At 49.4% G+C, this 139,283-nt stretch overlaps 6 protein-coding genes and 2 non-coding genes across 13 annotated transcripts; 4 read left to right on the forward strand and 4 right to left on the reverse strand.

Moving 5' to 3' along the window:
• The first annotated feature begins 592 nt into the window (after positions 1–592).
• On the forward strand, positions 593–665 carry TRNAR-ACG (transfer RNA arginine (anticodon ACG)). Its single transcript has one exon. It is a non-coding gene; the product is annotated as a tRNA-Arg (tRNA).
• Positions 666–4,315: 3,650 nt separating this feature from the next.
• Positions 4,316–4,387, reverse strand: TRNAW-CCA (transfer RNA tryptophan (anticodon CCA)). Its single transcript has one exon. It is a non-coding gene; the product is annotated as a tRNA-Trp (tRNA).
• Positions 4,388–7,778: 3,391 nt separating this feature from the next.
• On the forward strand, positions 7,779–10,429 carry LOC103821264 (gallinacin-11-like). The gene is made up of 3 exons (XM_009096113.4): positions 7,779–8,173; positions 9,091–9,219; positions 10,302–10,429. Exons 1-3 carry the CDS (start codon positions 8,116–8,118, stop codon positions 10,427–10,429), a joined length of 315 nt encoding a protein of 104 aa, XP_009094361.1. The 5' UTR covers positions 7,779–8,115.
• An 8,728-nt stretch (positions 10,430–19,157) lies between these two features.
• Positions 19,158–21,307, forward strand: LOC127059393 (gallinacin-13-like). The gene is made up of 2 exons (XM_050972496.1): positions 19,158–19,266; positions 21,033–21,307. The coding sequence occupies exons 1-2, from the start codon at positions 19,206–19,208 to the stop codon at positions 21,152–21,154; spliced, it is 183 nt and encodes a 60-aa protein (XP_050828453.1). The 5' UTR covers positions 19,158–19,205; the 3' UTR covers positions 21,155–21,307.
• Positions 21,308–41,262: 19,955 nt separating this feature from the next.
• Positions 41,263–54,924, forward strand: CTSB (cathepsin B). 3 transcript variants are annotated; one of them, XM_030235652.2, is made up of 10 exons: positions 41,263–41,357; positions 47,128–47,279; positions 48,955–49,040; positions 49,401–49,515; positions 50,111–50,229; positions 50,859–50,944; positions 51,587–51,733; positions 52,338–52,454; positions 53,297–53,425; positions 53,514–54,924. In XM_030235652.2, the coding sequence occupies exons 1-10, from the start codon at positions 41,267–41,269 to the stop codon at positions 53,609–53,611; spliced, it is 1,140 nt and encodes a 379-aa protein (XP_030091512.2). In that variant the 5' UTR covers positions 41,263–41,266; the 3' UTR covers positions 53,612–54,924. The 3 variants fall into 3 exon arrangements, with proteins under 3 accessions (XP_030091512.2, XP_030091511.1, XP_050828080.1); XM_030235651.2 differs by having other exon boundaries at positions 41,278–41,395; XM_050972123.1 differs by lacking the exon at positions 41,263–41,357 and adding an exon at positions 43,833–43,856.
• Positions 54,925–55,914: 990 nt separating this feature from the next.
• On the reverse strand, positions 55,915–68,044 carry FDFT1 (farnesyl-diphosphate farnesyltransferase 1). 2 transcript variants are annotated; one of them, XM_030235965.2, is made up of 9 exons: positions 67,867–68,044; positions 66,832–66,929; positions 63,078–63,261; positions 60,454–60,582; positions 59,871–60,062; positions 59,097–59,273; positions 58,729–58,881; positions 57,388–57,584; positions 55,915–57,050 (listed from the first exon to the last, which is right to left on the reverse strand). In XM_030235965.2, the coding sequence occupies exons 1-9, from the start codon at positions 67,966–67,968 to the stop codon at positions 57,041–57,043; spliced, it is 1,242 nt and encodes a 413-aa protein (XP_030091825.1). In that variant the 5' UTR covers positions 67,969–68,044; the 3' UTR covers positions 55,915–57,040. The 2 variants fall into 2 exon arrangements, with proteins under 2 accessions (XP_030091825.1, XP_030091824.1); XM_030235964.2 differs by having other exon boundaries at positions 55,915–57,584.
• Positions 68,045–69,291: 1,247 nt separating this feature from the next.
• On the reverse strand, positions 69,292–73,608 carry NEIL2 (nei like DNA glycosylase 2). Its single transcript, XM_009098376.4, has 4 exons — positions 72,864–73,608; positions 71,776–72,107; positions 70,736–70,932; positions 69,292–70,400 (listed from the first exon to the last, which is right to left on the reverse strand). Exons 1-4 carry the CDS (start codon positions 72,999–73,001, stop codon positions 70,084–70,086), a joined length of 984 nt encoding a protein of 327 aa, XP_009096624.1. The 5' UTR covers positions 73,002–73,608; the 3' UTR covers positions 69,292–70,083.
• A 3,094-nt stretch (positions 73,609–76,702) lies between these two features.
• GATA4 (GATA binding protein 4) lies at positions 76,703–106,833 on the reverse strand. Of its 3 annotated transcripts, XM_018922547.3 has the most exons (7): positions 106,619–106,833; positions 104,089–104,330; positions 85,731–85,900; positions 82,850–82,975; positions 82,245–82,332; positions 81,841–81,986; positions 76,703–81,202 (listed from the first exon to the last, which is right to left on the reverse strand). In XM_018922547.3, the coding sequence occupies exons 2-7, from the start codon at positions 104,195–104,197 to the stop codon at positions 81,020–81,022; spliced, it is 822 nt and encodes a 273-aa protein (XP_018778092.1). In that variant the 5' UTR covers positions 104,198–104,330; positions 106,619–106,833; the 3' UTR covers positions 76,703–81,019. The 3 variants fall into 3 exon arrangements, with proteins under 3 accessions (XP_018778092.1, XP_030092071.2, XP_030092070.2); XM_030236211.2 differs by lacking the exon at positions 106,619–106,833 and having other exon boundaries at positions 85,731–85,897; positions 104,089–104,804; XM_030236210.2 differs by lacking the exon at positions 106,619–106,833 and having other exon boundaries at positions 104,089–104,804.
• Between the last annotated feature and the right edge of the window lie 32,450 nt (positions 106,834–139,283).

The raw sequence follows: 139,283 nt of genomic DNA on the forward strand, positions 1-139,283 counted from the left end.
CATGAGATGTTTCCCTGTAAGACTGCGGAGGGGGTACTGTCAGTCCTGGAATGTTTAAGGACAATGGTTCAGTGTAAGATGATGAAAATAGAGAGAAGTTCCTGATGAACACCAGGAGGAGTTTTTCTCAAGAAAAGAGTCAAAAAGAAGAGTCTGGTCCATCCCACCTCAGAGACCAGGTGACAATGTTCCTGAAATGAAGGAAGAATGTGATGATGGTTAGAGACAGGGACCACGGATTTCCCAAGGGCAGAACACTCTGGCATGATAATTCCTTCCTCGATGGCCAAATGGATGCTGAGGAACACCATTTATCTTGACTTGGGTTTCACCCATGACAGAGTTTCCCAGACGTGTCCCTGCAGCAGGACACACACACAGAGCAGCTGAGCTCAATCCAAAGGCAAAGCACAGGGCCAGGACCAGGCACTGAGCGGGTTGGGGTCAGGGGCTGGGGCTCCAGGGGACCCTTCCCTGCTGGATGCTGAACTGGGGGTGCTTTGGGGTCTCTCTGGTGGGAGCAGAGGCTGTTCCACAGAAGGAAGGAAGGACATGGCCAGCCTGGCAGGGACATGGGGATGAACAGGGCACAGGGCCAGTGGCGCAATGGACAGTGCACGTGACTACGGATCAGGAGATTGCAGGTTCGACTCCTGCCTGGCTCAGCAATTTCAGCCCATGGAAATTCCTCCTGCTCCCCTTTCTCAGCACCTTCCTTCTCCTGACCATCATCCATCCTCCCTCGAGCTCCTCATGTCCTGTCCTACACTCCAAAAGGGGCAGGGATGGAATCCACACCAGAGCCAGGGACACCACAGCAAATCCCACAGCGGAATGCAGGTGCCTCCTGAACTGCTCTCTCACAGCTAGGACAGAGCCAGCACTCCCAGGATGTCCTGGCACCTTGTGTGCCCTGCTCCCCAGCCCCCTCCAAGGCTCACCCTGCTCCTGCTGCTCTTTGTAAGTGCCTTGCCAAGTTCTGCTCTGGAAGCAGTGCCCTGCTCACAGCTTTGATGTCACAAAATGATGTTCCTGCAATGGCGATGTTGAAGAGATGGAAAAAAGCCTGGAAGGTTAAGGACCTCAGGAAGACAGCTGTCCCTTGTCACCTCCATCATCACCAGTTTCAGGGTGATCCAGGCAGGACTTAAACCTGCAGACTCCTGATCCATACTTAGCTGTGTATATTGAGCAACTGGCACAGCCTCTGATCCCACCTGCTGTCCTCACTTCAGGACCACCTGGATTTACTGGTCATTAAAGGGAAATGGCAGGATTTCACCTTGCTCCCACCTGCCCATTCCATGTCAGCCTTGCCTTCCTCTCCTGTGGTCCCACACGTTCCACCACCCAGGAGAGGAGATGCCTGTACTGAGCTCCTGGCTCAGCTCAGCTGCTCTGGAGGGTTGGAGGTGCATCTTGCATTCCTATGGGATGTGTAGTTAAACTTCCCAGGCCATCTAGAACTTTCTGGAACTGTGGTGACCAGTGGAGGGGAAAGCTTAGAGCCCAAGGTCACCTCCACTTGCTCCAGCCTGGTGACAGAGGGGTGGCCATTGAGCTGTAGCAAGATCTTGCTCAATGGCCAATTGGTCTGGGCTACCCTGCACATGGACACCTTTGACCCTCCTGGCCCAAGCCACAGACACAGGGTAGGTACAAAACAGTGATGACAGCACTACGAGTGTGCAAATATGGGATGAAGCAACAAAAGAACATGGAAATGGGAATTTTATATCAAGTAACAGTGATTTGTGTTGGAAATGATATTTGGCGGTCTCCAGTCCAGACTTCTGCTTAATTTATGGTGTGCAGATCAGGACTTCATGCTCAGACTCTGAATATCTCCAAAGATAGAGAGGCCACAGCCTCTCTGGGTGATTTACCATCTCACAGAGAATTTTTTTCACCAGCGTGTCCAGTCAGAGCCTGCCCTGATGTGAGGGAAGTTTCACTGCACAGGAAAGGACAACACCGGAGAGAGGCAGGGCACCAGGGGGGAAGATGTCCCCTGTTACCATCAATGTGACAGCCAGGCTGTGGGCAGCAAAACTGTGAGCCAGGCAGGAGTCAAACCTGCAATCTGCTGATCTGTAGTCAGGCGCGTTGTCCATTGCACCACTGGCCCGGCCCTCATGGAAAGTTGGGTGGGCTTTGGGACAGAATTAATCAAGTATAGAAAAAATAGATTTTAGGAGATACCTGGGAAGCAGGTGGTCCAATCCCACTCAGAGCACAACAGTCTTTGACAGCAGGTTGTAGTCAAACTTTAAATAACTCCAAGGATGGAAACTCCAAAGCTTCTCTGGAATTCTGAGATCATTGCTGTCACATGCAGAACTTGGCAAGGCACTGACAAAGAGCAGCAGGAGCAGGGTGAGCCTTGGAGGGGGCTGGGGAGCAGGGCACACAAGGTGCCAAGACATCCTGGGAGTGCTGGCTCTGTCCTGGCTGTGGGATAGCAGTCCAGGAGGCATCTGCATTCCGCTGTGGGATTTGCTGTGGTGTCCCTGGCTCTGGTGTTGATTCCATCCCTGCCCTTTTTGGAGTGTGGGACAGGACATGAAGAGCTTGAGGGAGGATGGATGATGGTCAGGAGAAGGAAGGTGCTGAGAAGGGGGAGCAGGAGGAGTTTCCGTGGGCTAAAATTGTTGAGCCAGGCAGGAGTCAAACCTGCAATCTCCTGATCCATAGTCAAGCATGTTGTCCATTGCGCCACTGGCCCTGTCCCCTGGTTGCCCCCATGTCCCTGCCAGGCTGGCCGTGTCCCTCCTTCTGTGGAACAGCCTCTGCTCCCACCAGAGAGACCCCAAAGCACCCCCAGTTCAGCATCCAGCAGGGAAGGGTCCCCTGGAGCCCCAGCCTCTGACCCCAACCCGCTCAGTGCCTGGTCCTGGCCCTGTGCTTTGCCTTTGGATTGAGCTCAGCTGCTCTGTGTGTGTGTCCTGCTGCAGGGACACGTCTGGGAGATGTTGTCATGAGTGAAACCCAAGTCAAGATAAATGGTGTTCCTCAGCGTCCACCTAACTACCAAAGAAATCATCTCTTCAAAAAAATCTAATATTTTGGTCTAGGGTGGTCTGCATTTGGTAAACCCTTGGCCTTCCAGTCTTTTTCACTTCTTTCCTCCTCTTGGACAGGGCTTTCTGAGGGATTGTTTCCATCGTGTTCAGGCAGACCCTGAGCTGTGTTTGGCCAGACTAGAGTTTTCCAGATGGCCTTTCTTAATATTCTTGAAAAAAAATCTTTCCATGTCCTTCAATCAGAAACTTGTCCCTTTTTCCATAATCCAACAGAGAGTAATTTTTCTTGTTTCCCCTCCAGATATCCCCTGGACTGACCATACCACCCCATGTTACCCTGCCAGGCAAGCATGTCCAGGTCCTCCAGAAGTGACTGAGCCTGGAGTTGAAAAGTTTCCTGCATTTTCCTGAGGAAAGCATTAACTCCTTCTTCTGCTAAATTATGGCCAATACCCACCACAACACAACCTCCCTGCTTGCATCCTGACCCATAATTTCCATCCAGCACAGCTTCCTGCTCAAAGGAGAGCTCTGAGTACCATATTCCCCATATAGTCTGGTCTGTGCCCCTCCACCCTGAGCCCTGTCCCTCTGTCTTCATTTGAACAGACAAGTGTTTGCTAAGGGGAAGGCAGGAGCTTTCCTTGAAATGGAAAATGCAAACCTTCTCCCTCTGAACTGTTATAATTTTGAAATTAAGAGGCTCTCAGGCAAAGATATGGGAATAGCAGTAACAGTTCTTTACTAGGAAAACTAAAAATCTAATTGCAATAGTTCAAAAAGAAAACAAACCACGGACAGAGTCAGAATAGGACCTGGCACCCTGGGTCAGGGTGGTGGCACAGTCCCATTCCATGGTGGCTGCAGTGACAGCTGTGGTTCTGTTGGAGCAAGGATCCTGTACAAGGGTGGAGTTTTCCTCTGGAGGTCCAGTGGTGGTGTAGATGGACCTGGGCTTCCTCTGAGAATCCAATGGAGAAGAAAGCTGCTCCTCTGGGAATCCAGTGCAAAAGGCTGCCTGTGATGTTCCAAATGTCAGATTACATCCAGGTAGGAATGCTTGGCTCCTCCCTCTGGGTGGAACATCTCCCAGTGGAATGATGGAATTTTATCAACCATGCAGTGACCCTCAATGGCCATGAATAGCAGAGATCTCCTGGAGGGAGGAGTGGTTGTGGAAGAGATAAAGAAAAGCTGCCCAATGAACAGAGGATAACTGCCCCACCTCCTCAGACACCCTCCCACAGAGCAGCCCCCCAGAAAAGCAGAGGGGTGATAGTGGTGCCCCAGACTGACCCCGGTGTGATTTGAACACACAACCTTCTGATCTGGAGTCAGACGCGCTGCCCTTGCGCCACGAGGTCAGGATGGAAGGACCCCACTGCCTGGTATTTGCTGCTGGGAATGTCCTTTCCATGGGGACCACCCTGGGGTGTCCCTGCACCCCAGGAGCAGGGCTGTGGCTATGGAGGGGCAGCCTGAGGGGAGGGTGGCTGCAGAGACCAGTCCAGGGTGCAGGATAAAGGTATGGGGTGGGATGAAGGAAACTACAGGGTCAGTGAGGGCAAGAACCAGGCTCAGGGATGCTCCAAGGGAAGATGGTGGCTCAGGAGGGAGCACAGGACAGCCCAAGGTAGGTTTTGGCTGTGGACTCAAAAGTAGTTTTGGCTGTGGACTCAGAAATGGTTTTCGCTGTGGACTCAGAAATGGTTTTGGTAGAGTGAAGCACCCATGGGCTCAGGCCAGTCACAGCTGCTGGTGTCCTGCCCCAGCCACAGCCCTGTGCTGGCTGGCAGTGGCACCTGGAGCTCCTGCAAGGAGGGCAGGATGCTCCCTTGTCCCCAGTCCCACCACAGCAGGCAAGGTCCACCACCAGCTCCAGCTGCCCAGTCCTTTCCTCATGGGTGCTGGGGGCAAGGTGCCATGGACAGCAGTATCAGTAAGGAGGAGAAGCCTTCCTGAGCCCTCTCCAGCTCCATTCCCACTTCATTCCCACCCCATGGAGACATGCTGGAGACAGCCTGCTGGGCGCCAGGGTGTCTGGAGAGGGGCAACACAGGCAGGGGCTGTGGCCAGTAGTGCAATGGGCAAAGCACCAGGAAACTCCTCCCTAGCTCAGTCTAATCCTGGTAAGAGCAGAGCTCTCAGTATTACTACAGTTACAGAGATTTTTAAAGTTATAGAAATGTTATAAAATTACATGAAGCTAGGAAACATGAACTCCATAGTTAAACGCTTACTCTGAATGTGACTCCCTCCAAAAATTCGATTCCTCTCTAAAATTTGATGCTTGAAACCAAATCCCATCCCTGCTGTCCAAACATATTAATAATCACCATGCATTTTCCCTGTGGATTACCAGTGCTGGATTACCAGCAAAGAAGCATTTCCTCTTTCTTTCACCTTTTCACCAGAGCAAATTCTGTGCCACGAAGTCCCTTCCTCCTCCAGCACCTTTTCCCACAAGAGGGAGCCAGGAACCTGCTCATGGGCTCCATGAGCTGTAAATCAGGCTGGAGATAAATTTGTTCAGTGAAGAATCCTCCATCCCAAGGCCAGACTGGAAATTCAGCTTGTTTCCTTCCGGGAAATGAAGCGTTTTTTCCTCCACAGCACAAAGTTTTTGCCTATTCAACCCCAATGGTTGCTATTAGATTTTCCCCCCATATTTTTCCCTGCTGACCACCCCCAGTGGCGCCTCTGCTCATCCATCCCACTGTCACTTGCTCCTCACAATGTTGGAAATAAAGTCAGGTCTTCAGCCAGTTCCAGGACCCCTTCAGCCCAACTGCAGTTAAATTTACATTGTTATAACACAAATCTTAAGTGCTTAAGATTAAGTGCTCTGGGAAAGTAGATGTTTCCCATAAATTTAGCATCCCAGGTATTATTTTCAGAGCTTTGCCATGACTGAAAACTTCAAAATGAAAGCAAAGTCTTTCCCTCTCACAAAAACTCCCTTATTCAAAGGGATGTGAGTCCCAGGCCAGATCAGCAAACCCTCCAGGGATGGAGACTTCACCACTGCCCTGGGCAGCTGTGCCGGGGCTGGACAGAGCTTTCTGTGAAGGAATTGTTCCTAATTTCCAATCTAAACCTCCCCTGGTGCAATTTGAGGTGATTCCTATTGCTCTGTCCCTTGTTTCTTGGCAGAAGATCCCGACCCACCCCTGGCTGTACCCTCCTGTCAGGGAGTTGTGCAGAGCCAGGGGTCCCCTCTGAGCCTCTTTTCTCCAGGCTGAGCCTCCCCAGCTCCCTCAGCAGCTTCTCACAAGAGATCCTTAGGCAAGGGGCAGAGCTTCCACTGTGTGTGAGCATTTCTTTTGTGATCCATATAAAACACGTCTCTGACCTGGAATAACCTGGGAAAGTAACCTGGGAAAGGAGAACAAAAAAAGAGCAAACAAAGTGGCAGAGGCATCAAGGCAGACTGAGATGGTCCTTGAATTTCAAAGAGTTGGGGTTTTTTTCTGGGGTAATTTCTGATCCTAATTTGAAGGGCACTGTGAATGTATGAGCACTTGTGATCTGATAGTGAGGATGTTCTGGAAATAATGGAGAGGGATTTTGAAAGTGAGATTACTGGGCAGTCACTCCTCTTCCTCCAGATTGTTAACACACTTAAGCTTTTAAATTTGTACTTCACCTCCCATGGAAATAAAATTTTAAAAGGCAAACATTTCCAGTTCATCACTGCAGAACAAGACCATTTTTTTCTGATTTAAAAAATAATTTCTGAGAAAGCTGAGTGTCTGATCCAGTCTGACAAAGTACAACAACAGGTTCTGTCTTAGAGCTGAGATGAATATCTCAGCTAGGATATCCTTGGACTCAGAGGGAACCTGAGCCAGCTGAAGGGTTCGTGTTGCAGCCTTTGTTTCATCCCTGTCCCTGGGGTACCTGGAAATGGACACAAACACCTCTCCTTCAGGACTGCATGGCACCTCCAAATCTGCAATGGAAAGCAAACAAAGAAAGCAGGGAGGCAGACAGAGAACAATGCACGTGGCTGAGAGGGAGGTTTTATTGTTGGTATCGAGGCTGCTGGGTCAGAACAACATCAGTAAATACCTTGTACAGAAAGAGGCTGAAGTAAATGATGGAGGGAGAACCTGAGCTGTCAGCTGCCACTTCCATGTGTCTGTTGATATCATCCAAACTCTGTACAGAAAAATGCTGAGGAAAACTCCTGAATCTCACTTGTCACGTGCTCTTTGTGCACCTATTTGTGCAAAGTTGAAGGTGCTGCTGGTGACAACTAAAAACTGATAATCAGCACTTCATGTATCATAGAAACATGGAGTGGCAGAAGGGTTTGGGATGAATGGGATCTGAAAAATCATTTCATTCCAACCCCCTGACAGGGACAGGAAGACATTTCACTAGACAAGATTTTTTTTTTTCCACAGAAAAAAATACAATTATCTTATATGCTTGTGCATGGAATGATCATCATCATCATTTATTTATTTATCTTGGGAACAGATGTTGCATCACAGGACAAGCAGAAGGATCTGATATTCTCTGTTGCCCAGAGAAGCTGTGGCTGCCCCTGGATCCTTGGAAGTGTCCAAGACCAGGTTGGACAGGGCTTGGAGCAACCTGGGATAGTGAAAACTGTCCCTGCCCATAGCAGGAGTTGGACTGGATGATCTTTAATATCCTTTCCAACCCAAACTATTCTATGATCCCATGATGATTCTATGATATTCCAGCTGCCTTCTCTCCCAACAAACAATGGCTGATTTCCTCCAGACAATCCATACCAACCACACTGACATTTCAAGTTAGTGATGCTCTCTGGGTGGATCCACATTGATAAGGGGCCCTCCCAGCAGCCTTCCCAGTGGTCAGGCAGGCAGGCACTGCTATTTGTCCCCTTGTTTTTCGTGCCCCTGAGCCATTGTTCAGGTTTAGCCACAGGCAGAGGTCAGGCTGTACCTGCTGCCTTCCTCTGCCACCCCTGCCAAGGTTCCCCAGACAGACCCAGCTGTTCCCACTGCCCTATAAATGCCAGAGTGCTCCCTCCTCCCCTGCTCAAAGGTTCTGGCATTGTGGCCCTGTCTCCACGCTGCAGCTGAGACCTTCCACCATGAAGCTCTTCTCCTGCCTCATGGCTCTCCTGCTTTTCCTCCTCCAGGCTGTTCCAGGTAAGGAGCAAGCCCCACGCTGGGGTTTGCCTGTGCAGGAGGCACAGCTCGCTCGTGTGGTGGTGCAGAACATTCTCCTCAGCTCCTTTTCTTAGAGCAGTTCCCTTTTTCTAAAAGCAGAAGTGAAAAGTTAACCTATGGTGAGCAGGGGTCACACCAGAACCTCCCCACACAAGCTTCTGCCAGGTGTTGGGTCTTATGACTCTTTGAAATGTCTTTTGTGGCAGCATTGGATGGTGGCACCGTGGAAATCACCTCCTCTTCTAACCTCTGGGTTAAAAATTGCCCCCTCTGTCTAGGTAGAAGAGAGCAGAGGTGTTCCCTGGTGTTGTTCAGATTGAACTGCACCACTGACTTCAGCTGTCTGAATATTCTGGTCCCCCTTCCTCAGCCCTTTTGCTGCACTGACTCATCTTCTGACTGTGTTTCTATCCTACCTGTTCTTCCTGCTTAATAAAACTCCTCACCTTGGAGAAAGGCTTCCAGAGAAAGAAGGGACTGGGCAAACTGCTTGTTCCTGTTAATTGAGCCAGATCCTGCTTCGGGGGGGGTTTAAAATTTTATCTTCAGGGCATGAGGTGATCATGCTGTCCCTGGCATGTCTCTGCAGCAGTGCAGTCCCAGAACTCAGAAGCATCCAAGACTGGGCTGTCCCTTCCCACTATAGCATGAATTGCCAGGATATGTTCGGAAAATTCAGGATATGTTCACTCCAGTTGTACAAAACCCCTTTCTTTAAATGCTCTGAGGTCCCATGAGTTCCTCAAAACTTCTTGGTTTGAGGTTTCACAGACCTAACCAGGGTCTGTGGGGTTTCAGCAGGAGAAAGACCGTGAGAATGGACTGATCCTGCAGAACAACTGGGAATCCCATTCCCCCTGTAGGTCTTGGCTTGGGGAATCCCATTCCCCCTGCAGGTCTTGGCTTGTCCAGGGACACCTCGCGTTGTTTGGAATACCACGGCTACTGCTTCCACCTGAAATCCTGCCCGGAGCCCTTCGCTGCCTTTGGGACTTGCTATCGGCGCCGGAGGACCTGCTGCGTTGGTAGGTGTGGGAGCCCTGCCCAGGAGGGCAAAATTTGGGGGAAAATAGCTGAACTCAGCCAAACAAACATTGCCTCCAAATCACAGAATGGGTTGGGTGGCAAGGGAACTTAAAGATCACCCAGTTCCACCCCCTGCCATGGGCAGGGACACCTTCCACTGTCCCAGGTTGCTCCAAGCCTGGCCATCCAGCCTGGCCTTGGACACTTCCAGGCACGGGGTCTAAGCCATCTCTTTCCATGCACAAAGATGAACCTGTGTGTTCCTCCACTGACATCAGTGTGGAGCCTTTGGGGTTGACCAAAATAACCCAAAGCTCCACGTCCAACTGGGGAAATAAAATAAAAGCTTTGGCCCACAGAGAGTCCTCCTTCCTTGGCAAATCTTCCTATAATTATCTGTTGGGGGACTGCTGGCTGCACCCTCCCTGCTGTGCTAAATAGGTGCCAACTGACCCTGTTATTTTATCTGAATCTTCCCAGAATTGCTTGGTCTTGGTGTTCCTCAATAATCCTCAGCATAAATCATTCATTAATATAACCTTTAGAAACAACTGTGCTAATCCTAAAGTTCCTCTGATCCAGCATCCTGGATCTGTCCGTGGCCAGAAGTGGATATTTCCTTGCAGTTACTCTGTGTGTGTAAAGGGATCACAACCACATCATTACATTTCCTTATATATCATTCTGGCTTTTGTGAAATTGCAGCTCAGGATTTTTAGATTTAGGCATCCTTGTGTTTAAAAGTCCTTACTGGATTTTTCTCCCCCAGGTTAGGAATTCCATTTATTTTAAAACCTCATCCCTCACCATTTTATTCAGTGCCACCTACTTGAAATGTAGCCATTCTGCATCCATCATTTTCATGGCTTTACAATATCCCTCCCTCACTTAATTCTTTTCCAAGCTGGTGGGTCACAAATTCCTTCTTTTACAGAAGTGCTGTGATAAGCCCTGAAGTTCATCTTTGTGTCTTTGCTTTTGGGAATGCAGTAAACACAACTTTCCATCAACTTTTGTGTCTGAGATGGTTTGGATGGCAGGGTCAGGTTTCCTGGTTTGACTCAACCCCTCTGAATTGCAGACACGACATCCAACTTCCACATCTGCCAGGATGAGGGGGGCCACTGTGTGCCCCCAGAAATCAGATGTCTGCAAGAGCAAGAGGGACTCTGCCCTCGCAGGGGATGGAGGTGCTGCACAGAAGTGTGACAAGGACCTCGTGGGACTGCAGAAAACCGTGGGAATGAGCAGCCAAGAAAACAAACAAGTTTTATTCCAAGTGTTGTAGACCTGCCTGCTGTTCTCAACATGCAAAGTGTGTAATTAACTAGAAGTGACATGTGTCTTTACATAAAGAAGGCAATAAATGATAAATAAACAGGTGTAACAGTCATTTATTTATGCAAAGAGGCAGAAGGTCTCTCTATTACACCCACATGCAGAATTACACAAAAATTTGTTGTTGTATCCTTGGAAATCCCATCCCCTAATCCTTCTTACCAGCCTAATCTTATTTACTATGTTTGATTTTACACTTGGATGCTTTACAGGACTGAGGTCACTTAATCACAGAACCATTAAGGTTGGGAAAGATCTCCAAGGTCATCGAGTCCAACCTTTGACAGATCCCCATCTTGTCACCAGCCCAGAGCACTGAGTGCCACATCCAGTCATTCCTTGGACACTTCAGGGAGCAGCTGAGGGAGCTGGGAAAGGGGCTCAGCCTGGAGAAAAGGAGGCTCAGGGGGGACCTTGTGGCTCTGCACAACTCCCTGACAGGAGGGGACAGCCAGGGGGGGTCAGGCTCTGCTTCCAGGGAACAGGGACTGGAGGAGAGGAAACATCCTCAAGCTGTGCCAGGGGAGGGTCAGGTTGGACATCAGGAGGGGTTTCTTCATGGTAAGGGTGGTCAGGGATTAAAATAGGGTGCCCAGGGCAGTGATGGAGTCCCCATATCTGAGGGATTTAAAAGGCAGAAAGCAGTGGCATTTGGGGACATGATTTAGTGGTGGCTTGGGAGAGCTGGGGAATGGTTGGACTTGATGACCGTGAAGGCCTTTTCCAAACTAAATGACTCTATGATTTTACTTAGGTTGTTCTGTTTGGATTTTTTTGTTTTGTTTTGTTTTGTTTTTAGGGAGAAAGGGTCTTTTAATTTTACTCTTTAGCCTGCCAGTTTAAGATGTGTTCACAGAGCGGTTTTATTGCCACATCTGAAGGGACAGCAAAGCTCAGGGCAGCTGGAACATCACATTTTACAGCCAGAGCTGCACACTCACCATGGATTTACCACCATGGGGTGCACTGCTGAACTAACAGCTCTTCCACCAGCACTGTGTGCTCATCACACTCGGGAATGAAGCCTCCCAAATTCCTTGGAAGCCAAAGCTGAGAAAAAAAAATAACACTCAGGTTTCAGCTGGAGAAAATATTCACATGAGCTCAGATTAAAAATTAATCACTCCCAGCCTGCATCCTTCTCCTCCTTGCAGATCCTCAGGACTCTTCCCTTGCAGGTTGCTTCCCTCCTCCCTGTCACTTCCAAGAGATTTTGTTGGCTGCAGGTGAAGGGCAGAGGATCTCGCTGAGCTTCTTTTTTTTCCTGTTGGAATTCTACCAGCCTAGAATGCCAGCTGCCAAGGAGAGGAATCAGGAAAGCCAGTAACCAGTGAACGTGAAAAAAATGTCATCTTTGTTTGGAGCAGCAGTGCTGGGTCAGAATGACACAAAAGGGTTTCTCAGCAGCAAATGTTACTCCTGAGACTGGAATATAACTAACTCCTGCCCTCCTCCCCTCCTCCAGGATGCCATCCAGCTTGCCAGCAGCACACTGAGGCTTCTGTGAAATGTCACTCCCAGCCCTGGGATTTTCCAGCAGAGCCAAAGGAATGGGGATCCTCGTGCTTGTTTTCATATTCATCTCCCTGACCCAGCACGGTAAGACCAGGAAGGACTGGGGTGATGAACAGGATATCTGGGAACAGGGATAATCTTTCTTCATTGTGTGATAGGTACTGAGGAAAGAGGTTTTCTGGGTGAGGTACTTTGGGAAAATTCACTATTTAATCCCTTGGGGGAATACAAAAACTGAGCAGGGAGGAGGCTGTGAAAATGAGGCACATCACTGAGTTAGGGGAAGCCCTAAAGGAGAAGCCCTGTGCTCTGGGAAAATGTTCCTGCCTTTTCTCAGGCTGCAGTTGCCTCCTTGGCAGGGCGAGGACAGCCCCTCTGACCTCCCATGCACAGTCTTTGCCAACATCCTGAAAAAACAACTCCATGATAAAACACTCCTTGAGGGAGGTTGGCTCAGCAGCTTGGGATTTCTAACATGGATATTGGAACCTGTCCCTGGGATGGGGATCCTGGGTGTGCTCGAGGTGCCCAGGCTCTCTGTGTGCTCCCAGTGCTGCCTTGGCTGGCTGGGAACGTGGTGCCAGAAGGAACCCCACTAATTTTATCCATGAATTTGCTGCTCCCTTGTCCAGGAGATGCTCATGGACCAGACACCTGTACCCAGGGAGGGGGCCTGTGCCGAGTGGGAAGCTGTGTTTCTGGTGAATACCTGGCTCACTACTGCTTTGAACCCGTCATTCTCTGCTGCAAAAATCTGTCACCTGCCACCACAGAGAGCTGAAGGTTTCCAGAGGAGCCACTGCAGCACATGGAGAGCTGCAGGCTCCACTGGCACGGCACGAGCAGCTGTGGGGAAAGAGATTTTGTGGTTTCTGTGGCTGTGGATTCACTCCTGAACATTTTGGTTTTGCTGTAAGTTTTTAGGAAGCACTGTGACAAGAAGAAACTGGGGCCACTCATATCTGTGGCCCTTTTGGGACTGTGATTGTTATCTGACATGCCCAGGTGAAAAATTGCCTTTCTGCTTACCTGAAACCAATAAACCTGAGGTTTAACAAAGCAGCATGTGCCCACCTGTGAGTCAGCAATGCTTCCAGTGGTGGGATGGCACTGAGCAGGAGTGGCTACAGCATTCCACACCACCCCAGAACACCAGGGGCACTCTGTGCCTTTATTTCCCTTCCCAGAGGAAACAGCTGCAGTGGGGAAAGTCACTTTGGCATCACTTTAGGTGCATAAGCCACCTGGTTTGACATAAAGGTGAGTGTGGTCTGTGCTTCTCAGGCAAGATCCACCCCCATCCACTTCTCCTTTCCAGGCTGTGCCAGGTTCTCAAGGCAGTCATGGAATGCCAGAATGGATTGGGTTGAAAGGGACATTAAACATCATCTCATTGCCATGGGCAGGGACACCTCCCACTATCCCAGGCTGCTCCAAGCCCTGTCCAGCCTGGCCTTGGACACTTCCAGGGATCCAGGGGCAGTCACAGCTTCTCTGGGCACCCTGTGCCAGGGCCTCACCATCCTCACAGGGACCAATTTTTTTCCCTAAATCCCAGGTTTACTTGTCTTAAACATGGTGGGAAGGGGAGGAAGGGATCTGAAAGCTGTGTCCCATTGCCCTGACAGGCTGCCCTCTACACCCATGGACTGCATTTCTGGTACAACTCCTTTCCCTTTTGGTCCCACAGCCCCAAGGAAATCACTCTTTTTGTTCCTTACAGCTTTCTTCCTATGAGCTCCCTCAGCCTAAATTAATTTTCTGTCCAAATCCCCTCTCAGCCCTTCTGTGTCTTTTCAACACAAAATTTTGACACTTCCCTGCCTTTGTCAGCTCCTGGTCTCCCTTTCCAGGTAAAATATTTCTCTCTGGGTCAATCATTTCTGTGAAAGCAAGGAAACAATGATGTAATCAGAGAGCTATGCCAACCAGCTGAGGCACTGGTCAGACAGAGCCAGGGAAAAGTCCTCCCTGGGAGATGAAATTCCTGCTCTGATGAATCAAACAGGAAAATTCCCACTGACCTCACCAGGGTCAGGCCCCACTGCCAGAGGGATGAGAACTCATTCATCCAAGAGTCTCCATTCACTGATGAGCAGCCCAGTTACTCTCCTCATCACTGGGACTCCAGGGATGCCAGTGCTCCCCTGGAGATCCCCTGCAGCTGCAGGAACCCTCAGGAGAGCCAGATAGCCCAGAGCTGGCTGTTGGCCTGGGAGCTGATTCTGAAAAGAGGACAGGGCTGAATCCAGAGCCAAATTCCTGCCCATGTCCAGCCCATGCCTCTGACGCACGCGGATGTACGAGGACAGCACGGGGAGGGCTTTGAACCAAGGCAGCTCTCCAAATCAAACAGTTTATTTCTCACATTCATCCACAGGGCTCGTTGCTCCTGCCCCTCATCTGGGACTGCTCAGCCATCCTGGTTACAGCCTGGTTTCCCAGGAAAGTGAGGAGTGGGCTCTTGCAGCTCACCTTGCACATCTCCCTTGTAGTCACTGGGCATCCTGCCCCTGATATGCTTCAGGCCAGTCCACTAGGAAAGGTGGAAAAGCTCACTTTATAGGGAATATTGTCACTCTGGCACTAATGGGCATGCTCACAGGCATGGCCTCACTCTCCCACTGCTGTGTGTTCCCTTGCTTGCTGATTTGGATGGAAATAACCTTGAAAAAAACCCAAATCACAACCCAACAACAACCAAAAATTAAACAAAAATCCATCCTTATTTCTGCCTAATGAATAAGATGAACTGAATTCCCTTCCAGTCTCACAGGGAGGGAGGAGAGAGAAAGCACCAAGGACAGGGTGGATGGTGGAGAATGGCACTTCCAGACCATATAAAACTGTTTCTTGATGTGGTTTCTTTACCCCTGAACTCACCTGGGGAAAAGCAGCCAGCTCAGCTCATGTCTCACTGTATGACACAAAACAACACGACGTGGACACACTGCTGTTCTAAAGGTAAAAAAGGGAAGTTTATTTTCTGACTCCAGCATTTATAGATTTCCAGAAGTGACAGTGGATTGGAGGGTGAAAGTGCCACCTCTCCAGTGACACTGGACAAACCAACAGTCCATCAGATTTCTCCTCCTCTGTAAAAGAATGCAAAACAATAAGTTATTTACAGAAAATGTGTGAGAAAGTTCATTACAAGAATGTAAACATCAGAAGGCTTAGAAAATCTTAAAAAATGAGGGTGACAGGGAGTTGCTAGAACAGCAGCATGAGCTGCTTTGGTGTAAGTGTATGACAGGGAATGCTGCTCAGATTAATTAAACCCTAGTTGGAATACCCTGTAACCCTGGGGAGGAGGAAGAATCATAAAATCATCACAGAATCCCAGGATGGTTTGGGTTGGAAAGGGACCTTAAAGATCATCCAGTTCCAACACCCTCCCATGGGCAGGTGAAAGCCAAAGGAAGAAGAGGATTTTGGTGGGAAATTCTTCATTGAGCTTTGAACTCCAGCTGTCTGTACCTGATAGAGCTCAGAAAGCTACAAATAGGGGTTCTTTAGTGCTACTTCAGCAGATCTATACCTAAAGGGGATGTAAAAATCATCCAGACATCTTGGGATGTTTATTTGGGATCTCTGCAGCCACACAGACAGTCAGGATAGACATCTACCCTCATGCCAGGTCTGTCAGCCAGCACAACCCTCATGGATAACTGGGGATTTCAGTCCATCAAAGCATGGCATGGATTCCCTCAGCAGGATTTGTTTGCTGTTCCCAGGCAACAAGCCAGTGTTTGTCTGGCAGAGAGAGCCAAATCCTCCTCTTCTGCCCTAAAAACATCACTATGATGTGCAATCAGGAACAGGATGGTGCTGGATGGGCTCCAGCCTGGGGTAGCTGAGGTGCCATAGCCATGGGCAGCTCCTTGGATCCAGGCTGTCCCTTACATCCCTGGCAATCCCACACAAACCAGTGCAACCCCCTGGATCTTCCTTCACCCCTACATAAGAAAAAAGGGATCACATTCCAATATTCCACCTGCTCACTGAAGGGGGTGATTCCTTTCACCCCAATCCTGTGGGGTGAAAGGAATCACCTCAGCACAGCCTAGCTCCAGGGTGTGCTGGGGAGATAAAACAGGCCAGGATTCTCAGGCTGTACCTACAGGAGTAAATCAAATCATGTGAGGCTCAGAAGTTAGTGTCTGCTCAAATGTGCTGCCAGAAAATGAACTGTATTCCACGCTGTTCCTTGGTGCAGTTTGGAGGTGGGCACATGCCAGGAATGATCCATAATTCACACCTGGATGTGGCCCTGCACTGGAAAGGAGAAGTTAATTGCACAAGGGGTGCTCTGACCATTTTCTGTGGGGCAAAAATCATCATTTTTTGCTGTGTTCAGCTCTGGGAGCCTCTTCTTAAGACAGACATCGACCTGTTGAAGAGAGTTTTGAGAAGGCCATGGTGGTCTGGAACAAGAAGAAGAGTGGTCTGGAACAAGAGCCATGGAGGGTTTCTGGACTAGGGCTGAGCCCAGAGTCCATGATCATTTCTTCACAGGTTGAATTTCAGGGCTCTATCCCTGCTTGATTGTTTGGCAAAATGCTGTCAGTGGGATTGGGAGTAGGAGGTGGTATCTCAAGCTGGAAAAAGGGTTCATTCACCACCAGGAATTTCTCTTGCTGGCAAAAACTTATCCCAGGATGCATTTAAAAATCAGCCTGCTCAGGTCCTGGCCTGAAGGCAATGAAGTCAGTGGAAACATCCCTCCCATTTGGGGCCAGAGAGCAGATATAGATTGATTCGAGTCCTCCCAGCCCCAAAACCTCTCAAGCACCCAGGAGTCGATTCCTGTGCCACGTGTCTGAGCACAGATCAGCCTTTGTGCATGGTGAGCTCTGAAAAAAGACATCTGCTGGCAGGTTGGGAAGCAGGGGAGGGTGGGAGGCTGCTGGGCCAGCCCCAGTGGGCTCACCAGAGGCTGAGGCCAACACAGAAGCAGGACCATGCCAAGGGGAGCCAGACCAGCTGTTGTACAATAGTTGCTCAAGGGACAGAGATTTCCTGCCCCTGATTTCTGGAGGAAATCTGGTTTTTGTTGGTTCTGTATAGTCCTGGATTTCTTTCCCAAGGCACGTTCTGCAGCTCAACCCATGTACCACAGCTGCAGAGCTGGGGTTTGTAGTGGTGTGGAGGATGCAGCCTGGTCCCCATGGAGCCTGCAGCATCCAAACAGCTCCAGGCACAAATCACCCTCTGCAGTGGGGCTGCTCCCAGCACGGGAGAGCAGCTGAGCTGGAGACAAACACCTGGAGTTTTGCCATCCAACACTGGGAACACCGTGGCCACTTGGTACCCTGGCTCTGTGCTCACATCCTCTCTGGAGAACACCAAGCCACCTGCACACACATGTTCAGACACTTCAGGTCACACACTCAGAGCAGGACACTCACAGGAGCATCCACACGTTCCTTCCTGCTTGGACTGTAGCTCAAGGACTGCAGCTCAAGGACTGCTGTCTCCTTTCTGCTGGATAAGCTCTGCCCAAATTCTTTGCTTTGGAAGTTCTTCCCTGTGAGGGTGGGGAGGCCCTGTCACAGGTTTCACAGAGAAGCTGTGGCTGCCCCTGGATCCCTGGAAGTGTCCAAGGCCAGGTTGGACAGGGCTTGGATCAACCTGGGATAGTGGAAATTGTCCCTGCTCATGGCAGGAGGTGGAACTGGATAATTTCTAATGTCCTTTCCAATCCAAACCATTCCATGATTCCATAATTCCAGGAAATCCCGCTGTACCATCTCTCAAACTGGAGATGCCAGTCCTCAGAGGTACAGGGTGGGCTATTGCCTTCCACCCAGGCAGGACACCAACACTTTTCCAGAGGCTCACACACATCCTTGCATCCAGCTCTCTCCCAGGTGGGTTTCCAGGTCCATCTCCCTTCCCAGGCTGTGCGTGGCCAGCTTGCAGCTCACCCTGGCTAAGAGCTTGGTGCTCCCTACTCCAAAGTCCAGCTGGTGAAGGCCCCTTTATCTGCACTGTTTGATGAAGGTGATCCTTGTTCTGTTCAAGCAGCCTGAAGGACACAGGGTTTGCATTTTCCAGCACCCCCTGGCATCCAGCCTGCAAAGAAAAATCCATTGAGGAGACTTCTGAAAGGAAAAGGGAAGACTTGGTGATGGCCTCCGCTGCATCACCGCTGCAAGAAAAACCTTTATAAAGTTTCTATTTCCTCTTCCTCCATTTGTTGTTGGCTGGGGCACATTCCTGCTCATTGTTTGCTCTGTGTTGTTTTCCCAAGTTGAAATGCAGGTCTCACCTTTACTGATTTCCTGGAACTGACCTGGAGAACTGGTACAAACCTGAGAGCCTGCCAGGATCCCTGGGAGAGCTGTAATCCACCTACTTTCCTGATGCCCCTGAGTACTGCAGGGAGCTAGCCCAGCTTTCCCATTGAATGAGTACATAAATGAATAAAATATTAAATTGCCATTTTTTCTTGGCAGTTGTAAACAAAACTTTGGCGAGCATCCTCTCTGCAGCCTGGAAGTTGGGAAATGGAAGCAGATCCATGATTTTTTTAAGGATCCCATTATTTTCAAGCCAGCTTTGTGTGTGGGGAGTGCTGAGGAGGGGACTCTGGATTTTTTTCACGCTTGACTGTGTCAGTGCTAAACACAGAGAGTGAGAGCTGGAAATATATTAAAAAAAAAAAAAAAAAAACAAACCAAAACCCAACACTCTGATACTGCAAACACTTGGACTGGATTTTAACATCACATGCTCGAGCCTACAAACACAGAGCCAGACTGGGTCAGTCCCAACATCCTGTCTCCAGCAGCAAGCAGTAGCAGACTCCCCAGTGCTCAGTGTAATTGCCAACAAAACCCTGATTCCACCACTCCCCCCCCCTTCACTTTTTGGTCTTTTTCCTTCTATTTTTTCCTTTATTTCCCCTTTATACTTTCTGTCTGTAACACGATGTGACTGAGAGCAGGCACACTCTGTGCAACTGTTTGCTGTCATGTTGAAATGCACCTGAGATTGACAAAGTTCCCTCCACTCCAGGAAAATTACATAACACCCCTGGCCTCTATAAATCCAGAATTTCCCTCTTATTCCTCTCTTTAGAGCCCTTCACTCTTCCTCGGGGTGGAACCTCCACCCACACCGAGCCATGAGGGTTCTCCAGCTGCTCTTTGCAGTCCTGGTCATTCTCCTCCTCCAGGGCACTCCGGGTAAGGACAGAATTCTCACAGGGCTTCCTGCAGGACTGTGGAGAGACAAAAGGCAGCCTAGACTTGGGGGACCTGTCTTTTCCTCTTCTGGGGTAGAAGAGGACAAGACAGGGCCCCCAAGTCTAGGCTGACCTAACTCATGCTTCCAGGGAAAAAATTTCTCCTGGGATGGTGTCCATGAAGTTCCTGCATGCAGCTGTCCTGAGTTCAGAGGTTGTGCATCCCCTCCTCTCTGCACTCTCAAAACTCACCCAGAAATGCTGAGCCTAAGCCAAGAGCCTGAGCTTTGCTCCTGACCAGGGTAAAAGCCTCATCCTCCACCAAACAAGGAGAATCCCATTAAATTCTCCATGAGTGGAATACAGATGTGGCAAATGCAGGACGATGCAAATGTGGCCAGAAGGTTGAGGGAGGTGATTTTCACCCTCTGATCTGCTCTGGTAAGATCCCACCTGCAAAGCTGCCTCCAGCTTTGGGATCCCCAGCATCAGATTCTGATGGAACAAGTCCAGAGGAGGCCACAGAGATGCTCCAAGGGCTGGATCTCCTCTGCTCTGGAGCCAGGATGGGAGAGCTGGAGAAGAGAAGGATCCAGGGAGAACTTAGAGCCCCTTCCAGTGCCTAAAGGGGCTGCAGGAGAGCTGGAGAGGGACTTGGGATGAGGGATGGAGGGACAGGACAAGGGGGAATGGTCTTAACCTGAAGGAGGGTAGGTATAAATTAGATATTGGGAAGGAATTCTTGGCTGTGAGGGTGGGGAGGCCCTGGCACAGGTTGCCCAAAAAGGCTGTGGACTCTCCATCCCTGGATATGTTCAGGGCAAGGTTGGATGGGGCTTGGATCAGCCTGGGATAGTGGAAGGTGTCCCTGCCCATGGCAGGAGGTTGGAAGTAGAAGGTCTTTAATGTCCATTCCCACACAAATCATTCTGTGTATCTTTGATTCCATAAAATCAAAACTATCTTTCGGGGGCAAAATAAGAAGGAAAGGCAGATAGTTCACCTTTTTTTGTTTGTTTTCTTCTGGCATTCTGGTTTGATAGAAATTTATTCCTTGGCTTGGCATTTTTGCTGTCTGCTTGTATGCACATGTCAGAGATTTGGGTTTCATTCAGGTGTAAGGTCACTATGATGTTAGCAGGACTTTGGTGATATCATGTTTGCAAAAAGCAAGCCTGATAACCAAGAAGAGGAGATTTACTTGCTTAGCCTGTTTATCTTGTCATTTCTTTAACTGAAGTCCTGGGGACAACAAAGGGAAGGAGAAGGGTTTGCCCACTCCACTGGTGGTGGACCCTCCAGAACCCCCAAAACTTGGTGTTTCTATGTGTTTAAAGAGAAGCAGCACATGGCCTTTTAATCAAAACAGCAAAGATTTGAAAAACCCAAGCAAACAAAACCCCCTAAACACCAAGAAGCCAAAAAAATCTCCAAACTAAACAACAGGTAAAACAACTGTTCCAAGAGGCACTTCTCTGTCTTTCGATGCTGTCCAGCCTCACCTAATTCATCCAACCTAACACAGCCAACCCAAACCTGCCTGTCTCACCCAGGCCAGTCTTTAGGAGACTCCCAGTGCTTGCTGGATGGAGAAGCTCCTCCCAAGCACATCTGATCCTCACCATGGAACCAGCTGAATTTCCGCGCTGCCCTCTGAGAGCATCCCATTGCTCAGCCACCAACACCAGTGGAGTTCCCAGTAGGTTTTAGGGCTCTGAGTATTTTCCTGCTCTCCTCACCAGGTCTCCTGTCCTCTTTCCCCAGCAGCCAGAGGCCTTTCCAACACCCAGCAGTGCAGAAACAACCGTGGCCACTGCCGGAGGCTCTGCTTCCACATGGAGCGCTGGGAAGGGAGCTGCAGCAGCGGCCGCCTGCGCTGCTGCCAGTGACAGCAGCCACACCAGGGTGTTGTGACAGCCCCAGGAGAGCCAGCCCAGTGATCCTGCAGCCAGAACTGTACTCAGAACCTGCCCTCAGACAGCTCTGTGCCTCCCCGTGCAGCTCGATTCGTCCGCCACCAATAAACCTCTGGGTTTTCTGTGTCCTGCTGGGTCCGTGCTTCCCCCTCAGATGGACCACCCTGCCTGGCAATCGGGGGTTGATGGTGCTGGGGATGCACTGGGGATCCAAATGGTCTGCACAAAGGTGGCAGATGTGGTGTAGGAGCAAAGGGTGTCCTTCCAGAGTGGCAGCAAGAAAGGGATCTCTTGGGCTGGTCCAAGCAGTTCTGAAACCTCTCTTTGGACCCATTCCTCCACCTCTGTCTCAGTCACTGCCTTTAACAGCCTCAATTTCTATCTCTGTTCAGAAGAGGCCATGGCAGAATTCATCTTCTTCATGGAGATGGATCCAAGACAGAGGTATGATTGTCCCTCCAGAAGTTCCTCTTCCTTGTTGTAGTTGAGACAGAGACAATACAAAGCGGCACACTCTATTTTCAGAAGGCTTCAAATTGATTTTAATATACATTCATGCTTTCTGTACATTCTCACAAAACTCCTAAGTTTTCACTTTACTCATTGGTCATGAAAGACAAAGAAAGTGCTCATTGGAATAGGCAGTTGCAGGTTTCTCCTATTTATCCTTCTTTCTTTCTTGGTTTCCATGTCAACAGCCTTGGCAGAAAATTCTTTCAGGGGTAAAAAAGGATCTTCTTATCAAACTTCTCTCTGGCTCACAGAAGTCACTGTAAAACCTCTTCTACTCTTCCTCTCCTATAGCAACAAGGTGAACCTGGGTGGGTGACTCAGATTATCCAACCTGATCTCCTGGAAGATGTCCCTGCTCATTGCAGGAGTACTGGACTAGGTGACCCTTAAAGTTTCCTTCCAATCCAAACCATTCCATGATTCTGTGATCCACCTGTGTGAGGAGGTAAAGGTGGGTAAGGCTGAGAAATCCCCGTGGGGAAAACAATTCAAACAATTCACTTGGTCTCACAGGGAGTGTGGTGGGCTTTGCATCTGCCCTGCTCCTGGATGGAGCCATTCCCAGGTGAAATCTTAGTTCCATAGTGCAAGTGATTCCAAACTCCATCCCAATATCACCCGAGGGGTATCACTGCCTCTTGTCCTGCATAGGCTGATTTATTGAGTAGAATTATGAGTAGGAATGAGCCAAGACCAAGTTCACTTCCAGCAGTTCCTCAGCAGGGAGTGATAGTTGTTGGCTGTGGACTGTTGTTTAGTGAAGGAAGGGAAATTGTCCACGGTGGTGTGCTCTGGAGCAGGACCCCCAAAGCAATTCCTCACCTTGGAGGTGATGAGGTGGAAAGGAGGTGGTGAAGGAGGAGCAGAAATAGAGATGAAGGAGCTGTAAATAGAGAGTTGGCTTGAAAGAATATGAAAATGCCCTCAAGAGAATAACTGGAAGATTTATCTCTGGAAAACACCCAGTGTGGTACTTAAGACGTGGAAGAAATGAGGTGTGCAAAATTCCCACCCTAAAACCCACAGCTACGTGCCTGGTTTCAACCTAAACCCACTCTGCTATCCATCACAGAGGCAACAGTCTTGCCCTGGATGAAACCAGTAAAACCAGTGACCCCAGTGGAGATCTGACCCATCTCTGGCTGGACTGTGAGCAGGGAAAGATCCTCTCATTCCTCCCCACCATGAACTGAGGCAGTGAGGGCCTGCTGGGCTCCATGCTGGGATGCCCCATCCTTGCTTGAGTGGCTCTGCAGGCTGCAAACACGGTGGCCATGCCTCCATGCATCCCCTCTCCTGGATGCTTGTCCTCTCCATTGTTGAGGGACATTCTGGCTCCTCAGGGGCCTCGGGAAGCTCAGCCAGAGGTTAGCAGCCACTGTGGCTCGCATGAGCCATCAGCCCCATTGAGAGATAAGGCTCCCCTTGATAACAGGACCTGCCAGAACTGAGCCTCCAGTTTTTCCACCTTTTTGAAGTCTGGCCGGTGAAGTTTTGCAGAACTTTGTCTTTTTGCCAAAGTAACCAACTTCCAGCTCCAGCCTTTGCCTTCCCTCCTTTTCCGTGGCCTCCTCCCCTTTGCCTTCCCTCTTCCTCCTCACTCCTCCAAGCGCAGCCTCTCTCAGTGATAGGGATTCTGGGGGGAGGATGGACACGACGAGGAGGTGATGTCATCTGTTTTTGGCCCTTCAGAGGGTTAGACACGTCTGCCTCTACCCAGCCTGGCGCCGGGAGCAACTGGGAGCCTTCCTCCGGCAGCCGCCCCTGCGCCTTATCAGGGGCAGGGTGACATCCCGGGGCTGGGATGCTGGAGCTGCGAGGGAAAGGAGGTGGGGAGCCCCTGAACTGAGCCCTGTGATAGGTGTGCACGCCCTGCTGTGCACAGGGATGTGTCTGTGTGTGTGTCTGAGCTCGCTGGCAGCAGGGAAGTGGCTCCCAGCAGGATTTAGCCGGCTATCAGCCGCAGGAGAAGGGGAAAGTGCCTTTGTGCCAAAGCCCGGCCATGTCAAGGGTGATGCTGTCACCCAGATCTGCTCCTGGGGTCTCGGGGATTCTGCTGGTGACCCCAAGATGCATCAGAAAGTCTCTTTTCCCAGCCCGGTGGTCGAAGAAGGAGTCAGGACTCTTCAGCTCTCAGTCTCAATGTTGTTTATTGTTTCTTATCTATAAAATTCTTTCTCCTGTCCAGCTGAGGTCCGCTCAGCAAGACAGTCAGAGGCACTCTGCCTGCCCCCAGGGCTGTGTTGTCTTTTTATACTAAAAACTATATATACAATATTTACAATTACTTTCCCAATACCTATCACCTGTGTTAGACAGTGAGCTTCTACTCTAAACCAATCCAAAAGTGCCACCATCACCCAGAAGATGGAGGTCAAGAAGAAGAAGAAGAAGGAGAAAGGCTGGACATGCCTAGATTCCTCCATCTTGATCCCTGAACCCCCACTCTAAAAACCCCCACAAAATCTGGTTTTCACCCCGTGACTAGCTAATTATTATTCTACTTAGACTTTCGTGGCTTGCAGATCTTCATATAAGGTTGGTAACTTACTCCATGGGTCATAATCAAAGTCACAGGTGTTTTGGGCTATGTGCCAGGGTCTCTGAGCCCCCTGGCAGGGGTCCTGGCAATCCAGGATAGCCAGAGGGATGTCCTGAATTCCGACACTGGGGGGTTTAACCTCTCATGTCCCAGGCAGACAACCTGGAAAATTCATCTGAAAAAGGTTAGAAGATGCCCCTTGCCATCAAAGGACAGGGCAGATGTAGGGAGATAAATTAATTTGTCCCAGACCCAAAGCTCAGGGTCTAGAGTGTTCTCAAGCAGAGCTGGGTACAAATTTACCATGGAAATGGTTTTGGGATGGACTTCTGTGTCCTTCTTTTGTTTTGGCACCTTTCTCCAAGGTGGAATGCAAAAACTTCATTCTTTGTAAAATGCTAACACCACCCTCTCTTTTCTTCTCTCCCCCAGAAAGGCGGTTTGACCAGAAAAGTGTGAAACATTTTAGGCTAAATCCAGGGAAAACTGGGCTTCCTATCTCCTATAACACAGCCCTCAGAAGGGAAAAGCCTTGTGGGACATGGGAGCCCAAGGAGAGAGACAGTTCCCCACAGCAATGGTCTTCAAATAAATTTAATTTTGTATTATTTTTTATGTTAGAAAGAATATTTTTCCCCTTTTCTGATGAATCATCATGCTCACTTTGGAGACCAGTGCTCTGGAGTGAAAGGGAGATTTTGGGGAAAGCATCTACAGCCCCTGAGGATTGGGACAGAAATCTAAACAACTGGTAGGTCTCCTTCCAGCTGGAAAGATTATAAAATTGATTTTCTTTCGCTTGAAATAAATAAAGTTTTCTGCAAAACTCATTCTCAGTTGTTGTAACTAGAGTGAGAAAATAGATACCGAAAAACTAGGAGTGCTATAAAATCAGAGGGAATGGCCTCAAGCTGTGCCAGGGGAGATTCACGTTGGACACAAGGAGGAATTTCAATGGAAAAGGTGGTCAGGTTTTGGAAGGGATTGCCCAGGGAGGTTTGGAGTCCCCATGCCTGGAGGTGTCTCAGAAATGACTGGATGTGGCCCTCAGTGCTCTGGGCTGGTGATGAAGTAGGGATCAGTCACAGATTGGACTCAGCGGTCTTGGAACCCCTTTCCAGCCTAAATGATTGTGTGATTCTTTGTCAAATGGACCTCTGCCAGCCAAACCTTGGCACTTTTTCCCCATGAATAAATTGGTGCCCTGTTCATACATCCCTTCTTCTTCTGGGAAGAAACGCAGCCACTGGCACTGCCCCGTGCTGACCTCGGCTCTCCACATCAGCACAAAAACCTGGCAGTGGCTCAGTGGCTCATCTCAGGGGCTCTGTAATAAAGTACACATTTTCCTAGGCATAAATAAATGACTTCACCTCCTGGCGAGCTGCTCTGTGCTCTTTCAGCAGCTCCACGTGGAAGAACGGCAGCGCTGGAGCAGCACAGCCCCCTCTCCCCACAGAGGGAGCACTGGCTGATGGGGAGGCTCCAAAACAAACACCGTGCTGAGCAGCTGCTGGGCTGCTCCCCAGCACAACAGCAAAGCCACCTGAAGCCAAAATCTCCTGGCTCTCGGTTTGGAGATGCCCCAGGGCAGGGTGGAATTTGGGGAATGTGCAGGGGAATGGCTTTGCACCCCAAATGGGGAGGGTGGATGAGCCCTTTCCCATCTCCAGCCTCCTCCCCAGGATCACAGCTTGCAGGACTCTTCCCCAAATCCCACAGTCATTCAGGTCTTCATCCAGGACTATCCCCCTGTGCCTGGGATGGACACGAAAGCTGTCAGGAGTCTTTATTGTCCAGATCTTTACGCCGTTATCAGCAACTCCCACACACTGGAAGTGAGATATGTGTGACAACATTTTTTCCATCAGCGAGCTTATCATGGCTGAGAAGAGTGGAAGGGGTTGGGGAGGGTGATGGGGAGGGGGAGGAGGAGGAGGGAGGGAGGGGAGGTGCATGGGCATGAATGCCCACCCAGCCCATGACCCCACATCTATGGAAGAAGGAGAGGAAAAAGGGGTTTGTGTTGTCAGAGCAGTTGTGTCAGACCCAAGGCCTCCTGACCCACTAGAGCCAGTCCTAAATTCCTTGGGTAAGATCTGAAAACACCCTTCCTGCAAAAGCATCTCTTAATTCATATGGGTGTATGTACAAATGAGGAGAGCCTCTGCAAGGATGTTGGCTGGGCTAGCAGGACCCCAAGGGGTCTGACCCCTCCTTGGTGTCAGGCAGATCCTTCCCAGGGCAGGGGGGAGCTCCAGCCAGCAGGAAAGACATTAATGTGGAAAATATCTCAGCTGTATCAGACAACAACAGAGCTACTGGGACCCCAGAACTGCATCTCTGGCTGTGTGCTGCATCTTGCTGGGTCTCTGCTGTTGCCCCTTTTCTCAAGCCCTGGGCCTACAACCCAGGTGTTTAGGGCAGAACCTGAAGCCTGCCCTTACCTGTCTTCATCTGGAGGAGGTGGAGGAAGCAGAAGTAGGGGATGATTCTTTAAGACTGGAAGTTCATCCCCAGCCTGGAGGACCTGATGCCATGGTCCTGAGGCACCAAGAAACAGCAAAGTTTGTGCTGCAGGAGCTGTGGGGACAAAACCAAACCTGCAGCTGGGTGATGGGAAGATTTTAGGGAACAACAAAACTTGGTGATAGACATGTGGAGCTGGCAGCACTTGCAAGGGCAACATGTCCCAGAGAGGTCTGCAGGACAAGCTAAAAATACAGGTGTGATTTCACAGAGTCATAGATTGGTTTGGGTTGGAAGGGACATGAAAGCTCATCTCATTCCAGTCCCTTCCATGGGCACGGACATCTTCCACTCTCCCAGGTTGCTCCAAGCCCCTCCAGCCTGGCCTTGAACACTCACAGGGACAGGGAGTCCCCAACTCCCCTGGGCAACCTCATCACTCCTATAATAAAGAAATTTTTCCTAATTTCAAAGGCTCTGTACAATTGCTCTGGAAATCACTATGTTTATTCCAAGCTCATGCATTTCCCAAGTTTGCCACTAGCCCCTTTTCTCCTAAAGATCTGGTGTCTGTTTGGCTCATAGCAGCCACTTCAAATGAAACACTTTTCATTTGTGTTGGGGTGAAAAACACAAACCTCCCTCCAGGCCGCTGCTTTCAAGGAAAGCCCAAGAAGATGCTGCCCTGGTTTTACTTCAAGGTAGTAAAGTAGGAGTCTGGCAGTGCTGTCTTGAGACCATGGAGAGGTGATGGCCCAAAAAAAACAGCTCTGGAAGCAAAGGGGAAGCTGAGGTCCCCCTTGTTGGCATGGGAACAGCTTTATCTCCCCAAGGAGGACAGTAATGGATTTTCCTGTTGGGATCTGCACAATGGAGTCTCTGCCCCATGAACAGTTAAGGATTTGCATTACGGGCTCTCCAGGCTGATGTTTCCAAGGATGGGGCTGGATGACAACACAATCCTTCAATGTATGATCCATGGCCCAGGGGCAGCCCTATCTGAGCACCAGACAACTCCTGACACAGAGCACATGGAGGGAAAACACATGGAAGGGGAAAACGTGGATGTTGTGTCTGCTCAGGGCTGTGACTGGTTCTGGTAGCTGGGATGGGGAGGTGATGGCTGTGCTCCTGTGATTAATGGGAGGTTTCACCATCAGCATGGTGGCTCCCAGGCTGCCTGTTCCCTCAGGAGCTGCTATCTGCTGGGAGATGCTGCTCCAGGAGCTGCTATCTGCTGGGAGAGGCTGCTCTTCAAGCACAGCTCGTTAGCAGGGTCCCCTGGGGGGTGACAGACTGCGGTGGGCTCAGCACGGGCTGCAAAAGGGGATTTTGGGTTTTGTGAGCTGACATGGTGGGGGATGATCCGAGGTCCTGCTGACTGTAGGCAGAAGCAATTCTGGCTCGAGCTAATCCAGTTATCAGCCCCCACAACAGCCCTGTCACTCACCAGAGTCACGTGGTGAAACACTGCAGAAATGCCTTTAGAGACGGGAAGTCATGAAGTCATCCCACTGACCATCGTCAGTCACCAGCTGGACAATCCTGAGCTAAAAGTGGATCCCCAAATATGTGCAGGGACCTTCTGTAACTTGGGCATGGGGCAGAGATGAGTGGGTTTCTCATGGATGATCTGCAGCAGTGACTCTTTTGTCAGCCTTAGACCAAGAAATTTGGTTTATGGATGAAGGTGGTGGAATAAAAGATGGGGACAAGCTTTTAGCAGAGGCTGCTGTGACAGGACAAGGGGTGATGGTTTTAAACTAAAGGAGAGTCAATTAAGATTAGATATGAGAAAGAGTTTTTGCAATGCAGGTGGTGAGGCCCTGGAACAGGTTGCTGTGGCTGCCCCATCTCTGGGAGTGTTCAAGGTCAGGTTCTGTTCAAATCAGTTTTTTCAGGGCTGAATGGTTTGGGTTGGAAGGGACCTTAAAGAACACCCAGTTCCACCCCCCTGCCATGGGCAGGGACAACTTCCACCATCCCAGGTTGATCCAAGCCCTGTCCAGCCTGGCATTGGACACTTCCAGGGATCCAGGGGCAGCCACAGCTTCTCTGGGCAACCTCAGCCAGGGCCTGCCCACCCTCACAGGGAAGAATTCCTTCCCAATATCCCATCTATCCCTGCCATCTGGCAGTGGGAAGCCATTCTCCCTTGTCCCTGCACTCCATCCCTTATCCTCTGTCCCTCTCCAGCTCTCCTGGAGCCCCTTTAGGCTCTGACAGGGGCTCTGAGCTTTCCCTGGAGCCTTCTATTCTCCAGGTAAACACCCCCAGCTCTCCCAGCCTGGCTCCAGAGCAGAGGAGCTCCAGCCCTTGGAGCATCTCCATGGTTTCCTCTGGACACTCTCCAACAGGTCCGTGTCTCTCCAGTGCTGATAACCCCAGAGAACACATGGATTCAACATATATCTCTCACTTCATTCTCTTTATATTGGAGAGGGAAAGAGGGGCTGCTCTTCTCTGCAGCCCATGTACAAACTCACTGAGCCCTTTTTTTTTTCCCTAATTTGTGGCAGTTTTGTATCAAGGTTGTCCCAGGCAACACTTTCTCATATCCAGGATGTGTCACCAACCACATCCTGGTTAAGTTCCCTGTGTGCTTGTGACTCTGAGGCTGGAATGTCAGTTTCCATCCCCAGCACTGTCAGTGTTGGCTCCTGGATCAGGTCACTGGGATGATTCTGCTCAGGGTCCTCTGCTCACACCTCTTGTCTGGCAGCAGAGTTGGTGTTCTGTATCCCATCTCAGCCCAGGGGACACCGGCACCGTGGAGGTCTCCTCAACCTCTGCCGTGTCTGGAGGATTGACCTCTTCCCTTCTGGGGTTATCATCTACCAGACTCTCACTGCTGCCAAGTTACCTTGGCAAGACAGGGATAATCCTGCCCATCCAGGAGGGAATTAAATTTGTCTGCACTTTTAAATTAGTCACTCGTTGCTTTTAACGCTGACCAGTGAGCACAGAGCTAAACAAGCCCTCAGCAGTTTGGCCATCAGGACATTCCCAGCAGGCTCCTGTAGGGAAAAGGTCCCAGAGAAATCATTCTGAAGGAACACCAGGTTGGGTGTGCCTCCACTGCACCCATCTGTGTTTTGGGGAGGGCTCCTCCACAGGTCACGGCTCTGATCAGGATGGATCTGGATTGGGGTTTTATCCATGTAAATGTAGAAGAAAGGAAATATCTTGGGGTAGTGATGAGATTTCCATGTGCCACAAGTGTGACCTGTTCCAAGGTGAGAATGTGGAAGTGATCAATGCCTGAGGGATCAGCAGAAAGTGGTGGTGACTGCAGAGACCAGCCAGGAAATGAAGTTGTTGTATTCTGCCACATTGAGATGAAACAGCAGGACACCTGCACAGGGAACCTGAGGCAGGACACACCTGGGATATGGACACAAGCCCCTCTCTCTGGTTCGTTTCACCCCACAGGGCTCAGACCAAGTCATAGAAACATGGAATCATAGAATCATAGAGTTATGGAATGGCTTGGGTTGGGAGGGACTTTAAAGATGATCTGGTTCCAAACCCCTGCCATAGGCATGGACACCTTCCATTAGACCAGGCTGCTCAGAGCCCAATCCAGCCTCTAGGACTGTCCCTGTCCCCAGGACTGTCTCTCTGTAGGGACAGCATGCAGGAGGCTCAGTCTCACAACAGAATCACAGAATCACAGAATCACAGAATAATGAGGTTGGAAGAGACCTCTAAGGTCCATCGAGTCCAACCTGTGCCCTAACACCTCAATTAGACTATAGCACCAAGTGCCATGTCCAGTCTTCTTTTAAACACATTCAGAGATGTTGATTCTACCACCTCCCTGGGAAAAGCATTCCAGTACTTTGTTATTCCTTCTGTGAAAAATTTCTTCCCAATATCCAACCTATGCCTTCCCTGACACAGCTTGAGAACAATGGGAAACAGGCCACTAATAGATTAATTAGCAGTCTTCATTACAGGCTAATTACCATTTTTGCACAGGGCTGTTCTTGGAGTTTCCCAGCCAGGTATGACCCTGTGGGTGTGTGACACCCCCTGCACACAGACCTGCTGTGAGGCTGAGACCCTTTTCCCAGTACAATGAGAAGGATATTTCTGGGCTGCTTTCCTTTCAGCAGCTTCCTCTCGCGGCACAACGTCTGCTGTGATCCTCATTTCCCTCTTACCCTCTATTATTCCTCAATATTCCTCTTCCAGGTCCTTTTCCTTATCTGCAGCCACTTTCCTGTTTTTCTTCCTCGCTCAGCACCCTCCAGCCTGCCCGGCTCCTGGACCATCAGCTCCTGTCGAAGGGTTTCCTCCTGCTCTGGCTGATGTCCTCCCAGAGATAGCCCCCAGCACCCCAGGGGACCGTGGGCATCCCGTGGGGTCCTGTCAGGAGAGGGTGGCGGTGCTGACCCCGCGCCGAAGGAAACGGCGCGGGGAGGAAACAGCAGCACTGAGCTCCCAGAATATCTCTGCTCTGGGTTACCCCAGGGGTGCAGAGATAAGCAGAGAAAGGGGGAAGGAGGAGGAGGTCAGGGCTGTTCAGCTGAGATGTTTGTGTGTCTTCTGGCACAAACAGCAGTCTGGGCTTCCCCAGCAGGCGCCAGTGTCGTTTTGGGGGGCAATTGTTTGTCCAGCCTGCATCACCTTGGAACGTGCAGTTCAGCACCACGGCGGCCAGGGAGATGCTCAAGGCCATGGGGAGACAATGCTGGGAGAGCCAAGCCCTGTCACAGCAATTCCCAGGAGAGGATCCCCTCTTTTCGTGGTGTTTGTTGCCTTGGGTGGGCGCCAGTTCAGGGTTAGGACCTCGCTGTGACTGGTGCTGACAGACTCAGGGCTATCCTTTACCTCTCAGATGGGACATACAGGCACTTGGTGTCATAGCCCATCCCATGGCACAGCTACCTGCTGTGTGGGGACTTCCATGGGTGATGTCCACCCTTAGTGGGGCAGCCCCAGGAGCTCGTGGACTTTGCAAGCAGCAGCAAATATAGTTTGCCAGGTACAAGTCCTTGGAGAGGCTGCACATGCTTGCAAAATGCAGCAAGGCCCCTCTTGGAAGACCCCATGGTGTTTAGTCAGCCCTCAGACCCTGAGGTCCATCCCAGGGGCAGGTGACTGGCACAGTGGAGGCTGCAGCCAGAAGTCACCACCTCTTTCCCCATGCCAGGAACTTCCTGAAGCCAAGTGATCCCTTGGCAGATGAATAAAAGACCCTGGAAGAGAAATGTTGAGGAATAATGGTGAGGTAGGAGGGAAATGAAGATCACAGCTACTTCTTCAGCAGAGGCATAGCTGGAAACAGTGACATTCTATTCTATTCTATTCTATTCTATTCTATTCTATTCTATTCTATTCTATTCTATTCTATTCTATTCTATTCTATTCTATTCCATTCCATTCCATTCCATTCCATTCCCTTAAATTAATTCAAATGATTCATGGTTCCATGACTGTGCCATGACCACGGCTGTGTGTTGAGACATCTGCCACCCTGTTCCCTGGAGAGAAAAGTCACCTCAAAACTAAAAAAAGCCCATTTCAATCCAGCTGACTTGTTACCCCATCAGCTGAGAAAAACACCCAGCTGCCAACTTCCCCTCCAAACCCCAAGACCTCTCCAAAGTCCCAGGACAGCATAACTTTAGGCTTAGGTCTTGGTTTAAGCACGTACACGTGACTCTGTTGCAATGACCACAAAGCTGTCCCAGAGCCAGTTCCCTCTGCCTGTCCCCAGCCAAACCTGCTGCCTTCCTCCTGCTATATTTATCAGAAGGATTTGGCTGGCTGGAGAGCGCTTGGGGAGGCAGCAGGGGTGGAGCCACCTTGGAGATCAGCCGTGGGAGAAAACCTGGAGCCGGCTCCAGCCCCATGTGGCTGTTTTGAGATGGTCTCACATCCCCCCTCGGGGTAATTCCAGTGCAAATCTGGGAGGCTGCTCTACAGCTGGTGAATTCTCCATGCTTTACAGATAATTTATAAGTCTTTAGCACCTTTGTGCTTGTCCTTGGGACCTGCTCCCCTCTCGAACCTTCACAATCCTCATCTCCAAACAGAGATTTCCAGGGAGAGATGCTGCTTTTTTTTTCTATCCAGGAGATGTTCAAATAAATTTTTTTGTCATCCTGTCTCTCTGAACCATGGGGATTGTCACCCTAAACTGGGAATTCTTACAGATATCAGTGAGATTGGCTCATTTGAGTATCTAAAAAAGATTTTTCACCCCCACACTCTCCTGTAGCAGCGAGACCAGAGGAGAACAGCACACAAAACCTCTCCCAAACCTCCACAGTCAGAAAGGACAGCGTTTGCTCCTCATTCTCTGCATCCCTGGGAAGAGCTGTTGTAGCTGGAAGCCGTGCTCCTGCCAGCTTGGAGGCACTCCCTCAAATCCCTGCAGCTGCAGATGTTGAGCAAGCTGTCCAGAGATTCCTGCTGTACACCACAGCACGTGGGCTGCTCTTGGGCAACCAGGCTTGCAGCGACACTGGGCCAAACCTCTTGGACGTGGAGGTTTTATGGTGCTCAGCTTCTTCTTCACTCCTGGAATTTCAGGCTCTGAATGTGTTTTGTCTTTCTCTGCTGGAATCCTTCTCTGAGTAACCTGTGCCAGGGCATCCCCATCCTCACAGGGAACAATTCCTTCCCAATATCCCATCCCTGCCCTCTGGCAGTGGGAAGCCATTCCCTGTCCTGTCCCTCCATCCCTTGTCCCAAGTCCCTCTCCAGCTCTCCTGGAGCCCTTTAGGCCCTGGAAGGGGCTCTGAGCTCTCCCTGGATCCTTCTCTTCTCCAGGTGAGCACCCCCAGCTCTCCCAGCCTGGCTCCAGAGCAGAGGGGCTCCAGCTCTCAGAGCTTAAAATGAGGTAGGATGAGACAGCCCAGCTCCCTTGAGGTATTCAGGATGGCAATTCCCAAGCAGACATGGGATAAGGTGATGGAAATCATCCTCCAGGAATGAGATCTGTTCAAAATGACAGGGCCAGGGGCAGATTTCATGATTCTGCTAGGGAAGTGACAGCAGGAGCTGCCCAAGTCCACAGTTTCCTGCTCAGCCAAGGAAATGTGCTCCGCACATCCCTCTGTAAAACCTTCCCGGACCACGAGATGGCATCAAAAACCTGAACCAGACAGTTTTCCCTCTGGTCTGGCCTCCTCCAGCAAACCCAGAATTTCTAAGGTTCATCCTGCTGGGATGAATGGCACAGCATGTCTCTTCTTACAGGAATGTCACTTCTGCCCCAGGAAACTCCCTGTTGGCTCCCTTGTCCTGCATTTTTTCTTTCCTAAAATAATTAAAATTAAAATTAAAACTAAAATCCAATGTACTTCCAGTTTCTTCCACATCCCAAACAGGTCCAGGTACCCATCTCAGGGGTCCCTTGCTGCTGACATCAGAAAACCCTGCTGGCACTTTGCCCTTCCTGCCCCAGCTCCTTAGGAATGACCCCAATTTCCAGTCCCACCAGTTCTCCTCCCATTTCCATTTCCCCCCTGAGGCTCATGTATAAACAAAGCAGAGAACAGGGAAAAACAGGGTTACCAGGAGAAAATGGGTCCCTAGTGGCTGGTGGCATGTGACAGACCCTGCCCTGTCACTGGAGCCTGGCATGGTGCCTGCTGAGATAAACTTTCACTGCAGCACCAAAAACACCCTTTTCTGAAGAATCCTGGGAGCTTTCCCTTCCTGCTGGGAGCCAGCAGCTCCTCTGGCCCTGCAGGCAGTCAGAGGGTGCCAGCAGCACAATGAAATCACTGCAGCATGGCTCTCCATGGGCCAGCACTGTGGCTTTCTCCAGCTGGGCTCACCATGGGATGGAGCCTTCCTGCCTCAGTTTCCCTTCTGCCAAGAGGAAACCAAAAATCGCTCTGCAGAGAAAAAGCAGACTCTCCCCAAAGCAAATTTCTGCCTGTAGCAGACACAATCTCCATCCCTGTTTCACCTTTCCAATCCAAAACCAACACAGAACAAATGCTTGGGCCTAAGGAACCCCCCCCCCCCATCCAATGGGTGTTTCATGCAGTGAGCAGGAGACATCAGGAGGTGAAGTCACAGACACAAATGAGAACCTGGGGATCTCCTGGAACAGACAAGGGCAAACACAGCCCCATTCCTTGGCCAGACACGTTGGGAAAACACCTTCCCAACTCTGCGTTGGAAGGAAGACAGGTGAGTGTAGGAGGAGCCAAGAGCTCAGGTGATCCCCTTGTTCAGGCTCTGATCTGGGCCATGGCCAATCTCTGAGCTTGCAGAGAAAGACCAAATTGTGAAACACTTCCTCAAAAAGCTGTGCCTAGAGCTCTCCCAGTAAAGCCAGGATGGCAAAGTTGCTCTGGTTGGAAGGGACTGACACACTGGTCATGCAGAAGAGCCAAGGTCACAGAACAGTGGTTTTGCTTTTCCTCTCTACAACACCCACAGAAAAGTACTTTGGATGCAAATTCTCACATGTCACTGTCCCCACTTCTCTCTCACTTCTTCTTTTCAGTGGATTTTCTCCTCTGGAGCCAGCTGGGAGTTTCTTTTTGAAGCATAAGGTCCTCAGCCTTAGATGTTCCCATCTTACATCTGTCATCTGGGCAGTGGGTGACCCAGAGGGGTACAGAGGGGAAGTCAGGTCCCACTTTCCATCACAAGCCAGGATGGATGGACACAGATTGCAGCTGAGTGGCTCAAAAGCACAACCTCAGCAAGAACTGGAAGGATGAGTTCAGGATCAGGTGACCAGGCAGAGCAGCTGAGTCCTGAGCTCTTCCCAGAACTCCTGAATTCCCTGGAGGTTGGGGCATGGCAGGAGCAAGAGCAAAGTCAGGCATGTACCACAAAGGGAACAGAGATAACAGTGGCTGCTCCAAAGTGTCTGGACATGCGGGACCCAGCTGGACATGAGCCAGGTGTGTCCAGGTGGGCAAAAGAACAAAAGTTCTGGGGTGGAACCAGGACCAGGGCAGTGCCCGTCCCCAGTGCTGGCACTGCTGGGGCACCCCTAGTGCTGGGGACAGCTCTGAGACCCTCACAAGAAGGACACTGAGGGGCTGCAGCATGTCCAGGGAAGGGAACGGAGCTGGAGCAGCAGGAGGGGCTGAGGGAGCTGGAAAGGAGCTCAGCCTGGAGAAAAGGAGGCTCAGGGGCAGACTCTGCACAACTCCCTGACAGGAGGGGACAGCCGGGGGGGGGGGTCGGGCTCTGCTCCCAGGGAACAGGGACAGGACAACAGAAAATGACATCAAGTTGTACCTGGAGAGGTTTAGATTGGATATTAGGAATAATTTCAATTAGAAGTGTTCTCCAACCTTGGCACAGCTGTCTGGGGCAGTGCTGGAGTTCCTATCCCTGGATGGATTTAAAAGCCATGTGGACGTGGCACTTGGGCACATGGGTCAGTGGTGGCCTTGGCAGTGCCAGGGGGTGGTTGGACTCAGTGATCTCAGAGAGCTTTTCCAAACTAAATTATTCTATGACACCTTGTATGGAAAACACACGGCAGAAGTGCCCTGGAGTTAAGGCATTTCCAAAAGGAACCTCCTGGACTATCTGGGGCTGGAGCAGCTGCCCCAGCCAGCCCCACATTGATGGGTACACAGCTCTGGGGAGCTGCCAGAGCTGTGTACCCATCAAAAACCAGCTGTACCCAGCTTTTTCCCCAAAAACTGAAAAACACAACCCCTTGCCAGGGCAGAGAGAGAATACAAGGTTCCCATAGATTCAAAAATCTGTCAGATTTGTGGTGGAAAATTCAGATCTGATAAAGTTCCACCTTTGACTCCAGGAGTACTGCAGCCAAAAAATTGCTGGGAGAGTGGGGAGAGAGGTCTGGCCATGCTGAGCAGTGACATTTACACAGATCTACAAAGCTTTGTCTCAAGCAAGACATGGGACAAGTTTGTTCTCTGCCTCTCTGATGTGTCACATATGAAGAAAAACTTTTCCACCTTAGGATGGGAGCAGTCCTTGGGCACAGCTGATGCTGTTTGCTTGAAGAATTAGGAGGGAAGACCCCCCAGGAAGACAGGATTGATGGAGCATGGGAAGCAAGGAGAGATTCTCAACAAAAATACATCAAACTATTAATGTTTAATCTAGACAAGTACTGTGCCTTACGCTGGGGCTGAGGATCAATTTTGTCACCCTGCAGAGGGACATAAACTTTGCAGGAATGAATAATCTCCCTGTCCTTGCCTCCCCACATCCATCCAGGGTCAGCAAGCTCAGCTCTGGGAGTCTCGCTGCTCGCCCAGCTCCGGGCTCGATGTGTCCCAGCCAGGGTGGGAAGAAGCTTTTTGCTGATGTCATCTGTTCCCGAGTCACCTCCCGGCGGTCACAGGGCTCCTCGTGAGCCAGCCCGGCTGAGTCACCGCGCCCGCGGGCTTGTGTAACCGGAGTTCCCTGTTTGCGCCGAATTTTCGGGGAATCAGCGCTCCCTTGTTCGCAAGGATTTCCCGAAAGCAGCGGGGGAGGATTTTGCAGGATCCTCCAGATCTAGAAGAAATCTTCAGCCTCTTAGGCAGCATCAGCAGCACAAGGTTAGAGGTGCTGCAGATGGGTGTTTAGGGGGTGTAGGACGCCAAGACTTCCCGATGCCTCAAATTATCTCCCATCCACACCAGGAGCACACAGCCCCCACCAGCCAGGACAGCCTCTTTTGCTCAAGGAGACAGCAAAGCTCATTTTCTGTCTGGACAGAAAAAAAATCTGGTCAACAAACTTCCACCAGACAAGCCTAAATCCCTCAGAATTAGCCAACACCCCACCCAAGGCATGTTCCAGGGAGGTTTTTTCATGTGCTCCAGCAGTGGCTCTGGCAGATACTGAATTTGGGGGGTGAGGACTGGAGATTAGGATGTCCCAGCTCCCTTGGAGAGGTGAGGATTTCATCAGGGCCCAACCCTTCCAGCAAGGATTTCTCAGGCTTTATAAAATCCTGTTTTAGTTGCCCTGGGTGAGTATTTTACCTTGGCAGCTGATGCAGCCATGTAATAACCATAATTATTCCCATCAAGGCCTCACAGATGCTCTGCTGCTGCCAGGGAGAGCAAGTCAGCTGCAAAATCATGTCACAGAAATCTTAGAATCATAGAAATACTTGGGTTGGAAGGAACTTTAGAGCTCATTTCATTCCAACCCCTGCCATGGGCAGGGATACTTTCCATTATTCCAGGTTTCTCCAAGCCCTGTCCAGCCTGGCCTTGGACACTTCCAGGGATGATGCTCAAAGAGGGACATAAAGCCAGGAATAAAAGAACTTCAGAGTAAAACTTTGTAATGCTGCTTCAGCAGTGAAATTATAGTGTTTTAAAGCAACTGAAAGGGATGAATCAGGAAAAATCAGGGTGGATATTCCCTAAAGGAGATCTGGCAGCTCAGCTGGACAGGCTTTGGGTTCAGGGAGGAGCACAATTCCCTACCACCCCAAGCAAAGCAGATCTAGTTGGTTATTAAATAAACATGCATTTCATACCCTTTTTGTAAGCAGTGATGGTTTTAAACCCTGAAGATGAAAAAAGTCACCCTTGCATTAATTAGGACCATAAAAAAATTATGCTAGGAAATGATGAATTTACACAGAAACTTAGGTTTTTTTCTTCTACAATCTATAGGTGTTGGCCCTGCAGTGGCCTCCTTAAGAGCTATTTGCTGCTTAGTGCTGAAGCAGGCAAACCATGATTCAATCAACACTGATTTAATCAGTGATAAGAGAGGTTTGCCCAAGGCCTCCTGACCCATTTCCTTATCTTGTTCCTGTAGTGTTGGATTTTGCTCCAAAGGCCAAAGCCTCAGCAAACACCATTCATTTTTTTTCTGATATGCTAAAAAAATACAACGAGAAAAAAGGGGATTTGTTTCACGCCTGCTTTGGGCACACAAGGGATTTTTGAACTTTTTAGGAAGTCTCAAATGGGGAAACTTTCCTGGCTGAATTCAGCACCATATATAAAAACAATTTGTCATTGAACCACAGAATAGTTTGGGTTGGAATGACCTTAAAAGTTCATCCCATTCCACCTCCTTCCATGGGCACGGACACCTTCCACTATCTGAGGTTTCTCCCAGCTCCATCCAACCTGGCCTGGAACACTGCCAGGGAAGCAACAATTTCTCTGGGCACACCTCACCACCCTCACACGGAACAATTCCTTCCCAATATCCCATCATACCCATTGCCCCTTGTCCTGTCCTTCCATCCCTTGTCCCAAGTCCCTCTCCAGCTCTCTTGGAGCCTCTTTAGGCACTCTCAGATCTCCCTGGATCCTTCTCCAAGTGAACACCCCCAGCTCTCCCAACCTGGCTCCAGAGCAGAGGGGCTCCAGCCCTTGGAGCACCTTATCTCAAAAATGATCAACTTATCTCAAAAACTGTCATGTTCTCAGTGCAAACCAACTGCAATAGGGGCAGCAACTCTGACACTTCCCCAAAGAGGGCAGAAAGTCAGCAGCCTGTGCAGAGTTTTAGTTCATACTTTCATTTCTTAAAAAACACACCAAATATTTGCAGGAGAAACAGGTGGCTGCTCCCTCCTGAACAATCCACAGAGGACACCAGCTGAGCCTGAAGGATGGGACCCCTGGTGACTCAGAGCAAGGCAAAATAACAGGTGTTTCATGGGTTTAAAAATGCACAGGTTTAAAAATGCTCTTCTGTGACCTCTGGGTGAAAACCTAGCTGGAAATAAGGAGGTGTGGGGAATTCAGATGGAATTGACCAAGCTACTGGAATAAATCAATGTTAAGTGATGTCCTGGCTGCAGATCCACATGGCTGGAGGCACTGAGGCTTTTGGAGCTGGATTGTACAAAGGGCAGGACAAAATCCGGGTTATTTGTCCTGTTTTATGCCAATAAAACCTCACAGACAATGTGGAAAACTGAAATCAACCTTCACAAGGAGAGCAAAGAAATCCTGTGGAGTCAGAGGGAAGTTAGGCAAATTGCAAGTGATTTTTTTAAAAATTATTTTAGTTGCTAAAACACAAATAAAAACATAGTGAAGGGGTGGTTAAATATTACATGCAAAGGCATGCAGTGGTCCAAGGGCCACTGCACATAGAGCATTGAAAAATAAAAACATTTAAACACATCAAAAACATCTCCAGTTTCACTACCTAAATACTGGATTGTGCAGTCAAGTGTATTAAATATTATTCTGATTTTTCTCATCACTTCATTAGGAAATCTTCTCAAACCAAAATCAAATCAAATCAAATTCACTTTAAAATTGTGAGTGCAACCAAAAATTGATTGATATAAATGGAAACAGGGGGAAAAAAGGAATATGCTCACTGGTTTTTGATCACTGATTAATTATTTGTGGTTCCAGGCCACATGGTCTTTTCATTTCTGAGAATGGTGGGGAGTATAGGTTTTATACTCAGAGAGAAGGGTGAGAAAATAATAAAAAAGAGATGTTTTTTATCATTGAAGAAAAGTTTTATTGTCATTGTGCTTTAGAACAGGGCTTGACACTGGTTCCTGAGATGATTTTTGTTTTGTTCATACTCCTGAAAATTGGCCAAAAAGAGGGAAAAAGAGTCAGTCAGCACAGCAACACAGTGAAATATTTCTGTATTTCCAGATGAAAACTTCAAGAGGTGCTGACAGGACAGAGGTGCCATGGAGACAGGATAGTGGTGGGGTGCAAGAAGGATGGAGTAGGAAAATTAGATTGGATAAAGGCAGGCTGGAGGAGGGGAGCAGAAGGATCACAAAACCCCAGAATGGTTTGGGTGGGAAGGGACCTTAAAGATCATCCCATTCCACCCCCTGCCATGGGCAGGGACACCTTCCACTGTCCCAGGCTGCTCCAAGCCCCATCCAACCTGGCCTTGGACACTTCCAGGGATCCAGGGGCAGCCACAGCTTCTGTGGGCAACCTGTGTGATGCAGGTGGAACTGAAAAGAGATGGGTGTGGGATGCAGGAAGGATACAGGCAGGCTGGAGGAGGGAAACCAGGTGGGAGGGAAGCCAGCTGGAGGAGAGAAACAGGAAGGAAAAGGTATAGAGGCAGAATGGAGATGGGACAGCAAAGGTGGGATTCAGGAAAAAAAACAGACAGGTTGCTGGAGAAAAACTGCATGAGATGGAGAGAGGATGGAGGAAGGAAGCAGGAAGGATATGGATGGGATTAAGCAGGGATAAAGGTGGGATTGAGGAGGAATGCTGGCAGATTAAAAGATGAAAACAAAATGGGATAGAGCACAGCAGGAAGGGAGAAAGACGGGAGGAAAGATGCAGGATGGGATGGCAGAAGGTGGAACACCTGTGGGATCGAGGAAGGCCAGAGGCAGGCTGGAGGAGGGATACAGGTGGGCTGGAGGTGGAACTGAGGAAGGATGCAAGGAGGGTGGAAGTACCAAAACCAAGTGGGGTGGAGGAGGAGAGATGGAAGCAGAGCAGAGATGCGGGCAGGATGATGGAAGCCTGCAGGGGCAGGGATGGAGGCAGAAGGAAGCGGGCAGGAGGAAGGAGAGGAGCAGCGATGGAGCCGGGCGCAGGGATGCACGGAGGGATGGATGGAAGGAAGGAGGGACGGATAGAGGCAGGGTAGGAGGCGGGCTCTGGGGGCGGGCAGCCGGCAGGATGCTGTCACGCCGGGGGCGGGCCGGCGGGGATGACTCAGCCTCCGGGAGCTGCCCCGGCCGTGGCCACCGAGCGGGGGCCGTGAGCGCCGGTGAGTCCCGGGGGTGCCGGGGACGCGCACAAGGAGCGGTAAGGGAGGGGATGCTTAGGGGCAGGGGGCACGGGAAGTGGGACATCTCCTTGCACGGGCCACGGAAAGCCCGCAGGGACAGCAGCGACAGCGTCCCCCGCTTTTTCCAGCGGCGTTTTGGGGGATTTTTGTCCGTGGCTGGTGCGGGATGCGCAGTGCGGGGTGAGGGAGGGGGATGTGCTGCGGCGGAGGTTGTGGCAGGGAAAACGAGCGCTTAAAAGGCATCAAACCTTCAAGAAAGGTCACGGGAGGAGGGAGGAAGCTTTGTTTTTATGGTAGAGACAGGAAAACAGCGCAGCCCTGCTCGTCAGCTGACGCTGCGATCGGTTTGGCACTGTGGCAGCATCCCGTGATGCACGGCCCAGCCTGGGTTTGGACCAGGACCGTGGCTTGGGAATGGCGCTGGAGAAGCTGCCATGTGTCCCTCCGGCCTGGAATGAATCTCTCATCCCCGTATCCCACCTCCAGGGATGCTCTGCGGGCATGGTGATGTAGCAAAGATCGTTTCCTTCTGGCATTTCCCTCGAAATGTCCTGTCCTTCCGTAGCACAGGGTGTCTGGGGGCTTGTGCAAGACTCTGGTTTATGGATTGGTCTGTAAGAATAACAGGAAAAAAAAAAAAAGAAAAATCAGTGCAGCTTCATTTGGGAGGAATCTTGTGCTTTCTGTGCATGGAAGCTGCAGAGGTGAGGGAATTATTTTGTCAGACACAGAACAGCCAGATCTAGTAGGGTTGAAATTAGATGACCTTTAGGATCTCTTCCAACCAAACCTCTCTAGGATTCTGTTATCTGACCTGTGTTAGCGATCTGGCTTTGCTAGAAGGGAATAGGCGTGGGAAGGAGCGCCTCATGTTGTTTTTTTTCCTTGATGAAAAAATAATTCCAGCATTGGTAATGCAGTGAGAGCTGTGATGCAGTCAGCAGAGCGCGGTTTGGTGCTGCCGAGCTCACCTGGTGACGCAGCAGGCTGAGCTGGATCTGGAGCTAGAGCTGAGCCTTTCTGGGCTGGCTTTGTTGTGGCTTGGAGTCACAAGGCCTGGGAAAGAGAACAAAGGATGAAGCTTGGCCCAGGCTAAGGGCTGGTGCTGAGCAGGACACATGATTTGGGCTGTGCTGAGCACCCCTGGCCCTGGAGGTTGTAAAGGGAGGGTGGGACAGCTTTTGCCTTCCTCAGAGCCTTGGAGAAGGTGTGGATGCCTCCTTGGAGAAGGTGTGGATGCCTCCGTCTGTGCCTGCAGGGGGTTGGCCCAGACACTGCAGGAGCTGGGAGATGCTTCAGGGCTGTGACTTATCTGTAGTCTGACCTGCCTGGGCTGAGTCATGTGAGCTGGGCTCGGAACGGCCGGTTTGGGGGTTGGGTTGGTGCTTTTTTCTTGAATAAAGTTAAGTAGGACTTAGCTGTGGGCTTTGTTTTGGGGAAGGAGACCTTTGGGAGGGTGATGTGGGATCCTGCTGAGGGCTGGGATATCAGGATCTCTGCTGGTCAGGGTGACTCTGAGATACCTACAAGTCTCTTTTTTCCGGCCAGGCTGTCGAAGAAGGAGTTCTGTTTTCTTTCATTCTTCTGTTCTCCTTCTCAAGGTTGTTTATTATTTCTTATCTCTAACATTCTTTCTCTGGCCTGCCGAGGTCTGTGTGGCAGGTCGGGTTGTGGCACACTGCCTCAGAGGTGGTGTTATCTTTTTATACTAAAAACTACATGTGCATTGTTTACAAAACCTTCCCAATACCTATTACCTGTGTTAGACAGTGAGTTTCTACCTTAAACCAGTCCAAAAGTGCCAACACCACCCACAACATGGAGGCTAGGAAGAAGAAATAAGAAGGACAGGGTACACCCAAATTCCTCCATCTTGGGACCCTGAGCCCCCATTCTAAAACCCCAAAAATCTATTTTTCACCCCGTGACTAACTAACTATTATTCTGCTTAAGCTCTCTTGTAATTGTTCATATAAAGGTGGTAATTTGCTCCATGGATCAAAGTCAACACACAGGTGTCTTGGGCTCTGTGCCAAGGTCTCTGAGCTCCCTGGGCAGGGGCTCCAGCCATCCAAGACAGCCAGAGGGATGTTCTGGCTTCCGACAGGCTGGGAGATCAGGATCTGATTATCATGGAGCTCTGTCCAGGAGAGAACAGGCGGGGAGCTGCCCTGGCTGCCCGATCTGGTCAGGAGGGATGGAGATGGCTCTTGGGTGGTGTCTCCTCCTCCTCTGCGGCAGCACAGAGGGCTGTGGGTGGATGCTGCAGCACCAGCACAGCCACAGCCCTTCGGCTGCTCTCCTCCCTCGCAGGCTGCAGCTGCTCTGAGCAGCTCCTGCAGAGCCTTCGGCCTCGCTGCCTCCTCCTCCTCACTTGCTGGGATAGGGGCTGCACTCAGCTGCCCCAAATTTCCTCTTTCTAAGCGACCAGCTGGCTGAATCGTGAGTGTCCCGTCCCACCCAGGGGCAGGTGTGCTGGTGGGTGTTTTTTTTCGTGTTTATTTCTTGCTCATCCCTCAAGAAATGGCATTCCCTGCTCTCCCTCCAGGGCAAAGTGGGGCGACCTGAGGGGCTCTTTGCAAGCCCCAAACATCCTCCTGCCCGCTGGGGAATTCTGCAGGGTGAAGCTGACAAGCCCAACAGCCTTGTTTGTGATTCCAGGCTGGTGGGCTGTGGTGGGATGGGAGCTGTGGATCAATCTTAGCCAGGGTCATCCTGAAGCTGAGGCACCTCTGGAGATGTTGGGGGGTGCAAAGGGAAAGGATCTGCTGGGGTTCCTGGGGAAACTCCTCTGCCCTGTTTGCTGTGCATGAATTGGTGGGCAGATGTTGGGGTGCAGCGGCTGTGATGCAATTTTGGTTTTTGGGGCTGCTGCTGTGGGGTTTAAACGGCCCTGAGGTTTTAGGTGTGAGGAGGAGATAGCGGTGCTGGGGGCAGCACCAGTGTGATAACGCTGCCAGGGGAAGTTTTGCTGCTCAGATCAGCTGGGGCAGGGGGTGAGGGAGGAAAGCAGAAGCTTTTTGTCGCTGTAGGGTCTTTGGGGTTGTTGTGGTTGGGCTGCACGTGACCCATGGCTGGTGGGAATCCTGTCCTGCCAGTCCCGTGCCCGTGCCCTATTTATAGCCCTGCTGTACACTGGATAAAGCCAGGGAGAAGGGGGGTTAGGAGGGAAGAAATCCCATGAGGATGAGGATTTCCCCTTCCTTTTCCAGACAGGTCTTGGGATACCTGATGTTGGGTGTCAGCTCCCACCACCCTAAACTTCACAGCCATAGAATACTAGAAAGGTTTGGGGTGGAAGGGGTGTTTAAAGGGCATTTAATTCCAACGTCTCTGCCATGGGCAGGGACATCTTCATAACATTTAACTATGTATTTGAACTGGATGTCAGGTTGCTCAGAGCCCTGTCCAACCTGACACTGAATGTTTTTTGCGATGGGGCATCCCTCATCTCTTGGGGCAACCTGTTCCCTCACAGGGAACTATTCCTACCCAATATCCCATCTATCCCTGCCCTCTGGCAGTGGGAAGCCATTCCCTTTGTCCTGTCCCTCCATCCCTTGTTCCAAGTCCCTCTGCAGCTCTCCTGGAGCCCCTTTAGGCCCTGGAAGGGGCTCTGAGCTCTCTCTGGAGCCTTCTCCTCCCCAGGCTGGACACCCCCAGCTCTCTCATGACCCATAGGGAGGCTCCATGCCCACAAGAAACTTGGCAAGGGTTTTTTTTTTTCTTTTTGCCTCAAGAGCCATCTGGCTCAGAGCTATTTGCTTTGCTGGGTTTGCTGGCCCTGGGCCATGTTCATGGTGCAGATGCAAAGCAGCAGAGCTGAAACTCTGCCTCTTTCAGGGGAAACTGCTGGGATCTATTTTCAGTTTGGTTTCGGGTTGCCTGGAGAGTGTGGTATGGTAACCTGAGATGTCCCGTGCCTGTCCCTCAAAAGCTGGGTGTGAGCAGCACATCGATGCCTGGCAGGGTGGTTTTCAGCCTGTCAGCAAATTTACTAACATCCTGCTGGAAGACAAAAATGTAATCATGTGACTTCTGGCCTCAAAAACACCTCCTGCCTGTGCTATGGGAAAATACCGAGTTGACTGCAGGAAGTACAGAGGGTTGTGGGGTTTGATATTTTTGTGTGTGTGCATTTTTTAAATTATTATTTGTATGAGATTTTTCATTTAAAAGGTGCTTCAGCCCAGGCTGGTTACCTGCAGGCTTACTGTGGCCTATAGTGGGCAAAAAGCACAGTTGTATCATAAGTGTATATTTATTTTCCTGGGTGTAACCTCCTGTGTAAGGAGGGGAGCCCAGCCAGCGAGTCCCTTGCCTGCAGAAACCTCTTAAGCAAGAAAATATTCATGAAACCCCTGAAAATATGCATAAAAGCCCTTCAAAGAGGTGATATTTAGGAGTGGGAAGACCCAAGTGCTGCTGAAACTCAGCTTTTTTTTTTTTGGGTGTCCTGCTGGAAGCACAAAGCAGGGGTTACAAAATAAATAAATGGTGGAAGGAGGGGTGGGAAAGGAGAAAAAAAGCCCCTTTATACAGCGAGCTGCAGCCTCCTGGGCTCACTGCTGGCAGAAAGTAGGACACTCCTGCTGGGTTTTCTTCTCTGGAAAGGCTAAACTTGGCTGGGAGTGGGTGGAAGCAGCCAGCAGGGAGGTGTGTGTGTGTCTCCATCCCCATCCCCTGCTCATCCAGCTCTGCTGCTGTGGCAGGAGCTGTGTGTCCAGTTTAAATCCGGGCTTGCAAAGGTGATTACACCTTCAGCTGGCTGAGTTGAGCAGGAATTAAAATATCTCTGCTGTGGAGGATCCGAGGTCTTGCAGTGCTCACCAGGCTTGGGGTGGATGTGGGGCTGGTGGCAGGGAGGGAGCTGGGAGGGTTTGGAGGAGGAGGAGGAGGGTGCCCTGGTGTGTTTGCAGAGATAAAGGAGCTCCTGTTGTGTCTGAGTCAGAAGTGAGGATGTGGAACAAGTGGCTGCTGGCGCTGGGGGTTACTTTGAAATTGGGCAATTCGATGTGAATTAGGTTAAAGGGGAGCAGGGAAAACCACAGAGCCCTGGTGTGTCTGTGTGGGCTGGATGGTGCTTGTGCTCCTGCATGGGAGGCTGATGGTCCTTTCTTTCCTGCTCTTCCTCTGTGTCTCTGATCCCCCAGTTGGGGCTTTCCTCATTCCCTGCACCTCCCAGGGGAAAAGCCCCAGTGGGAGGGGAGCAGAGGATGGCAGCCACAGGCAGCTCTGGTGCCTGCTGACCCCCCTGTGCATGGACAGGGGGTCACACCTGGGGCTGTGACACCCCCAGGGCAGGGGGCTGGCCAAAATGAGGCTCTTAAAAATGTAATTTGGAGTAATATCTTTAAAGGGGAGAGCAGGGCTTATCAAATCCCATGCCTGAAGTTTGGTGTGGAGATGGGCTGTTCCTTCACTTGTTCCTTCTCCTGGTCCTTATTCTCCGTTGTTGTGGAAGTAAACACAGGTTTTAATACCTTCTAAATCCCTTGGATCTGCTTCAAAAGGTATTTTCCTGCTGCTGCTAATCCTGCAGTGGTCAACAAACAAGGTTGCCTTGTCTGATTTCTCCTGAGCTGCAGGGGGGGGGTTGTTGCTCTGTTCCTGTGTCTCACCTGACCTTTGGGACAGTTGGGGATCTGGAGGGATCTGGTGTGTGCAGCCACACATTTTATCCTCCCACGTGTTGCTGCAGCTGAACCCAGCCTGGGAATGTTTCAACCATGCTCCAATCTGGCTGCAGGTGGAGTGTCCTGTTCAGCAGCCAAGATGTGGCTGCCCGTGTCCCTCCTGTGTGTCCTGGTGGCCTTTGCCAACGCTCGCAGCATTCCTTACTTCCCTCCTCTCTCTGATGACCTGGTCAACCACATAAACAAGCTCAACACCACCTGGAAGGTGAGTACTGGGCTGATTTGGGGTTTTTTTTTTGGGGGGGGAGGCATTGCTGACAGTCTCTCTGTGGGATTCAGTGGCTGGGCTTTGGGAGTGTCACCATGGTGGTGACATAGATCCAGCCTTGGTCCCAGATGGCTTTTCCAGTGATGCTGTCAGGGGCTCCTGCAGTGACAGGAGCTGTGGAGCTCCTCCTCGGAGCAGAGCAGGATGAATTTGTAGAATAGGAGCTGCTGGTTCTTTGCTTTTTTTTTCTTACCAAGTCTGAGATGGAAAGTGCTCGAGATGGTATTTTGTGTTCAGACTCAGATGTTTGTTATTTCTTATCTATATCACAGTCTCACAAGCTGTGAGTTCTATGGCATTTCACTAACAAGCTACAAAATGGGCCTGTATCTATCTCTATAAGGTCTTTTAAGGAAAAACTATCTAATTAAGAAATGACACTTAAATTATTTTCACTTTTAATTCAGTAACTAATCACTCATGTCCCACAATGCAAACTTTTCTGTCTAATTACAAAGTACTACTCAAGCACATGAAAAAGGTGAAGAAGAAGGATTAGCTTCTGCCTTAAAACCTCTATCTTGCTTCACATATATTCTATTTTCTATATTGTTCAATTCTATATTATATTCTAAATTCTATTCTGTATTATATTCTAAAACATTAAACTCTAAGTTTTCCACCACGTGATATTACACACTTCTAATCAAACTACACACCCATAATCCTAGTTCTGTCATTCCATTTTGGAAGCTTTCTCCACGGCCTCAGGTCAAATGCCGTGTTCTCCTGGGGCTCAGAGTCTGTCAGCACAGAAAGTCTGAAATTCTCAGCATGCAGGGTTCCAACATCTCCTCCCCTTCTTGTTTGAACCATGAACACTGCTTTGACAGCTTTGTCAAACCACTGTTAGATACACTGAAGTAGAGGAGGAGGAGGAGGAATAATGTAATAGGAGGAGGAAACTCCAGCAGGAGGCTGGAAATGTGGACTTCTCTGTCTAATTACAAAGTACTACTCAAACCCATGAAGAAGGTGAAGAAGAAGGATTTGCCTCTGCCTTAAATCCTCTATTTTGCTTCACATATATTATTATATTCTAAAACATTAAAGTGTGTTTTCCACTACATGATATTACACACTTCTAATTAAACTGTACACCCATGATCTCAGTTCAGTCATTCCATTTTGGAAGCTTTCTCCACGGCCTCAGGTCAAATGCAGTGTTCTCCTGGGGGGTCAGATCTGTCAGCACAGAAAGTCTAAAATTCTCAGCATCCATGGTTCCAGCATCTTCCCCTCTTGTTTGAACCATGAACACTGCTTTGACAGCTTTGTCACACCTCTACTGAAGTAGAGGAGGAGCAATGTAAGAGGAGGAAGCTCTGCAGGAGGCTGGAAACAAGCAGTGAGTGTCCAGTTATTGGTGACCTGACCCTCCTTGGCCAGCTTGCTGAGTCCAAAGCCTTGAGCTGAACCTTACTGGTCCTGATGGGCTGATCCTGGGCTGTGTTCTGTGTCTGTAGGTGCTTGGCTCTTGGCCCTTGGGCTTTGCAGCAAGTATCAGACTCTGGTTGGGGTTCAGGGAGCTCTGGAGCACCAAGCTGTGATCCCAGAGATGCTCTTGGTGGCTCTGGAGAGTCGTGTCCCAATTCTGTGTGTCTCTCCCCAGGCAGGGCACAACTTCCACAATGCTGACATGAGCTATGTGAAGAAGCTCTGTGGCACCTTCCTGGGTGGGCCCAAGCTCCCTGAGAGGTGAGTGCAGGGAGGAGAAGGTGAAACTCCAGTAGAAGTTGTCTGGATCCTTCATGAGCATCTGGAGTGGGTGAGGGGCTCTCCTGGCAAGGTGGACACTGTTCATGGAATTAAGCACAGAGGACACGTGAGGGGAAAATCCATCCTGTGTCCTGCCAGTTGTGCAGTTTGTTGTCCTTGAAAATGAACGCACCAGAGGAGCTGCTGACCTGGTCTGAGGACAACATAAGTGTTTGTGCTCCTTCAGTAAGCAAACAACACAAATGTCCTCCAGGCCACCTTCAGAGGAGGTTGGAGAGTGCAGTGCACCCCATCATGGTTTGCTGGTGTCCCTGAGACAGGATTTCCCTCTCCTCACAGGGTGGATTTTGCTGCAGATGTGGAGCTGCCCGATAACTTCGACTCGCGGACGCAGTGGCCCAACTGTCCCACCATCAGTGAGATAAGAGACCAGGGCTCCTGTGGCTCCTGCTGGGTAAGGACAGGGGAAGTTTAGTGTTGTGTTCATAAAAAATTTACTGGGCAAAACCCACGCCTTCGATTTGCTGCTGAACCCCCTGCCATGGACAGGGATAATTCCCACTATCCCAGGTTGTTCCAAGCCCCATCCAGCCTGGCCTTGGACACTTCCAGGGACCCAGGGGCAGCCACAGCTTCTCTGGGCAACCTTTGCCAGGGCCTCACCACCCTTGCAGGGAAGAATTCTTTCCCAATATCCCATCTATCCCTGCCCCTCTGGCAGTGGGAAGCCATTCCCTGTGTCCTGTCCCTCCATCCCTTGTCCCAGGTCCATCTCCAGCTCTCCTGGAAGGGTTTCTGAGCTCTCCCTGGATCCTTCTCTTCTCCAGGTGAACACCCCCAGCTCTCCAGCCTGGCTCCAGAGCAGAGGGGCTCCAGCCCTTGGAGCATCTTTGTTGCCCTTTGTAAGGGGACACTGTGGGATCCTGCAGTGTCTGAGCTCCTGGGTGGTTTCTCCCAGCCAGGCCGTGCTTGCTGCTCTCATTTCCAGGAGGTTTCCTGGTTTCTCTGCCCTGGGTGAGCTCTAATGGGTGTTTTGGGGTTGTCCCCAGGCTTTTGGCGCCGTGGAAGCGATTTCAGACCGGATCTGTGTCCACACCAACGCCAAGGTCAGCGTGGAGGTCTCAGCTGAGGACCTGCTGTCGTGCTGTGGCTTTGAGTGTGGCATGGGGTGAGCTGCTCCTGGTCCTTGTGCTCCTGGAAGGTGGTTGGGAGGAGCAGGGGCAGACCCTGGAGGTGCTGATTGCTTCAGCCCTGCCTTCGTTACCTCCCTTAGGAGCACAGAGCTCCTCCAGAGGTTTGTGCCGTGGATGAGGGAGTTTGGTGGAACATAAAGGTGACTCCAGGGACTGGGACACATCCTGCCCCCAGCATAGTGGGTGGTGATGGCTCTAAGCACATAGTGATGCTCTCCCACACAGAGCTGGCAGCTGCCAAAGCCAAAGGAAGGATCTTTTCTTAGTCCCAGATCCTTGGTTTTCAGACACAAGCCTTTTGTCTCTGGCTTTCCCAGTTGTTGAGCACAGGGTAAGGAGCTGAGTCTCCAGGTCCTGTTGCTCCTGGCAGCAGAAGCTGGTCAGGGACCTGGTAAGGAGGCACTTTGGGATTTGGAGCCATGGGTGCTCTTCCCTCCTTGCCTGAGACCTGGTGCCTCAAGGCAGATCCTGGGAAAGAAAAGAACAGACTAAAATATGGTTCAATATACCCAAACCTTCCTTTGAACCATCCCAGGCTGGCTCCATTCCCTTGCCTCTCCCAAAATGGGATGGCTGGGGCTGGAGCTGGTGCTTCTCCCCCCAGGTGCAATGGTGGTTACCCCTCTGGTGCGTGGAGGTACTGGACAGAGAGGGGCCTCGTGTCCGGGGGTCTCTACGATTCCCACGTGGGTAAGTCCTGGCAGATCCCCTTGGGGAAGCAGGGAGGAACATCTCTGCTTGCTTGAAATTCATTATTTTTGGGACCCTTCTCTCCTGGTCTGCATCCTTGTGGCTGCTCCCTCCTTTAGCTCAAGCACCTCTGCAGTCCCGGCTGGCTGCCCGTGCCCTCATGGCTCCTTCCTTTGGGACAAGGGTCCCTGAGCAGCACCCAGAGGCAGGAGGCCCATCTGGGAAGGGAGCCAGGAGCCCTCAACACACCCCTCAAGGCTCCTGTTTCCATAGCAGGAATGAATCAGGCTGTGAATTTTGTGCTGTTGCTGGTTTTGAACCAGCTCACTATGCTTTGGATGAGGTCAGAGATGTGTTCCCCCTTCAAAAAATAACTTCCAGACTGGAACCCTCTGCCTCCCCCTGCCATGACCATCAGCTGGTTCATGTTTCCACCTTTTCCATCACCAATTGGAGAGGGAGGTGGTGGGAAGCAGCTCTGGTGGGAAACACATTGCTCATGGAAGGAAGACCTCCTGCCCCCACTAATTTGTGGGGCTCCTGGGGCGGAAGGGCTCTTTCCTGGGGCTTCTGGTGCTTTCTTCGGCGTGGCTGTTGGGATCTTTGGGGACAACCAGTTGATGTCACCTCTGTCCTGGACAGGCTGCCGGCCCTACTCCATCCCACCCTGCGAGCACCACGTCAACGGCAGCCGCCCCCCCTGCACCGGGGAGGGAGGGGGCACCCCGAGGTGCAGCCGGCACTGTGAGCCTGGCTACTCACCCTCATACAAGGAGGACAAGCACTATGGTAAGGGAGCTGGCCTCCAAAGCTGCTCCTCGTGGCAGCTGGGAGGGGTGGGCAGGATTGAACCCGTTCCTGGTGGGTTTTTTCTCCTGTGCCCTGTCCCTGGCAGTCCTGGAGCAAAGCTGAGCGTGGCAGATGCAGAGTTTGTGTTTGCTGAGACTCAGCTGGGAAGGGGGAACCGGTGGAACTGGTTTGAGTCCTCGTGGTGCACGTGGCTGGCTTGAGGAGTGTGGTGTCAAAGCCACCTCCAAGTCTCCTTGGCAGCCCTGCATATTTAGGATAATCCAGCTGTTTCTTGGAGATTTGTCTTCACCTTGAGTTTTTTGGGTTTTAAAAAGGAGAATGTACAAGGGAAAAATGTCCCTTCCCACTAAAGCTGTCTGGAATAGGTCTTTGGGTACAGAGTAGGACTCAGATTAAATAATTCCCTCTGGAAGAGGAGTGGCTGGAGCCCACTTTTCCTGCTTGGCTGTGTCAGTCCCTCTGGAGCTGCTGGGTTTGGATTTGACCTGAATTTAAGTGCAAGAGGCCTCCTGCAGGGTCACACTGAGCCATCCTGTGTGGCCTGACGGTGCCATCCTAATGGTGGGAATTCTTTTCCTTTCAGGCATCACATCCTACGGAGTCCCTCGCAGTGAGAAGGAAATCATGGCTGAGATCTACAAGAACGGCCCAGTGGAAGGAGCCTTCATTGTCTACGAGGATTTCCTGATGTACAAATCTGGTGAGCAGCACCACTGGGGCTGTGGGGGGAGAGCTTCAACCAGAGGGTCCCTCTTTTGTGGCCCTGGTCTGTCTTTTCCAGTCTTGGAGATCTCAGCCTCACAGTTGAGTATCTGCTGTGGCAAGGACATGGGCAGGTGCCACCTCCCGTGTCCATAGCACAGGGAAATCAGTTCCTGGGATTGGTTCAGGGAAGGAGCCCTAAGGGGAAGCACCCCAAATTCCAGATGGCAACAACTCCAGCTCAGATTTAGAACCTCAAAACTCTTGTTGTGAACTGGCTCTGAGCCCCTTGGGGAATGTGTCTGGGTGTCCTGTGTGCTCAGCTGGTGCTGAGCATTGGTCACAGAATCATGGAATGGTTTGGGTGGGAAGATAATGATTCAAAAATCATCTCATTACAACCCCTGCCATGGCCAGGGACACCTTCCACTATCCCAGGTTGATCCAAGCCCTGTCCAGCCTGGCCTTGGACACTTCCAGGGATCCAGGGGCAGCCACAGCTTCTCTGGGCAACCTGTGCCAGGGCCTCCCCACCCTCACAGGAAGAATTGACTCCTAACACCCAACCTAAATCTCCCATCCTTTAGTTTAAAACATTTCCCTTCCATCCTCTTGCTATCTCCCCGTGCAAAACTCCTTCCTCCAGACTCTGCACTAAGTTTTAGTTTCACATTTAACCAAAAACCAAAATTAATAATATTTAATAATGATATAATTTTATATATATTATTAATCTCAGCCACTCTGGGGTTTGTGATACTGGGGGCCCCCAGGCTGTGAGCACTCTGTGGTGTGGACAGGCAGTGCCTGTTGACATTTTGGGGTGTTTTTCCCTTGCAGGGGTCTACCAGCACGTGTCCGGGGAGCAGGTGGGAGGCCACGCCATCCGCATCCTGGGCTGGGGCGTGGAGAATGACACTCCCTACTGGCTGGTGGCCAACTCCTGGAACACCGACTGGGGGGAGAACGGTGAGAGCCGCCGGCAGTCCCCGCCCCGTTTCCCCGCCCATTCCCCTGGGATGGATACAGAGGGTGACTTTTTTTGGTGTTCTCCCAGGCTTCTTCAAAATCCTGCGAGGAGAGGACCACTGTGGCATCGAGTCCGAGGTTGTGGCTGGCATCCCCAGGACGGAGCAGTACTGGAAGAGGATGTAACTCTGATCAAACCACAAATAATCCTGAGTCCCTGATGCTTTTAACTGATAGTGGGTTGGGTGCAGAGACCCTCCCTTCTAAAAGAGACTCTAGTTCAGGTTACTTTATTAAAGCTTTTTATCCTTTTTTTTTTTTTTTCAATTTTTTTTTTCTGTTTTTTTTTTCTTTTTAAAATTTTTGGGTTTGTTTTTGTTTTTTAAATTGTATGGTGGAGCTGGAGGTGCAAGTGTTTTCTGCCAACCTCCTGCTTCTGGTGGGTCACAGCAGGACACTGGGGCATTTCCTGCTCAGAGAACTGCTGGAGAGCTCGCTGGCCTCTTGGAATTTGGCTAGCCTGGACCCCTTCCAGCCCAGTTTGCTACTGGGAGGGCAGGAAACAGTAGCTTTGTGCTGAGATTAGGGACTTGGTGGGGCAGCAGAGGTGGATGCTGCTGGAAAGCCATGGCCAGGGGGGATTTGTGCACCCCCAGACGGGTTGATCTGACTGTTAGCACCCAAAACAAACAGGGAAGAATTTCCTGTGAGTGTGTGCCTTGAATTGGCTAATTTTAGACCTAATAATGAACAAAATACTGATGAACTTGCTGTGGGGGTGGCTCTGGCCAGAGCTGCCTGCACCACGTCCCTCGTGCATCGCCTGCTCTGCTCCATCCTTCTGGCTTTTCAAACCACTTCTTCCTCAGCTGTTCACTGACTTTTTTTATCTGCTGTAGTCTGGGGTTATTGATGCTGGGGAAGGGCCTGGCTGAAGATCCATGAGCCTTTGATCAAATATCCTGCAAGCATCTGGGAGGGAGCTGGAAAGAGCAAAGCCCTTCTCCTCCATGGCTGAGCAGCTTGGTGTGTGCAGGTCATGCCTGGGCAAGGGTGCAGTGCCCAAACTGGGGTGCTTTGGGGCTGCAGGTGCTGGATGCTGAGCTGGGGGATGGTTCCCAAGTCTGCTGCAGGGAGCTCAAGCAGATGCTTGGAGGTGTCTCACTGACTTGGACACTATTAAAGCGTTTTTTTCTTGAGCCACAGACATTAAGGAAAGTAAAAGCCCTTATTTTTGTTACTGGGGGGGAGGTGTAATAGGTTGTGTACAGGAGGAATCATGTGATTTGCCAACACTAATATAGCAAAGAGCTTTTTTTTTTTTTAATTTTAAAGCACAAAATATATTAGTGACCTGAGGCTATGGGTCTGAGATGTGTGAAGCAGGCTCTCCATGCACTGTAAAATAGCCCCTTACCTCTGCTTGCTCAGGCACCAGTGAGGCAGAGCTGTGCTGTATTTGGCTGGAACACCTGTGCCAATAAATGATTTCTCCAGTGTCTTGGCTCCTGGCTCTTGGTTGCTTCTGCTTGGCTTCTGCCACCTCAGGTGGTTGTCTGGAGTGGAAGCCAAGTGAGACCCCTCTGTCTTCAGAGAATGGTTTGGGTTGGAAGGGACCTTAAAGACCATCCAGTTCCACCCCCTGCCATGGGCAGGGACACCTCCCACTATCCCAGGTTGCTCCAAGCCCTGTCCAGCCTGGCCTTGGACACTTCCAGGGATCCAGGGGCAGCCACAGCTGCTCTGGGCATCCTGTGCCAGGGCCTCCCCACCCTCACAGGGAAGGATTTCCTCCCAATATCCCATCTCACCCTGCACTCTGGCACTGGGAAGCCATTCCCTGTGCCCTGTCCCTCCATCCCTTGTCCCAAGTCCCTCTCCAGCTCTCCTGGAGCCCCTTTAGGCTCTGACAGGGGCTCTGAGCTCTCCCTGGAGCCTTCTCCTCTCCAGGTGAACACCCCCAGCTCTCCCAGCCTGGCTCCAGAGCAGAGGGGCTCCAGCCTTTGGAGAATCCCTGTGGCCTCCTCTGGTCTCTCTCCAGCAGCTCCACATCCTCCTGCTGTTGGCCCCAGATCTGAAGGCAGCTCTGCAGGTGGGGTCTCACCTGAGGGGGGCAGGGGAACAGAATCCCCTCCCTTGTGCAGGTGTGGACACTGCCAGCCCTGTGGCCCTGCTGGTGGTGGGGAAGGTGCTTCCACCCAGAGCAAAGAGCAGCCAGGACCTGTCCCCAGCATCCCTGAGGATGCACAGGGCCCTGGAGCATGTGACTGCAGCCCAGGGCTGTGCCACCACTCCTTTCAAGGTGAATTTATGGACCCTCACTGTCCCTCTGGTTAAAATTCTTCCTCCAGGTCTGTACTTTGATACTCAGAGTTTGCATCAAGGGAGCACTGGAATTTTTTGAGCTGAGGGCTTGTAACTTGTGGGGAAATTACTGCTGTAAAAGAAATGACAGCTGAAAAATAAAAAAATTAAAGATGACCCAGCCCTTTTTTTTTGTTTTTCAAAGAAAACTTTTAATTTCAACAAGACTGGAAGCTGCACAAAGAGAGCTACCACGAATTTCTTTAGAACAACAGCTTGAATCTACACCAGGAATTGTGGAGAAGGGGCTCTCCTTCTGAGTAACAGCCTGGCCACAGGGGCTTGGCCTTGCAAAGCCACCCCCCTGCACCTGGTAGCTCTGTCCTAGACCAGGATATGGGCTCTCCTTCCCTTCAGGACAGCAAAGCAGCATTTGGAGGGGGTGGGTAGGGACCTTGCAAACAACAATCCACCCCAGGAGAACAGGACTTGCCTTCAGAGTGCTGTTTCCTCTTGTCAGTCCAGCCTGATGTGTTTGAAGACAGCAGTGGGAGCCTCTAGCAGCTCACACATCAGTCTGACCCAAAGCCAGAGCCAAGTGGGTCAGGGAAACCTGCCCTGGTCACCCCCTCGCTGGCTCCAGCCTTTCCAGCTCCTGGCAGGGGTCACTCCTCCCTTCCAGGGTGAGCAAAGCCCCCCTAAAAAAGCATCCCATGAGGGACAGCAGGGTGCAAACTCACACTCCCCTGCCTTGCTCTGCCACGACCACCCCTGCCCTGGGGCTGGGCCAGTGCAGAGCCCAGAGCCTGCTGTGGGGTCAGGCCTGGGGTTATGAGCTCAGGGCTGTGCTGGCAGCTCCCTTCTCATTTTAACCACTTCCCCACTGCTGAAACAAGATCTGTGTCACTGCAGGGGCCATCTGTCCCAGGACAGGGAGCTGCACAGCTGCCTTTCAGCTGGGGGCACATTCAGGGGGACAGAATACCTCACCTCGCATGTATTTAACATTAAAAGGGCTCATTTCAGCATCCTTCAGCACAACAGAAATGTGACTGCGGCCTCTGCCTGCTTCCAGGCTGCAGGATGTCAATCACTGAGGGCCAGAAAGTGGCCAGAGCCTTTTCCTTGGATAAGGAAGCACATTCCTCTCCCAGCTGAAGCAGCATCTTTCCAGCATGGAGCAGGCACCAGAGGGGAGGAAGAAGAGGCTGCCTAAGAAAGGGAGGCAAAATCTCCAGGGTTTTGCTCAGCTCTGAGCTGGAAAGATGCCTCAAATCTCAAGGAAGAAAAGAAACAACTGGAGTTTCTATTTCAAACCATCCTAATGGAAAAAAACAAACAAACAAACAAAAAAAAATCACCAAAAATATTCAGGTAAACAGGAAAGAAGGGAGAAAAAAAAAATACTCAACCCTAAACACTAAGACTCCAGTCAGCATTTGCAGCCATCCAAGCAGACAGCAAGGGCAGTGAGGATGGAGCCCAGCAGTGCCCCACTGTCACCCCGGGGGCTGCAGCTCCCCAGTGTCCCATCCTTGTCACCATCCCAGTGCTGGGCCACCCCCAGAGCAGAGGACCAGGAGCCTCCTGCCACCCATCTGTCACCATTGTCCCCCGACCCAGCCAGTGCCCTTCAGTTGTCTCCTGCCTGCACGTACTCCTCGGTGGCCTTGGAGAGGGTGCTGAGGTACTGCCAGCTCAGGGCCGCCAGGAGCATGGCACAGGACAGGTAGATGGGGGAGTAGTGGTGGCGGGAGGCCATGGGGCCGCCGGGCAGGCTGGCGGCGCGGATGGAGGAGATCACCTGCTGCGTCTTGTTGGACGAGGGGTCCGTGCTCGGGATCTTCTGGTAGATCTGAAGGAGGAGGGAGGAGGAGTTATGGTTCCCACAGGAAGTTCAGGGAGGAAAATGGAAGGAGGTTGAAGTTTTAAGGGCCAAGAGTGACGTCAAAGGACAGCTGGATGGGGCTAGGGGCCCATCCCTTTCCCACTTCCCTTGGGAAGTGCACTAAGCCAAGCTGCCTCTTGAGGGCACCCCATGATGGGACATGGACCACATGGCTATGGACATGATCCCTCAAGCCCCAGTGGTGATACAGGGACCAGTGGTGTTACTGGGATCAGGGTTTTTCACTCTGCAATCCTCACTCACTGTATAGCCCACCTGAAACCAGTGGGAGCATTCCTGCCTAGAAACAGCCTCCTCATCACCTGATTCTGTGGCATTTGGGGGTTTCTTCTCATGGCTTTCTGAGATACTCCTCTGCAGGAGCCTGAGCAAGGTGGGCTCAAGCAGAGACCCTCTCCTAGGTTAAAGCCCTGCAGTGTCACTGTCCCTTGCCATGGGATCAGCCAGTTCACAAGGGCAGCTCTAATAACCCATGGTGTGGGGTCTCCCTGCTGCAGAAGTGAAGTATTTTTATTTAATAGCCTTCTCTGGAATTGGGTTTTGGGGATGGGGGTGTTTTTTTCCCATAAAACCCTCTACCAGTTGACTTTCCATGTGAACTTTTAATCTCCACAGGACCCTGAAGTCAGGAGGAAGTCATAAGGTCCCCCTGAGCCTCCTTTTCTCCAGGCTGAGTCCCTCCCCAGCTCCCTCAGCTACTCCTGGTGCTCCAGCACCTTCCCCATCTCCATTCCCTTCTCTGGACACGCTTCAGCCCCTCAATGTCCTTTATGTTGTGAGTGGCCCAGAACTGGCCCCAAAACTGAGTCAAGGGGATGGGCACTGCCCTGGTCCTGATCGACACACTACTGCTGGTCCAGGCCAGGATACCCCTGGCCCCAGTCCCTACTTCTCAACACAGACCCAGGGAACATTCAAGGGAACACATCAAGCACAGTTTGGTCCAGACCAAAACCACATCAGGGTCACCACTCCCCACCACCACTGAGCCAAGGATAAAATTAACAGATCCCCAATGTACTCCCAATTCCACCCCAAGAACAGAGACAGGAACAGCCAGAAATGACCCAAAACAAACTGCTGAGCCTACCTCTTCCACATACTGGTACATGATGGCTTTGACAGCTTGGATGTTGGTGGCATCCATCATGAGGGTGACGGCCTGGCCCTTGCGGATCTTCACCACCCCCCTGAACACCTGCTGGTTGTTGTAGCAGGCAGCCAGCGTGGCAATGGCCATCACCTGAGGAGAGACAGCAACTTGCACTGCAAGGAACTTCCCAAAGGGTCACCCTCTCCACAGTGACATCCATGGAGTGGAGCCACAACCACAACAACAGCAGAAATGGCAGGAGCCAAGAAACAGGCAAAAAACCCATGACATGGAACCTCCTCCACCTCCAGCTCCTCACCAGCTGGGCTGCAGAGGGTGAGGAAGCACTTGGAAGCTCAGCTCACCTGGGGGATAGCACAGAAGTTGAAGACACTTTGGTTTTTGAGGCGGGACAGGTAGGTGAGGACGTCGGGGACGTGGTGGAGGGCGTTGGTGATGAGCTCATTGAGGCACTGCACGGCCGCGTCGATGTTCTCTGGCTTGGCAAGGTCTGAGAGCTTCTTGGCATATCTGCTCCAAACCTAAACACCAAGATAAGTTTTCCTGAGCTGGAGGGTGCATTGATGTCATCAGAGAGACAGCAGGTCTGGGAGAGCAACAAGAACCACCCAAAACCCCCACACAACAGCCTTGGAGCAACGCTGGGGTAGAGAAAGATAGGAAGGGCAGGCTGTGGGGACGTGACAGTGGCCTTGGTGCACACAAAGAGATGGTAAAGGGGGAGGGTGAAACTCATCTCCACATCTTTCCTAGGGAGGGCAAGGAAAAGGTGAGTCACACATCAAGAAATGTCCTATGAGACAGCTGAGCCACATGGGAAAAGGGGAGAAAAATTTTTGGACATCATGTCAGGCACAGGCAGAGCTGATCCTGCTTTTTGGGAGCTTTTGGGTACCTCCTGGGATCTCAGCCTGTCTCCTCCTCCCTCATTCCTAGAGAAAACCTAGCAGAGAGGAGAAAGCTGCCTAAGTAGCTCCTGGCACTGTGTGGTGACATCACCTTGTGCCCACATCTGTACCCAGAGAGAGAGCTGCAGACAGATGTCAGCCAGCTGTCATCAGAACTGCCATTACCAAGATGTACAGCCAACAGTTGCATTTTATGAGGTTTTTCCTCACCTCCCTGGGCCAGAACTCCCTTCCCTCCAGCTGGTCCTCCAGATAGTCACGGATGATGTTGGTTTTCTGCAGGAAGAGGCCCATGGAGTTTGCCAGGTCTGTGTCCTGCCCCACGATGGAATCTTCCAGCTCTGATGCAGAGAAGAGACGGGAAAGGCCAATCCCCACCAGCCCAGCAACGTAGTGACAATACTGCCAAGGAGGTGCCAAGTTGGGAAAGGGGGGGAAAAAGAACAAGATAAAAGGAGTAGTTATAAAGAGCTGCCTGTTTGCCATAGTGAGTTTTAAAAAAAGCAACTGACAGTTCATTTGATGCAAGGTCTCCCTGGGATGCCTCAGCTTTCCCATGAAAACAGTTTTTCCCAACAGGGACGCTCTGTCTACTCCTTTCATAGAGACAAGGTGGGCCCTACCTGGAAGTGTTCAAAAAACCTGTGGATGTGTCACCTGGGGACACGGTTCTGTGGTGGCCTTGGCAGTGCTGGTGGAATGGTTGGGGTTTGATGAACTCAGAGGGCTTTTCCAACCTTAATTCCATGACCCTACTCATGCTCAGTCCATTCCTCTTTCTGGGCTGACTCACCTTGTCCCACTCATGCTGAGAATCCACCTTTTTCTCCAAGAACTCTGCCATCCCAACACCCATCTTGTGACAAATATCCGAAATCACATCCTGGTACACCTTGGACAGGTTTCTGAACTCCATGGAGATCTGTAGCATGGTAAAAACAGAAAGAAAGTGCTCAGGAAGAAAAAAAAAAAAAAAAGCAGCACAGCTCAACATTTATTAACAAATCAGAAAAATACTGTTTACCAGGCTCTAATCCTGCCCTGGCTGGAGATCTGGGACAACTCCCTCAACCTGAGCTGTTTCAAGGTCCTTGGAGCTCAGGCTTAGCCTGTTCCCAGTCTAAACAGGGTGGTCTTTGGCAGGAGATCAGACACAGCAGAATCTTTGGGAAGGCTCTGTGGCCTTGGACTGGTATCATCTGGGAGCTGCAGGACAAAACTGACTGCACTTGGTACACAGAGCTGTTTTCCTCTGTAATTTGAGAGCATTCCATCACACCAGCCATGGGAAAAGACCCATGGGAGGGTTCTGGTGCTCTGCTCTCCCCAGCCCTCTCCAGCTCTAGCTTCACACATTTGGCCCAGCTGGAAAGGCATCAAGCAGTGAGGGAAGTGTGAAATCCACCTACAGCATGTCCAGTAATGTGACCGTGGAATCACAGAGTGGGTTGGGTTGGAAATGACCTTGAAGATCTTTTAGTTCCAACCCCCCTCCTATGGGCAAGGACACCTGCAGTATCTCCATCACCCTCACACTGAAAAAAAAAATTAAAAAGTGCATCCTCCTTTTACCAAAACTATGAAGCATCATGTTTTACTGTGCTAAGCTTTATTCTCCATCAGTGGGTGACTGCAGCCAGCCCAGGGGTTGTGTGCAACAAGGGTCTGTCTGTAAAACAAATGTATCCACTCTGCTTCTGTCTCTGTAGCTTCAGTCCCCTCCAAAGAGGGGCACAGCCTGCAAATGCACCTCTAGGAAATATTACTAGAAGTTTTTTTACTATAAGGGTGGTGAGGCACGGGCAGAGCATGCCCAGAGAAGATGTGAATGCCCCTCAAAAAATTCAGGGTCAGGGTGGATAGGGCTTGGAGCAACCTTGTCTAGTGGAAGGTGTCCCTGCCACGGCAGGGGATGGAATTGGATGAGCTTTTATGGTTCCACACAACCCAACAATTCCATGGTTCTACAATTTTATGATTATTAAAATAATACCTGAGCATGGATTTATTTAAAATATTAAAATAATATTTATCAAAATATTAATTAAAATAAATTTATTAGAATGCTTATTAAAATATTAAAATATTCATTTAAAATATTAAATATCTTAAAATCACACCTGAGCATGGATTGCCTCAAATAAATAACACATACACCAAGAGAGAACAGCAAAGTGCCACAAACACCTACTCAAAAGCTCCTCAAGCCACTGACTTACCTACTGTATCCCTACCCACATTCTTGTTGCCAAGATTCTCAACACAGACATCCCCTAGAGCACTCCACACCCTGACAGGCTACAGCCACAGTCACACCAAACCTGAGCATCAAAACTCTCACCACACCTCAGTTCCCCAAACAACTACCCCATTCCCACTGCTAGGGAAAGCCTGAAAAGGGTAGAATAAATTAAAAATGGTAAAAACATGAACAAAACAGAACATCCTCTGAAAATCAGAGGCTCCTCGCCAGAACTATTACATTTGTTTTTAAAGAGAGCGATTAAAAAAGCCCTAAAAAATCAATTCAACAATAAAAAAATCAACACAATATTGTTACTAATAACAGTGAGGGTGCTTTTTGTCTTATATCACAGAGTTATGGAATGGTTTGGGTGGGAAGGGACCTTAAAGCTCATCTCATTCCACCCTCTGCCCTACCTGAGGGCAGGGACACCTCCCACTGTGCACACAGGCGTCCCATTTACATTTTTTAAAAAAATCTCTTTGTCTAAGATTTTTCTCTTGAGAAGCTGAGAAGCCTCAGAGGAAAAAAAAAAACAATAATTATCTTATTAACTTTTGTTTTGCTTAGTGAAATGTGTTTAAAGATTGTTTATTTACAAGTAATTGTTTTATTGGTTTCTGGTGTGAGTTGTTTTCACTCATTGGCCAATCAGTGCTAAATTGTGCTGAGGATCTGAAAAGAGTCACAAGTTTTCATTATTATCTTTTTAGCATTCTATAAACATCCTTTCTGTATTCTTTAGTATAGTTTAGTATACTACTCTTAATTATAATATAATATCATAAAATAATAAATTAACCGTCTAAAAACATAGAGTCAAATTCACCATTCCTTCCTTCATCAGAACACCCCACAAATACAAAACACAGCCAATTCACTGTGCTGGGTAACAACCCCAAATCTCTCCACAAGACAATGGTCATGTGCTCTTCCAGGAGAGGAGGCAAAAAGCCATTTTCCAGGGCTGGCACTTTTCCACAGCCAGATCCCCTCTGCCCCACAGCGTTGCACAGTGTTTGAGTTTCTCACCCCAGCTTGGCACCCAGCCCCACAGGCAGGTGATGGAGCCCTTGGGAAGATCTGTGGCACTGGACAAGCTCTGCAGGCACCACATGGAGACAACCATGCACCCAGAGATGCCACCAGGAGCAAGGAGGAGGCTGCCTTACCGTTGGGAAGTCTTCCAGCACCTGCCTATCCTTCTCCTTGCTCTCTGTGTACTTCCAGTCTGGCTGGTAGAGATGGGAGTGGAATTCGTGCAGCATCGGGACCTTGACATCCAAGGGGATGCTCATGTCATCCTCTACAGTGTCCAGGGCACGGAGAACCAGGTAGAATATACACACTGCATGGCTGGGAGGGGAGAAAAAACAGTAATCCTTTAACTGGGAATGCCTAGGAGGCAGGACATGCAGCTGGGATTAACCACAGAGCCTTCAGCAGAGGCACTTTGTGCTCAGCATGTCACACAGTGGCACTGCCAGGTGCCTTTGGAAGATACCAGCCAGGTTAGGAAATCCAGGATTTCCCCTCGTGAGGAGAACTACAGCATGATTTTGGGGTTTCTAAGATGTGTATCAGGGAACTACAGCATGACTTTGGGGTTTCCAAGATGTGTATCAGGGAAGGGTCAGGCCTGTGAGCTCCCTGAGCAGGGACGATCTAACCCTGCAAGCAAAGCCAGCACTCACCTGGACCCAGAGAACAGAGCCTGAGGTCAGCTTATTTGGAAATGCAAATGTCAAATAAGGAAGATGATGGGGAAACCTGTTTTCCCCATCACTCCCCCTTCTCTGCACACCTTTTACCCTGTTGGGGGAAAATATTCCCTGCCCCCTGTTGGGGTGGAGAATAAAGGGGTCACAGTGTGCAACAGGAACATTAGGACTGGCAGAAAGAGCCAAAATCACCCCATATTTTATATCTCCAGGAGCAAGACATTGGAGGCAGCCCATGTGTTCCAGCATCCCAGCAAGAAGCTGCTGGAGAGCCACCTCCCCTCCTGCTTCCACCACCCCTGCCTTCCCTATCCCTGCTTTCTTCCCCATCCCTGCCTCCACACTTCTGCAGCTGAAGGAAAAAAAAAAAAAAAAAACAAAAAACAAAACCAAGTCCTGATGGCAAGAAATGCTGTTTGCAACTCCAGAATTTATATTAAATAATCCCCAGATCTCCATGAGCACAGGGATATATGCCAAGGAGATGAAGCATTTATTAATTGTTTAACAAATGGAAAGTAGCTTGAATGCCTATTACAAGGTGACAGTGCTGTACTCCTGGAATGACAATGTGCAAGCAGTGATTAATCACCCCGGGAAAACTGACTTGCTCTTAGAGCCAATACTGTTAAATTTGGCTTTTTTTCCCTTGATTAGAAGGGTATTTAACACTTCTGTCACACCACATGAGCAGCTCTCTCGTGCTCCTGTTCCTCTGCATGACTGAGTTTTTCCATTCCAGCCAGACTGTAAATGTTCATCCAGCAGGATACAAGTGCCCAAGGCTCCAACCCGCTTCCAGGAGCCCCCAAGAAAGGCAGAGCAGAACCTGGAAATGCCATCCCAGAGGCACCTCTCACATGGGCACCATGCCCAGGGAAGAGCCAACAGGAATTCCAGAACCCAGCAGAGTTAAAACACTTATTTAACCTCAGTTCTGCATCCAGACCTTACCTGCCTCCCTAACTTCCATCACATACTGAATTTAGACCCGTGGCACAAATGGAAGCAGATACTTGCAAAGAACAATTCTGGATCTTCCACAGCTCGAGCTCAGCCCTGTCCTGGGTACAGCTCCCTCCTGCCCAGGTGAGGAGGTCTCCTTTCTCCTTGCCAGGACATAGAGCCTGTGCTGGACCCTCAGGAATAGATCCTGAAGAGTTCCAAAGACAGGCAGGACCATGGAACTGGCAGCAGAGGCAGGAGCATCCCTCTTCTCCTCTCCATCACCAGGAGAGGAGCTATGAGCTTGGATCATAACTCTTTTCCACCAGCAGCAGTTTTGATGCTGTTGACTCAGCCGTGGATGAAACTGCAGTTTTGAGCTTCCCACCTTCCCAGAAAATGCTCTAACCATGGAGCAACGAGCTGGACAGGGCTCGGGCCAGCAAAACAGGTGGTTTATGAGGCCAAAAAATAAAACCAGAAAGGAGGAACCAGACATTTCAACTGAACTACCAATACCCTGTCTGGCCAGGGAAGCACTGCCCCATTTTCCTGCCCCAAGAGGAACTGCCCCAAGTTCCCCATTTTCCAGCAGCCCTTTTGGGATGCCTTTCTGTAACCACAGGGGCTCAGCTGAACTCCCTGATGGGGTCAACATCAATGCAAGCACTTTTTTGATCCAGTAAAATTATTTCCTTCTGCAAGGCTGTGGCTCTACCTGTTTCTCTATCCTCCCTATTCTGTATTTCCCTTGTTTGTCCCTAAATTCTCTCCTGGGACTCCCAGGCTTTGAAAATGAGTCTCTCCTGATGCACTACTGAGCCAGTTGTAATCCAACTACCATCCCTGCCCAACCGTGGGTTGCAAAGATCAGGAAAGAGCATTTTTAGGATGCCAGGCAGAAGTTTCTGTGCCCTGAAGGGTGATCCTGATCCTACAGACCACAGGGCAAGGATTAAAGGACAAAAAAGATAGACAAATAAAACTGCACGAAGTTGGAGGCAAGCACAGGGCAGACACATTGCTAACAGGTTTCATAGTGTTTTCTTAATTTTTTTTTCTTAATTCCTGCACGGAAAAAGCATGGAAAATAAAAAAGCTTAATTCTTGGCCCTACTTGTACTTTTCCATGCAATTTCAGCCAAACCACTGAACTTCTCTGCCTTTCCTGTCAACCAGGCTGCAAACATCATTTCATAAACACTGGACACAGCTATGGGGCACCATCCAAAATGCCAAACCCCACAGACCACCCAGTGCTTAGGCTGGTGCCTGCAACTGCTCAGATCAGAGCCATCAGATATGTCTGGAACAACTCCCAGAACCCCTAAATTTGATCATCAACCCATCTTGGAATTAACTGGGGATTTAAAAACTGATATCAGTAACTGTCAAATGAATATAGGGAATTATATGGAGAAAAATTACATGGCATGAGGCTCCCTGGCCAGCTGAGCTTTACATCCTCTGTTATTATTCCTGTCTGAAGCTTTTCCGCACAGGGCAGCAAAACCTGCACAGCAAAAAGTGAGTGTGCAACAAACCCCCTGTGACAACTGCACAGCTTTTGAGGCAGCAGCTTCCAAAAGCACTTCCCAGGCAAGGCCCAGACCCTTGGTCAGCCCCAGGTTTTTCCTCACCTCCTCCCTCCAGCCTTTGTCCAGCGGCAGCCTTGGCAGTGCCAGGACACATTCCCAGGGTGTCACACAGGGCACACTGCCAGGCCCTGTGTTTAACAGCCTGCTGGCCAGGAGGCTCAGCCCAGAGACCCAGTCTAGGGGGGGGAGATGTGCTGTGGAGGGGGGATGTGGTACAGCCGGCTGGGACGTGAAAAGCCCCACGTCCTGCTGCACGGGGTGGGGCTGAACTGAGCTGAGAGAGTCCAGTCAGCTCCTGATGGGAGAGGGAGCGTGTCCCAGCAGCTCCACTAGAGAAAAACGGAGTTTAGGGGTATTGCATGGGCCCAGCTCTGGTACTGGGGGGCATCACATCCACCAGCTCCTGAAACTGGGGGGCCACTGCACCCACTAAGTTCCCTGGGATCCCCAGTGCTGGGGTGGCATTGTACCCACCACCTCAAAGGGAGGAGAATGACCCCCGCCATCTCCAGGGGGTTACCGGTGTCAGGGAATGAGCTGCACCCACCCCCTCCCGAGGATCCCCAGCTTTGGGGTGTCACCCCACCCACCAGCCCCCAAAAAACCCCAGTGCCGGGGGTCACCGCACCCCCTCCCCGGCCCCCCGGTGTTCCCCCGCTCACCGCAGTTCTCCATCCAGAGCCTGGATGACGGCGGCGAAGCTGCGGCTGGTCTGGTTGAGGTACCGGTAGCAGGTGCGGAGGCCACATCCAAGCGAGTCCTGCGGGAAGAGCGGACCGGGGGCCGCGGGTTGGAGGCGGGGGGCGGTGGGCGCCGCGGGGGCTCCGCAGCGCTGCTGCTGCTGCTGTCCCCGCCGCCGGCCCGCTGCCCGCGGGGGCTTCCGCGGCGGGGACAGGGTCAGCGTCCGCCGCAGCACGGACACGGCCCGGGAGCCGGCCGCCATGGGGGCGCGGCGGCGGCGGCGGCGGGGGGCTGCGGCCGCTCCGCCCCCGGCCCGAAACCCGCCCCTTAACCCGCCCCGTCCCGGCTCCGCGGCCGCTGCCATGTACGGACAGCGCCGGGGCCGTGCGGTGCCCGGAGCCCCGGGGATGCGCGCAGGGTACCGGCACCGAGCAATGCAAGGGATGCTCGGAGCTGGGGGGATGAATGCGGGTACGGGCACCGAGAAATGCATGGGAAGCCTGAGATGCTCGGAGTCAGCGGGATGCTCGCAGGATCCCGGCACCGAGCAATGCGAGGGATGCCTGGAGCCGCGGGATGCTCCGGTAGCAGGGGGCTCTGCGATGGCCGGCATTGGTACCGGCACGGAGCAATGCAAGGGATGCCCGGAGCCGGTGGGAAGCTCGCAGGGTACCGGCACCGGGCAAAGCAGAGATGCTTGGAGCCGGTGGGATGCACCAATGTACAGGATGCCTGAAACCGGTGGAATGCCCGGAACCGGTAGGACGCACACACGGTACGAGCAAGGCAATAGAATTCCCGGAGCCGGTGCAACCGGGAAGCACCGAGGCGCACACAGCCGGGCAAAGTCCTATACACGCCGGATAGGGGATGGTCACCCATGGCAACACCGTATCCGCGCCCGGACATGACAGTACCCCCCACCTCCTCCTCCCGTGCCCCGCTCCCCACCGGGAGCACCGCGCACCGGCGACAGCGAAGCGCTTCCCGCCGCCCGCGCATCCCTTGCCGCTCACCGTGTCCATCCGCGGCATCACGGCGCGGTAGCCGCCCATCTTGAAGCGGAGCAGGTTGTAGATGTCCTCGGGGTGGCCCAGCCATTTCCGCAGTAGTTCCATGGGGGCCGCACTCAGACCCCACCGCCGCCGCCGCCTCGCGCTCCCGCTGCCCCCCCCACCCGCCGCTTAACCGGGAACGGGCGGGGGCCGCTCCAGCCCCGCCCCGCAGCCAATCACAACGCTCGACACATCGGTCGGTGGGGCGGGCGCGCCTCCGATTGGTAAAGGCGCGCTCGCACCAGGGCAGCGCCAGCCAATAGGAAAGCGGCGCGGCTGGTGTGACGGCCGGCGGCGGGCGCTGATTGGCGGAGGCGCGCGTCGGCACAGGCGGAGCGGGAAGGAGTCGGCGGCCCCGAACCCCCTCGTGTGAGCGTGAGGGGAGCGGAGCCGCCATGGAGGCACGAGAGGGTTGGCGTGGGAAGGGAGCGTGAAGACCTTCCAGTTCCAACCCCTTGCCATGGCAGGGTCACCTTCCACTATCCCAGGTTACTGCAAGCCCCGTCCAGTCTGGCCTTGGACACTTCCAGGGGCGGAGAAGCCGCAGCTTCTCTGAGAGTTCCATCCCAGCCCCCATCTCCTCCTCACAGGGAAGAATTCCTTCCCCGTACCCCATCTAACTCCGTGCTCTGGCAGTGGGAAGGCATTCCCCCTTGTCCAAAGTCCCTCTCCAGCCCTCCTGAGCCGCTTTAGGCCCTGGAAGGGGCTCTGAGATCTCCCTGGAGCCTTCTCCAAGCTGGAAACCCCCAGCTCTGAGCCTGTCTCCATAGCAGAGGGGCTCCAGCCCTCAGAACACCTTCATGGCCTCCTCTGGACTTGCTTCCACAGTCCACACTCTTTCTGTGCTGGGAACCCAACACATACCCACCCACATATCCATCCTCATCCTTCAAAGTGCAAGATTCGGCTTCTGGGGTTCTCTTTTGTGTGTGGTTTTCTTTGAGAACAAGGGCTTTGATCATCATTGTGGGTCCCTTCCAACTGAGGATATTCTATGACTCTTTGTTTTGGACAGGCACTTGGCCTGCAGAAGTGACATTAACCACTTTCTTTGGCCCCATAACCCCATTAATTCGTTTATTCAGCAATCCCATAACCTGCAACCACTCAAAGGTGTTGCAGTCCCCAGGGGAGAGGCTGTGCAAGTCTTGCCTAGGAAGCAGCTGCCTACAGCAGAGGTGTTTACCTCCAGCATTCCCAGCTGATTTGCCATCCATCTTTAAATCCAGTTCCCATTAATGAGACCACTTACACAGCTAAGGAAAGGCACTGGTACCATCCTGAACAGGCAGCTGTTAACCAATTCCAGGCAGCTGGAATTTCCATGTACAGCCCAGTTTTTAACCAAGAAACTGCCAGAAATGACACACTTGAGACGAACATCACTGATTCTAATTCCAGCTTTTATTTTTTTGTTCAAGTCAACAACTTATTATTAAAATAAACTCAAATCCAGGGAGAGAGGACAGTAGCAGTTCCCACCTTGTGTAGAGACACAGCTCTATTTCCAAACCTTTCTGCTTTCAGGTTTCCTTGGAGATCCTGAGTTTTATGCAACACTTTCACACACTGTAATTTTTTTAAGTTTTTACAGTGCGATCTGGAATTGGCAGTTTGCCACAAAGCTGAAACCTGTGGGTGCAGAGATGAGCTCCACCAAGCACTGCTGACGTATATTTTGTACATGTTGATGTAGAAGGAGGAAGGAGCTGTTCCTGTCAGATTCCACGGGAAGGGCCCCTCATGTTTAACCACACCCAATCACAGCCCAGCACACAGGTATTCAGCTCCAAACGGAGGCAGGATTATTTAATTCCTAATTAATCAAGCTGCTTAGGCAGAGGGATATCCTCTGTTTTGCTGACTCATCTGCGGTCAAGGGACAGGGTCACTTCAGACCACAGCAATCCCCTGCTTAACCCTTTACACTTCCCATCCACTGCCACCTGAATAAGGTGACCAATGCACCTCAGACCTGGTCAAACTCTTTACACTGTGGTGCCACTGTGACAAAAAAAAAAACATGGACAGCCACTCAGGGGACCTGGGACCTCCACTGGGCATTTAACTCTGCTAACTTCCTAAGGACTAAACACAACAGCCTGGAAGAAACCACAGAGGCCTTCTAGGACAACGAGGAGCATGGCTCAGAGACCACCCAGCACCCTGCAGGGCAGGTCACTCAGTGACTGGGGAGGGGTCCCCATCCCCTGGCAGCACCGCAGGCTGGCACTGAGGGCACCACCACGTCAGTCTCTTGAAGCCACCCGTGGGTCCAAAGGTGCCCTTCATCAGGGGATGTCCCAGGGGACACTGCTCCTTCTGGTACACCTGGGGGTGCAGCCCTTGGCCACACAGTTTGTTGTGCAGCCACTCAGAGCTGAACTGAATGGCACAGTCCAGCAGATGCTCCAGATCTGAGAGAGCCAAGAGGGAGCCTGGTGTTAATGGGTGGATCCTGGCCAGGTACAAGATCTCATTCTTGATGATGTTCCCTAGAAGGGGTCAGAAACAAGGAGACAGCAAGGATATTTCTAATACAGGCTGCTGATTCCAGCCTGTGATTTCTGCCTCAAGGATCACAGCCAGCAACACCATTCCTTGTACCAGAGGTGGGATCCAAAGAGTAGACTTAGAGCTGGGATTTGACTGGAAGAGGTTCTCTTCCCTCTACTGTTACAGACCGTGAAGATGACCACATGCCCTCAGCTGGATCAATCAGAAGCTCTTAAACTAAAGAGGAAATTGCCCAGACATGCACTTCTGCATCTGTAGACATCCCACCCACCTTCCTCCGTTTCTGTTTCTGCCCCTATTCCCTGGAACTCACCCAGCCCTGAAAAATATCTTTGGTCTAGGAGGGTGTAGCAGATGGGATCGGGTGCAGAGAGGGCACGCAGTGCCCGGCCTCGGTGGAATTCCACAGACAGGATGTCAGAAGCAGGATCAGCCCTGGGAGAGGAGCACCAGAGCATCCGGCAGTTGTAGAAAACAAGGAAGCCTCCACTCTCAAAGTGCAGAACCAGCCTGGAAAAAGCAGGGAAGTTGGAGTTTCTCATCAGAAACATCTCTGAACTAGTTGTACTCTGCAGCTGGCCACTGTCTCAAGGCAAGGTGGCACCTTTAAGATCTGCAGCCATGAAGCTTGGTGGTAAACCCACACAGCTGGCAAGAGTTTGTCCATCTGCTGCCCTGTGACCCTGGTTGACAAAGCCTTCAGCAGGGCAGTCCACAAATCAGAGAAATTGATGTTAAAAGTAGCACAAAAACCTGCATCTAAAAATACTTGTCTAGAAATAAAGTCATCCTTCAAAATAATCATAGAATGGTTTGGGTTGGAAGAGAACCCAAAAATCATCTTGGGCCACCCTCTGCCATGGGCAGGGACACCTTCCCCCACCCCAAGCCCTGTCTAGCCTGGCTTTGGACACTTCCAGGGATGGGGCAGCCACAGCTTCTCTGGGAAGCTGTTCCCCCTTGCTCTGTACAATTCCAGTGGGATATGGGACACAAACCATAGCCATGTTTTCAATTCACTGCTGCCTTTTACAGCATCGCTCCAGCCTGTGGTTCCAGGTGTATGAGATGTTTATTATTGATCCAGGGCTTTTTTAAAAACACATAACTGGGAGAAACTGGCATTTTTAGGGCACAATTCAGCCTGGCATCCTAAAAATTCTCTCTTCAAGGTAAAAATCTTAGCAGAGCTGGTACTATAATCCCCAGACAACTTCATCCTACAATTCCACTGTGGATTCTCTGGTTGAACATACCCCACATTCACTCATGCCTTAAAAATTATCAGAGAAAATCAAGGCTAAGAGCATTCCCACACAGATTTGGTTTGGGAGAAAAGAGAAGAGGAAATACCTGGGCACAGGATCCTTCCAGTCCCCCCTTTTATTGGCTCTGCTTGCCCTCGAGAACTCGTTTGCCCGGACGCTGCCGAACATGCCAAAGTGGATGCGCAGCCAATTGCCCTGACCCTCTGCTGCCTCTGGGGCTTCAGATCTTGAGTGCTGGGCTTCCTGCAGCTTCTCATCCTGGGAATAGGGATGTGGAATACCATCCTGTCCTTGCTGTCCCTGGGCAGGACAGTGTGCCCCACAAGCAGCTTCTCTTTGCAGCACTGTCTCTTCTGCAGTTGGTCCAGTGGGACCTTCAGCTGCCACAAATGCCAGGTACAAGTTCTTCCCATGAACCTGAGAAAAGAGGTGGGATGTGCTGATGACCCATAAAGGATCATAACATTCTAGAAAGACCTGGGTTCAAATGGACCTTAAAGCTCATCTCATTCTAAGCCCCCAGCCATGGGCAGGGACAACCTCCACTAGACCAGGTTGCTCAGCCCTCATCCAACCTGATTTTTAACACTTCCAGGGGTAAAACATCTGGCTGTTTCCATACAAGTGACTTATTTTCTACAACCTCTATTAGAGGGCACATCAGCCCACCCTGAACATGGGATTCTTCAGCATCCAAACCATCCCCATCAGAGCTGGGGTCATCCTTGCAGATTCCTTTCTTTGCCTGCCTCAAGCACAAGGTGTTTAGATGCCATTCAGTTCTGAATCCTTCACAGGGATTCCCATCAGGCCCACCAGGACAGACACTCAGGGGTTTGAAATTTGTCATCATCACTTCTGATTTCTCTTCCCACTTTGTGCTGGGCACATTTTGTGTTTTAATTTTGCTCTGCACCTTTAATCAGAGGTGAGGCTGTGCCAGGGTTTGGCCAGTCAGGTCCAAATCATCATCTGGAGGTGTCAGGCCAGTGAAGCCCCAGCAGGACCGACCCAGTGTGACTTCTGACAAGTACCCACAGCACAGACATCTCAACTTAGCCAGGTGAAACCCTCAGGGAAACATTCACAGGTTCTGCACCTTCTGTCACCCAGGTGTGGGACAATGGTGATTTCTGCCCTCAGACTTGTCATGGATCTGTAAATTCAACTCACCTGGGAGTCCTGGAGCCTCAGGGCATTCAGGTCATTCACACTGAGCTTCCGGCTGCTTCCCCCCACCTTGGCCACCACTTGTCCCACAAAAGGGGAGGTCAGCAGCTGGAACTTCCTCACTGAGGGGCCCTCTGGCATCTCCAGCAGCTGTGGAGGGATTAGCAGGTCCTTGTCACACTCTGCCCTAGACTTGAAGAGAAGCTGCAACTCAGAAATACACAAAACATCCTCCTAATTTTCCTCCTTAAGTTCCTGTGGCAAAGTTCCTGAAGATAAATAGGACCAGGATGGTGGATGAGTTTCCATCCTAGTGGATATATATAATTTAATCCAACACAGCCCTGAATAACATACTCCAATGACAGTTTTCACACTAAGACTGGGAGTTTGGCCTGGGGAATCTCCCAAATTCCTCTTTTTTCCTGGGGCAGTGGGAGGTTTCCCTGCCCACATCACTGGGGTTGGAAGCAGATGATCTTTAAGTTCCCTCCAACCCATTCCATTCTATAATTTTATGATTAGTGACCCAGAACCAGCGCAGGCCAGTGACCCATCTTTTTCCCTATACACCACGGGAAGTGCTGCTCCCATGGAAAGATCAGCCCTGGAATTAAAACATCTCCACCCCTGGCTTTACCCACTGCTTGGCCCACTGACTGCAATGGCATGGAACCAGTTGGGGAGCATTCCTGTACTCTGCTAACAGCATCTGGGAGCGGAAGGCCCTGGATGAGGAGATGAGGCAGCACCATCCTACAGCTCCTTCCAGGAAATCACACCAATACATGAGGAGTTATTTCTGGCATGAAGCCCCAGTTACTTGCAGTTCTTCTGAGGACTTCTGCTGGCTGTGGGTGTACAAGGAAAGCTCAGCTTGGCTTTCATCCCACAGCACCAGTTCTCCCTGCAGACTAATCCCAGAGACCAGCAGAGATCAGAGCCTCAGCTTCAAGCACCTGGCACAGCTCTGAGACAGCTTGATGAGAAAATAAACACCAATCCTATGCCCCCCCCACCAGAAGAGCCATTCCCACCTCATGCCAGCCATTCCTGTGCTACAGCACAAACCAAGTCCCTTCTGGAAGGGCTCAAGAGAAAACATATTGGGGAACATGAATTTAATGTCTTAGATCCAGGTACAGATATTAAGTGGTCATCAAAACTAGATTTAGCAAAAAAAAAAAAAGACTGAGCTTTAGTCCTCTGTCTTCAAGGGCATGTAATGATTAGGCACAGGCCTGCTCCAGTTTTATTGAAAAAATCTGCATGTTACATTGATCAAGAGACACCTAAAGAGATGCTCTGCTGCCAAAGGCACCAGCAGCAGTTTGGATCCCTGGAAGCAGCTGGGCACAGGTCATCCAAGGAGTCTGCCCTGACTATCCAGGCACTGGCTTCACAGATTGAGTGCCAGCACAGCCCTGTGAGCCCAGAGCTCACATCCCAGGGAAGTTCATCACCTGCAGAGCTCTGACTGCTGCTAAGTCAGTTCTCCACAGCTCCTTGTGAGAGACTGGAAGTGCTGGGAGCTCTGTAAGGTATTAATGCTCACACTGCCCCAGCTGTAGCCTGACAGCAAAGGACCACTCCTTCTCAAGAGGAAAGACTGCCCTGTTCCCCACTGCATCAGAACCACCAGCATCTGCCATCCTTAGCCCATGTTCCTGATTGCCTTATCTCCATGTACCTCCTTATTTCACATTTTTACACTAGATCCACTTCAGTCTCATCCACAGCACTTCCCTCTCCAAGGAGGAAGAGGAGGAAAACCATCCCCAGCCCTCTGCAGGGCAAGACTCTCACCTCACCATGAGCATGGTACCTAAGCTAGTACCTCTTCAGGTCTGGGTCAGGGAGCCAGGACTCCAGGACAAACCCTCCCCCTTTATGGGCTCATTCCCAGTCCTTGTGCCCAGACAAAGGCCCAGCACCCACAGCAGGACAGAGCAAGGACAAGGCTCATGCAGCTCACTCCAGCTCTGCCTGCATCCCCACAGCACCATCCTGCACCCAGGGATTGCAGGAAGGCTCCCTGAGACCTTACACCCCTGGGCAAGGCTCCTGCAGGGACTTCAAGGCACAGCTCTGACCCTCCACATGCAGTCAGGGGTGTGCAGAGCTCTCCATCTTCTCACATTCAGCCAGGCATCAGTTTGCAGCCATCCTCGGAGGGAACTCAGAGAGCAGGAACGAGTTCCCACCCCATCCTCACCCACGTCACCCCAGGGCAGTGAAGGCACCCACTGCTTTTCCCCCAAGCCCCACATTCCTGCATCCAGCTCTCATGCCCACCTTGTGCGTGCATTTGGGGGACAGGGTGGGCAGCCTTCCCCCCTACTTCATTACTTCCCCTCTACTCCTCACGGCCCTTCCTCTGCCTCCCAACCACCTCCCACAGCACCTCCACCCACCCTCCACAGGACTGGGCACAGTCAAAACCTTTCCACCCACCTCTTGTTATAAGGGAGGAAGAACCTCCCTCCCCTCCCCAAAGAGCAGGGGAGCTCCCCAGTTGGCTGCTGAGGGAGGGATAGGCGGGTTCTAGGTGCTGATCTCGCTGATCTCACTCACCTCACCAGCTGTACCGGTCTGTAAACTGGTTGGACTGGGGAGGAAGCTGGGCAGTACCTGGCAGGGTGAGTGGGTGCTCAGAGCAGGGCTGTGCTCAGCCACCTCCCACTCTGCAGGGGCACAGCCTTTGCTGACTGCCTGATTTTGGCTCCAGGCTGTTGTTCCCGAGTTCAGCTGAAAGCATTCAGGCTGAACAAGGCCTACCAAGTAAAACTCAGGGAGAAGACCAAAAAGCTGAGTCATGGTGGTTTTTAAGTGTTCCCAAAGGCTTTTCCCCTCTCTGCTGTGTTCAAGGGCTTTTCCTCATTTATATTAAAATCATAGTCACAGACTGGTTTGAGTTGGAAAGGACCTTAGAGATCATCCAGTTCCACCTCTGCCACGGGCAGGGGCACCTTCTACTAGACCAGGTTGCTCCAAGCCCTGTCCAGTCTGGCTTTGAGTTGCTCCAAGCTGGGTCTGTCACCCCTGAGTTTTTCATCCTGTGTTTACCATCCCAAATCCTACATATCGGAGGGGGGTCTGTGGGGCTCAACATTGATTTTCCTGCAATGACTCATTGCTTGGGAATTCTCAGGTCTAGGCAATTAATTTACCAAAGATTTTTGTTCTCATTAATAACCTAATATTTACTATATAGGAATTTTATATAGGTCAAGGAGTAATGGGTGCAAGTTGAAGGAGGGGAAGTTTAGATTAGATATTAGGAAGAAATTATTAACTTTGAGGGTGGTCAGAAATTAACTTTGAGACACTGGAACAGGTTGCCAAAGGTGGTTGTGGCTGCCCCATCCCTGGAAGTGTCAAAGGCCAGGTTCAATAAGGCCTTGAACAGCCTGGTCTAGTGAAAGGTGTCCCTGCCCATGGTAGGGAGTAGGACTAGGTGAGCTTTAAGGTTCCTTCCAACACCTTCACATTCTGTGATTTGGGAAAACATTTCCACTGTGAGGGTGGTTAGACACTGAACAGAAACCCAGAGAGGTGGTGAGATTTCCATCTTGGGTTATGTTCAAAACTTGACTGAACAGGGCTCTGAGAAACCTAATCTCATCTTTTCTGACTTCAAATTCCCTAATTTTTTCATTGTGAGCTCTCTGGGACATTGTAATTTTTTTTTTTCCATTGTAATTTTTTCATTGTGAGCTCTCTGGGACAGGACCCACTTCACCATTTCTTCTCCAGGTATATTTAATGTTTTCAGTATTTCATAATTTACTCCCTGCCCTCTCCAAGAAGCCTATGAGGGTAGACAGAATCAAGCAGAAACCTTCTGGTTTTATTATCATTGTTTTATTTCCATTAGTTCTAAAGGTGTAGAAGTTACGTGGATTGGTAGCCATACTACTTCATAATAGATATTTTTTTACATCTTTAAATAATTACAGCTTGTTCAGTTGGTTGATTTCCCTCTCCCCCTTACAAATAAGTGTCTTGTTTCCATGAGACCTTCCCAGATGACCTGGGAAGCTTCAAACTTTATACATGGGGAGAAAAAAAAGAAGGCAAAACAAAACACCACCCCTGACATAGTCACAGCTTCAATGTTACGTTGAGAGTTGTTGATTTGTTTTAAAGCTCCCTTGCAATGTTCCTGAGCTCCTCCTGATTGTACCCTCTCCATCCAAGCCCATGAGATTGCAAGTGATCTGTGGATCTTGTCTTGGAAATTGTGATCAATTTACAAAGAATAACTGAAGTGAATCAAGATACTGCACTTCCACAAAGAGCAAAGACATTTAGAAGTGGTTAAATGACCTTTCTTGGCTCCCTGTCCTGGTTCTCATCTGCCCATATCATTTTGGTGGCCAATGGGCCAGTGCCAAGGTCTGATTTGACACCCCAAAACCTTGTGCTGTAAACCCTTCAGCATCAAAGTTTTCCTAATTAGGGATGATCTCAAGGGGAACAAATCCCACAAATGCAGTTTTAAATGTGCTGAGGTGTTTTGCAGGAGTGGGCCCTTCCCTCCTGCTCCACAGAGAAGGGATAGTTCTCAGTCCTGCATTTGTGTAGGACCTGGTATGGGTCTCATTAGGTTCACCAGCAATAAAAGCAATAATAAAACCAATAATTACTTTGCCTTAATGGGTCTCTAACAATTGTATCTAATTGATTACCGAAGCAGGCTCTAACTGCCTCCCCCATCACAGGCAGGGAAGCAGAGCTCAGGTGGAACCTGTAATCTTGTAATTGCTCCTTTTGCTAGAAGGAGTTGAGTGTCCTGACAGTGGCAGCACTTTAATCCTCTTGTCCTGTGAGTATCCCTTGGTGTGTCACCTCTGGAGCTTGTCATCCTGCATTGGCCACCCCTGCACGACGTGGTTCTGAGTGATTCGTGGGCTTGGAAACCATGTTCAGCCTCCCACAATGACTCCTTACATGGGAATCCCCAAATGTGAGTAATTAATTTGCCAGTAATTCTTGGAAAAACATTTCCAGCATGAGAGCAGTCAGTCAAACACTGGAACAGGAACCCAGAGAGGTGCTGGGATTTCCGTCCTTGGGAATATTCAAAAGTTGCCTGTACAAGGCCTTGAGAGACCTGATCTCATCCCTTCTGAGTTAAATTGTTCTGTAACTTGATCTTTAGAAGCCCTGAAGAAGGGGACTCATCAATTATGGTGTGTTTGTACCCCACCTGAAATGGTGATGCTCATCTGAGATCTCTCACCATCCTGATATCAGCACTGGCCTGAAAAAGACAAAATCTCCTGGGCCAACAGCAGCTCTACAACAGTTTTGGGTGATTGAAAAGAACCACAGAACCAAACTTCTGCTTCTGGTGCAGAAAGGGGGACAAGAGAGATAATTTCTACCCTGAAAGTGTTGTCCTCTATCCCTAAAACTGTCCTCACAGCCCGCAGAGCTTCGCCTTTTGAAATCAGATACCTTGTTCTGTTATCAGGGACTTGTAAATGCTCCTCACTCTGTTTCAAGAATTGCTTTTCAGGCTTTGAGGAAGGCTAAAATCCAGTTAATAAATCTCTACCAAGGGGACATAAGGCAGATATGTTCTGCAGGGATTTTTCCTCCTGGCATTATAAGCAGAGTTCTTTCTGGCATCTCTTGAGTGGGTTTTATGGGCAGGAGAAAAATGCCACCAGGGAATTTAGCTTTGAGGGAAGGAGGAGGAGCACAGCAATAGGGAAGGGAGAACCAGTGTGAGCCTCCAGATGGAAGGAGGTATGGGGGTGTGGTTGGTCTGGACTTTTAATCGTCATCAGGAGGCTCCACTCCCTCTTGGGGCTTTCCAGGGTAGTTCTGGATTTCTCAAAAGTTGGCATGAGCCACGTGGCATTTTGTGGCACAGGCTGCTGTGTTATGGCCAAGAATTCACAGCCAGATCCCAGGAGAGCTCGACTGCCATTTACAAAAGGGATTTACTTCAAGGAGGAGTTTTGCTAAAGATCTTCCTGCCAATGGAGAAACACCTTTGTGTTTTCACCTCATTTTTTTCAGGGCTATTTCTGGCTTCTTCTCTAAAGCCTAGCAGGTCTGAACAAAATCACAGAATTTAATTTCTTTATATTCATTTTTCATGAATGTCTTTCCCTCATCTGTAATTAGCACTAATGAGGCTAAACACTGCATTAGCTCCACAAAACAGTGGGAACTGGTGCAAACACCACCCAGCTGTTCCCATGGCACCATTGCCATGGTGCTTTTCTCTAGGGAGTGTGGAGGCTCTGTCACCCCTACAATACCCTGCAAATCTGAGCTATGGAGAGAATGGGGAATGTGGGAGACTCTCCAGTCATGACCAGTCCAGTTGAATCCTTCTCCTTAGAGAAGCTTTTACACCATAGGGAGGAAAAGGGTGAGTTCAAGCAAAGACAACACAATGCCATTCTTTTGCTTCAAACCTGTCCGTGGCTCTCCTCTTCACCAAGTCACATGCCTTAGTTTGTGTGCAAGAACACTCCTTGTGGGAGTGTTAAACAGTGGGAGGCGCATTTGGGAGGGTTGCACAATCCCCTTTAGAGATTTTTCATTTGGTAGTTCTGTACTTGAGTTCTGGACAGGGGAAGGAAAAGAGAGGAGCTGGGAAGGCAAGAAGGGTAACAGAGCTTGGGAGCAGACAGAAACCAGAGTGAAGAATCTTGCAGGATGAGGTCTCCCGAGAGCTCTCTGCGTGGACAGGCAAAGCTGTCCTTCCTCGGAAATGTTGATGCAAACATCATGGGAAGCATCTGGTGAAGCACTTGGGCTGCCCAGAGGAGCTGTGGTGTCTGCCGTGCTGGAGTTTGAGTTTGTTAAACCAGAGGCAGAGCAGTCAGGGCTGGATTAGGCAGGACTGATCCCTTTGGGAAAAGGGAATGAGTCCTGCTCTTAGCATCTCTTCCAACTCCATTTTCCAGGATTCCCTGGTAGCTGAGAGCCTTATGGGCAAGCAAACAGTCGAGTCTTGTTTAATGGAGTTGTGTTTCTCTTGCAGGCAAGCAAGTCTGTGCACATGCTTGATAAGGAAAAGAGCCCCTGCCACCTCCAGTAGGGGCTGAAGCCACTGCTTGTTGCAAAAAGTGAAATCCTAAAGGATTAGATGTGGGAAATGGTCACGAGCCAGCTGTTAGGGGGAAAGTGGGCCCTCACAGTACAGCCAAAAATAAGTGACAGTCAGATTTCATCAGTGGCATCCAAACCAACATAAAAATAGGCAAAATAATTAAATTATCTGTCTGAAAAGCAGTGGCCCAGCAGCGTCAGAAAAGCATCTTTCACTTGCTGTACTCTTGAATCATCTCTAAACCTGACTTGTCGTTGTCCATCAGGGAAGAGCCCAGCCATTTCCTCCAGGATTTGATGACCAGCATGGGTCTCATCTACCTTCTTCCAGAAGGTTCCTTCTTCCAAAATCCTCCTTTGACTTTGGACAGACCTACTCCAGGCTCAGCCAACAACCTTTTGGAAACACAGTCCCATGATTTTGTAGTGATAAATAGGAAAGGAGTTACTATTAAATACAAACATTCATGAGCTTTCCAGACCATCTAGAAAAATGAAGACAATGCTCTACATGTGTGAGCTGAGGAGGAAGGGGTATGTCTCTTTTTTTCTCTGCCCTACATCATATCAAATCCACTAAAGCCACTAAAGAATCTCTAGTGAAGTCTGTTCAGCAAACTGTCCTGGAACTGGCTCCATTTGGTGGAAGATCACTGAATTTAGGTAATGAGAAGACAATGGCAGAATGGGTGGTGACAGAAGAAATGTCTCTGTTCCACCACTGTCTGAGTCTTAAAATGCCATATATTTAATTGTTAAATAAAACTCAAGAACTGTGTCCGTCTCTGTGTTTCTGGCTGTTTCATAGTAAGTGGTGACAGTCAAATAGAGAGGCTCATTTACAGTGGGGAAAAAGGCTTCGAATCCATGAGTTACTCTGAGATTTGAGTCTTCTCTGTTCATTTCATAAGAGCTCCCCTATACCTCGGATAAGTTCTCTTTACCTCTTTGCTGGAACATCTCACAAGGGGAGAGAAGGCAGGAGAGCAGGGGAGGTGGAGACAACATTGACTTGATGATTACGTGGCATCTTCTTAATCTCTCAAGCAGATCAGCCTGGAGTTCATAGGGAAAGGGCCAGGTTATGCAGTTATGATGTCCCCGTGGTTCTCAGCCAGCACCAGGCTGTTCCAGGAGTCCTGTTTGGAGCTGGTTTGGGGAGACTGGCTCATGGCTGACTGGTAAGCCTGGGGGGAAAGCTTCAGAGCTGAGATCGCAGGGTGAATGGATGATCCATGCCCAGACATGGCAGAGACTGAGAATGCCTATGGAAAAAGGAGAATGCTGTGAAAAAATCTTCAAACCTTAGAGAACCATGTAAAATCCCTTTAGTGTGGGCTGGTGCTGTTGTAAAAATGTGTCTGGATTTGCTGCAGGGGTGGAGATTGCACCTTATGTGGGATACTTTGGGCAGGCTTTCTCCCTGTCTCTCTTTCTTTCTAATTCTAGAAACACAGAATGATTTAGGTTTGAAGAGACCTTAATGATCATCTCCTTCCCACCCCCTGCCATGGGCAGGGACACCGTGCACCTTCCCAGGTTGCTCCAACCCCGTCCAGCCTGACCTTGGACACTTACAGGGATGGGGCACCTGCAGCTTCTCTGGGCACCCTGTGCCAGGGCCTCACCATCCTCACAGGGAAGAATTGCTTCCCAATATCCAATCTAAAGCTCGCTCTTTCAGTTTGAAGCCATTCCCCTTTGTCCTATCACTCTAGACCTTTGTAAATAGTCTCTCTCTCCATCTTTTCCTGCAGCCTCCCTTCAGGTGCTCAAGTACCTAATTAAAGGTAGGAGGATGTTCTCCCCATGTCTACCATCCTATTTCCCTTTTTTTTTTTTTTTTTTTTTTTTTTTTTTTTTTTTTTTTTTTTTTTTCACTGCCAGCACCTCCCCTCAGTACCTGAGAAACAGGGCTGGGGTGCCCATAGTGAGATGAGAGCCCAGGTTCTGTTTTGATGGGGCGCATTTCCTCGGTGGTCGTGGTGCTGCTGCTGCTGCTGCTGGTGGAGCTGGTGGTTGGGGTAAGACTCTCGCTGCTGGATGGCCCTGGGGTAAAACCAGAGGGTAAAACAGGCTCTTTTCAAAGACCTTTCGGTACAGAGCTGTGCCCACTCACCCAGAAGTGAGTGTGGTAAAAATACATTTTAAAATAGTTAGGAAGGATATTCAGGTATTTTGACATCCCCCATTTTTTTAAAAATTGGCCTGTTTTGTCATTGGATCTCTCTAATTTGAGGGCACTGTGGTTAGAAATACAAGTGCACACACAAATACACATAACAAATTCCTTCATTCAATACTTACCTGCTGGTGCCTTTGTTTTGTTAAGGTTCTTAGGCTTGCGTTTCCTCGTCTGAATTCCCTCTTTTCTCATGGCTAAAGGCCTTGGAACCTGTGGGTCCAGATAGAAAAGCACATTGGTTTCTGAATGTGCTTAAGGTCATCTAAGAGAACATGATTCCAATTCTAACTTGTGGTCGACCTGGTTTAAAACAACAACAAGATGGAGCCCAAATTCCCTGGTCAAGGGCGATTCAAGATGTGCATCCAAATGGGAATAAGAAGGCAGATCACACCATGGTATTGAGTGTTTTAGGGCCAGAAGAGAACTACAGCTCATGTGTTTGTGCTTCTGACTTGCCTTTTTTACTAAAGTCCCTGAATTTATGTGGGAAGAATCTGGGCCTTGTTTTATTAGGTTTTAAGACTTATTTGCAAAGGGGACCTAATTAGTAAGTGAGACATACCCAGCATGTACACCCCCTTGCAGGTATAAACATGACATAACCTTGAGGGGGCCTAAACCCAAAAGGACAGCGGGAAAAGCAATTCCAGGAGAGCACAGAGCTATGTAAAGAACCCAGCCCCCAGCCTGGTGCCATGAGCACCCTCCCACAGCAAGGATTTACCCCATGGAGCTTCATGTAGAGCCCGCAGGCATTGCAGACAGGCTCCCCCTCGGCATTCCTGCGCCAGAGCGTGGTGGTCGTCGTGTGGCAGTTGGCACAGGAGAGCCCCACTCGGCGGGATGCTGACTGTGGGCACAACAGAGCAAGGAAACACATCAGCCCTGCAATGCCCTCACCAGCTGCACCCCACATCCCAGCCAGCTCACTCCACCACGCCTCAGAGTTCTCTCTCCTTTTGCCTCCCACATTTTTCTGGCTTTTTATCTTTTTGCCCCTTTGCAGTTGTCCAACTCCCTCTTTCTGCCCCTCTTGCCTTTCCACTGACTCTAGGAGGTCTCAGCTCTCCAAGGCCATTTCAGACATGAAATACAATCATAGGAAAAGACCTCCAAGACCATCGAGTCCAACCTGTGACTGATGGCCCCCCTGTCACCCTGCCCAGAGCACTGAGGGCCACATCCAGTTTTTCCTTGGACACCTCCAGGGGTGGGGACTCAGCACCTCCCTGGGCAGCCCCTGCCAATGCCTGACCACTGTTTCAGTGAAGAAATTCTTCTGGATGTCCAATGTGAACCTCTCCTGGCACAGCTTGAGGTTCTGTTCTCTCATCCAGTCCCTGTTTCCTGGCAGCAGAGCCCAACCCCCACCTGGCTGCCCCCTCCTGTCAGGGAGTTGTGGAGGGCCAGAGGGTCCCCCCTGAGCCTCCTTTCTCCAGAATCCCACATCACCTGAACAGAGCCCCAGATCTCCAGCAGCTCTAGTGGCAGCTTAGAGACCCCCTGCACATGTACACACCTACACTAAGATGTCTGGATCTCAGACCATCCTGTCTTTTCCAGATCCCAAGCCCTTCCAGACATCGTGGCTATCCCAAGAAAATGTTATCAATACCATAAATGTTACATATTCCTTTCTGGCTTTGGCTATGTTGTTTATAGAGCTCAAGGGGAAGATAAAAAAAGAGAAGCTTCCAGCAGCATTTTCTTCCTCTTGATAAAGAGGGATAATTAATAGCAAGTCTCACTAATGAATTAGTACAGGGAGCAGACCCAAAGTTCCTTTTCTGGGTAAACTGGTTTAGTCAGGCTCAGAAGGCAATGGGAGAAAGCAATGGGCTTGAAGCCATATAAAATACAAATCTTGAGCTGGGAAACAGTGGGAGATGGAGGGAGAAAAAGCCACATCCTCCACACCTGCCTGAGTTTTGCCATCATCCTTCAAAGCTCAGGCCTTAGAGGCCAGTAAATGAGAGAGGGAAGGTCCTGGGTGCCGGGGTGAGATCCTGCCTGGATCAGTCGGACTCTGGAAAGGCGTTTCACAAGAGGGCGCTCGGTGCCCGTGGCTGCTGGCAGTGCTCAGGCTGCCCGTGTCACTTTTGTCACTCGCAGGGGACGGCTGGGTTTGGGCACAGACAGCTGAGAGATGCAAAGAGTAGGGCAGTGTGGGGATGGAGCCTCGTGGAAAACAAGGCGTGTGGAAATCTGGCTTTCCGGTGGCTGCTCTTAGCTTGGGTTCATGATCATAGAATATTATGGAATCACAGAATGTTGTAGGGTCATGGAATTTTAAGGGGTTAGAAGACATCTTAAAGCTCATCTAGCCCTAGTCCCCTGCCATGAGCAGGGACACCTTCACTAGACCAGATTGCTCAAGGCCTTATCCAGCCTGGCTTTGAACACTCTCAGGGTTGGAGCATCCACACCTTCACTGGGTAGCCTATTCCAGACTCTCACCACCCTCACAGAGAAAAATTCTTACTAATACCAAACCTAAATTTCCCCTCTTAAAGTTGTACCCATTGCTCCTTTCCTATCACTCCAGTTCCTGATGAAGAGTCACAGATTCCCTGTAGGACCCTTCAGATACTGGACAGGGCTGTGAGGTCTCCACAAGACCTTCTCTTCTCCAGGTGGAACAGTCCCAACCTTCTCAGCCTGTCATGATGGACTCATGTCATTGGGAACACAGAGACCTTCCCAAAACCCCTCACCAAAACATGCAGGGAGCAGCAGATGATCAACACTGAGCTCCTAGAATCATGGAGTGGTTTGGGTTGGGAGGGACCTTAAAGATCATCCAGTTTCACGTCCTGCCATGAGCAAGGACACCTTCCACTATCCCAGGCTGGTCCAAGCCCCATCCACATTTGCCTTGGGCAATTCCAGGGATCCAGGGGCAGCCACAGCTTCTCTGGGCACCCTGTGCCAGGGTCTCAGCACCCTCACAGGGAAGAATTTCTTCCTAATATCCCATTTAAACCTGCTCTGTGAGTTTGAAACCATTCCCAGTTGTCCTGTCATCCTTGTAAATAGTGTCTCTCCATCTTTCCTATAGGCTTGCTTCAGGAAAGCTGCAATTAGGTCAACCCAAAGCGTTGTCTTTTCCAGGCTGAGCAATCCTGGTCCTATCCCCCAGGTTCCTTGTGCATACCTCACCCTGAACCCAGAGGCTTTGGGATGCTCTGACCTGCCCTGCAAGGGGGGGCTTCACCTCACCCAACAGATCTGGGAAGAGAGTATCCCAAAAAAGTACCCAGAAAAGTCACCAAGAAGTGAGGGGCTCACCCAGCTGTGACCAGGGACCCTGTGGGTAAGAGAAGATGGACTGGTGCTTTGCTGGAACTGGAAAGAGTTGCCATTCCTCCAAATATCCCAAAATCACCCTGTGTCCTACAGCCCCTTCCACTGCCTGCCCGAGTGTTTGAAGAACTGCTCTGGGCAGTACCAGGGCTTGGAGTATCCCAAGCATGAGAAAATCTGGCTTGTTTTGAAAGTTTGGACCTCAGCTGGGCAGATGGGAGTTGAAACACCCCTGGCATCTCCAGCTGGCTGAGATTTCTTTGCCTCCTCCTTCTCCTCCCACATGTGTGATCTTGACTTACCAGCCTCCTCTGGGGTTTGAACAGGGGCCGGTTGATGCCGTTCATCTTGTGGTAGAGCCCGCAGGCGTTGCAGAGGTAATGCCCCGTGCCGTCCCTCCTCCACAGCGGGGTGGACATGGCCCCACAGTTGACACATTCTCGCCCCTCCGAATAATCATCAAAGAATTCTGCTGCCAGGATGGGAGAGAAGGGAAAAGACTCCGTTAATCAGGTGGCTGTACCTGTAATTGCTGCTCTGCTTCTCAGTTTAGCCCAGAAGGGATATCTCAAGAAATTGCAAATATTCAGATTTTATGGGTTGCAAGAAACAGATCTTCCTTCCCCAAGGAAGCCCCCCCAGGATTATTGGGAAGAGGGACTTGTTTCCTTGCCATGGCTACAGGACTTCTGTGGCCACAGTGATATGCTGGGACACAGATACCCAGAGGCAGAAATAGAAACCTTTCCCTTCTGCTCTGATGTTATCCAGTTTTCAAGATTGGCCATAGCCAGGGCAAGCAGATCAGGGCAGGGGAACAACCCTGGTTACAATCAAGGCAGATTCCTGGGACCATGGACAAACACAAACCCCATAGAGCAGAACTGCCCAGAGCTCATGCAGCTGCATCTCTGCTGGGCAGGGAAAACCATTCCATGTGCCCTGCTCCCCATGGGAATGCTCCTCACTCATCCCTTCTGCTGGGGGAATGGCTGCAGGGGAGGAACCGCCAGGTTCCAGGGGACGTTTGTGAACCTCCAGGGGAGGTTTGTGTGCCTTCACTCCATTCTCTGCACAGAAAACATCTCCTGAGTTGCAGGAATCCACATGTACAACTTGAAGGTTCTCTGTCCATGGAAAGGGGTTGGAAATGGATGGTCTTTAAGGTCCCTTCCAACCCAAACCATTCAATTGTTCAAACCCAGCTCAGGCTGATAGCTAACAGGGATTGTTGGGAATTTATGTGTGTCAGAGACTCAGCTTTTGATGGAAATCTGTATTGTGCTTGATGCCACACTCCAGGGCTTGCTGCATTCACCCACTGCATTCCTGGTACATCCTGCTCTGGGGCTTGGCTGCAGCTGGGATGTGAGGGACAATTGGGCATGGAGTGATAGGAGAAGGGGGAATGCATTTAAACTGACAGAGGACAGGGTTAGTTCAGATGTTAGGGAGAAATTCTTCCCTGTGAGGGTGGGGAGTTCCTGGTACAGGTTTCACGGAGAAGCTGTGGCTGTTCCATCCCTGGAAGTGTCCAAGACCAGGCTGGAAAGGGCTTGCAGCAATCTGGGAGGGTGGAAGGTGTCCCCGCCCATGGCAGGGCTGTGGAATGAGATGAACTCTAAGGTCTTTTCCAACCCAAACCATTCTGTCATTCTCTGAACTGCCCTGGGCTGGGCTAGTCCAGTCCCTCTGCTGTGACAGAACCAGGAGGTTCAAAGGTCAGCACAACACAGCTCAAATGCATCATCCTTTGGAAAGACACAACTCCCTCCCCATTCCATACAAACCCTTCCAGAAACCAAGGACTTCACTGTCACTTTATTTTTTTGTTCACCTGCTTCTTACACAAAAATCTCAGCTTCCTGCTGGAAGACATTTGCTCCCCAAGGAGCGAACAAACAAAATTTGGTTTCTGGCTGAGTCTTGCCTCAGTCCTATGTGGATTCTCTGATGTCTAGCAAGGGTTATGTTCAGACGTGGCCTTATTTTCTCTTTTCCCCAGACTATTTTTGGAAGATCTGCAGGAAACTGCATAACTGTGAAGCGGCCAAAGGACAAAAAAAATTAACGAAGTGGCGCCAGTTAGCAGAGACAAATATTCACATGAGCCTAATTCTCCTTAGGAAATCTGGCTAAAAATGGCAGGAGATTACACCGTGTGCCCATGGGGAAATGGTAGAGAGCACTAATTTATTGTACCCAAGCAGCTCTGGATCCAGAAAAGCAGGAATCCAGTATCTTCCCAGCAATTTAGGAAAATCTCACTATCCTGGGACAATTCTGGTGGTTTCAAAAAGATGGGAGAATCCCTCCAGGTGATTTTTGTCCACATGGATTCAGTGATACCATAACCCTCACTTTCACCCTTAAAATGACAATTGAGTCACAGCCAAAATCTAGATCAAATAAACTTCCTTTGAAAAGAGAAGGGATTGGAACAGCTGGTCAGGAAAGAACTCGTTTCCTTGAAAAATCTCAAAAAAGGAAAACATTTCACTTTTTTTTTTTTTCATCTTAGAAGTTGTTGAGGTTTTTGATTATAATTTTCCAAAGAAAAAGCCGAAGTATTTTTGCAGTAATTTTTTTCCTATAAAAAATGCCTTCTTCTTTGAAAGTAATTCAGTACAGAATTGTGGACATAATCCATGGAAAATTTAGCAGAGCAGAGTTAATCAAAAGGTAATAGTTAAAACTTGAGTGATTTGAATTATGCCTGTGACTAATTACAAAATATGGTCTTTCTTGGAAATTTTTCCACCAAGAAACCAAAATATAAAAGTTTTTAATCAAAAACAAAGGAGAAAACTCCTAACAGTCCCTCAGAAATGTTAGGAATTGGACTAGTTCTTGAATAAGAAAGTCCCTCAAAAAATGTCAGGTATGGATATATTTCTGCTTTTAGAAAAATGTAAGTCTCCTACCTGCTGGCAATAAATAATTTGTGGCCAAGAGTTAAATGTTATTTCCCAGAGGGGGACACCCAGCTCTAGTACCATGTTATTTTCAGTGGTGGTTTCTCATCAACATCCAAAACACCAAACCTGCCCTTGAGACCTGCTCTCCTTTCCCATCTGCATTTGACTGATGTTCTTCCCTATTTCTTTGGTGCCTTTGGGTTGGGTTTTGGGGTTTTTCCCCAGTTTCCTTGGGACTTGGTCTGGAACATCTCTCTCAAGGGACTTCCACAGAATCACAGAATGGTTTGGATAGGAAGAGACCTTAAAGCCCATCTCATTCCAACCCCCTGCCATGAACAGGGGCACCTTAAATTATCCCAGCTTGCTCCAAGCCCCATCCATACTTTCATTGGTTGAAGTTTCCAAAACTCCCCTTCTGCTTCCGTGGCAATAACATTTGTGAGACTTTTCTCTATCAGCTGCAGGCAAAGGTGATCCTTGTGAACTTTCATAAACAGGAATCATTGGTGTTTGAGTCAGGGAAGGGACAGACTTTGTTCCCAGGGGACACCGAGGCTCCAGCAATGGGTGTCTCTCCCTAATCACAGCCCTATCAGATGGGTGTGTCCCCTCTGGGCACCACCCAGTGCTGAGTCAGATGACACCTGCCAAGTGCAGCCTCATTAAAAATATTCCTGCAGCCCTGACAGAGCAGGGACAGCCCCTTGACCTCGAGAGATATCACCTGGAGGAGAGATATCCTCACCTGCTTCAAAGAATGCTTTGGGATGGCACAGAAGGTGTCTTGAACACTGCTGGAAATTGGTTTAGAGATGAAGATATGAGCTTGGTGTGTGTCATTTATTGAACAAAGGTGTTTGGGCCCTAAGAAAGTGGGAAACAAGCGACTGGATTTCTTTCTAGAGGAAATGATATTTTTATAATTGTTATTTTGTATATATACAATTATATTTATATGTAATTTCACAGCACCAGTGAACTCCAGGATGAAGTTGCCAAAGGGAGCTTTCTGAGCTGTCCTTCTGGCCACACATCCCCCCTGCGCTGAAGAACCCTGAAGATCTACAAAATAATGAGAAAGGGTCACCTGAAGACCTGCAGCCTGTGCAGTTTGATGTGGGTGGGTGTTCAGGACCCAGGAAACCAAAATGTTCCCAGGGCTCAGAGCCCACAGGAGCTGGGATCTACCATCAGGCTGAGCTAAATTGGGCATGGAGGTCACTGGGCTTCAAATCCACTAATTGTTTAATTTGTCACTGTTATTAATAATGGGGATTAAGGAGAGTCCCCAGGAAAAAGCAGCAAAGTGTTTCCTTGGCTTTTGGCTCAGGGCTGGAGCTCTAAATCCTGGCATTATGAGATCCCCTGACACTTATTCCCTGTACTTTGCAGCCGGGAAAGGAAACGTTTATTCAGGCAGCAAATGGCCCGAGCGGCTCCCGGAGGGCCCTGAACAATGAGGGGGGAAGGAAAGGCTCCCCCAGTCGCACTCAGGGCAATAATTTCCGTTCTGTGGCACAGGAGCCACTGCCTGATAATGGAGATTTATGGGTCCATCCGGTGACCTCTGGAATGGCCTTTCTGCTGGAAAGATTTACTCCCTCTCCCTAAGCCAGGTACAGCCAGCACTGGGACAGGGTTGAGGAAAGGATTTGCTGATCGGGCTGAGAAGGATGTCAGCCTACGGCTGGGGGAGCCTCATGTGTGCTGAGTGGCCTCATCTTCCTCTTTGAATGTTCAGCTTCCCCACGTGCCTATGCCAAGCCCTTATCTTGTATCTTGGGATCATTCAGTCCTTTTTATGGGCTGGGTCCCTGGTGTTGGCTAATCCTGATGGCCTTCTACTTAATTCTTCATAAAACCCTGCCTTTAGTCAATGAAGGAGCTTCTCACATGAAAGCAGATCATGAAATCTCACTGAATGACCAGTGGAGAGGATGGATTGTGTCCCATCCCTATCCTGGTCATCAGCTTGCTGTGTAAAATGAGATTTTTTTCCCCTCACATCTACTGTTTATGAGCACTGCAAGGTCCCCAGGGCAGGAAATGTCATTTGTGTGTTGCACAACAGTCCGCTAATCTTGGGTGAGGCCTTGAGTACACTCATGTCAGAAATACTTTCCACAATGGGATATCCAGTCCCCAGGGAGCCAGGAGTGACTCCTGAGTGGGACACGTGGGTCTAGTAGGGAAAAAAGAATTCTTGGATGTGGCCCTTCGTGACACTTGGTTGTTGGGAGGTGTCCTTCACATCCACTGAAATTGGCCTGTACGGACAGTGCTGAGGTCATCAAAAAAGCAGATTGGAGCTGGTCCTGCCAGCCCCCACCTCCAGCACCTCTGGCTCACCAAAAGTCTGAGGAATTTCGCCTTCCCAAACAGGAGAACCAGATACCCACTTGCAACTCAACCAAAGGCTTGAGCCTGGAGCATGGCTTGAAGTGACTTCTTCCTACCATCTCTGCAACACCCAGCTCTGCCAGCCTGGCACTAAATCCATTCCTGAGTCCAGACCTTTGGGCTTTCTTTAGGAACCCATCCCTGGAAGTGGTCCAGGCCAGGTTGGATGGAGCTTGGAGCAACTTGAGGTAGTGGAAGGTGTTCCTTCCCATGGCAGGGTGTAGAACTGGATGAGCTTTAATGTCCCTTCCAACCCTAAACATTCTGTGATTAAATTTCTTTGCACAGGGAAGATCATCTTGAATGCATAAACCTGATGGATCAGGAACATAAGGGTTGATAACAGAAAAAGGAAGGATTTTGAATCCTTCAGTTCAGCACCAGCATCCATTTTCTGAATTTCTCTTCCCAAACCATCCTGTGGAAGGGGACAAAGAGCCCTCCCTACCCTGGTTTGGGTCAGACCCTCCTGCATGAGAAAGAGTGAGGTTGTCTTCTACTTCCCTCCAACCCCCTCCTGCCTTCACCCTCTCTGGATGGAAAGAGACTTCCATTAATATAGCGCTGGAGTTTTGTTTACAGCTGGAGAGATATTTGATATCAACAATTCCCCCTGCTGAAGTGTCTTCTCAACCCAATGAAGCAACTCAGCAAAGGAGGAACTGTCCTTCAAACACAGCCAGGCCACTTAGAGGCTCTAAACACAGCCTGAGAGCAGTTTTCCCAGCAGAGAAGCAGTTTCCTAAAACAATTTGTTATGATAAGAGGTGAGAGCCACGATCCTGTGTATACACAAACCCCAAATGGACTCTCGGGGGCACTCGCAGCTGAGGCAAAGGACATGGACACCCTGGAATCCCACCCAGGACACCCTCACCTTCTGCTTCAAGGGACAGCCACAACACCATGCCAGGGGAAAGAGGATTTACCATTCTCAGCCACTCTGTCCCAAATCCCAAAATTTTTCCCATTAAAAAGTGGCAGTTTGGAAATTCTTCCTATTCTTCAAGCCTTTTGGGGTCCTTTAAACCAGCACTTTGCTGCAGCTAGGGGAGCTGAAAGTCACATCTTCTTTTTCTCTGGGATGGGTTGAGGTGTTTCCATGAATTGCATGATTACAGAAGCTGAAGTTTCAAGGGGAAAAACCCACCAAAAAGTTTCTGGTGAGATCACATCCCATCTAAAAGGGCTGGTTGGTCCAGGACTGGGGCAGAGAAGGAAAAAAAAAAAGAGGAGACAAAAGGGGAATGGGCAGGGAGTGACTGGGCAAATTTTAAAACCCCAAATGTATGCATGGGGGAGCTTTGTAGCCAAAAAAAAGCTGTCATTGAGACTTTCCTGTGTCCATGGGGTCATCACCATCTTAGCACACAGGCTGGGATCAGAAAGTAAGGATGGAGCTAATGGAGCCAAGGGTGTTGCTGTAAAAACAGTTTTTGCTCATTGGCTTTTCCCCCTCTGCTCCCTCTTCTCTTCCTGTTTTCTCTCAGACAGAATTAGGGGAAAATTCACCCAGGGTTTTAGAGATTAATGGGATCTAAACACAGGGAGAGCAGGACAGCACCTGTCCGAGCAGTGCCCATCTCTGGGCTGGGAGCTGTGGGAATGTGGCTCCCTGCTCTCCCCTGGTCTGGGTAAACAAAAGGCATCACCCATGTGATTGAGGATCTGCAGGAAATGGGGAACCGGGTAAATTCCCCCCACTTAGCCAGAAACATGGTTTTAAGCAAAAAGCATCATTGTGCAGCCTCACAGACATGGCTTGGTGCCATCCCAGAAAGTTTTAGGGTTTATCTGACACATCTGTGGTGGAGAAAATGGCTGTGTACCCAGTTAGCTGCCTGGGCCAAACAGTTTTCCCTCTGAAAACATAAAGACCCTACTTATTGCTGAGGAAACATTCATCCTACAGTCTGGCTTTTCAAATGGCAAAGAAATCTGCTTTTTCCCCGGCTTCGTGAAACACCACAGCGAGCCATTTCCCGTGCAACCCTTCCCAGGCCAAATGTTTCACGTCAAGGCAAAGGGAACATTGTGTCCCTCCCCTGCAGCACTCCCTGCTCTGCCTGCAGCAAGCCAAGGTCTGTGGCACACACCATTGCCAGCAGCCAGGAATACTCCTTTTCCTTCATGGATATGTTTTCTGTGCTTTGAAGGACGGTGGAGGTGGAAGCAGCCAAAGGACCAGCTGAGATCGTGTGCAGGAGGGCCACGATGGGAAGGTTGGGCAAATTCTGGGCCTGGCTTGGAGTTCAGTCTTGGCTCAGCATTAGGATGCCCTTGAGCAAGGCTTTTCATCTCATGGTGACACTGTTCTTTCCCCATGACAAGGAGTGACACTGGAGGGGGGCGAGAGGAAAGCTTTCAAAAGCCACAGCTGGAGATAAGAAATTGATGGGAGAAGGATGGGTGGAAAGAAGCTGGATTCCTCTAAATCAGATCTAAACAGTACTTTGGGAAGGGGCAGGAGCTGGGGGCACAGACAATCTGGTTGCTTGGAAAAGCACTGACAGCTCCTCAGCACACAAAAACCACCAGAGCCCAAACCATCCAGCCCCATGGTTATCCCAGAGCTGAGTGGAAAGAGAGTCCACACACACATTGGAGGACCATGTCCCACATCCCGAAGGTGCACAGCCTGCTCTGAAGGAGACAAGAATGCAGGCATCCCTGAGGGTCTTTTGGTGGGAACCTCTTGGCCATCTTTTTGAGACAACCTGGTGTCCAACAGCAGCTTCTGCTGACTGTCAAGTTGTGCCTGGGTGAACTCCCACCCACCAAGGTGACCTTCCCTTCCTTACTCCTCCTCGCAGTTCTTACACTTGTAAATATCCGAGGCTCCTCTGATAAACAGAAGATTCCTCCGCTTATCGACTGTCCAAATATTTTTTAACAAATCTCAGATTAGCATGGAGAGCCCAGGGAATGGGCAAGATGGGGTCAGCCACAGCCTGGGGTCTGCTTGGCAGGAGGCACCTGGAAATGGTCTTTCTCTCTTTTGACAAAGGAAAAAGAGCCACAGCCTTGCCCTCCTTGAAATGTGGCCCATCTCCAAGTGGATGTACCTGTTGAGACTCTTCTTTGATGGCCTCATGGAAGGGACAGTGGGGAAAAAATAAAGAGGATCAGAAAAGCTTGGGATTTGCAGTGCCATGGTCCCTCCTGGGCAGCTCTTTCTGAGTTGGGAACAGTTAATGGATCATGTGCAGCCATTCTTGGTGTCCCCACAGGGGATCACAAGCAGGTGTGCTGTGGAGTCCTGCCAAGCTGCTGCTCTGTGGCTGAGCCATGGGAATTGGCCTTGTGGCTACAGGGTAACTGGTGAGCCCGGGCCAGCTACTGGGTAGGTGGTGAAGCCTGACCCTAAGCCCAACCAGCAGAGTCTGGCCCTGTTCAAATGTTCTGAAACCCCAATCACACCCAAACTTCTTCCCAGGAGCTGCACCAGGATATGCTGGGCTCAGACTGAGATGCTCTGTGCTTGGACCATGCCAGGGGCTGACAATTATCACAGAATCACAGAATATCCTGAGATAGAAGGGATCCACAGGGAACAATGAGTCCAACCCCTGCTTCTGCACAGGACAACCCCAAGATGATTCTTCACCAGTGACTGAAGATTATGGTCTGTTGGGTTTTCATTAGGAGATGGGGGAATGTGCATCCTTGGGCATTCCGAAGCCTCATCCACACGCCCTCAGCCACTGCTGAGTTGGTTGTCCTGCTAGGAATCTTAAAACGTGCATTTCTACAGTCCTACAACTCCAGAAACTCCAAGTTTGGGGTGAGGTCTTTTTTTCCCAGATCAGAAGGACAGACATTTATCTAAAGCAAACAGGCAAAATCTTTCTTGTAGAAATACAATATTACAATTATATTATTGTTATTGTATTTGTGGACATGTGTTATACATATATATAAACATATATATTTGTATATATACACATAACATGTCCTAGAATCACAGAATGGTTTGGGTTGGAAAGGATCTTAAATATCATTTAGTTCCAGACCCTCGTCCATAGGCAGGGATGCCTGGGATGTCTTTGAGAATGCCATTGTAGCAAGTTAGGAATCATCTCCAATCAATTCTTTCTGGTTTTGCCATCAAAATTATTATTATTCTGTGACCTTATAGAACTTAGCTATATAGAATGGTGTGTGAATATATATTTATATAAATGTGCACAAATGTACATGTATATATTTTTAAAAACTCATTTTTTCTGTGTTAAACACATATGATCTATTAAAACACCTCACTTTATAAATATAAAACACATCTATGCCATGTGTAGGAATATATGGAATATGTAGGACTGCTCCACATATCCAATCCCTCCCTGAGCATGACAGCATCGACCAATACTGACATATAAACTCCAAACCCTTGTCCCAGTTTTGTTCTAATTTCACTGATTTAGACACAGGCTCTGCCTCCAGTTCAGAGCTGTTCCACTGATAAATCCCACTCAGAGGAGCTGCACCAGCACAAGCCAGGCCAGATCCCAGCCTCCCAGCGGGACTCCAGCCAGGGACAAACAAAAAGGTGTTTACTAGGGCTCATCACGTTAGAGGGGACAGTGAGTTTGTCTAACCCCTGGCCCTTCTCTTTTCCTCTTTTATTAGCTATTCTGGATGTTAAGTCAACTCAGCCCCCGAGCGGGGCGGGAGGAGGGGATGATAAAGCATCTGCAAAGGTCACTTCGCAGCCCAGGCCAATAAAACGGCAGGTACCGAACTTATCAGGGCCACCTATAACTTGCAGTTTTTCTAACTCAATTGATTGGACTTTTTATCTAAAATAACAGGCATTATAAGATAGGCGAAAGTCGAGATAAGGAGGAAAATTGAGTAGCCTCGAATCAAGATCAGCCTGGGGACAGGTTCAAACTCCCACACCTGCCCCAGAGGAATCAATGAAAGTTTCTTGGCGCCGTCCGCTCGTTTTGAAATGCTGCTGAAGTTGGGTGAACTTTGAGACCGCGGCGTTTATTCTGTGATTATAATTAACCTGCTCACCCGTTGTTATTGATTTGTGTGGAGGGAGGTGCCAGAGCCTGACTGGGATGTGAGTTTGGGAAGAGAAGTGCTCAGGCAGAGCAGGAAAGAGTGAGACCCTTCCTCTGGCTTGAGGCAAAGGGAAGGGGGTGCAAGGGGGATTTCACCCTCCTGTTTGTGATCCTACTTATTTTGGGAAGTGAAAACACCCTCAAGCCCAGATCTTCATGTCCAGAGGGGCAGGATAAATTACAGCATCACTCATCTATCCCAGGGAAATAATGAAGGACTGAAACATGGGAAAAGTCATACCCAGGATCCAGAGCATCATTCCAGCCCGGGGGAGTGTGAGGAAGAGGCATCCCACCCGCAAAGCAGCTGCCCCTCTCAAGCTCCACACCACCCAGGCATGTCCCAACCCAGAGTCCTTCCCAGCAGCCAGCCCCCCAGGCAGGCAAGTAGTCCCTGGGGCTAGCACTCCCTTCCCAAAATAATCTCAGACATCTGGGACCACACGTCATTTGGAGGAGTCCTGATGTCTGAGGCTAAGGGCCTCACTGATTTTTTTTTTTTTTTTTTTTTTTTTACAGCTCCAGCACTGTGAGCCCTGGATGTTGAATAATAGTGGCTCCCTGTCTTGCAAATCCAAGAGTCTGGCTTGGAAAGTCATTGGAGTTTGAATAATAAATATTAGGTTGGGGTGTTTTTTTGCCTTGTCTAGGATTTCAGCATGAAGGAATCAGGGTTTTCCAGCCTCTCCCTTGCCCAGGAAAGCTGTTCTTTCCCTTTCTGAAAGAGCAGAGCCTGACATATGATAACAGGACTCCGGAAGCTGGAGCTTGAAGGAAAATTGAGGTGCACCAAAGCACGAGGGCTGGCAACAGCCAGTTGTGGGCAGCTGGGAATCCAGCAAGAGAGAGATGTCTCCTGAACTATCTGGAGGTGTTTGCAGAGCCAAAGGAGGCCCTCGAGGTCGGAGGACAGCCTAGAATTTGCTTAAATATTATGAACACAGGGAACTCCATATGGAAAAACCAGGAAGAATTGGCAAAATCTTGCTTGGAGGAACTGATCTGGCCTCGTTCTCCCTCCCTGCTTCAGCTCTGCCCCCAAATTTGGGTTTAAACCTTTTAGGAGAATGTGATGGCAATGGGAACCCCGCCCCATCCCAGCTCCCTGTAAATCCACCATGCTGGAAGCACTGTCCAGCGACAAAGGGCTGAGCTCTGGGAAGGAGAGCAGGCACAGCAAGCAGCGTCCCACCACAGGACCTCTCCTGAAATGCTCCCCCAAGCAGACAGCAACTTAATTCCCAGGGATTAGGAGGAAGCATTTCCAGGCAGCGATTTTGTTATCCCAGATTCAGAAGCAATCCAGTACCAGTCCCTGGTGGAGACAGGAGATCAGCCCTGAGGGATCCCTCATCCGGCTGCCCTCGCCCCACCTCTGCTGGAAAAATTATTAATTTTTGGCTTTCCAGGAGTTATTTCTTTTCCTCTTTCACAAACAAAATTAATTTCTGAGTCTCTCCCAAGTCTGGTGTGAGTGGTTTGAGCCCAGCTGGCTCTGATAAGGGTCTCACAAGCTTTAGGGGTGACTAAAAATAATTAAAAAAACATCCTGATTTCTTTCAGCATATAAACGAAGTCACCACTTCTCAGGAAAAAAAGGAAGGTCCCACTGGATTTTGGGGTTTCACCTCTCTGAGAACACATGTAAATTCCCATGTAATTTGCAGTGGGCTGAGTTTCTTCCCTATGGAATCTATTTGAAGGGGCCTGATCCTGCACCAGCTCCCAGTGAACTGCCCTGTGCCTTAATTCAGAGATAGTTCTGAGCAAATTATGTGGGTATTTTTGAGGTTGCTTTTTCTATGTCACTGGTTTTTCTGGTTTTTTAGGGGATGTCTGATCCTAAAAACCTGAGCAGGTTTGGCCTTAAAAAGAGAGAAAGCAAAAAGAGATTGGAAATACCCAACTTTCTCCCCCCTGCAAAGACTTCATTCTACAGCTAGGTATCCACCTCATTAAGCAAAAAACCCCCTCTGTGCCAGCAAATAATTGAGAAAAAAAAAATCACTGGGCACTTCTTGGAAAAGAAAAAAATATTTTCTCTTCCAGTTGATGCTGCCCTAAATTTGGCTTTAAAATCCAGGTCTTGCCAAAACCCCAAAGCTGAAACATTTCAGCGCTGATGACGGGGTCAGATCTGCATCCAACTTGGAAAATCTCTGCCTGGCTCTTCTTTTGGAGCACACCCAGCACCCGCCAGTTCTTTTTTTGGGGGATGAGAAAATCCAGCCTGAGTTTATCGTATTGAAAAAGAAATCGCCGCCGAGCGCCGCGAGCATTTAGAAAGGTGCAAGAGCGGGGAATGCTGCGAACTCAACGCACCCCGCAGCAAGGAGCTCCTGGAAAAAGGGAAAAAAGGGGAAAAAAAAGGGAAAAAAAGGGAAAAAAATGGAAAAAACCCTGGCATTTTGGAGTAGGTTTGAGAACATGGGCATTTTCAAAAGAGCCTCCAATGCCACTCGTGCCAATGGTGCTGGGATTATTTTTGAGCGCTGTCATGCAAGTGCAAGCACCCATGTGTGGGAAGACCTCCATGCTCAGGCCTGGCAGATAATTGGGTTTAATTTGTCATTACAGATGTATTTACAGCTCAGGCCCGGTCACCGTGACCGATGATGTGGGGAAGCCTTGGGAAGGCAGGAGAAGTTTTCATATTTTGCCATAATGTGGGATGTGATCGTAGACAGCTGCAAGAGTTCTGTCCCATGAAGGAGAAAGACCAGTTTTTCTTAAAATTAAAAAGAAAACCTCAATCCGACCTTATAATGAAATTTGCTCCTATAATTTTGGTTAATTTGGGAGGTCAGAGCAAATTCTCACCTATTTCCCTGGTTATTTAAGCATCGTTTCACACTCGCACACCAAAGGCGAATTTACACCTTCCTGCCAGACGGCAGCGCGGATTCCGACCCGCCGACAAGGTGAATATTTGGCATTTCCAGATATTCCCATCTCCCTTTTTGCAATCCTGCAGGCATAATTACACACATTCCTCACTCCAAAGCAACTCAGACCTGTAACAACCCAACCTGGCCATTACAACCGAAGGGTTTTGGCAGCGTAATCACATTTTTCAGGATCCCATGTCCCTGAAACGTGCAGCTGGTGCAGAAAAAATCTGCATTTCTGCCTTTCCCTCCCAGCATCTACAAAACTTTCTTTCCTAAGCCTGTGGACTGAGCTCTTGAGGTAGATTCCCGCCTGGTTTTGAGCCCCAAAGAGGAAGTAGACTCTTTGTTAAGTTTTTTATAGTTCAGTTGCAAAATCCTTGAAGAACCCAACATTTCGGCTTCCTCTGCCCCGTGAATCCCTAGGAGCGACACCGAGCAGGGGGAGATCCCTGAAAATCCCATTTCTGCACCTCGTTTTCAATAAGGAAATTGCAGGGAGGGAGGGAAACACTGGGCTGGTGGGCAGATTTGGGAAGAAAACCTCTCAAAGTTGATATACTTCCTTTTTTTCCTTATGCTTGCAAAGCTCCGCAGGGCTCAAGGGGCAAAAGTTTCAGCCCAGAGCCCTGCGCCAATGAGAAACAAAAGTTCTGAAGGTTTTGGGACAACATAATCAATTTTTTTAAATTTGAATTTTCTTTAAAATTGCACCTTTATTTTAATATCCTCCCTCAGAAACAACAGGCTGCCAACTTTCAGGCACGTAAAAACCACTTTTTCACCTAGTTTGGAATTTTATTTGATATTTGGTGCATTATTGGTGGTTTTTTCCACACATCCTTACATTTTCAGAGAGAAATGGTTTGCCCTTTCAAAATACCTCTCTGTATTTGGCAGAACCAGTTTTGGGGAGCCCCTTTCTGCCGGCCAAGCCAAGGGTTTCCCATCATCAGAAGAGCACAGAGGTGTCAGGATTGGGTCTGGTTTTCTTTGGAATACTCTGCCTGATAAACTCTCATCTGTTTCCAAGAATTTCACCTCTTTCCCTTAAAATTTCTGGCAAAAAAAGTATGTAGAGAGCAAAATATAAATTGTCTCAAAAAAAAAATTGCTGTTATTGTTACAGGGATAAAGAAATGCACATGGATGGGTGAAAAATAATTAATCCTGGTTTAATAAAGTCTTAGATTAAGCACCACCATCCACTGTCTTAAGTCTTACTGCTCTACAAAAATTTGTGAACATTTATGTTATATACTACCCCATGGCTCTTCCATGCAACATAAATTGTGCTTGGTAATACAGTGCAATTTTTAAGTAAATAATTGAATTATTAATAGCAGTGACAGAGTGCCAGTGATGGTGTTATTTTTATTATTATCACTGATTTATTTGCAATTTAAATTCTACTGCTTGGGGGGGCTTGGAGGGGGAATAAACACTTGTGTGTTCAAGCTTGATCTTGCTCAGAGATTAGAAACCCTCATTCTGTGGGTTTCATCCCAAATCCCAGACTGTCGGGTGACAATTAAATTAGGAGGGAGAGCAGAAGGTGGATTCAGACCCGGAGGGGGGAACAAAGCCCTGGGCGAACTTTCCCCGCCGGCGGGGCTGGGGTGAGAAATGCGGCCGCTTGCGAAACGGGGGATGGAGGAAAAGGCAGACACGTCCAATAGCCCCATCCCAATGTCCTACAGCCCCTTCCCGGTGTTCTACAGCCCCTTCCCGCTGTCTCACAGCCCCTTCCCACTGTCCCGCAGCCTTTTCTGCCATCCTACACTCACATCTCTCTGTCCTATGGCTCCATCCCTGCGTCCTAAGGTCCCGTCCCTCCAGGATCAGGGACAGGACGATGCTGGGCCGCCCTCATCGCCTGCCACCCCACAGCGACCAGCCACCTTGTCCCTTGGTGCGTGGGGAAGGTCAGGGGCTGCTTGTAGGGCAGAGGGTTGCAACAAATGCCAATGAATCACTGGGAATGTCAGCCCCGGGATGCGACAGGGCAAATCTCTTAGCATCCCTGTGGGAAAGCTTAAGATCTGGTTCCAAATCTCTCCCCCAGCAGCAGCAGAAAGGACATTTTCCAACCCAGTGCCTGCTCCAGGCTTTGATCTTCCCAGATGCTGCTGCTGTCTTCCAGCAGCGCCTGTTTGAGGAGCCCTGACTTCGATTTAGCCAAAAAAAAAAAAAAAAAAAAAAAATCAAAAAATAACCCAAAAAGCACCCACCAGGAATGCTCACAGCCCCGATTTATCCCCAATCACAGCAATACCTCCGCGATGCCACAGCGAAAGTAAAATCCCCGCTGTGAGCAAAATAAAAGAGGATGGCAATCTGGGATCGGGGCGTTCTTCCCCAGCCCGGAAAGATCCAGGAGGCAGCGAGGAGCTGCGGGATGGATGCGCTCGGACCCTCGTGCTGCCCTCCATCCCCGCTCCCCTCTGCTTTGGAAAGGGGCAAGAGCCAAACTGCCCATCTAGGGTAATTTTGGGAGCGATTGCAAGAGATTTTTGGTGCTGGCGGGGAAGTCTTTTGAGAGGGGATTCTGCAGCTGGTCCTTTTCATGGCTCATTAAGTCGGGAATTCACAGTAACTCCATCCCAGGCAGTGCCTGGGGCAAGTTCACTGCCTCGACCACAGGGTCTGATCCTGCTCTTCAGGGTAATGAAATCAGTCACCAAACTTACCCTGAAAAGCCCAAATTTGGCATTTTGAACTCACACCAGGGAAAGTTTTCCAAACGGGCCCGTGCGTTTTACTCATCCTTCCCAGCGCTTTATACCACGGTTTAACCCAAGCAAAAATTCCTCAATTTAGAGAAAAACAAGAAGATTTGTATTTCTTTTAATGTTATTTTCTTCGAATACATTTTCACTAGTCTTCTTTTCCCTGTGTGTTGCTTTGTTGTTACAGGGATATATTCATATAAAACAGGGAGGAAAACGTCATGCCCAATTGTATAGACTGTGAATTCATTTCTGTACATTCAGCTATAGCTGCCTATACTTGATCTTTATTTTCAAAAAATTAAAATTTTAATGACCCCAGGAGTGCTCTGCATTTAGCGCTACTCGAAAGTGGTGGGTATTTCTCTTGAAAAGAAAATGAGAGCGCTGAAAATATTTATATTTCACACATTTAAAAGGATTGCGTTTCCACCTTGAGATTCCTCGCTGTGCAGAGAATAAAATTACTTTTAGCCCGAAGAAAAGGCAAAGAAGGAGTCAACTCCACCGTTCCAGGGATTTCTCAGGTGCTGACCAGGCTCGGATGTGGAGTTAAAGTGGGTCTGTGATGGGAATAATCCACAACGGTGTCCCTCCCACTACATCTTTCAGTGCCTTCAGTTTTTTTCAGTTTTTTTACCCTTAAAATCATTAAAATAAAACCCTTTCCCAGCTCAGAACCCCCCAGCCAGCCTCTACATGCTTTACTCAATCCCCACGATGCCAAAGCATCGCTCGGCTTCAAGGAGGGACCCGGCAGCGGCCGCGTCCCGACTCAGGGAGAAGTGGGAACGGGGCAGGTCTGGACCTAAAACTGCTTCCCGGAGGAGCTGCCTTCCGAAACTCCATTTAAAACTCATCGGCTCTCAGGCAGTTCATTTTATTATTTTTTCTCCTAACCAAAACACAAGAATTTTTGTTTTAATATTCGAACGCTTTTCCATATCCAAGGGAAAGGCGTAATTAGCCCCATGCTAATGAATCCCGTGGATTCGGCCTCGCTGACGAGAATCCGGCACCCGAGTCAGAACCTGGCCGTGGAGTCCCGGCTCCTTCCTCCTTCATTAAAAACCATTCTCTGCACTGGCTCAACTCATCCCTTCTTCCCAGTGCTATTTAAAACTCTTTTTTTTTTTTTTTTTTTTTGGCCATCAAAATGCAGCACAAGCCACCACGCTCAAAAGCCCCAAATCCTCGAGCACTTTAAAAGCTGATGGGTGCTTCTGCAACTGTAATTCTTCATTTGCATTATTCTGGGTTTAGAGTATTTTTATTATGAAGAGCCGTTCTGAAATCACCGCAAAAAGGTGATTTTTTTTTTTTCCCCAAGGAAGAGATGGCACCATGGTAAAGTACAAATATTCATATGTGCTTCCTGATATTCAATTAATGTTTGATTTTTAAATTCATCCTGATTTTTTCCTCTGCGATCTGCCTTCTCGTGGCTTCCAAAAAAACATTGCCTGATTGGCTAAAATTTTATCCCTAATCTGTTCCTCGTCCGGAGAAATTTTCTAGCACTTAAAGAAAAGCACAAGATATTGGCAAGGCCAAGCGTTCACCAACGCCCAACTTTCCTTCTTTTAATGTCTTAAAATAATGCTAAAGACAACGCAAATCCAGCTGGACACGATGGAAAAATCACCCTCCAAATTCGGGTCAGAGAACACAATTGTAAAATAGATCTGCAGACAAATTTGAAGTATTTTCTTTGTTAACCCCGACCCCAAAGCGGACAGAAATACCTTCATGGAGAGGAGGCGGGAAGGAAAAAAGTGTTTATGAAACCACCATGCAAAGATGTGCCTGCATTTCTCTCCTTTTATCCCTCTTCCTTCTCACGAAATATAAAAGCAGTTTTTTAAGCCATTTGGACCAATTCTTCGTTGTAGGAACCAGAGGAATTTAATGAAATGAAAGTCTCCGAGACTGGACTCGGCACAAGAGATCAGGGTGAGGATTTTTGGGGTAAGGAGACTGAAATACCAGGGTTGTGTTGTTCAGATGTGCCTAAGTTCCCCCAAAAGCACCATTATAAATATGGATGCACTTCTTTTAATCCTTCTCCATCATCTCTCCCACCTCAGCTCTAAATTTCTCTTTGCTCTCCCTTTTTGTAGCCCAGCCGACCTTTCCAAAAGAATTTTTTAAAAGACCAGAACGTAAAACAGCCCGCAGGGAAGATCTGGAATTCATGGACCTAATTTTGCTTTCTCAATGCTGCCAGTTTAACACCTAAAGCCAGCTCAGGAAGGGGCCACCTGCGTGTCCATGGAACATTGTGGTCTTGCACCCCAAAATTATCCCCATCAGAGCCCCTAAATCCTCTCTGAGCTATTCGAGGAGCCAGCAGGCCCTCGCTCCAGAGCTCGGCTCATCACTCCTTGCCGCTCCGGGCCTGCCCTAAATTTCGTTTACTTTTTGGAAACTGTGGCCTTTGAGGATGTTTTGGAACGGTAATTTTGCAGAATAATTAAGAATAAGGACCCCGATGTTTTCCAGCCAGAGAGGCCACTCAGACAGCGCCAACCCAAATACTCTGAATTCCTCCCTCCAAAAACCAAAACCTACGCACAGAGGGGTGCGTGCCCCAAAATCTGGGGGATAACGGGGTGAAACCTCCCCTCCCGTCTCCCAGCCCCGTGCTCACCGATGTTGGCGTGGCGGGCGGCCGCGGGCGTCCCTCGGCTCTGCAGGTTGTGCAGCATGGGGCTGTCAAAGGGCGAGGAAGTCCAGGTCGTGGCCATTTCGGGGCTCATGTAGGCCGGGTAGGGGCTGGAATAGGAGCTGCCGAAGCCCCTGCTGTACTGCTCCCTCCCGTTAGCAGAAAGGTTCAAGGAGCTGCTGTAAGCCGCCGCCGCTTCCCGGGAAGATGTGGCCGGGATGGGGGTGCTGGTGGAGAAGGAGAACCGAGGTGACACGGGAGGGTGAGAAGATCCAGGGTTGTAAGCGGCGCTTTCGGCTCCGGGCTGAGTCCAGATGGAGTGGCTGGAGACGGGGCTGCCTTGCTGGGAAGAGCCGCTGCTCTGCAGGTAGGGCAGGCTGGGGAGCATGGAGGTGACCCTCGTGGTGGGCACATAGACCGGGGACGCTGCGGCAGCGCTGTGCATGAAGCCACCTGCCCCCTCGTACGCCGGAGGGCCGGGGTTGGCTGCCATGGCTAAGCTCTGGTACATCTCGTGCGGGGCCTCCCCAAAGCCCGGCCGGCTCCCCGGCCGCGATCCCGAGCGATGGGGAGCGCCTGGAAAACCCTCGGCTCCACTTTTCCCCGGAGCGGTCTCGCGTGGGCGCAGCCTTCCAGCCAAAACCAAAACACCACCAGGGATGCGATTTTCCTCCGACCCCCCCCCTTCCCCACCGCCCACCTTCCCCACCTTCAGCAGGTCCCGCCGCCTCTTGCAGACCCCGAGCAAGAAGTCCGGGTCCCTCCGGAGGGGAAATTTAGCTCCCGCCTGGATTTAGCTGCTCCCACCGGGCTCCATCCATCACCTCCCGCCCCCCCCACCCCCCCGCCCTCCACCATGAGGCTGGGCTGTTTAAAACCCTCGGTCAGTCTCCTCCTCCCTCCCCCCCGCCCGCCCCTTCCAACACCCCCGGGGGAGCAGGGGGAGATGCTGCCGGGATGCGGGATGCGGCGGCGGCCGGGCCGGGACCCCCCCGGGCGGGGAGATAAGGAGGTTAGAGAAGGGGGGGAGGTGAAAGGAAGGGGGACACAGCCGGGAAGGTGAGAGACAGCGATGCTCTCTCCTCTGGCCCGGAGCAAAAACCTTTGTCCCGCAGGTACGATCGGTGCTTTAAGTTGTTAATGGCCCCCGGGGCCGGCGTTTGATGTGGGCGGCGGGAGGCGGCTGAGGAGGGCTGAGGTGGGGGGGGACTTAAATTAGGGAAAAGTAGGGGGGAAAGAGGGAAAGGAGGAAGGATGGCTCGACCCTCCCACCCCGCGCCTGCCCCACGCGTGTCCGCACCCCCTAAAGCCCAGCCAGGAGTGACCGAAGGGGCTTAAAGGAGAGGGGAGGGCAATACCCACTGCAGCCCCATTAGTGCTGCCCAAAGTGGGGAGCAGACGCCAGGCAGCGCCCACAAAACTCCCGCTCCCAGGTGTTTTCTATCCCTCTCCGCCGTGTGGGGAAGTGGGAGAAACTGGAAGCACAGTGGGGTGACCCACTGGGGACTGGAAATGCTGTAGGTCTGGGTGGGGAGGAACGTCCCAGAGTCCTGGGACAGGGTGGGGAAAAGGGGTGCTTTCCCTCGTGTTGGATTGGTTTCGAATTTGGGGGAATTCGGGGGAATTTGGGGTGGGTTTGGGCCTTGGGATGCCATCGGGGCCTTGTGCATGGCTTGCAATGGCAGAACCCCAAAACCCTCTTGCGGAAAGAGGTCAAGGTGAAACCCCTTTCCCAAGGAGGGTCCGGGAGGAGGGTGAGATGAGTTGAGATGTGAGATTCTCTACAAATCATGGAGGGAGCCTCTTGGATGGGGCTTGGAACAACATGGTCTGGTGGAAAGTGTCCCTGCCCAGGGCAGGGGGGTCAGAACTGAATGAGCCTTTAGGTATTTTCTAACCAAACCATTCTGGAATTGTAGGATTCCATGAAAACCACCTCACACCGGGAGAAGAGCTGGATGGGCTGCGGGAGGGGGCAGTTATGGCCAGAGAGTTGGCTCTTGGGACTGCTTTAGGTTTAACCAACAGATTCCCCCGGCTGAACCCCTCAGCGGGGCTGAATTTAGCAGCAGAAGAGATAACCAGCAGATAAGGGCTGATACCCTGGGAGGACAGCGGGAGACGGGTAGGCGGCCGAGGAAAGGGAGAAGCCGGAGCTGGGAACAGCGCTGGGAAGAGGTAAGGATGGAAGCGAGCCGGGAAGACGGGGCTTTAAGGGAGGTCTGTGTCCCCCTGACCCCAGGGAATGGTTGGCGTGTAACCGGCCTAGGACGGAGCGTTTGCACAGGATTCCCTAACGTGGGGCAGGATTCACAGGAGGGGAACAAGCAGCGAGTTCCCCTCTTGCCTTACAAATAGTGCTGGTGATAATAAAAAAAATAACCAAAAGAAAAAAGCAAAATCGAGTCACTTTTCAAGCCCGAGGAGATAATAGGAGGAAGCTTTCGGGGAGATCGCTGGGGTCCCGGCATGACAGTGAGGAAGAGGAGCGAGGGGACAGAGAAGCGCTACCCACCTTCAGTGTTGGGGGGCACAGGGGTGGAGGGGGGCGAGGCCGTGGGGCAGGAACCACCCCCCCCGGCTGTGGGGAAGGCAGAGGGCTCAGAGATGCCCGGCTCCTGCTTCCTTGGGGGGGTTAGGGGCAGCGCTGCCCCCCCTCCTGGCTCCCCAGTATGGCCAGGCTGCCCAGTCCCACTCGCTGACTGGTTTGCCCACGTCACGTGGAAGTGGGCGGCGATGGGAGGGAAGGGGGGGTGAAGGGGGTGGCCGGTATCTGTTGCACCATCAGCCGGGCGCCAGGTTCCATGGCTGTGGAGAAGAGGGGAGGAAAAACAAACAATAAAAAAAGGAATAAAATAAAATAATAAAATCAAACCAGCCCCATGGGCTTGGTCCCACCAGCTGGGCAGCCTCGCGTGCCTGCGCACCCCAGGGATGCCAGTGTCCAGATCCCAGAAAAAATCAGGGGGATTTTCTGAGGGGTACAGACACCCCCCAGCCCCCCAATCCCACCAGAGTCAACCCCTTTCGTTGGCGATATTGCACAAGGGGGATTTTCCCGTGCTTCTGCCCCAAACCGTTGTCCCAAATTGTAAGTGAGGAAGTGCCAGCTGGTCTCTCTGTCCCAGCGGGCTTGGGGGTGCTCCCCCCAAACTGGGCACCCCTTTCCTGTTCCTCCATGCTCTGATGGGTTTAAAGGTTAATGATGAAGTGCATCGGGGGTGCTGCACCCTCTACAATTTGGGGTCCCAGTCCCACGTGGGGTTCAGACCCCATCCACAGCTCCCCCCCTCCCCAGGGGCTCATTTCGCCCTGGAGTCTCTCCAGACATCCGGGGGTCCCACTACCCCGTTTCCCGGGAATAATTCTCACACCATTAACATTTCCCACACTCTGGAGCTTCCCGTGGAAATCTGGGGTTCCTACCCTAAGTCTGTGTGTGTGGGGGAGATGTCAGAGGATTTTGGTGCTTGGAAATAAAAATGTTAAATTAAAATTTCAAATTTTAATTCTTTCTCCGTATGAAAGACACGGGGTGTCGGGGGGAGAGGGAATGGGAAAAGCGATTTATTGAAGAGGGATGGAGGATGAGGAGAGCATTTAGGGGCTTCTTCAGGGTTGGGAATGAATCCCTGGGGATGTGGGATCCCCTCATCCTCTACCCGCACGTTATTCTGCAATACCCAGGGGGCACAGAGACTCCCCAAACCCCCAAAAGTGGGAAAATGCAGATGGAGATAACCCCAAATATCGGGATGAAAATGTTTATAGCCCCGTAGAGAAATAAAATTACAGGCACAGAAATACATAAGAAATAAACATCCACAACGATGTCTCTGTGGCTTTGTTCTTTCAGCACAAGGGGAAAAAATATTATGAATAAAAGGTGTGTAATTTTATACAGATCGATAGAAAAATGAAGTACAAACAGGACTTAATGTATGTTATAATTCACAGGAACGTGTGTTACATGCAAACATAGAGGTACTGTCATACCAAAATAATTTATTGTTTATAATTTATAAACAATACCTATGGTATCGTTTTTGTATATATGTAAACTATGAACTATATAAAAATAGTCATATAACATATAAACTGTAATGTTTAATAATTCACATATTAAATATAAACATGTAAATACGTATATTTAAAATTACGTATGAATACATGTATATATAAAAATATGCTTATGAACACGGTGCTAGCAGCACACAGGGAAAGAAAGGAGAATTAAATGTATTGATGTCTCTTTTGATATCCGTTCTCCGAAGCAGTGCCTATCCAGATGTGCCAGGTTCGGGACACTCATCTTTCCTTCCTTTGCAAAATCCCTGACGGTTTTCTCTCCCACAGCAGCGATTTCCTAAAGATTCCTTGAATTCCTACAGAAAAACAGCTCTTTCCTTACTAAAAAGAAAGAATTTTTTTTTTTTTTTTTAAGTCACAAAAAGCGAAAATGCAATTTAAACTGCTTAAACCTGCCCAAGCAGCAAAGCAGCAGTACCAGGAGCAAAGAAGATTTCAAGGATCTGTTTTGGCTTTGCTGCTTGCAGGAAAAAAGTTACAAAAGCAATTCCCGTGGATTGTTTCGCGTGCGTGTGGCCAGATCCAGCCTCTTTCCGCGGCGAATTATCGGTCAGCAGAGCCGGGATTCGCGGGGAGGCTCATCCCGAAATTCGGGGAGGTGAGGAACCGCACCGAGCCCAGCCTGGCGTCACCCAACAGCCGGCACGGAGAGGATGAATTTAGGACACAATTTCTCCCGGAAAAAGGAGATGGGACACAGCAAAGTGCAGCGACAGGAAAAAAAAAAAAACAAACAAACAAACAAAAAAAAAAACCCCACCAAAAACCACCAAACCAAAAAGCCTAAACCAACCTCAAAATCTGTTCTTCACGCGGTAGAGCTTTTTTTCCTCCTTGCGATCAACGAAATCTGTGTGAAAATAACCCAGTTCTGCCCCAGCCAGGAAAAAAATCTATGAGACGCCTATTTTCAAGGTTTTTTTTGTTTTGTTTTGTTTTATTTATTTCCCCGTTTATTTATTTTATTTATCGAACTTAGTTCCGCGGTGGTTTTAGAGTTAAAGCTCCTGATGTTGATGCATGGAGAAATAAACCAAACTTCCCCTCCAAAAAAACAAAAATAATTAACTCAAAAACACTTTAGGAACTGGAGCGGGGCAGGGGGCGGAGGGGAGAAAGTTGATTTAAATTTTTATCTGTGCTAAAAATCGAATTTTTAAAACAATCATGAAGAAAAGTGGTTAAAAATAAGGGGAAAAAAACAGCGGGGGAAATGTGGTTTTAGCAGAGCAAAAGGGATAAATGGGGCCGGCGGCTGCTGCATTTTGGGCATTCGGGAGTATTTGGAGATTTTATTAGTATTACCTTAATTCTTTTATTTATTCCTTGCTTTGGCTACAGCCGGGAAGGGTCGGGAGGAGGGGGCTGGGGAGAATCTGAGAGTTACCGACTCTGGGAGAGGATCCCCGGGACAGCGGAGAGGGGACAAATCGGCTCCAAAAATACTGGTGCCTACGGCTGGGTGGCATCTGCGGGAGGTATGGATCAGCTATAGGTATCTATCTATAGGTATCTATAGGTATCTATCCACAGGTATCTATCTGTGGGTATCTCTAGGCTGTCCCTGGCTTGTGTTAGAGCAGCCGGTGCAACTGGGAAAGGAAAGGGGGGTCCCAAGCCGGGGGCACGGCACGGCTGCACCCCCGATTTTTTGGGGCTGTGCGGCAGGACCGGGATAGTTTGGGAGGGGGGGGGATGGCCGGGAGTTGGGGACGAGGCTCCCTGCGAGCCAGGAGACGTCTCGGGACGGCATCGCCTCCTCCCGCCCCCTTCCCACCCGTCTTGGGGGGGGCTGGGGATGGGCAGGGGGGTGCTGCCCCCGGCCCTGCCCCTCCAGCCCTCTCCAGATCCAGCAACAGGGGGGAAATCCTGAGAGCCAACCCCTCCTGGAGCTGTGCGGGGGAAGGGATGAACCCCCTGCCCTCCTGGGGGACAAATCCTAGACCCTTCTGTGGGGAGCCTTGGAGTCTCCACTCTGGGACCCCTCTGCACCCCCCTTCTCGCAGACACTTCTCAGGACACCCCAGCGCAAGGAAAACCCACGGGACGCTGTGGAGAGCGCAGCTGGCAGGGACAGAGGGACAGCCCGGCACAGAGGGACCGTCAGCCGCTCTCAGGGGACCCCGCTGTGGCTGCCACCCCCGCCCCGGCTTCACCAAAGCTCTTGTCGCGCCTTTCAGAGACACTTTCCCAAACAAACGTCACGTCTGTTTACGGGACGGCAGTGGTCCTAAAATGCCACCAACCCCTCGCCTCCTCCCCCATCCCAAAGGCCAGGTAGTACCCTTTGCAGGAGGGTGGCCAAGCATCGTCACGGCTCAGCGGAGCTTCAGGCGAAATTCTAAATCCTTTCTGACCATCCCCCTCCACCCCCAAATACCATATTATTGCTTTTTCTTGGGGTTTTCCCCCTTTTTTTTTTTTTTACCCCCAGTGGAAATAAGTACAAGTAACTTCCTCAGGGACAAATCCGTGGGATGCAGAGGGGCGTGGAGCAGCGATTCTTGCTCTGTTGCAGCAGGAGGGGAGAGACTGAGAAGTGAGGGTCAGCGCCGTGGAAACTGGGGGCAGGCAAAATCCAAAACCCACCTAGAACGGGGGTTTTAGGACATGGGGATCTCTAGGAAACGGGAAACACAGGACATGTGGTGCCCTGCGTGTCTATGCCGCTGTGTGTGCGTGGGGGGGGACAGATGTGTCCCAGAGAACACTGATATTTTACCGCGGATCAGTGCGCTGCATTCCTGTCAGCTTTACTGCCCAAATCCAGTCAATTGAGCCTTAAACGTCATGGCTCTGCATATCCCTGTCTGGGATTCTCTGGACTGGTGGGGTGACGTGAAAACTCAGCTCAGAGGGACCTTCCCCGCGGGGACAGGGGCTATGCCACGGCAGTGTGACGAAAGTCTGCGTGGCATCTGCGGACACACGTCAGCCGTGGATGGGGGATCCCCCGGGGCCACCAGCACGGGGGCAAGTGGGGGAACATCGCCCGCGGTGGAGGGGAACCCGCTGGGGACGAAGGGGGAGCGTCACCAGCCGGGCTCCTGTGGCCCACTCGCAGCGCCCTGCATACGTGTGGTTGTGCTGTCATCATTGTCACCGCCCTTTGACGCAGTGACAGTGAAACCACCCGTGCGGAACGCACCTGCTGTGACATCCCGGCTGCCGGGGACTGACCGGCCCCGGCAGAGCCCTGCGTGTCCGGTAGGAACGGCAACGGTGATGGAAAACCCCTTCCCGTTCTTGGGAAGGCTGGAAAAGCCTCGTGCATCAGGCAGGGAAGGCTGTTGTGCCTGGAAATGTCTGGGATGGAGCCCTGGGAATGTGGAACCCCAGCCAGTATCACCAGCCATCATCTATCTATTCATATATCCCTATATCCATCATCTATCCATATATCCCTATATCCATCATCTATCTATATATCCCTTTATCCATCATTTATCTATATATCCCTATATCCATCATCTAGCCATATATCCATTTATTAATCATCTAGCCATATATCAATTTATTAATCATCTGTCCATACATCCATTTATCCATCATTTATCTATATATCCCTATATCCATCAACTAGCCATATATCCCTATATCCATACATCTCTGTAACTCATTCCAATGTCTTATTTGCTTTTTTGTGCCCAGCAACTTTGCCAGAATATCGATTTATTTATGCATCTATTTATCCACATGTCTATATCTCTCTCACCAACGTGTCTTACCTTCCTACTCGCCTGTACCACTCACTGAGTGCCCTTACCTGTCACTGTGGGGTCTCCTACACCCCAGTACTCCCTTCCAGCCCCCTTGACCCCTTCAATCTGCCCCACCGGGATGTTCGTAGTCCCTCACAGTGATGCTGCCTCTATCCCAGACCCATGGGGTAATGCCGGGATCCATGGATAATCCTGGTAATCCTGAGAGGTTACCTGCAGCCTGACCCCCGTGGGGCTCTGCACCCCGACTTCTCTCCCCAAATACATCCCGGCTGCATGGCGCTGCCTCCAAGCCCACATTCGGGGTTCTCCCTGCTCGCAGCCCGCACTCCGGGCCGTGCCAAGCCGTGCCGTGCCGGCGGCGGTGCCGTCGGGGCGGCGGGGCCGGGGCTGTCAGCCCCTATTGATGAGGTGTGGGCTGACGGCGGCGAGCGGCGGCCGCCGGCTCCGCTCCAGACTCCCCGGCGCTGGGGTCAGTGCCCCGGGCAGCGCCGCCGCCGCCGGGAAGGGAAGGGCTGCAGGGCCGGAGCCCCAGGCGATGCCCCTGCGCTCCCTCCGAGCATCGCGCACCGGGTGCCGGGAGATGCAGCGCCGAGGTTGGATGTGATGATGGAAAAAAAAAAAGCCAGTCCTGACCAAAATCTTACGCCCTCAGGGTGAGGACAGAGGTTTTGTGGCTGAGTTCCTTCTGGGCTGAAAAAATTGTTTCTCTCTCTGCACCGATGATTGAATTGCACAGTGGTTGAATTAATCCACTTATTCTGGAGAGAAAAGCAAAAAAAAGAGGTAGATTTCGCATAAAAGTAAAGCCACAAAGCCAAAATAGTTTTTCATGCCAAGAAGTCCAAGCACTGAATTTCCAAGCCCAAATCCATGTGAATTGCACTCACATGAGCCAAGGACAAGCAGGATTTCATGTGCAGGCAGTGCTGGCAGGAGTGAGCGGTAATGCAGGAGGATGGTTTGACCTTGGACAAGATGCCAGTCAAAAAAACCAAAACATTGACAATTTTAAAACAGAAAGCTTGAAAAGAAAAGGTGAAGAAATGTCTGGTCTTTTCCAAAAAGGAAAAACTCCCTGGTGCAGGGTGAATTTGTGATATGAGGTCGGCAATGTCCTCCAGCAAGGGACACTGGGGGCAGGTGGGACTTTCTGGGAATCTTCCTCTCTTCACCTGATTTGCAAATGTTTGAATTCCCTGAAAAGATTCCCTGAATTCCCTGAACTTTGGACACTGGGCTGGAACTTAGCCTCTCCCAGATCCCCTGGCCTCAACTCTGCAAAGGAAAGGAGGACTCAAAGGGCTGTCCAACCTTGGCACAGCTGCCCAGGACAATGGTGGCATCTCCATCCCTGGAGGGATTTAAAAGGGGTGTGGGTGTGGAACTCTGGGACAGGGTTCAGTGGTGGCCTTGGCAGTTTTGGGGGAATGGTTGGACTCAGTGATCTTAGAGGGCTTTTCCAACCTAAGCAATTCCATGGTTCTATCAAGTGCTGCCAGAGTTCCTTCAGATTATATTTAATTTCCATGTCATTTACACAACAATTTCTGGAGCTGAGGCAGCAACATGGGATTTTTTTCGTTTCCTTATTAACATCCACCCAATTTTCCAGAAATATCCCTCCAAAGCCCCCTTGCACTGCTGTTCTCCAGCCAAGTGAACATTGCAGCCTTCCCTGGTGTCTCTCAGGGCAGCAGGAATTTAGACTATGCCACTGGGATTCTTATGGGTGCACAAATAAAGATCCCAGTTTCCTTCTACCATCAGGAATATCCTGCTCCTTCTTCTTCTTCTCTTTTGGGTTTGTAAAGAAAAATATCCCTGGTGTAATATTTTTGATGCACTGATGCACCAGTTCTACCAGAGAGAAGCAGAGTTGATGGTCCCTTAAATCTGCTGAAATCCTGTCTGCCTTTGGCTTTTGGACCCATCCTGCAGCTTCACACCCACCTAGGAATTCTGTCCAGGATGGGAAACCCTGGGTGAACGGTGGCATTTTGTCATCCACAGGGAAAAGCAAGAAAATACATCACAGGCTGTAATTGTAAAAGGCACAGTGACACGAAAGTTCATTTAATCAAAAAATGATAATATCATCAGGCAAAACTCCAGTGCAGTGCATGGGGAAAGAATACAACAGGTATGTTGCCAAATTTATGTGTAATTAGCCCTCGTTCTTAGATCATTATTGTAGTGTTGATATTATTAATAAACTGTGGTATCTGTTGGGCAGCTGATGCACCTCTGAGTTTTCATGCACTGGACAAGTCAGGAATTATGTGATTCCCAAGACTCACAGTGCAGCAGGAGAGAGATGGAATCCCAGACAAGGGTTTAAGATTTGGAGGGTTTTAGTTGAAATGAACAAAAATCCCACTAAACCAGTCAGAGACAGGAGAATTCTGGAGTTGAATGTGTAGTTCTGGCTGTTGTACAGAATCAGGGAATCATGGAAAGGTTTGGGTGGGAAGGGACCTTAAAGATCATCCAGTTCCTCACCCTGGCCATGGGCAGGACACCTTCCACTATCCCAGGCTGCTCCAGGCTCCATCCAGCCTGACCTTGGACACTTCCAGGGATCCAGGGGCAGCCACAGCTTCTCTGGGCACCCTGTGCCAGGGCCTCCCCACCCTCACAGCCAGGAATTCCTTCCCTATATCCCATCTATCCCTGCCCTCTGGCAGTGGGAAGCCATTTGCTGTGTCCTGTCTCTCCATCCCTTGTCCCAGGTCTGCCTCCAGCTCTCCTGGAGCCCCTTTAGCCTCTGGAAGGTGTTCTAAGATCTCCACAGAGAATTCCGTTCTCCAGAAATTGGCTTTTTGTTTGCATGACAGAGCAGCTCAGGCTTGGCTCCATCCGGTCCTACCCACCAGGGACAAGGTGGACAAAGCAGATTTGGTTCAGTACAGAAAGACAAAGACATCTCAAAGGGACAGCTCTTTCCATGGGCTGGAAAAATGTCCCTGCAGTGTCACCCTCACTGGCAGCCAGGCGCACAAGTGAAGGGTGGCTGCTGGGCTCTGCAGTGATAACTGATCCTGATCCTGAGCTTGCCTTTGCCACAAAATCATGGAATCACAGAACGGCTTGGGTTGGAAGGGAACTTAGAGATCATCTGTATGTCCCTGGGAGTCACTCCTTGCCTGTGTGACACCAGTATCAGGCTGGATCTTACATTTTCCTTATTTTCTTTTTCTTTTCTCTTTTCCAAAAGATCCTGTGGCACTTTATAAAGATTACCACGTTTAACCTCCCAACAGCACTGCAGGGTGGGTGGATCTTATTATCTGGGAAGACAAGGGAAGGGGGATAAAAGGCCTTGTGGGGGACAGCAGATCCAGGACAGGACCCATCCCTCCCAGAGCACTTAGTCCTGTGCCTTTTCACAGGATTATGGATTTTTGGCAGAACAGCTGTGAAATCTCACTGTAATTCCAGCAGGACACCAGAGGCATTGGAGCATATTCCAGTTGTTAACACCCAAAGATACCTAAACCAGCATGGATAAATGGTTGTAGGCATCCCACAGAGGGCTCCTTCCCAAAATATCCGCTCTGATGAACTGTCTTTTTCTGACAATGAAAAAAAGGTTCATTTTCAGCACCTTTCCATCCGGTCTGTGGTAAAACTGAACATGTAATGTTCACTCCGGGAAAACATCCATGAAAGAAGTAGAAGCCATTAAGGAAAACTTTTTTTTTTCTTTCCCCCAGTGGAAAAATCCTCCCAAAATCAAAGAAAATGTTATTTGTGTTCCATCTGGAATAGGTGGAAGTACAAAAACAGCAAACTGGAACTTTCAATATTGGTTGTTTCTGGCTGGACAAAGTTCCAAAGTGTAATAGTTGTTTTTTTTTTTAATTTTATTTTTATTTTAATTGAATTTTACTTTCACTTTGGGCTTTTTTGGTTGGTTTGCTTGTTCTAAGAAAATTCTAAGACCTTTCTGCATGAATTGTTGTTTCAACTCAATAAAAAGAAAAGCTGGGCTTGATCTACTCTAAGCAAGAAGTTAAGATGTTTCTACTTATTTTACTAATTATAGATGAAGAAATCTGAATTATATTCCTTCTTGTTTTGGGGGAGGGTGGTTTGTATAAAGAATAAAGAACATTTTCAGAATTCAGCATTTTTTTTGCACTAAAAAAGCCTTGACTGTTCACAGTGTGCAGTGGGAAAACCACAGCAGGGGCAAAAGTTGTTACATTTTATACAATTTCAAGCAAAACCAAAATACACAAAAGGAAAAAAAAAAGCCAAAAAACAACGGGGCTGTTTGTGTTTTACTCTTTCTTCCTTGCTTTTCTTCTTGCATGGAAAATTAAAAATATGAGAACGACAGATCTCCAAGACAAATACCAGGATATATAAGAAGTCCCCAGTGTTTTGGTTTTTTTTTTTATTATTTTGGCATCGGATTCCTGTTTTTACCATCACCCCTTGAAGATGTGTTTTGTACTCACCTCTTCTTTGAGCAAATCCCATCATCACAGAGGGGTCACATTGTTCCTGTCCTTGAGGCTGTAGGCAAGGATCTCTTAGGAAGAACAGAGGATTTGCTCCCTGGAAGTGTCCAAGGCCAGGTCGGACAGGAGCAGCCTGGGATAGTGGAAGGTGTCCCTGCCCATGGCTGGGGTGGGACTGGGAACTTTGAGGTCCCTTCCAACCCAGACCATTCCATGATTTCATGTTCTGTAGTTCTTTGATTTCCATATTTCATATCCCATTTGGATTAAATCACTGGGGTTTTTTGATGACACCCCGGAATCTTCCATTTCCCAGTGGCTGGCTGTGTGAAGAACATCTTTGGGCCTCATCTGCATCTGCCTCATTTCCTGCCTTTTGTCTGTCCTTGGGATTTCACCAGATCGGAGGTGATGGGAGTTAAGATGCCACGATTTCACATCAGAGAATCATGGAATCACTGAGGTTGGAAAAGACCTCCAAGACCATTGAGGCCAACCTGTGACTGATCCCCACCTTGTCACCAGCCCAGAGCACTGAGTGCCACATCCAATCATTCCTTGGACACTTCCAAGGATTGTCCCTCTCCACCAGTTACTGGCAATAATTTGGGCACCACTGGGAAGCATCTGAAGAGGGTCCAGCTGAGCCTCCAGGGCAGAATTTTTGTGAAATGCTCCTTGTTTCCCTCCCCTGTAGCTGGCCACCAATATTGTATATGTGGTGAAAACATCTTCTGTTGGTGAAAGGATTTTTTTTTTTTTTTTAATTCTGGGGCAATTTCATATTTTTCATGTTGGGGAAAAAAAAATGAAGGAAAATATGTATAGCTTTTTTCCTATTTTTCTCTTCTTTTTCTATTCTGCTTTCTCTTTCCCCCCCTTTCTAATTTTTTTCACTCTGCTGCTGATTTGATGCTGGAGCCCAAATGCCTGGTACTGACATTTGTGAAAGAAATAAAAGAGAATTATTTAGGGGAGAACTCTTCCCTTAAGATTTGGCTTCTCTTTGAGCCTGGATCATCAAAAGCTTTTATTTTTACTTTTTGTTCTTTCTTCTTCTCCACCCCATTGTTGTCCTGTCAGGTGGGTCCTGATCTGATCAAGGTCTCCTCATATGTGCTTATCTCCTCCCCACTGACTGGAAGAGGGTTGCTGGGTAAATAAAGCTTAGCAAATGGTCACATCTTTAAAAAGATATTGGGAATTTAGATGGAAAAGTGTCTCTGGCCAAGGCTTCTGTGTTCAGCTGCCAGCACAAAAACACCCTGAGCTGGTGCCGTGCTGTTGGAAGAGAAGGATGACATTAAACTTTGGGAATTCCAAACTTTGGGAATTCCAATTTAAATTGTCCTGGGATTCTGCAGAGGCCACATCACCCTTTTTGGGACCTCAGCTGTCCCTCTTCTCAAATAAAGGTAAAAAAGCCCCGTGGGGTAAAGCCTTGAGTGGACGTGCTCTCCACACCGTCAGGATCTGGGATGGCACGAGCCCAGGGGGACATTGAGGACATTTATCCCCACACCCAGCCCGCAGACAAGGCAAGAGGGATTTGGCCACACAAACAGAGATTTATCCATTGATGAAAACGGTCCTGAATGGGATTAGGGATAAGTCTATCAGCAGAGAGGGTTTGGTGTCCTCCCTGCCAAACGTGGGGGGCTGATGCCGCTGATGAGTTGATAGTCTTGACCAGAGGAGTTATCAGGGCTGGGGACAATGCGAGGACATGAGCAAACACTGGGCAGTGGCACCTCAAGAAAGGCTCTGGGAGTCACTGGGAGGATGTTATCTCACAGGGCAGACCCTGGGAGCCTCTTTCCCCTGCATGGTGGGATCGGTGACTGCGGCAACCTTCGGACATGAAAGACTGAGGGTACAACGTGAGGGTGTTTGGCCAACAGTGCTGGAAAATCAGTGGGCAGAGCAGAAATCCTGCACTCTCATGAAGTGAAATCATAATTTCTCAGCCCAACTTCTGCAGAATCATGGAGTTTTTAGGGTTGGAAGGGACCTTTGGAAATTATTAGTCCAACACCCAGCCAGGGCAGGGTCACCTGGAGCAGGCGACACAGGAACGTGTCCAGAGAGGGAGAGTCCACACCCTCTTTGGGCAGCTCTCCCACCCTCAAAATGAAGAATTTCTTCCCCATGTTGAGGTGGAACTTCTTGTGTTTTATTTTATGGCCACTGCTTCTTGTAAACTTGTGCACATCTGGGCTGGAGAAGCTGTTGGAAAAGAGTCTCTGTGTTATCTGTCTGTAGCCTCCCCTGTAAAAATGAGGTTGGGTGAATGTGCTGGCTGCACGTCCCTCCAGATGAGATTTGCATCGACTGATTCATTCAAGCCGGGCTTGGCAGAGGGGTGGAGACTGTAGGCAAGAGCAGAAATAAGCACTGGCTATCAGGATTCACAGACTGGCTGAAGGCAGCTCAAATCTGTAGAAAATCACAGCATTTTATTCCTGCCTTTCCCAAATGAGATCCCAGAGCCGAGACAGGCCCTGAAAAGTTCACACCTTTAAATGTTCTCATCAGAGGGGAAACAAATGTCCAGAAACTTGGCAGTAATTGGATCACCAAGTGCAAGCTCCTGATTAGATCAGGAGTCTTTTGCCAGGGTTTTACTGAATCAAAAAGAGAGGATCAAACGACTGGAAGAGGGAGCAGCTCTTCACTTAAACTTCATTAATTTCCTGTCCTCTTGGCAGAGCCCTTGAAATGCAGAGGTGGCTTCTAGCAAGCACAGTCTATTGCTGGAGCAAGAAAAAACCTTCATAATCCACAGGATGGGAAGAAGCAAAGTCCAGGCTCCAGTTGTCTGGGATAAGCCTTGTCTAAAGAAAATATGTAGCTGGCTTCTGTATTTCTTATTCAGGCCCATGAGATGAAGTAGAAGAAATGAAAATTTTGTTTTCTAATAAAAGAATCTAAGGTTGTTTAGGAAAGTTCAAAAGCTCTCCAGCCTATGCTGTGCTGGATGGAGGACTTTGGGCCCTCATCCCTGTTCTTGGAAGGACATTTGTGTAGAGGTTAAGACACAAATTTCCTGCTAAAAAAAGAACTTTACTAAGCAAATACCAGGAATCCAGAGGTTTATCCCTGCCACCTGTCACTGAGGTGATGCTTGTGATGATCCACCATGGGGCTCATGCACACTTGGGTGGCACTGACCAAAATGCCCAAAATCTCATCTATCTGAACTCTGAAGAGGTCCAAGCCCTGATGTAGCTGCAGGGATGCCCACCTGACCCCAGGACCCCTAAAACTGTCCTTTTCATGGCCCAATTTGTTATAGGGACTGGTTATCCCAACCTGGAGCAGGAGACACCAGAAATGTCCTGGGCTGTAGATGCCCCATCCCTGGAAGTGTTCAAGGCCATTTTAGGTGGAGCTCTGAGCTACCTGGAAGGTGGAATTGTGGAAGGTGTCCTTGCCTCTGGCAGGAGATTGGAGCAAGATGATCTCTAAGCTCTCCTCCAGCCCAGCCCATTCCATGATTCTACCCTAAATGGTGTAACTTCCCCAGAAGGGTATTCTGGTTTTCCAGAGCTTTTCATAACCAAAGGTGAACACACTCTCTAATGAGGAAGGTGTTTTATTTTTTCTTAGCAGAAAATCCCCTAAAATCCCATCAATTTTGGTTTGCAAGCAGAAAGTAAGGGAGTTGCTGTCAGCAAGAAGGTTCATTCATCTTAAAAGAGAAGGACATTCCAGCCAAATTATATAATGAAAGAGGTGATAAAACCCACCTGCTTTTTGACTCCAGCTTTCTGTTTCTTTTTAAATCAGACCAGTGTATTCAAGATATTCAGACCTTTTTTTGTGTGGAATTTTGGGGCCAGATCTGTATCTGTTCCAAGTGGGAAGAGGCATGTCCATCCAGGAGCCATCATTTCATCATGCTGTACATCCCTTTTCACTACAGTCTCAGGGGAAGCAGATTTCTCTTGGGTTTTATGGGGGGAGGGAAAGCAAAGCAGGATAATTTCCTAAAATTCGCCAGGAGTTGAGGGAAGAGGCTGGAAGGGCAAGCAGAATATCCAATCACTCCCTGTCCTCTGGCAGTGGGAAGCCATTCCCTGTGTCCTGTCCCTCCATCCCTTGTCCCCAGTCCCTCTCCAGCTCTCCTGGAGCCCCTTTAGGCTCTGGAAGGGGCTCTGAGCTCTCCCCAGGGCCTTTGTTTCTAAAGGTTGCTGCAATTCCCAGCTGACCACACAGCAGGGCCCTTCCTGGAAGGATGCCCACATCCAGTGAGAAAGGACCCATTTTGGGGCTGTTTTTGTCTGATGTTGCCAGAGACAGCAGGGTGCTGCAGGGAGTTGGGCTGCCAGAGCCCTGAATTAGGGATAAATATGAAAACCCCGCATGTGAGCAAAATGGAGAGCGGCTAATTTGGTTTCAAGGGCTCTAAACGCCTCTGTGCCTGGAAGTGTGTTGGGAATTTAGGGAACAGAGATGTCACACGATGGAAATGTGGCCCTGATAAAGCTGGATTGAGTGAGAAGTGCAGCTCTTGGCAGAGCCAACTCCATTGCAAAGTCTGAGACACTCAAGCACAGAGGGTGGCAGAGGCTTGGGACAAGGGAGGGCTTAGAGAAAAACTGGATTAAACTCAATAACAGTGGGACAAGACTCTAGATAAAAAATGGCTCTTAGTGAAGGGTTACTCTAATTAGGAACAAGCATTGCTTCAGCATGGCATGAAGAGGATCAGCTGGAAGTAGTTTGGTGCTGGACCAACAAATCCTGCTCCCTTAAAACTAACAAACTCTATAATCAAGGCAGAGACTTTGCTGAGAAAGAGGTGAAACCTTTAAAAAATCCTTTCCAACCCACATTATTTTGTGATTTTATGGAAATAAGTGAAGGGACTTGCCCAGGGCTAAGCAGTGAGTCACTGGTGGAGTCGGGGAGGGAGCTGAGGTGTCTTGGCTCCTGCTGGTTGTACTGACCTGGCTCAGGACCCAGAAAGGAGCAGTGACAAAAAATAATGAGCAGGATTGGTGTTTTTTACTCTTTCCCTTTTCATGACACCCTTGGAGACTCAGACAAGTGAATATACCTGAATCTTTTAATGGAAAGGATGGTCCCTGCTCCAGGGAGACAATTTCACTGGGGTTTGTAGGAGATTTTGGGAGATTCCCCTAAGGAAAAAAAAAAAAAAAAAAAGAAAGAAAAAAAAATATATATATTCAGGAAATGGACCTACTTTGTGGTTTTTCCATTGCTATTCCCTTTGTATGGTTGTGTTGAGCATAACAGACTGGTTTTTAACAAATCTTCCAGGCATTTGATGTGAGCCCAGGGGAAAAGTGGGAAGGAGAGCTGTAAAATGGCAAGCCCTGGCTGTCTCTGCTCCCAGCCTTTCCTCAGAGTTAGATAAGAGCAGCAGCAGATAAGAGGAAAAGCGGGTCTTTAATTCAGTCAGAATTTCACTTAGTGTGAAGGAAAACATCTAATAGGAGAATTAGACTAAGCCAGGAAATTGCCTCTTAAACCTGAGCTCTCCTGTGCTGGCACAGTCAGCATTTTATATAAATACATATCTACACATCTGCCTTTCTCAGTACCACCATAAAACCCTGCTCTTAGCAAAGTGGCTGACAAATTCTTTTAAACTCATAAACCCAAGCCAACACAGCCTTTTCAACCACATTGGCTGGAGCATTTTCCCAGGTCTCTCCCAATTTAAAATATTCCCAGCCTCCAAGGACACCTGAAGCCAGCAGAGCCATCATCTCCCCTTGCCCAGAGGTGCCCACCCAACTCATTTTGAGCTCCACAGAGAGGGGTCTTGGCCAGGCGTGGCCACAATGGTGATTTAAGTGATGCATACCCCAAATGAGGAGGCACCATCAAGGCTTTGCACTGAGCAGAAGCTTCTGGGGAGGCTGAGGAGGGATCAGGCTTTGAGTCTGACTCTTGTTGGAGACCTGGATCCCACATCAGGGAAGAAGAAGGCTGCATCTGCCCTGCCTCTCCTCTCATTCATCCAGCCCTGGGTGTTTGTTGGCAGAAAACAACATTCCTTGCGTGTGGGCAGTGGTGTAGGATTGACACAGGGATGTCACTGGGGTTTGGGGACATCTGGCATGAAGGTGGAGTGTGAAGGGAAACATCTAATAACAGAATTAGACTAAGCCAGGAAATTGCCTCTTAAACCTGCATATTAACTATGTATTAAATATGCATTTTATATAAATGCAGTTCTACACATCTGCCTTTCTCAGTACTGCTACAAAATCCTGCACAGCACAAGGAATATCCCTGGAGTTTGGGGACTTCTGCCATGAAGGATCAGCACAAGGAATATCCCTGGGGTTTGGGGACTTCTGCCATGAAGGATCAGCACAAGGAATATCCCTGGGGTTTGGGGAGATCTGCTGTGAAGGATCAGCACAAGGAATATCCCTGGGGTTTGGGAGATCTGCTGTGAAGAATCAGCACCAGGAATATCCCTGGGGTTTGGGAGATCTACCATGAAGGATCAGCACAAGGAATATCCCTGGGGTTTGGGGACATCTGCCATGAGCTGCCCATTCATGGCAAGGAGGTGATGTCACATCAAAAGGATAATTTGGTTTAATAAAAGACCTTTGGGTGTTCCTCTATTGTTCCAGCTTGGAGCTGGCAAATTGTTCCAATTCATTTTTGGATTTGGGGAGGGAGATACATCCAAATATCCATTCCCATATCCCATATCCATATCCCTTGGGGTCTTCCCAGTGTGCACCTCACTGGGATGTGGTCTCCTGACCCCTCCACCAGCAGTTGCTGAGAGGGCCCTGTAGCTTTGTGTCACTTAGGCCAGGCAGATCAGAATTGTGGCAGGCTGGTATTAAAACCTGGCCAAATTCCACTCTTTTTCCATTTCAGGTTCCTGAGCTCAGCTCTCCTGAAGATGTCAGACAGAAAGGAAACCCTGGGCAGCCTCTGGGTCATTCCTCATCCAAAATGAGTGGGTTTGATTAGTGTTTTACATTTAATTTCTTAAATCCTCTGGCCGTCAGAGGCTCAGAGGTGGGAGATTCAGACTGATTGTGGTCCTCCCTTCCTTGTTTTTTTGTTTCAAATTATCATTGTTATGGAAGTCAGGTTGCTTTTAGAAATAAAACAGTTTTCTCCTGGAGCACTGGCATTTAATTAAAGGTATCAGGAGCTACAGTCTCTCCTCTGAGAAGTCCTGGTTTGTGGAAGTCATCAAATCCTTTACTGGGATCTGTTTCTGGTTTGATTTTAGGTTGCAAACTTCTCAGGCTTTGAGTTGTCTTAGTATCCCTATCATTTACTGAACAGGAGTCCTGGCATGCCGAGGGGCAGAGATTGCTGCAGTCATACAAACTTCAGGAATATTTATTTTATGCTATAAACATAAAATATTGCTCACTAAGATAAACAATTATATCAGAAAAATAAGAATATGGTAGCACATCTTTGGTAGAACACACAGAGAGGTGCCAAGGGTTGTGCTGAACCAGGGTTTTGGGGTTTAACTGGGGATTTTAATTCTGCCATTTTTTCTGGTCACTGTTTGAATGCTCAAGGACTTTTAGCATCCCCAGCATCCTGTGGACACCTCCACGAGACTGAAAGCACCCAGGCAGCTTCCTGCAACACCTGGGCCCAGTGCAGAAGCAGGAGACATTCTCTGTGCACCTAGCAAGGAGAGGTAAAGTGGAGCTGGCTGTGAGCTGATGCCGAGATAGCAGCTCAGTATCTGCACAGGTAACACCCAATTACAACAGAACTGTGTTGACTTACACTTTCCCTTATCAGAAGAATCAGGTATTCATGTAAATCACAAAAGAGTTTGATGGATGCCAGTTCACTCTGAGCCCCACACCAAGGAACAAGAGCCTAGTTAAACAAAATGTATGTTGCCCTTATCTTTAAGCTGTGACTATTGCTATGAAATAAAAAACTATAAAAGAAAAGTGCCTTATCGCGAGGGTTATAATTCCTTAATGCTCCCCAGGGGCTGTTCCTGGGCTGGAATCAGCCCCTTGGGACCACTTTCTGAACACCACAGAAGTCATTTTCTTGCAGACAGATGATCTTTCCTTATCACATGTGGTCTTGGCCATAAAAAAGTCTCTTTCTGAAGATGCATGTTTAGACTGAGCCAGGAGAAGAAACAAAAGGAAAAGAAGGGGCAGCTAAATTGGTCTTAATTCTGATGCTGGCCTAAAAGTAAACAATGAGGTCCAGGGACAATCTTCATTGGAGCCTCCTGGGCCTGGAAGCGTGGCATGGGAAGCACATGTGGTCAGGAGCCTTCAGACAGCCCAGCTGGAGACTTGCTCCGAGCCCAGTCTGATGGCCATGGCTAATCAGCCTCTCTTATCACATTTACTGGGAGATGGGTGATGCCAATAAAACCCAGTCAGGCTGAGCACACTGAGAGGAGCCCAAGAGCTGGTTGTTAATAGATGCCTGTGGCTCATGGAAAGCCAGCTGGCCCCTCTGCTCTCCCGCCTGGGTGCTGGTGAGGCTCCAGATTTGGGTTATTCCTAAGTTTCCTTTGGAGATCCTGAGCTGTGACAGGAATGATGGGCAGGATCCACATTATTTTATTGATATTTAGTTACATTATTGTGTGTCCAGGTGCTGTTTGAGATCCAGGCCTCATTAACATGACAGCTGGGATCTCCAGGGGTGCCAATGAAATCAAGCTGGTGCTTTGCACAAGGGTTAAACTGAGCCCTGACTCTGCTAAACATGGAAAACTGAAATGTGTAACTTGTGACAGTGATGACTTGTGCTCACACTTCCTTCCTCTAAACTGGAAAGAGGTATTTGTGGAAAAAGATGAGATGGGGTTGATCTTGCAGTGATTTATAAATATAATAGATTCATATGTAAGAATATAAAAGATTATAAAATTGTATTTCTAGATAAGAATAAAAAAAAAAATAGAAAAGATTACAAGTGATGGCTATCCAGGACCAGAATCAATATGGATGTGTTTAAATCCTCATCTTCATTTTTTTTTTCCCTTGGGAAGGACCTGGCTTTCTAAAGCCTCTCAGTACTTTAACAGAGATTTTACACCACTGTGGGACACAGTTCGGTCTTGGACACCTTATAGCTTAAAAAAAAATTATATTTTTCTATAACCTGATAATTTAAGGTAATTTTTTCTGTTGATCAGTCCAGAGTTCAATAGATCCTTCAAACCCAGCACCAAAGGGACAGGGCCCAGGCATGAATGCCAGGCACTTTTCCAGCTGCTTGCTCTCCCTGCAGACTCCCAGACTCCAGCGAGTGCCTCCCCAGTCCCTGCAGCAGCCACTTCCCCCGCCTGCCCTGGAGGGAGCCTTGGACACCAGGTCCTTGGGGCAGCAGCTCTGAAGGTCCTTCCTTGTACTTGTGTGAGTCTGAGCGTGGAAAACACCCCGGGGTCAGCTGCATCCCTCCCTGATCCCCATCCAGCAGGGATGGGAGAGATCTGTGCTTATTTGGATGGAGGGGCCGTGCTGGGAGCAGGGATTCCTCTTTTCCCAGGCTGATTTGAATTCCTGACATGGACAGGGGTTAATCACTGAATGGTTTGGGTTGAGAGGGACTTAAAGGTCACCCAGTTTCAGCCCCCTGCCATGGGCAGGGACAGCTTCCACTATCCCAGGGTGCTCCAAGCCCCATCCAACCTGGCTTTGGACACTTCCAGGGATCCAGGGGCAGCCAAGGCTTCTCTTGGAAATCTGTGCCAGGGCCTCAACACCCTCACAAGGAAGAATTTCTTCTTGAGGGCTGGGATTTTGAAAGGCAATCACTTGGCACCTTCACCAGCTGCCTTCTCCTCTCCTTGCTGGTGCCCCCAAGCCCACCCTCACTTCTGAACCCCTAAACCCTCATGAAGCCCCTTCATTACGAGGTGCACAACAAGTGGTAAAGACTTTAAAGTGTTTTTTGGAGAACAGTAGCAGGAGACTGCTCTTCAGGTACTCATCAGGAAGCCAAGTGGCCTCTGCAGAGGCTTTGCAGGATTATTTCCTGTCCCTGAAGCCCTCATTCCTGGAGTGCCTGGCACCATTTGAGCTTCCCTCCCATTTCACTCCATCACCAGACCTGAAATCCTGCACCCAGGTGCAGAGACCTGGTGAGCTCAAGACATCAACCTGCAGAAAGGGGAGCAGGGAAGCAGCTGGAGAAGGGAAGTGGACTCTGATTGCACAGCCATTGGCATGGGAGGGGGGCTCAGCCCCAGGTGTGCAAATACAGCTCATCCCTGGCATCTGCTGGGAACACAGCTGAGCAGGGACCCACTGCTGCCTTTATCTCCTGACCTCTTGCTCCTTGCCCTGAACATCCAAACGCTCTGGGTCCAAGTGCATCCACCAGCCAGGATGAGTCCCACACCACAGGCAATGAGAGTCTTCAATGGATCCTTGAGGAGGAATGCTGCTTCCCAAAAAAAACACATTTTCACTGAGCCCCACAGAAAGACAGTCCTGTGGATGCATCTGCAACACCCCCAGGTATTGTACCAGCACATCTGCATCGTCTGGGCTCACACACTGCACACAGAGGGTCAGGTCAGACCCTCCCTCAAACAGCAGCAGTTAAAATGCCATAAAACACCTTGGGAGCCGCTCACCATCCCATGTGTGTTGCAGAAGCATCTTTAACTGGGCTGGCTGATGGTCTTCCTCAGCATCCTCAGCCAGCAGTGCTCCATGTGTCATCCAGCAGCCAAAAAAAATCCCAGAAGCCCAGGGCCCCACCTCTGCCTCTGTGCTGTTCACACGTGTCGCTTCTGCTTCGTTTTTCTGGCAAGGGAGGTAAAAATAGCTCGTGCAAAAATTATTTATTTTGTATTAATAGCTCGGAGTCAAAGCCTCAGCAGACACTTGGGATAAACAGGATCACTCAAAATACAGTTGTTTGAAATCAGAGCTTTGCTCTGACCCTGGGGTTTCCAACCAAAGCCAGAAAATTGTGTATATAAAATCCCTTATTATTTCTTCCCACTGTTGATCCCCAGTACAACAAGGCCTTGCTTGTAGCCAAAGGACTTTGACCAGGATGATTAAGGCAACATTTCATGCAGCGCTTGCACGCGTGGTTGTGGAGGTGGTCGAGATGTAAAATAATCCTCCCTATCTGACTAATAACCCCCTCTGCAGTTCCAGTGCAATTTGTATTTAAGCACATCCCATTTCTCCCCAGCCATTCCTCTCCTTTCATTCCTCCTCCAAAAAAATTATTTTTCAGTGCCGGCAGCTGTTGGGTGAAAAACCGTTTTGGAAGAAGTTTCCTGGACTTGTTTTCTTGAGAAAGAAGGAGAAACACTCACTTTTGTTGTTTGGTTTTCCTTCCTATTTCTTTTGTTTTCTTTTACTCCCTGTCCTGCACGCTCAGTTTTCCAGCAAGATAAAAGGAAGAAAAAGGGGAAATAAAACAACAAGTGAGTTTGTACTTTTATCTGTCTTTAGCGTGGTTTTCCTCTCTTTCCCTTCCCCCCACAAATAATGGAAATATTCCCAGATGAGAATTAGGGCACCTCAGCTCATTTAAATTATTGTGCAATATTGACCACATCCATTAGTGAATCCAGCTCTTTAATTACGATAAGCCTTTGCTACTAATGGATTAATTAAGGCATGAAAGGGAAATTCAGGGGTTAAAGTAGACCTGGAGAAAACCTGGTTCAAGTCCACGAGCTCCTTTAGAACCCTAAATCACCCATGTGGCCACTTTTTGTCTCATTTCTTTGTGAAATGGGGCCGAGCAGCACACGGGGTCTTGCAGGGTCTCACAACACAACGGTGCAGGCAAAGCAGAGGTGACCAGGCAGAGATAAAGGTATTTCCCCCCTCTGCAAAACTTCATTATTCCATTTGCATTTTAACAGTTTCCAAGGGGGGAGCACTGGCTTTGCCCAGCACCCCCTCCACCCTGCAGCATCCCCATGGAAGGTGGCTCCTGCAGGGTTGCTGAGCTTTCACACTTGCTCTGGCTCTAGGAAAGCCTCAGCCAGCAGCTCTCCAGATCCCAGCCAGCTGCCATAATCACACATTGTTCCCTCGCCGTCCCGCGGCACTTGGAAAATGTCAAACGTGGGAGTCCGGCAGCCTTAGGTTCGAGTAAAAAACTCCCAAACATATTTGGAGGGCCGCCAGCACTTTGCAAACCCTCTGCAAACTCAGATAAGGGGCGACCTTGCAAGCCTGCAGGGTAGGCCAGGAGTTTATAAATCCTGCTCTTGCTTGGGCTGAGCTTTCCCAATATTGTGACCATCCCGTCCCCTCCCAGCATCGCCCGGCGAAGGCAGCGTGCGAAAGCAGGGGCTGCTGGCCACGGTGACCTTCAGCAGGATGTCCAAGGTGGAAGAACCCGCTGGAGATGTGACGTCCAGGGCTGGCAGGGACAGGACTCCCCCGTGGAGGGGAGGCAGAGGCTGCCTGGGGCTGGATCCGACAGAGCCGAGTGAGCCCGGCTGTGTTTCAGATATTGTCCCCAAAAAAACACGTTCTGGGGAATTTTGCAGTCCCTGAAAATGTGGCTGGGGAGGGTGGCAAATGCTGCTTGGTGAGGAGGGGGAGGAAAAGTCGAGTTTGGGGCTTCATTTTGAACCGTAACGAAATCTAAACATTTTGAAATTCTTCCCCAAATGACAAATAATGTCAAATACTGAGATAGCACCGGCCTGGATTTGAGCCGCGAGGCACCTTCTTATAGTCCTAACTTCTGATAAAAAGGATGGAACAGAGTCAGGAAAACTTTCCTCTCCTTCCCCTCATTATTTTTCTTAAAAAAAAAAAAAAAAAAAAAACCAAAAAAAAACCCAACCTCAGTGAAATCAGCCACGTCTCCTGAAATGTTCCAGTTTGGATGGGAGAACCTTTCACAGCAGGAAATGTTTCCCTCTGGGTTTTCCTGGCCAGCTCTGGCTGCACGTTCCAGCTGAAGGTCCAGCCTGGGCATGGCAGCTGAGATCAGGGTGGGCAAAGGTCCCCTACCCCCAAAAAATCAACTCTCAGGGGGTTGATACCTGAACCCCCATTAATTAACAGGGTTAATTAGCTCAGAGGCAGCACAGTAGCTGTGTAAGTGAAGGATGTGTGTCCTTAAGCCAGCATTATTAATCTTTTTTTTCCCCTCTTTTCTCAATTGCTTTAAACTTGAGGCTTTCTGCTGAAACCTTTATGGCTCACTTCACCAATATTGATGCATTTTTGATCCATGAATCCTTACAAATCCTTTCCCCCTCTATCCTTACGGCAGAGCTGTATGTGGGTGAATTATTTCTCACCCATCCATACATCATCTGGTGAATTTAGGCTCCTTTGGGGTCTGTTTGCAGTTTGTTTCTTACTTGCAAACACATTTGTTTTCTCTCCAGGTCAAATAAGTCATGTGAAAATGTCAGTGCATGAATTACCTGTGAACTATTTACCCCCTGCATCCCACCTGGGACCCCCTGAGTGTCCCAATGCACATCCGGTCACCTGAAACACCAGGGAAATTTTTGAGTAAAGCAGGATAAATGGCTGGGAAAACACTCAGGTGGATTCTTGTCTACTTTCACATTCATAAAAAAATCAAAAGCTGTTTCCCTGGATGTATTCTCAGCTCCCAAATTTAAGCAAGCCATGATTTTATGGGAAAAAAAATACACTCAGCCACCTTTTGGGGCTGCTGGGCAAGGTCCTTAACCTCTCTCAGCAGATGAAAGTTTGTTGTCTGAGTGTCAAATTTGAAGGAAAATATAACAACAGCAACAACAATAATAATACATTATATATTATATAAAATATCTTATATAGTATATAGTATCTATTACATAATATATAGGTATTATTATACATATAAAATAGATTATTATATATAATATAAAATATATTATATATAATAATACATAATAATATAGAAGATATATAAAAATAATGATAATATATAACATATAGTATCATATGTTATATAGTATCTATTATTATTAATATATAATTAATACTGATACTAATACTAATACCAATACTACTACTACTCCTACTACTACTACTACTCCTACTCCTACTACTACTACTACTACTACTACTACTACTACTACTTATTATTATTATTATTATTATTATTATTATTATTATTATTATTATTATTATTATTATTATTATTATTATTATTATTATTATTATTATTATTATTATTATTACTGGTATTACTATTACTACTTTTCTGTTTCTTTTTCCTCTGTGCCCTGCTGGCAGCTCCATGTCCCAGCCCTCCCTGGGCAAAGTGCACACTTGGGGATCATAAACCCCAACCTATGTGACATGGAAACAACTCCTTCCTTATTTTCCTTCCCAGAAGGGTGAAGAAAAGATCTGTATCCTCCAGATCCCTCCAGCTGCTCTCATCCCAAGGGGAGGAGAGGATGCAAGTTAAGGAGTTGAATCCCCCCAAACTGTGGGGTTTATTAGGATGGTAAAGCCAATCTCCAGGATAGGAATGGAGGGTCTCCAAATGGGAGAAAAAAACATTTATGGGCAGGCACCTGCTTCTCCCCTTGTCCAAACCAGCCTGCCTTGGTCCCCCCCTTTTTTCCCATTTTCTCCCCCTTTTTTTCCAGCTCTCTCCATGCCATCGGTGGAGTGTTCAGTGGTTAATATCCTTCTGTCTCCAATTGTGCCTGGAGAGGTGTAACGTTTGATAAGCCCCATTTAACTTGGCTGTACTACATTGTTTAAATAATTCAAATACAGATTGGCCCTTTAGAAGGATTTCTGCTCTATTGACCCTGCTGGTCATGAGTTACCAGGAAGTCAGGGAGGGGCTTCTAGAGCTGAAAGCCTGGAAAAAAAAGTAAAAAAAAAAAAATCAATTCCACCTCTTTAGTGCCCCAATCACACCCCATTATTCCCGGGTAATTGCAGACCTGCTTTGCTGTTAACTCTTTGGGAACAATATTGGAAGAGGGGGAACAAGAAGGGTTTTCCTCTCCAGTGAGGTCCTAATCTGCTTGGAGAGTGTCATGTCCTTATCACTGGAATTTGGATGAATAATTATTTACAGGTAAAAGCGTCAAATTGCTTGGTGCATTATTTTTTTCTCCCTCTTTGCTCTCAATACCTGGTTTTCTGGAGGTTGTTTGAGCTGCAAAACTTGTAATACTTTTGTTTTTCCTGCTTATATTTCTTTTTCTCTGTTCATTGAGCCATCAGAAATAAAGAATAGGATCAGGAATCAGTTAGTTCTGGTTAGTGCTTGTCTTTCATGCAGGGACCCCACCAGGTCCCTTTGCTGCACAGACACATGGCAAATCCTACTCAATAGCTTGTGGAAAAGCAGGAGAGGTGGCCATGTAGGAGTAGGACAAAGCAGCCAAAATATTGGCCTTGAGCAGGTGATGTCCCCACTGCAGATGGTTCAGAAGGGGTTTAATCTGATCCCGTATTAAACAGACCTGTGGCGAGCTGTAGTGCATCTTGTGGATTGATTTAATCCAAAAGAAATCTGTAATTTTAGGCACAGTTGGGTCTGGAGGGGAAAATGTTGAAGGCTCAAAACAGAGGTTGGACTGTGGTGATGCTTCACAAATGAACTGGTTCAATCCCAAAAGATGTGCTTCATTCTTTGACAGCTAGAAAAAGACCCGAACTTTGCATGCCTAAAAATGTCAGATAATAAAAATGTCCTTTCCCTTTTCCTGTCATGAACAGGTGAAACCTGCCCTGACAAGAAGGAGGTTGTGATCCTGGCACCTTCACCTTGTGAGAGTTCATTAATTAGGCAAAGAACCCAAAAGCAGGTAAAAATGCCCCAGGTCCCACCTCTGGCATGGTGCCTTCTGCCTTCCTTCAAATTCCTTGAGCTCATGGTTCCTCCTCCTTGACACGAGGCCAACAAGACGGGACCCAGGGCTAAAAACTCCTCAGGACGTGACGCACAGAAATCCATCCTTCCTTCCTGGTGTGGGAAGGCTGAAAGTCACCCGCCCCATCCTTCAGCCTGGTCTGGCCTGGGGCAAAAGCCAGGGCCTCACCCTGTCACCCAGCAGGGCTCCTGGGGTGGCACTGGGCGAGGAGATGCCAGCCAGGGTGGAAAACTTGGGGTGATGGGGAACTGAGCGCGCTGGTTGAGGCTGCTGAGTCCCCACCCCTTTCACAAATGGTCACCTTATCATTGTCCTCTGTTTATCCAGGAACAGGGGACAGAGGACAGGGAGGAGCAGCACCAGCGTCCACTCTGGGTCACCACACCAGAGGCTGCTCAGAGTCCATTGGTAGGATGGGTGGGATGCTTGTCCCAGCTGCTTCTCCTGGGATGTCATTCCAGAGCCTCTGCAGGAGCCATCTCCTAGTGCCCAAGTGGCATTTCCCAGGCTCACATGTGTCTTACAGCCCTGGGGTATCCCTGCTACCTTCCTGAAAGGTGTTTTTGATTGCCTTGTTGATCCAACTCATGGATTTCAGGGTGTGGACAAGGATGAGGTGGCATCTCAGGGTAACCAATGCAGCAATGTCCATCCTGGCCAGTTTACAACACTTCATGCAGCAGGTGATGATTTCCAGGGGGTGTTACAGAGCAGGAGCCTAATTTTGGTGTGCTGAATTGTCTTCAGGAGGTGCCACTGCCTCTTCCCTCATCATGGAGGTCCTACAAAGCCCCTCTGGTTAATTGAACTGGCTAAACAACTGCTTACAGGTCAAGAGCCTGAAAATCTTCTTCAGTCTGAAGGCAGGAACACATTTCTCTGCATATTTCAGAGACTAAAGCACCCAGCAGCAAGACAGGAGGGACACAGGACTTCAGGACCTGGTTTAGAGGTGTACCTGGCCTTGCTGGGTTAATGGTGGGACTTGATGATCTTAGAGATCTTCTCCAACCTTAATGATTCCATGATTCCATGATTCCAGGGTGGTTGGTGTTGCCATGGAGGCGCCAAGTTCCAGCTCAAGGTATTCTATGACTCTGTGAGGTTGGGGTAAATCCTTCCTGCTCCAAGCAGCAGCAGCAGAGACATTTGCCTGTGGTGTTTTGTGTCCCCAGGGTGTGTCTGATGGGCTCTGTGCTGCTCAGAGCAGAGACAATCCCAGTACAGATGTGCACAGCTGCAGAGGAAACACAGCTCAGGTGAGCAGCAGAACCACTGTGGTGTGAGTGCAAGCAGCACCTGAAATGTGAAGCAGAGTGAAGGGGAAGCAAAGTCTGGGGTAGTTTTCCAGTGGCAATATTTGGGGCTTTCAAGGCTTTTTAAAGTGGTTAGGTGCTTGGCCCCTGACTGGAATAGGATATCTTCAGGTGTAAGCACAAAAACAAATCCCCTAAGAATTTGTAAAACCCTGGATGTAGAGTAAGGGGATAATATCCTAACTGGAGTAACTTACCCCTATCTCTGAAGAGACTCTTGAGACCCTGATTTTAGACAAAGCAGAGCCATGCTCACCTCCTCCCCCTCCCTGAGCTGCGAAGGGTTAAAGGGTGGGGGAGTCGTTTGATTAATAGATGTCGTGTGAACGAGCACATTTGCCTGTGACTGCATTCCTGGGGCTTTCGGCGGGGCGATAAGCTGCGACCAAAGTCCTCGGGCTCTGGGCAAGGAGAGCAAACAGGGCCCCAATGGAGCAGTTATTAATTCCAGCCTTGCATCTCCCAGGGCTGTCTCTCAGCAACGGGGCTCCCGGGAAGCCTTTCACACACCAATCGATACAACTCACCTCTCCCCTTGCCCTTTTCATCCTCACTGCCCCTTCTTTTGCCTTTTCCATCCTCATTCCCCCTCTTTTTGTGCTTGCCTGGTCTCATTCCATGCCAGGACCTCCAGCTCTGGGACCCTTTCCCATGGGCAGCACGGGAAGGGAAGGATGATATTCCCATTAGGGTGATGGAGCAACCCAAAGTGGTGCTGTAGTTGTCCCATCCTGTGTCCCCTCTGTTTTTTTTCTGCTGTGGGGATGGATCTTTTGGGGCCAAAACCAGGGAATTCAGCAGTAATATTTCCCAAGAGCATACAAACCCTTCTGCTCCCATGGAAAGACATGCTCTGAGAGCCATTGCTTTTCTTCTAAAGACATTTATAAAGCAAACACACCTGATTCCAAATTTCTTTATCTGAAAAATTTCCTTTTCCCTCAGCTGCAAATTGATTCAAGCCCCACATGGTCATTACAAGTCCAAACTTTGGCATGAGGACACAATTGAAAATGAAACTTTCCCTTCCCAGAAAAGCAAAACAAACTGAATCAGCTTGGTCCTTTCAATCTGCTGGTGTTCAGATACAGCATTGGCATCCTTGCACACCTGCTTTCACTAGGGTGTATTTTTAGTGGCAGTGCTGGTGCATGGAGGATTTCTCCATGCCACAGTTTGGGGCCAAAATGTAGATTTCTGGTTGCTGGCATCCCTCCTAACCCCACAGCTGCTCTCTGGAGGTTGGTGGTGGCAATGATCAGACCAGAGGCTGTCTCCAGGAAAATCAGTTTCTTGAGGTGAGCCAAGACATTTGGTAATGGTTTTGGGAAGATTGGACTCCAGGCCACTTGATAATTTACAGTTTTCCAGTCTCAGAGCAGGAGGTAGGACCAGGGTTAATGGTTTTCAACTAAAGGAGGGCTGATTTAGGTTACATATAAGAATATTTTGTGATGAGGGTGGTGAGGCCCTGGCACTGATTGCTCAGAGAAGCTGTGGATGTCCCATCCCTGGAAATGTTCAAGGCCAGGTTGAATGGGGCTTGGAGCAACCTGGGATAGTGGAAGGTGTCTCTGCCCATGGCAGGGGGTGAAATGGAATGAGCTTTAAGTTTCCTTCCCAGCCAAACCATTCCATGATTCCATGATTCCATGAATGTGTTTGGCACTGTATGAAAACAAGATGTTTTCAGGGCATGCCAAGCTGATCCCTTCCACAAGAAAGACAGCTTTCTATGCCAGCCTGTTTTCCTTATCCAGTTCCAGATTTCATAAATCTTATGGAGCCCTTCTGACATTGCAGAGCATTACAACAGATCTGTGTTCACGCCTAAGCAGGCAGAACTCAGGGAAAGGAATCACCTGCAAGTGACAACACCTTTGCTCGGAAGAAAACGGATTCACATCTGAATCATTTTTAAATCATTGAGGAGAGAAGCTGGGATCACATCAGGGTTTGATCCAAACCACAGCTGTCCTCCTTTCCCATATCTCCTTCAGAGGCTGTGGTGGTACACAGGATGCCAGGACCTACAAAGGGTTTGGAGAAGGGAGACAAGATAATTTAACATTTGGTTATAAGCAACAAGCCACAAGCCTTGGGCCTAACCCTGGATTGTCATGGAGAAACAGCCAAATGAGATGGCCAAAGAGTGAAAACTGATCCTGTACTGAGAAACAGAGAATTAAATGCCTGATTGGGACTGTAATGTCTTCAAAGCTATTGGGTGAGAAACACGATAATTTTGAGCAGAAATTCCATTTAGCACTGATAGTTTTTGCAGGTTTCACTGCAATGAGTAGGTTTCCATATAAAAGAGTAACAACAACCACAACAACAACAGCAACAACAACAACAACAATATAATTCAATAATATTAATATAGCAACAGGAACAACAACAACAACAACAACAACAACAACAACAACAACAATAATAATAATAATAATAATAATAATAATAATAATAATAATAACAAAAACCAAATAGGTTTTCCCTATTAAAAAAAATTTAAAAGAGAGTAGTTCTGTCAAGAATTCCCAGCAGACTCAAGTAAGCCTTATATCTGTGGTAGCAGATATGGAAAAGGCATACTGAGGTCATCTAATCCAAGGGCCGGAAACCTTTCAAGGGTTCAGTGCCAGACTGTATTTTTCTTCCCCAGCAGAAACTCAGCAGTTTCTGTCTCCCTGGAAAAGGGTGAGGATCCCATAAGGGTGGGATCCTGCCTCTCCAGATCCAAACTGTCTGCAGCAGCCCAGCTGCCCTCTCCAGGGTTTATCCTCATAGCTCCACTCCCAACACATTTCCCAGCCTCGGGGTATCACAGAATCATGGAACATTCCATGTTGGAAGAGACAGGGATCATTAAGTCCATATGCCACTCAATCTCCAGTTGTTGGACCAAAAAGTGTGAGTCACTTGTGTTCCCTTTGCCTTCCAGCCCCATGGGGGCATCTTGGCTGCCTGGTGCATTTTCAGTGAAGAAAACCTTCTTAAACCCCAAATTTAGGCTCCTGGGACTTGCAGTTGAACCCTGTCACAACATTTTAGGATGGAAAATCCAGGAAGAGAAAAAATCTTGCATTTGACTGATTTAAAGGATCTTCCCAGAGGTTTTGTGCTGTGGGAGGTAAAGGGTGTTTCATGAGGACCCCAATGTCCCCCACAGCAACATCAATTAGGAAACCCCACTGGTGTCAGAAGGTCTTTGAGGGTCTGGTCTGGAGACTCTTGTGCTTTGTAACCATTCCCACCAAAATGGAAGGTGAGACTTGTTGATCTTGGAGGTCTTTTCCAAACCTTATGATCCCGTGATTCCATGAAAAAAGACAGCCATGGGACATCTGCAGGAATTTGAGGCCAGACCCAGGCTGTTCTCCCTGAAATCCCAAATCTACCTCCCCGAAATCCCTTCTCCCTGAGCTTCTGAATCCTCTTCCCCAACCACTTCTCCAGTTAACACAACACAACCTCCACCTTTCAGAGCCAGACCTAAGAACCAGCGACATCAGGGGAGGGAAAAGGGCCAGCACTGAGGTTGTATAAACTGGATTTTTAATCCTCAAGCAGCTTTGATCACCCTCCTCTCGTGGGCTGTATTTTAACACTCCAGAGCCCTTCTTCAAGTAGTTTTGGGTCAAAGGGATCATGGATTCTTCTGAAAGAGAGTGGCTTTTCAGGGATTCCTTCTCTCCTGAAGGGGTGATGTGCTTCATTGCGTGGAATGGTGTTTTCTCCTTGGAAAATTTCACAATCTGTGGTCATGGAAGATTTCCCATGGGAGCTGAGGTGTTCATTGGTGTTCTAGATCAGATAATGAATTTCTCCTGTGAGCATCTCCCTGGAGTTTCCATGCAAACCCAGGCCTCCTCTCCTGCTCTGTCCCAGAGGTGATCAGTGCAGGCAGGCTGCAATCCCTCATCCATGCCCATGTGTGCAGAGTGTGGCCCACATCTGCCTCAGGAAATTCCCTCAGGAAATGGGGATTTCCAGCAGGAGTTTTGAGAAAACAGAGGCCAACCTCTGAAATATTGATTGCCTTGAGGCCAGGTTGGATGGGGCTTGGAGCAACCTGGTCTAGAAGAAAGTCTCTGTCCATATCAGGGGGGTGCAATGAGAGGATTTTTAAGGTTTCTTCCAACCCAAACTTTTCCATGATTCTAGGATCCAGAGACCTCTACAAACCAAGGCAACCATGGGCACAAACTGTACCCCTAGAAGTCTTGATGAGTCCTGTTTGAGCCTTCATCCCTGCCTTTTTCCAAACAGAGAGGACCTTCTCTCCTTCCTGGTCCACCTCAGCACTAAATCAAAACATTATGACAAGAAATTGCACTCCAACCATTGAGCTGGTGTTAGAAACCAGATCCAGACTGGATCTCCTTCCACACTCACAAGAAGTTAATTTGGATTTTCATGGGGGGTATTTCTGGTCAGCATCAGTTTATTGGAAAAATAAACTGATGGAGATGCAAGAGTCAGAGCTTTTTATGTGACAGGTCTCCTCCACAATCTTCCACCTTCAGCAGCTTTCCCTGAGCATCTTGGCTTCTTCACAAACATAAATGATGGGCTTCCATCCTCTTTTTTTTTGCACTCTTCAACACTTTGGGGTTTGCTTCTATCTTTGGATAATAAGGAAATGGTCCCCAAGTTGACCAGATGGGTAAGAAAGTCCACTAGTTTAGGAAAAAGAAAAAGGTCAGAAGTTTTTCAGAAGAAAAACATGTAAAAAAACATTGTAGAAAAAGTGCTTTATTTTCATTATTTGCTTGTAAGTTTTTACTTCTGATGAAGCAGAAGGGCACTCTTTGAAGCTTTTCAGCCAGATTTCATTCTCCATCAGTGGAGTTTTGTGCTTTCCACCCCTGTAATGTGCAAGGCCCTCATAGATCTGCTCCACCTCTGAGGATCTGGGTAAAAGCATCACCCATTTCCCAATATAAAACCCATTTTCTGCTTTTACACTGAGTTTTCAGCCAGGCCTGATCTTGCACCCACTGCCTTGTGGCAGGCTCTGAAGTCTTCATATTGCCATGAGGTGTGAGCAAGCACACAAAGAACAGGGTTGGTTCCTGAGCCTGTGCTGGGTCCCAGATTTTCCCTGTGACACGAGGCCTTTGCATCATCCCTGCTCCAAGCTTTCTCTAGGACCTGCCTTCCCACTGAGTGCAGCACTGGCACTAAAAAAAGCTTTTCTCCACCGTGAGCCAGGCCAGCACGTCCTCTGGAAAAATGACATAACCCCACCACGTAATCTGGAGTTCCTCCTCTGGGGCAGCCTCGAGCCAGGGCCGTGTGAGAGGAGATCAAAGGGCAGCACAGGAAAAGGAGAGCAGAGCCCACAGAGGGAAAAACACCCTCACCCTGCAGGCAGGGCACTATCACAGCCCCCGGCGGCTCTGGGAGTTCCCATTCACAGGAGGGATGGAGACAGACAGACAGACAGACATCCTCTGGCCCCTGGCACCGGCTGGGTGCGGGCAGGCTGTCCTTCTCCATGCCTCTCCCACTTTATCTTTCAGACCAGTGTGGGACAACAGCTGGAGACAAGATTTGGCTCCTCTTGTGCCCTGGGAGGGATGTTCTGGACCCAAAAGAACCTGGGAGGCTGCAGTGCCACCAGCATCCCCTCCCCTGCGCTCTCCAGAGGATTTCCCACTTTTCCTTCAATTCAGAACACCCGGGGGAAACACAGGAGATGGGTGAGGCAGTGGGAGGGAGGCGACACAGCAAGGAAAAGCCATGGAAAGCAGTGGGTCCC

The sequence above is a fragment of the Serinus canaria genome, chromosome 3, assembly GCF_022539315.1.
Source record: "Serinus canaria isolate serCan28SL12 chromosome 3, serCan2020, whole genome shotgun sequence".
NCBI classification, from domain to species: Eukaryota; Metazoa; Chordata; class Aves; order Passeriformes; family Fringillidae; genus Serinus; species Serinus canaria.

Excerpts from the sequence above, each read along its gene's own strand:
- LOC103821264 (XM_009096113.4), top strand. The coding sequence starts at position 8,116 with ATGAAGCTCTTCTCCTGCCTCATGGCTCTCCTGCTTTTCCTCCTCCAG. Across the intron at positions 8,174-9,090 it reads CCTCCTCCAGGCTGTTCCAG|GTCTTGGCTTGTCCAGGGAC; the intron begins GTAAGGAGCAAG and ends TTCCCCCTGCAG. Across the intron at positions 9,220-10,301 it reads CCGGAGGACCTGCTGCGTTG|ACACGACATCCAACTTCCAC; the intron begins GTAGGTGTGGGA and ends TCTGAATTGCAG.
- LOC127059393 (XM_050972496.1), top strand. The coding sequence starts at position 19,206 with ATGAGGGTTCTCCAGCTGCTCTTTGCAGTCCTGGTCATTCTCCTCCTC. Across the intron at positions 19,267-21,032 it reads CCTCCTCCAGGGCACTCCGG|CCAGAGGCCTTTCCAACACC; the intron begins GTAAGGACAGAA and ends TTTCCCCAGCAG.
- CTSB (XM_030235652.2), top strand. The coding sequence starts at position 41,267 with ATGCTGTCACGCCGGGGGCGGGCCGGCGGGGATGACTCAGCCTCCGGG. Across the intron at positions 47,280-48,954 it reads AGCTCAACACCACCTGGAAG|GCAGGGCACAACTTCCACAA; the intron begins GTGAGTACTGGG and ends GTCTCTCCCCAG. Across the intron at positions 50,945-51,586 it reads TCTCTACGATTCCCACGTGG|GCTGCCGGCCCTACTCCATC; the intron begins GTAAGTCCTGGC and ends TGTCCTGGACAG.
- FDFT1 (XM_030235964.2), bottom strand. The coding sequence starts at position 67,968 with ATGGAACTACTGCGGAAATGGCTGGGCCACCCCGAGGACATCTACAAC. Across the intron at positions 66,930-67,866 it reads TGATGCCGCGGATGGACACG|GACTCGCTTGGATGTGGCCT; the intron begins GTGAGCGGCAAG and ends CTCTTCCCGCAG. Across the intron at positions 60,583-63,077 it reads TGCTGGAAGACTTCCCAACG|ATCTCCATGGAGTTCAGAAA; the intron begins GTAAGGCAGCCT and ends ACCATGCTACAG.
- NEIL2 (XM_009098376.4), bottom strand. The coding sequence starts at position 73,001 with ATGCCAGAGGGCCCCTCAGTGAGGAAGTTCCAGCTGCTGACCTCCCCT. Across the intron at positions 72,108-72,863 it reads TGAGGCTCCAGGACTCCCAG|GTTCATGGGAAGAACTTGTA; the intron begins GTGAGTTGAATT and ends CTCTTTTCTCAG. Across the intron at positions 70,401-70,735 it reads AAGATATTTTTCAGGGCTGG|GGAACATCATCAAGAATGAG; the intron begins GTGAGTTCCAGG and ends GACCCCTTCTAG.
- GATA4 (XM_030236210.2), bottom strand. The coding sequence starts at position 104,614 with ATGTACCAGAGCTTAGCCATGGCAGCCAACCCCGGCCCTCCGGCGTAC. Across the intron at positions 82,333-82,849 it reads TCTACATGAAGCTCCATGGG|GTTCCAAGGCCTTTAGCCAT; the intron begins GTAAATCCTTGC and ends CTGGACCCACAG. Across the intron at positions 81,987-82,244 it reads CAAAACAAAGGCACCAGCAG|GGCCATCCAGCAGCGAGAGT; the intron begins GTAAGTATTGAA and ends GTTTTACCCCAG.